The 121,896-nt window shown below is 49.4% G+C and overlaps 1 protein-coding gene and 2 long non-coding RNA genes across 13 annotated transcripts; 2 read left to right on the top strand and 1 right to left on the bottom strand.

The window, feature by feature from the left end:
* Positions 1-3,176: 3,176 nt before the first annotated feature.
* Positions 3,177-19,237, top strand: LOC110350198 (uncharacterized). 6 transcript variants are annotated; one of them, XR_015439865.1, is made up of 4 exons: positions 3,177-3,357; positions 3,544-11,386; positions 12,640-12,791; positions 13,662-19,236. It is a non-coding gene; the product is annotated as an uncharacterized LOC110350198 (long non-coding RNA). The 6 variants fall into 6 exon arrangements; XR_015439864.1 differs by having other exon boundaries at positions 3,544-12,791; positions 13,662-19,237; XR_015439863.1 differs by having other exon boundaries at positions 3,544-12,791; positions 12,974-19,237.
* Whrn (whirlin) lies at positions 7,093-95,115 on the bottom strand. 6 transcript variants are annotated; one of them, XM_021262187.2, is made up of 13 exons: positions 93,620-95,032; positions 71,519-71,737; positions 61,958-62,083; positions 27,130-27,332; positions 26,143-26,179; positions 24,752-24,964; positions 23,889-24,098; positions 21,230-21,262; positions 12,380-12,451; positions 10,540-11,077; positions 8,681-8,862; positions 8,261-8,383; positions 7,093-7,881 (listed from the first exon to the last, which is right to left on the bottom strand). In XM_021262187.2, exons 1-13 carry the CDS (start codon positions 94,235-94,237, stop codon positions 7,699-7,701), a joined length of 2,757 nt encoding a protein of 918 aa, XP_021117846.2. In that variant the 5' UTR covers positions 94,238-95,032; the 3' UTR covers positions 7,093-7,698. The 6 variants fall into 6 exon arrangements, with proteins under 6 accessions (XP_021117846.2, XP_021117847.2, XP_021117850.2 ...); XM_021262188.2 differs by having other exon boundaries at positions 8,681-8,859; positions 93,620-95,028; XM_021262191.2 differs by having other exon boundaries at positions 93,827-95,028.
* A 105-nt stretch (positions 95,116-95,220) lies between these two features.
* Positions 95,221-104,427, top strand: LOC110350122 (uncharacterized). Its single transcript, XR_002396457.2, has 4 exons — positions 95,221-95,679; positions 98,266-99,018; positions 99,488-99,670; positions 104,149-104,427. It is a non-coding gene; the product is annotated as an uncharacterized LOC110350122 (long non-coding RNA).
* The last annotated feature ends 17,469 nt before the right edge of the window (positions 104,428-121,896 follow it).

Here is a 121,896-nt window from a genome sequence, read left to right as displayed (position 1 = left end):
ACAGGGCCCACTCCCTGCAGAGTGGAGTATAGTTTTCCTGACTTTGACTCAGCCAAAGCTCCAGCTTTGGATCCCAGACTCAGAAAGGGAAGCCAGCCCTCCCCAGGGCAGAGGAATGCTGCCATCTCCCTGTGATCCCCCCCCCACCTGCCCCAAGCAGTCTGGAGCCACCAACCCAGCCAGAGACTGTGTCCCCACCCACCATGAGTCGTTAAGAAGGGGAGCAAACAGGCCTTCCTTAGCCAACTGAGCCATAGGTTATGAGGAGGGTGTGGCCATATGGAGAAACTCTCTTCTTTCTCTCTCTTCTCTCTCTCATTCATGTTCTTTTCCAAAAGCCAAATTAAAAAAAAAAAGTGCATGTGCTCATAATGAATTGCTTAAAGTGAAACTTTATTGAGCACCTATTATGTGGCAAATACCTCATAAATGTCTTTTCCTGGATTACTTCTCAGGATTCAATCCTCATACCAATCCAAGGAAGTAGAAACTTTACAGATGGGCATGACCAGGCTGTTCAAATCCAGAAAGCACAATCTTCATCATGTTGTGACTGAAGATTATAGTAAGGAAAAAAGTTGAGAATAACTTCAGCGCCCATGAACAGGGGAACACGGATATTAATTATATTTCTACTCAAAGGAATAGTGTACAGCTAATAACAATCCTGGTATAGAAGAATAAAAAAGTGTTAAAATCATGGTATGTTAAGTGAACAAGCCATTTATAAAATAATACATATCAAGTTAAAGTCTATTAAAGTAAAAAAAAAAAACAATAAAAAACATATAGGAAGAGGAGAGAAAAGGAAAAAGAAAAGAGAAAAAAAGAGAGAAGTGCCCAAAAATGTTTATAATAATTATCACTAGGTAGGAGAATTACGAGCCAGTTTACCCTTTTTCCTTGTGTATATTTTCTTTTTTTGGTATCAGGGATCAAACTCGGGACCTTGCGCTTGCAAAGCAGGTGGCAGAATTGTGCGTATTTTCTAAGAAGAACAGTTGCTTTAAGAATAAGCATGAGATGGATATTTTCTTCTATTTGAACACACAGACACGCACGCACACACACATACACACACACGCGCACACACACACACACACGCATGTGCGCACACACACACACATGCCACCTCCCATCTGTGTGGGGCCTCCTTCTCTAGCGGGACAGGCCAGGCCCTTCCTCAGCGTCCCCACCACAACCACAGGAGGAGCGCTGTGCTCTCAGGTCCTCTGCTGCTCTGACATCTCGACCTTCTGTGACTCCTTACTCACAGTAACTTCCGGCACTGAATGTTGTTTGCTGCACATACAGCTGTTGTGCAACATGTGAAATCACCAGAAGGAGGGAGAGCAGCATCCAGCCTGGGACACTCAGCATTGAGGAGTCTGGCTTGTGCTGTTGAACTAGACTCCTCATAAATCATCAGGCATTTAACAGAGGAGTAAAAGCTCAGAGAGGTCGGTCACACAACTTGCCTGAAGTCACACAGCGCTTTAGGAGAAGAGTTGGGTCTGCACCCACAAATAAAGCATCACCTTCCAAATGAATCCCCTCCTTGGGGAACTCAGCAGGGCCTCCTGGACCCTGAGGCTTCCACCCAGTCCTAGGCCCTTGGCTGTGGTCCCAGCAGCCCAGGAGGCTGACAGCTGGGCATCTCGTGTTGGCCTTGAACTTGGGCCTCCCCAAGAACAGGCTCAGCAGGGGGATGGGCAAGGAGCTGGGGGCCAGAGTGGGAGCAGCCAGGGGGAGGTGGGCAGGAGTCCTGCTTGGAAACTGAGCTGCAGCTTAGAAGACACCTACGGGTGAGCAGAGCCGAGATGGGACTGCAGGCTGGACAGAGGTGGGTGGGTTGAAAATTTGAGGCTTTGGGCTGGGGCCTGGGCTCTAGCTGGCAGATCAGACCTTTGCCTACAGCCTGAGGCTGAGCCTCCTGCAGGCCAGGAAGGAAGCTCTGCACCAGAGAGAGTGAGGGCTCCGCTGGGCTGCTTGGCTGGGAGCCAGGGCTGCCCCGTGCCTCCCTCTGGTGGCCTAGCCGGGCGCTCACCCTCTCAGGTCTTTCTCTCAAGTAAGAACCGTCCACAGCTCCCATCCTCGAAGTGAAAGACCGGACATTCTGGCCTGGAATTTGGGCGCAAACCAGTTTGTTGTCGAGTCAGAGCTGCTGCACTCAAGCCCATGGGAAGCTGAGAGCCTAGGGTAGGCTGGTGCCATCCCAAACCATGCTGCCATGGGGCTTGGGCCTTTCTGATCCACTCCCAGGAACCCGGCTCTGGGCTCCCTATAGAAGCAAGGCTGAACTCCCAGCCCCCAGTGTCCTTCCCACGCTGCTCTCTTGAAAGAAGAAAAAGACAAGACAAAGCCCCGATCTGGGGCCTATACTGACTCCTCTGGTGCATATACCCAACTACAGCCAATTTCAAGCCAGCGGAGTGGTATCACTGGAGAATACACTGGGAAGAGATGGGCACAATCAACTCTCACGCTCCTATGTGTCCCACAGTAAGGAGCAGGTAAGTCCGCCGAAGAGCTGTGTGGCTTCAGCAAGTGACATAATCTCTCTGAACCTCAGGCTTCTCATCTGTACAACGGAGCCAGCAATAAAGTCCATCTCATGGCAATGTCATGAGACCAAGTGGTCGAATAGAATAGGACTCTGTGCTGGCAACTAGGGAATGGCAGAGGTGACAGAACAGGTGAGAGTTCTTGCTCTCTTAGACTGCTCATCTTTCGGTAAAACCCCCGGGAGACAACACTCAATAAACCTCCTCTCTTACTGTCATGGCTTTATTAGCACTGTTGCGTTGTCATTCTTTCCTTTCTCTGGGCCTCTGCTTTCTCATCTCTAAACTTAGAATATGGCTGAGTGGCTTTCTGTGACGCCATCTAGCATTGCCACGCCCATCTGACAGACAGGAAAACCGAGGCACTCGGACCTGAAGCCAGGCCAAGGCTCCAGGCTGGGTCCCCCCTTGGGGGACTAAGGCAGCCTCAGGAGGACATGGCATGCAGTTGGCCGCATGGAGGCTTTGTCATGCTCCTTCTCCCCCTTGAGGGGGCACACAGGGACATGGTGCACCAGTTTCCAAAACGCCCTCGCATCAGGGCTCCCAGCCTCTGGAAACCCCAACCCCAGTACGCTGGCAGAGCCTGCTAGACAGGGGAGCTGATGAAATCCCTTCACAAGAGGCGCCCCAAAGATCACATGTTTCAAATGCAAACCAGCTGGCCTGGGGAGGCAAAGGGCCCATGTGGGCACCTTCCCCCTCCTGCAGAAGAACTGAGACGGCCCCTGGGAACGAACCCAAACAGGCTGCCCCAGAAGACCACAGGCTCCCGACCGATCACCCGCTGTCGGTAAGTAAACCAGGCTCATCCCCACTCAAAGCCACCGGCAGCTGTTCTGTTTCCTTAACAAAACAGCCAAGACATAAACCCACCAGCTCCAGTGGGGGCACCTGGGGAAATCTTGGGAAGTCCCTGTATGTGTCTAACCTTAGGCCCTCATGCGTCAGTGCCAGCCCTTTTCTTCTCCTGTTCTAGACGACAGAAACAATGTCCGTTTTCACTACAGCCGCTCTCAGCCTCTCTCTCAGCTCTAAAATAGCTGGGGATTGTTATCAGCAACTTTCCTCTCAACTGTCTCACTCAGAAGCAGAAGGTTTTTAAGCAGCGATAATGATCTGCTCCACGCTGTCATTTTCTTTCAACTAAAGCCTGGTAAAGGAGCCCTGCGAGAGTCTCATCCAAGGTCAAACAGCAAGCACGTACCGCCTCTACCGGTGCCACCCCCATCTCGCTGGGGAGATACCAGCTCTGCGCCTCCCTGCCGTGCGCGCTTGGGGTCTTCTGTGTACTAAGAGGGGGACTGGCCTCATTTTTGCAACTCGTTCCAGTTCCTACCACGGCCGAGGCTGCCCACCCCACCCTGGCCTTTGTCTGCCTCCCTCCCCACTGCTAAAAAAGAGGAAAAGAAACTTGCGTTAGGTGTCCGGGGAGAGCGCGTGGCTCAGGGACGCCAGGCTGTGCGGGTTGTTGCCGGGTGAACAAACCGCACACAAATCCCAGCCCCGAAAAAGTCCCACCTCCCCTGTCACCGCAGCAACGGGAGCCACGCCTCCAGCGCAAACACAGCCCGCGGCCCCGCCAAGGACCACTCCCGACTCCCCGGGGACCCCTGCCTTCCCAGCGACCCAGCCCAGCTGGAAGGAGGAATGGAGCCGATGTCCCCATTACTCGAAGGTGGAGAATGAGGCCGGGGGTGGGGCGGAGACCGCAGCCAGCGGGGTCTGAACTCGCGCCCAGATCGCAGGTTCCGGGCTCCCTCCCTTTCCCGGAGCCGCAATCTGTACCCTACTCGTGCGCATGGAGTCCCCACGTGGGAGAGACCCAAAGCAGCGCTGTCCCTGGAGAGGGGAGCCCAGCGGAAATGTCCGATCTCCCTCCCCATTCTCCAGACCGGGAAGCTGAGCCCCGCGGGGACCCCCAAGAGACCCTCCCCAGCTCACCTGCGGGCCGCGGCGCGAGGGTGGTTTCCTGGAGTTGAGCGGCAAACAAAGGCCACCAATAGGCGCGCGGGGCGGGGTGACGGCTGCTTTGCATAATACCGGAGGGCAGCCAGGGATGGCGGGGGCGGATACTTGGGGGGCGGGTCTTCGTGGTGCCCAACCAATAGTAGGGAGGCGGCCGCTTGCACCCAGCCTCTCGCGACTCGGAAGTCGGAGAGCGGGCTCCCTGGTTCCAGGACTGAAAATCTCACATCTGCCTCGCTGCGTCTTCCTACTGGAATCCGTCCTACCGCTGATGGGAGACTGAAGCCCAGAGGGTAAGAAATTTGTGCAAGGTCTCGCAGAGCCACCATGAGGAAGAAATCACAAACTTTTACCACTGAAATGGATGGCTTAGTGACAAATGCACTTGTCGTGGGCACTCGGTAGGTGTCTGGCTCTGTTGTAGGTGTGATGATTTCAATCCTCTCCTAGGCCGTAGCAGGGTATCACCCCCCACCCCCACCCCCATTGTGTTCCAGTCCAATCCCCTGGAGATGAGCCTGAAAACTTGTCCAAAGTCAAGCAGTGACCGAAAGGAACCATAATCCCTACCCAAATACATCAATGGAACTAATGTAATAAGCACTTCCACTAGCCCTGTTACACGGGAGAGTCAACAGGGGCTGAGGCAGGAAGCGACTTGTCAGAGGCACTCTTCTGCTGTGTTTCTCCCCTCCGGGCAGGAAGTTCCTGAAACTGTCTTGGGGCTGTCTGTCCCCAGGGCACTGGGCCAAGTGGAGACAAAATGCAGAGGTCATCACCTAGGTCAATGATAATCACAGCAGTGCCAGCTCGAAAGCTCCCTTTCAGAACAGATGGGCAAGAACTCTGGCCTGGGAGAGGTGTAGCATTCCCAAGGCCTGGGAGATCCTCCTGTTATCACATCTGGAAGCACTTCCGCAGGGTGACCCAAAGCCATTTGCTGGCCTTTTCACAGCTTCTGGTGAAGGCCTGCATTCCTTGGCTTGCCAGCCCTTCCTCCATCTTCAGAGTATAACCTTCCAGCCACTGCTTCCATCAGCACCATCCCTTTCCCTCTCCTGTGACAAATTTTTCTCTATCTCCTTGCCTTCTTTTTGTGGGGAGGGCAGGGGGTAGTGGGGATTGAACCTAGGCTTTTGCGCTGAGCCCAGCTTTAATTTTTTAGTTACTTGTTTATTTTGGAGACAGGGCCTTGCTACGCCACCTGGGCTCAGACTTCTTCAGTCCTCTAGCCTCAGCCTCCCTGAGTGCTAGGATTATAGGCAAATACCCCCGTGCCCAGCTCTGCCTCTGTGATCCCACTGGGCCCGTGCAGTGAATCCAGTATCATATCTCCGCCCCAGGACTTCAGCTTCTTCACATCCACAGCTCTCTTTTACCCTATAAGGTAACGGACAGAGTCTAGGTGTGGGAATCTGGTTATTTGGGGGTGCCTATTATCCAGCCCATCATATGCATTTTACAGGTGAGGAGCTTGACCTGGGGTGAAATCACCTGCCTGGGACCACAGAGGGCTTAGACTGGAGGTCAATGCCTGAGATCAGAGCCCTGAGGATGCCCCCTGAAGGAAGGAGGGGCTTAGTCCCCTCCCTCAGTGACCCTGAGGATCTGGGGAGGGAGGAGCAAACAACTCCTGGAGAGGGGCTGGGGGCTTCAAGGACACCAGCTGCCTCTGGGGAATTCACGGCTTTGGCCTTGGGCGGTCTGCCTGGGCTGGAAGGGAACAGGGACAGCTAATAGCACCTTGAATCAGACCATGTGGCCCACGTCCCCTTGTTCAGCTCAGGCAGAGCTCTGAGCACAGTCCTGCTGGGCAAAGCAGGACTTCTCAAACACTTTCCCCACCAGACAAATCCTGGGGACCAGAGGAAAGGGGCCCTGGGGCTGGCCCTGAGGCCATATGTCCACCGTCGTGCCCCCTTCTCCTCCCTGCCCTCTCCATGAGTTTGCTTTCAGCACCCACTGCCCTGGGTACAGAGACAGCTATAGAGACAGGCTACAGAGACAGCTGGACCTATGGAAGTGCAGGAATGCAGGAGACTGGGAATTCACAACAGGTACCAAGCCCAGCCTGGGTCTTCGGTGGAGACAGCACTGCCTCCCTTACACTCCAGGTCCCCAGGTAGAGGCTGACACTGCCCTCTGGGGACTGCCTGAAATCCTGCAGTCCTTTGGATTTTCCCCTTTCCTGGCCTGCTGCCCCCACACACACTACAGGCCCCCCTAGAAGCACTTCCTTAAGGAATCACTTTCCAGAGCCCACCTGAGACCTGCATTTTAAAACATGCATTCTACACCATAACAAACCTGTGTGGTTTTGTCTAAAAACATCATCTGTACATACATATGTGTTTTGCCCTCACACCTTCAAATAAGGGGCTCTGAGATGCAGGTGAGGGTCATGCGCCCTGCCACCCTGCTGTGTGGGTTGCAGAGTCCCAAGGTGGTCCTGTAATGCTCTGGGTGGCCCCATCTGTCCTGTCCACTCCTCCCCTCTCTCCACACAGAGCAGTCAAAACCCTGGCCACATAGGCAGGCCACACAGCATGCTGGCCCCTAACCTGGTTCAGATTTCTTTATTGAAAAATTAAAGTCATAAGCTCTGTATATAAATACACGGACATTGTTGGTCGCCCGCAAGGCCTCTGGGATAGGCTGGGGGTACAGTGGGAAGCTGGGCTTTGGGGTCCCTGCACCATGGGGTGGGCAATAAATAATAAATACCAGGGGGATAAGGAGCCAGGAGGAACAGGGGTGGGAGCGGGGCCATCTTGATGCTTATTTGTGGCACTGAAGGTCCTGCAGGAGGCCCCATGGCAGGAAGCTGCATCCTTGGATTCTCCTGTGACCTCACTCTGGGCAAAGGCTCAGGTATCTGGGGCCAGGGGGCAGCAGAGCCAAGAAACAGGATCTGCCTTTTCTCTTCCTCTCCTCTTCCTGTGGCCCACTTGTACTGAGCGCCTACTGTGGACCAGCACATAGATTCTGACTGACCTGTTTGCCTTGCCTGACTCTGGTCCAGTGGGTCAGGACAGAGTGAGAGGGGGGCACTTCCTGCCACCCTGGCCATCCAACCCCCACCCCTCAGGGAGCCTGAAAGTGCCAGGACAGGGGAGGGACGGGGACCAGGAGCTACACAGTAGTGGGAGGCGCTCAGCCCTGGCCTCTAGAGCATCACATTGAACTCAGTGACCAAGAAGTCGATGTAGTCACGGTCCTTGGACTTGAAGGCCTCCGCGATGATCCGGGCGGCCTCCCGGTGCTCCTTGCCGCGGAGCGTCAGCCCATTCACTTCCAGGATCACGTGGCCCACCTTGAGCTGCCCACAGTTGTGGGCCGAGCCCCCTCGCTGCAGAGCGAGACAGGGCAGGGGTCACCCGGGTGACTGAGTGGTGGGCAGGCCTGGCTCTGGCCACCTGACGGGCAGTCTGACATGGCCAGCTAGGCAGCCACATCCTGGTGTCAAAACTGCAGCTGCACAGAGCAAAGGGGTTGTGAGCCTCCCAGTTCCCTGGTCTGGGGGTCCAGGATGAAGAGGGGGTGTCCTGCCCATGCAACCAGACCCTTCAGGGACACTTGATAGTGCTGAGACAAGGCAGGGACACGCACCAGGGTGCCCTTGGGTGCTGTTACCTCCGGGGTGGCAAGAGCCTGGGCATGCTGAGCAAGAGGACTTCAGGAACTTTGGGGGAAGGGCAACAGGGTCCGGGGGACCCCTGGGGACCTACCTGAATTGTGACGATCCTTGGCAGTGGCTGGCGTGTGTTGGCCCCACCCTCAACGGCGATGCCCAGGGTGGCTGCACTCTTCTTCACTCGAACCAGGGTGGATGTCGGCTCTAGGAGCCCAGGCTATGGGGTGAGGCCTTCTCAGTGGACTGGCCTGGCTGAGGGCTTGGGCTGGGCCACAACCCATCCCTAGGCCAACAGGGCTTGGACTGCGGCCCATGCTGGGAGCCCGTAGGGTGGCAGGGATGAAGCCAAGCACTTGCAGACACTGAAATGCCCCAGCAATAGGCAATGGGGAGCTCACCACCGCCCCTGGTGGTCACTTGCTGAGCTGCACCCTGGGCCCCAGGACCAGCTGTTCTCCACCTTGGGCCCCATCTTCCTCCCAACCCGTACCCCTTCCCTTCTGGCCCTCCTCACCGGTTTGTTGCCCGCCTCTGCGGTCCTCTCATTCCGCGGCAGCTCCTTGCTGCTCCTGCTCTTGGTGGATGCCATCTGTCTGCCTCGGCCTGGGGCACTGGCCTCCGCCTCGCCAGCATCCACGCCACTGTCCTCACTCAGAGTCTGACCACTGTCAGAGAGCTGGGAGAGCGTGGAGGCTGCTGGGGGTTGGGAGACAGAAGGACAGGGACAGGGACAGTCAGGGACGGCTTCCTGGAGGTGGCCATGGAGCCAGAGGCTGGAAGGCTGGGGGACTTCCCAGGCAGAGATGGATGGAAGGAATGAAGGGAGCCAGGGGCTGAAGGGCAGGGAGACCCCTTGCCACCCTCTCCTGCCCTAGCTGCTGCTTCTAGGACATCTGCCTTGATATCCCTGTCTCAGCCACTGGCATAATGATTAAAATGGAGGCCAGCCCAGCCCCCTGATTGTGTTTGTTTTGTTTTAATTTTGAGACAGGGTCTCACTATGTAGCCCAGGCTGCCTTTGAACTTTCCATCCTCCTGCCTCAGCCTCCCAAGGGGTGGGTTACAGTTGTGCATCTTCATGCCTTTGTCTTTGTTTTTTTAAATTCATGCAATGCCGATCATTTTTAATGATGGATTAACATATACAAATTAGGAGATTTCACCTAAATAAGTAGCTTCTAGTTTCCTAAGAAAGAAAAGGAATGCCTGCTGTTCCTGGCCTGCACCCCTGTGTGTGACCCCCTGGCCTGAGCTGAGTGGTGGGCACAGGCCCTCTAGGTGTCTGGGTGACCATGCCGCCCTGAGCCAGAGACCCCAGGTTAAGAATGTGCATCTGGAATCTGGTGGGTCAAGTGCGAATGCCCTTGGACCAGCTGTGCAAGTGTGGGTGGTAGCAGAGCTTATCTGGGCCTTAGATGAGCGATGCCCATCTTAGAGGCTGGCATACAGACTAACAGACACAACCAGCTGGGTCAGGAGAGGCAACCTGGGCTACGCTGCCTGGGCCTGCCACTATTTAATGCAGCTTAGCTCCTTCACCTGCAAATGAGGACACTACCAGCTTCCTTCCATGGCTGCTGAGAGCAGACACATTAATAATGCAGGTAGGCTCTGGGACAGGGTCTGCCTCCTAGAGAGGGTTTCTCCAGCACAGCCTTGGGCTCTTCTCTGCACTTGTGTGCAGCCCAGTGTTGGGTCTGGAGGTGGCGGTGACCACTCCTTGGTCTCTCTGGTTTCTCTCTTGTGTCCCACGGGCTCTCCCATAGCGGCCTGCCCTCCCCAAGCTTCTAGTGTTGTGCATCCTAGCCTGCGGCTGCCTGCTATGTGACTGGTCCTGGGGTCCCCTTCCTTGGCCCAGGTACCACTCTAGCCACAAGATGGCAGCAGAACCCAGTGAAATGTGCCCAGATTGGCTGGGAGAGCCAGGGCTGTCTCCTGCACCCCTTCCGACAGGAGGGCCCACCTGGGACAGCCACCCTACCAACTGATGCTGCAGCCTCAGGCCAGGAGCCTCCTGGGATATGGAGTCCACAACTCCAGTGCCCACAGCCCCACTGCCTGCTCTGTGCAAGGTCCTAGCAGATGGGGATGAAAGAAGCCACCTCTCCCCTCCCTGTGAGGTGAACACAGCAGCCAGCACTGGGGGAGCTGGTGGCGGCCCCAGCCCTCCCAGCAGCCCATGGCTCAGACAGGTGCAGCAGCGGGCTCGGTGACAGTCAGTGGCAGAAGCAGGATCAAGCGCAGGTCTCAGACCAGACCCCAAGCCACTTGAAGACTGGACCCTGACCAGGGGACGTCTGGCTGGCAGGCCCCGGGGCACACACCAGCTCTCCTACTTCACTAGGGCAGCAGCAGGCTGGGCTGCATACTCACTGCGTGCCTGGGGCAGGGCCCGCACTTCGTTCACGTCGGGCTCGCTGTCGGGGCGGTGCACCTCCACCAAGACGAAGTGCTGGTTGGTGCCCACCTGGTCTGGGGGGTTGGAAGGTGAGGGTGGCGGGAGGCACCCCCCAGCCCCCGGGACCTCTACAGGGGGGCTCTTCAGGTGTGGCGGAGACTGGACCCGAGGGAAGGGCCCGATGGGCTGCTGGTTGACCAGGGCCAGGTGGGTGTCCAGCGGCCTCTTGGAGCCAGGGTTGGCAGGGGAGGCAGAGGCATAGATGGGGGAGGAGGGCGAGTCCTGGGCAGGAGAAGCCACCGGGGTGGGTGCGGTGCCCCGTGGTGGGCTGTGGTTCCGTGGTGTGGAGAACATGATGCCTGAGTGGGAAGACGTGGAGGAGGGAGCGGGAGGGTCCTCTCTCCCCAGCTTCCTCAGCTGGCCAAGCGGGCAGTCGTGGCCTTGAGCCAGAGGTGGCAGGGGAGGCGGAGGCCTGGCGCTGGGCAGCTCCTCGGAGGGGGGTCTGACGTCGTCCTGCCAAGAGACCCAACAGGAGTAGAAGGAGTCAGAACCCATGGTGGCAGCAGAGGGGAGGCCGGAGCAGCCGCTCGGTGCAGACCCGGCTGGAACTCGGTGCCTGCTCTATCAGCTCCTGGCCACGCTGCTCTGAATAATGTAACAGCCCAGTGGAAAACTTCTCCCCAGCAGGGCGGCAGCTGAGGAGCGCTGGGATCTTGGCAGGCGTCTCTGGGGACCTCACTGTTCCCTTTGGGAATCGAAGTTCCTAGCATCAGCCAGGCTTGTCACAGGCAACAGGACTTAATTAGAAGCAGGATGAAGAGGGTGAGTGCACAAAAGGCAAGTTTCTTGCCTTTTCTTTCTTTTTTTTTTTTTTGGTACCGGGTATCGAACTTGGGTCCTTGCACTTGTATAGCAGGCGGCAAAACCACTGAGCTAAATCCCCGGCCCTCTCGCCTTTTCTTCTTAGGGGATTATCTGTACTAGAGATGGGAGAGTTGGTGGGACTGGGCGGAGTCTGAATGGACAGGGGGAGGCACACTCGGGTTGTGGTGCTGTGTGGCCCCGGGCAAGGTGCTGCACCTCTCTGAGCACGTCTCTGGGCCATGGGAAGAGTATTCCTGGCAGCAGGGAGGTGGGGATGTGAGGACCTCGTGCACAGCGGGTCAGCGAGATGCCCAGGCCCAGGCGCAGCAGGTGCATGGTGGAGGGCAGCGGAGGAGCCTGTGATTACTCTTCCCCTCTGCTGGGCCCGGGTCCAGGTCTCACGGGCCCTCTGCTAAATGCTGTATTTCAATCATTAAATTATCCCTCACCACAAACTCATGGGGCAGGTATGCTATTATCATCCCCATATTACAGATGAGAAAACAGAGGTGCAGACAGGCTCAGGAATTTGCTCAAAGCCTCAGAGTCAGTGGAAGAAGTGGGATTTGAACCCAGGCAATCTGGCTCAAGTGCAGGCCATTCAAAAGCCATTAGGGTCAGAATCACCAAGTGTGGCATCATATTTAGTGTCCGAGTCCCACCCGGCCGTATGGCCTCTCAAGGGGGTGTTCACACAGCTCCAGGTGTCTGTGCTTGCTGTGGCAATGTTCAGGTAGCTTACCAAAAGTCAGGATGCACTTAGCCCCCCTAAGTCACCAGGAGTGAACCAGCCAGCCAGGCCCATGGGAGATGGCCGTGCGGCACAGTGTGCAGGCCTGCTGGTGGGCCCATCCTCTCCCCAGTCCTGTGTCTCCTTCCAGGGGGAGCTCAGGGGACACCCGAGCCACCCAGGGAGAGCAGAGCACCACTCAGGGGCCAGCAGGGCCTTACCACGGACACATCGGGGAGGGCATTGGCCCCGCCCTGCACATCCTGGCCAGTTTCCTCCAGGTCCAGCGTGTTCTGGAAACAGACAGGAGAACAAGCTGAGCAAACAGAAGAGGGGACAGCCAGTCTCTCTTCCAGGGCACCCAAATCAGCGAAGCCTTGTGACATTTGACATGTCCTGCTCTGTAGACTTTTACCCATTACAACTAACTTTTCTGCCCATAGAAGTCAGTTTTCCTTTGAGACTTTCTGATCATTTTCAGGGCTCCCCTAAAGTACCTGGAGATGCTGGGGGTGTCTTGGCCTTAACTGGGTGTCCTGGGCCCAGTCTTGAGTGTCCTAGTGCTGTGCTGAACAGACTTAATGTCTCCCCAACCCAAGGACTCACTCTCACTGTGGAACAGAACCTCAGAAGGTGAGAAAAGGGGGCCATGCAAATGGGAAATGACAGGAACACCTCTCTCCCTCTCTCTCTCTCTCTCTCCCTCCCTTCCTCCCTTCCTCCTAATGGCTTTAATCCTGAGGGGTTGGCTTAAAATATAATTAGGCCTTATTCTGAAAAAAAGCCACTCATTTCTTCCTTCCTTCCCTCCCAAGCGCTCCCTCAAGTGACATCTTCCTGCAAAAGCTCATCTCTGGGTGGCTGAGGAGAGCTCCTCTCTGAGCTGGGCTCTTGTGAGGACTCAGGCAGCCATTTTTCTCCACCTCACAGAGCCCAGGATGGCAGTTGGCCTCTGCCACTGATCCTGGCTTTACCAGCCCAGAGAGCTGGAAAAACATTTCTGGGTATGTCTGTGGGGTGCTTCTGAAAGAGATGAGCATTTGAGTGTGAAGGCTGAGTGAACATCACCCTCCTATCACCAATCCGTGAGGGCCCCCATGGAATAAAATGGTGGAAGAAGGGCAAGTTGAGCTCTCTGGTGCTGGGGCAGCCATTTTCTCCTGCTCTCAGGGGTCACTTTTTTGTTTCTGCAGTGCTGAGCACAGAACCCAGGGCCTCAAACATGCTCATCAAGCACTCTCCACTGAGCCACACCCCAGCCCCTTTGCTGTCTTTGTTATGGTTTATGTCTAGATGTCCCCTCAAAGCCTCATGTGCTCACAGGTGGGGCTTTTGGGAGGTGGTGGGATTATGGGGCACCATAGCTGACTTGCTGTTAGGAGGTGGGGTCTGGCCTGAAGAGGTGGTCACTGGGGGGCATGGCCTGGAGGGGTTTATCTCCTTTCCCCACACCTCCTTTCACTCTCTCTCTGCTTCCAATCTGCCATGCCTTCTGCCATGAAGCCAGCTAACTATGGACTGCAGCCTCTACAAATGGTGAGCCAAAATAAACCTCTCCTTCAAGCTGTGGGTGCTGGGCACTGAGTCCCAGTGATGAGAGAGTGACTAAGACAGCACTCCAACATCAGCTCTCCTGGGTCTCCCGCCTTCGGACTCAGCCTGGAACGATGTCTCCAGCTCTCCCAGGCCCCAGCCCACCAATGGCAGATCATGGGACTTCTCAGCCTGCACAGGAAGTCTTTTGTGTAGCTGTGCATATCCTGCTGGTCCTGTTTCTATGGGGAACCAAGACTAACACAGCCACCTGAGTCAGGGCTGGGGTGAGCCCTTAACACTGAGTCTCAGAAGCTCCAGACCGGACCGAAGGGGCTGGGGACACAGCAGAGGTGAGACATCCCTGCCCTGCTGTCAGGAGCCTGGAGGCAGAGGGGTCAGGAGAGACTGTGGAGGCACATCGTGCAGGCAAATGGCATCGGATGCCTAGGGAGGGCGGTCCAGGCAGGGTTCCTGAAAGAGGAGATGCAGCTCAAAGCTGTGTCTTGAAGGTGAGCAGGGCAAGAAGGGGAGGGTGGGTGTTCAGACAGAAAAAGTGCAGGTGAGGCAGTGAGACGGGAGAATCTGCCAGGCAGCTGTCGGCTCCACAGGAGAGAAGCCTGGGCTGAGCCTGAGGGCAGTGGGTTGCCATGGAGATGAGGTCAAGTTTGCCATCTATGCAGATTTCTTTTGCTCACTCCCCACTTCCCTCTGGCTGCTGCCTCTGCCTCCCAACCCAGGACCCACAAGGCACGCTCCACTTGCTCACCTTCTAGGTCCTCCTCTCGGGGCTCCTTCGGGATGAGGTCTACCTGACAACCCCATGGAAAATCACAACCCCCGCTCCACCCCTGCCCTGCTTTCCTGTCTCTTTCGAATGATCACCATGTTCCAGCCAGCAGCCTGATGCCTTCTGAAAACCTCATCAGGTCATACCTCTCCCCAGTCCGTGACCCTGGGACCTTTCCACCTTTCTTGGAGGAAATTCCACACTTCATACAACTGCACCCTTTCTCACTATTCCTCTGGCACAAGGGGCTTGTTCCCACCTCAGGACCTTTGCACTTGCTGCTCTCTCTGGTTGAACCACGATTATGGCTCCTTCCCTCACTTTTTTAGTTCTTCCTTCACAAGGCCCTTCCAGACTGGCCCCATCTATGACAGCACTGCCCCCACGGCTCCATCTGTCCCAAGTCTGCTATGCTTTTCTGTGTAATGCTGTTCATAGCCTGACTTTACTGTCTGTCTCTCTGACTAGGATAGAAATTCTGAGAAGGCAGGACTTGTGACCACTGGGTCTCCACTCAGAAGAGTGGGTGCTCAGTGAATGTTTTTTTTTTTGTTTTTGGTACCAGGGATCGAACTTGGGTCCTTGTGCTTGCACAGCAGGCGGCGAAACCACTGAGCTAAATCTCTGGCCCCTCCGTGAATGTTTACTAGGCACGTTCATGAGTCAGTGGGTGAGGGAATCCATCCATAGCTGGAGCTGTCAGGAAGTGGAAGGGGAGAGGGGCTTTGTGGGCCAGGAGTAGAGGGGGTGGGGCTGTAGTCATTGGGGAGCATTTGTTAGTCACTTAGCACGTACTTCCTGGGAGCTCTGGAAGGGTGTGACTGTCTCCTGGAAAGCGCATTAGAGAGCTAGGAACTCTGGAGGCCCATTCTGGGGGCTCCACCTACACCATCTCAGGGACCCCCAGTGACCTGAAAGCGGGGCCTGTGAATCTCCCCGTCACATCTGCTGCCACCAAAGCTCAGAGAGGGAAATGACTGGTCCAAGGTCACACAGCCATTGTACAGCAGATTGGGTTTCCAAGCCAGGCAAGGGTCACACCAAAGCTTATCCTGCTCTGCCCTGCCCCACCCAGGAACAAGATGGTGCCCCGAAATCCCAGGAGCCAGAGGCCCTCTGGCACGAGTGCGAAGGCAGCCATGTGGCACCCTGGAGCTGGGCCAGAAGGTGGGGCTGGAGGAGCGGGGGAGGAATGGACATGGAGCCTGAAGTGGAGCAAGCAGACAGCTGGAGTCCAGCCCTGCCAGACTCCATCTGCCCATCCAATCCTCGTGTATCCAAAATAGCTGCAGACAGCAGCAGGCTTTGAGCCGGGGACGCATCAGCGGAACAGCTCGAAGGCAGGCTTCGAGAGAGGCTCAAGGTTGAGAGCGCACGTCTGCATGTCCTGGCCACCTCCTGGCACCCCTGGGGACTCCAGCGATCCTCCCAGGGGACCCTTCCTCCACTCTAGAGCTGGGGTAACTGAGGCTCAGAGACAGAAGGTTACCAGCTCAAGGTCACACAGCGAGGACAGGGCAGGACACCAAGCCCTATTCAAGGCCTGACTCAGACAAAAAACCCACTTCCCACAGGGCCGGGATGCCTTCCAGGCCTGCTGCCATCATCCCCTTTTTCCGGCCTGCGGTGCTGTTCAGAACATTCCCTTCCTATGGAGGAAAGAACCCCTTATCGATACTCTGAGTCAGCCCAGTCGGGGCCCAGAGTCACAAAAATCTGGTTTGGGTCAACTGAGAGGGAAGAAAGTGAGAAGAACGGCAGGGGATCCTGGAAACATACAGGTTAGGATTGGAGGGTGTCCAGGCCCAGGTGCTGCTCCAGCACCCAGGGCCTCAGCAGAACGAGGCCCTCTGCTCCCCAGCACCGTCCCAGCTCCCGGACCTCTGCCCTCCTGGATGGATGGAGGATGCTTCCGTAAAGGGCTATTTTCAGTGCTTTGTTCTCTAGCTTCATTACTCTCCAGTCAGGCCCAACAGGCTCCCCACCCCTATCCCAAATGCACCTGGGACCTGAGGCGGGTGGCCCTTTCTCATCCGGAACGTGCAGAAATGGAGCCACTGAGTCACAAAAGCTTCCCAAAGGTCACCAGGGCCCAGACTTCTGCCCAAAGGGGCTGCTGACAAAGGGACAGAGAGGGGACAGACAGCAGGTCGAAAGCCTAAGAAGATGGCGGAAAGGGGAGGGCGGGATTCTGAAGAGAAGGCAGAGGCAAGGGAGCAATGGAGGAAACAGAGGAAGCAAAGAGGGGAGAAGCAAGGGGAGGCATGGGAAGCGGAGCTTGTGGCACGAGAAGTGATGGGAGGGCAGTGATTGGAATGGACCGGGAGAGCCAGGAAGTCCTGACATTCCTGGGGCATCGGACCCCCACTTCTCCCGCCACTGCTTGGGGTCGGCGCCTGGAGGCTGCAGGCAACGCCAGCGAGGGGGCTGGGGGACAAGGACCCCAACAGCAAGGAGCCGGGGTCCACCTGCATGGCTGAGCCCCCATGAGAACAGCCCAGTGCCAGCAGCACCGTGCTCTTATCAGCTGGTCACTCCTGCTGAGATCTTGGGCCACTAAGTCACACGGCACTCAGGAGGCTCTCTGGAAGTTTCTGCATGATGTCCCGGGGTGGGATGGGACAGGTGCCTGGCCAGGGCCTGGTGGTGAGGAGTCGCGTCTCTGGGAGCCTGTGACAGATACCCAGGCCTCACCCCTTCTGCTAAGTGGAAAGCTGCCCCCGCCTCTCCCTGCACGGGGAAGGAGAGCAAGACCTGAATCCTCAGGAGGTCAGGACAGGAAGAACCCTTAGGACAGGTGTGGGAAACAAGGCTCCAGGAGGTCACACAGGGACCTGAGAGCCCCTCTAGGGGACAGCAGTCCACTTGCATGTTCATTAACTGCCTCAGCTGTCGAACCACTGTCCTCAAGAGTAATCACCGACCTCTCCTATTGCATCCCAGTACTGCAGACGCCACGATTCGCAATGACAATGGCCACTGACATGGGGCTCAACATTGTCACTGGGCCTGGTAATAAAGAAAGCAGCATGTTTAACTGTGTGCTTCTGTAGTCTGAAAATGGGATTTCACCATGTAGTTGCTGCCTTGGTTGTCCCCTTCGTTTTATTTTTAAATAGGTAAAAGTGTCTTCTGGGAAGAGGCCCCAGGGCCTCCCAGCCTCCAGAAGCCCTGTCTGGTGGAAACATCTCCAGCACCCGAGTCCTTACAGTGGGAGGCAGGTGCTCTGTGACCCTTGGTAGCTCAAGCAAAGCACAAGCTGGGACAAACCACCCCCTTCAGACCCTGGCCGAGATAAAGCATGGCCACCCCAGGGGCCCTTAATGAACTGGGGAAATACAGTGGTGTAAGTGCTGAGGCCCCCTGGGGTGCAGTAGGCTGCTCTACTCCAGCCTTGCAATGGCCCTTAGGACACTTGCAGCTTCCTGGCACTTCAGGCATGGCCAGTCTACCTGAGGAGCAGCTTCGGGCCTGGACAGCAGCCCCTTGGGTTACCCTGTCCTCCTCCTGGCCCCAGAGCACATACAGGGAGGCACCTTAGAGGCAAACAGGATGGCATTTTGCACTTGACGCACGACTGCGTTAGAGTTAAGCTCCAGTGTCCCCCTTCCCCTCACGGATCTCCCATCCTCCTTCACTGCCTCACCTCTCTGCTGCCTGGCAGATACCACACTTCAGATCTGAGCTTGCATGTTTCTTCCCCGATGCCCCAGTCTCCTGCTGTCCCCACCCTTCGGTCGCAGGACTGAAGCGAATTCAGTAGACTACCTTATTAGAGATGGCCTCCTCCACTGGACATGCTAAACTCCAGGGGTCAGGCTCATGCCCAGCAGGGAAGATACACTCCACACATGCTCCAGTAAACGATGGATGGATGGATGGGTTCCACCCTGCCCTAAGCAGTCCGGACCACAGTGGGAAGGCAGGAGGGCAGAGGCCCTCTGAAAACCTGCTTGCTGCCTGGGGGAGAGCAGCCTGATGAGCAGGGTCTCTGTGGTCGGAAGGCCTAAGCCCCTGCACCCTCGCTGTGCCCAGGCCAGAGGAGAGGAAGCTGATGCAGTCTGGCTCAGTACACCCTTCTCCCCTCCTACAGGGCACGGGAGTAGAACAGGACTCTGAGGCCTTCCGGGGCAGGATGTGGCGTGCAGCAGCTCTCGAGTCAGGGTGGGAAAGGTCAGCACCAGGGCCAATCTTAGCTGCTCTTTGGACTCCTTTTCCTTTCCAGCCCTCTGAAGTGGCCCCCTGGCTTTAGACATGCAACACAATTGTGCATGGTTCACACCTGCACATCCACCTGCTCTTGCTGAACAACTCAGACACCTGGTCTCCCCGGCCTACACACAGATACAGAAACTGAGGTTCAGAAGGCTCACGTCACCTGCCCAAGGTGACCCAGCTACTGGTCTGGAGCCAAACCCAGTTGGTTAAACTCCAAAGCCCGTGTGGCGAAGCCCCTCTGTCACTGGTCCGCTTGTACTAGATGAAGAATTCCAGAAACTCCTCCAGCCTTTTCTCACTCTGCTCTCCCAGCCAACATCTTTATGGGGGAAAATGAAATTGCTCGAAGGCAGCCAAAAATGCTCAAGGCTGACTCTCAGTTAGACAATGGACAGCAAGCGTGGTCTGTCTGCGGGGGCATTAGATTTCCTCTGACTGACTACCTCTGCACTGAGGGGACATGGCTGCAGAGCGAGTCACGTTGAACCTGGGACTGATCACAGCACAGAGCCAAGAAACTGGGGCTAAATGGAAACTGGTTCCATCTGGAGCAACATATGGGCATCTGGGTCACTGGAGCTGGGTGCCTGATGCCACCTGTGCATCTGAATGGCAGAGCAAAGGGTCTATTCTCTGACATAAGAGGGGAATGTTGAAGATAACCCTGCAGGTGCCTGGGGGTGTGGCTTCAATTTAGTTTCTCTTCGACATTTCCTGGGCTCCTCTGGGTGCCAGGCACAGGGCCAGCACCGAGGATGCAGACAGGAAACCGATACTTCCTCTTGTAGCCCACAGGCTCTCCCTCATTAGCGCAGAGAGAAACTGAGGTTGAAGGTAAAACCAGGTGGTGAGTGCTTTAGTGGAGACAGGGAACCCGAGTGAGATAAGAGGAAAGGGACCTGGGTCATCAGAAAGCAAGGTGTTCGGCTGTGATCTGCTGAGACTTGGGGCTGTTTGTTACTTGGCATTATGGCAGCCCAAGCTCAGAAAGATTTGGTAGGGCTGCAGACCAGCACCTGGCACTCAGTGGGAAATGAGTGTCCTTTCTGCCTCTTTCTCTCCTTGGGGGAATGCTGCAGCCCTGGTTCACATGGACAGAGTTCACAGGGCACAGCTGCCATTCTTTGCTGTCCCACCCTAAATATTTTCCAGCACCTTTCGACACAGAGAAGACTCGGAATTGAAGGAATCCTGGGACTTGCCTTGGTCGTGCAGATGGGGAGACTGAGGCAAGGTGGGAGGCTTTATTGAGGGTATATACTGTGCTGTGGGACAGAGCAGACCAGGACAGGAGGCTCTGGACTCCCAAGGCCAGGTGAGCTGCAGGAGGGGCTCCTGGGGGGGGGCATCTGTGCTGTGGCCCCATGAGCAGGTGCCCTGGGAGTACAGGGTGTGGGGGTGGCAGTTGGAGGGGCCCTGGGAGACACCAGTGTCACTGCCCAGGTACAGGAGGACCCAGTGCCTGCAGAGGCTACCATGGGCTGCATTCCTGGAAGCTCTCTTGCCTGCCATTCCTGCTCCTTTCTGAGTTCCACTTTGCTTGTTGCCCTCTGTATCCCAGCACCTAGCACATGTCCAGGACTCACACACCATTTGTAACAGAAGGGAAAGAAGAGGAAGAGGAAGGGAGGCGACAGATGACAAGACAGACAGATGGACGGCTAGGTGATGCCCAACAAGGAAGAACCACAGCAGGCAGCAGGGCTCACAGCACCACTCAGAGGCCACCAGGCTGGGTTCCCAATCTTGGCTCCACCTCTCCCTTGCTGTGTGACCTTAGTCGAGTTACTTGTCCTCCCTGAGCTTTAGTTTCCTTCTCTGTAAAATGGAGGCTGCAGCAGAACTGGCTGCCTGTAGCTCCTGGGAGGGCCACAGAAGAGATGGCTGAAAAGCATTAGGACACCAGGCTCTGTACTGGTCACGAAGGACGGGAGATGCAGACATGGATGCTTCTTTGAGCAGCTGGTGGTCCGGGAGTGACTGCACCGCCCTATAGAGATGACGAGAACTCACTGAGACAAGAAGCCATGACAGAGGCAAGCCTGGCCCACGGAGGAGCCAGGGGTTGGAGGTCGCCTCTTGAGAAGGTCGGGGAAGCCTTCCTGGAGGAAGTGGCATCTGAGATATGGGGTGATGGGCACACAGGAGAAGGAAGCGGGAAGGACAGCAGGCCCAACAGACAGAACGTGTGGTCTGTGCAAAGCCTGAGGAGGCTCTCGGGAGCAGGGCATGGAAATGATCTCCTCACTTTTACAGATCCTAAAGCTGAGCTCAGAGAGGGGAAGCCACTTCTTGAGATCACACAGCAAGGAAGGAGCAGAGCTGGGATTTGAACAGTGGGGTTCCTCGCCCCAGAGCCTGAGAACACCTGAGGAACTGGCTGACAGTGAGCACCGGGAAGAAAACCCAGTTCCCACCAGGGACAGGTGTGGACGTGAGGGGTGGCAGGGAGGGCTACGGCCTCTGGCTCTGCCCTGCCTAAGGGGTCCCCGGGCACACACAGTCCCCCACCCTGCAGAAAGGACGGTACCTCCATCAGGTCTATAAGCCACAGCAGCCGCTCCTGGGGGTGGCATGTGGGGGTGGGAAAAGGCAAAAAGAAAAATACATCAAATAAACACGAGGGGATGAGGTGGCGACAGCAACAGCCCCTCTCTAAATGCACACACACACAGCCACACTGGTACAAAACAAACAGGAGGCTCCAACTCCTCTTCAAGCCATCCTGACTGCTCTGGACAGGCATGAAGGACGGAGAGGACCACGGAAGGCCCCAAACAGGCTGGGAACAGGCAAGCGCCACGTCCAAGGTCACACATGCTCATGACAGGCGGAGCCTCAAGCAGTGCCCTGCCTGCCCGGGAGGCTGGGGTAGGGGAGGCTGCAACTTCAGGGAGGCCAGGGGGGCCGAGCCCTGTGCTGCCAGAGGATCTACAGTCTGGCACTCAGGGTGGGCCGAAGGTCACAGGAAAGAGGCCTTCCCTCAGCCCATCCTTCCCAGAGCCTACAAGTGTGCTCGAGGCCCTGGGCATGATGCTCCAGGTGCTTTCCCAGCAAGGATGGGGTGGACAGAAAGAACCAAGGCTTCCCTACCCTAGGCCGGGAGGAGACGGCCCCAGAACGCTGCCACTGGTGGGCTCTGGTCCCAGGCCGATGGGCATTCTTGAACTTCCCAAGAGGCTGGGGACATGGTGTCACGACTCCTTTGCACGGGAGGAAACTGAGGCACTGAGAGGCGAGGTGACTTTGCGGCTGCCTCTCCACCTGCGTGGCTTTCTCTAGAAACCCCTGCCCCAGGCCTGGAGCTCACCCTGGCCCAGGTGTTCCTAATCCCGACACACGTGAGCTTCCTAGTGTGTCAGTCTCATACAAACGGTCCCTCAGAGTGGTCCCATCCCACAGAATGAGAGAGGGCTTTAGGACCACCCTTTCCATCTGCCCTCAAAACCTCCCTGCTTGAAACCATCGTGTGGCCTGAGCTCTGCCATCCTCAGGTGCTCTCATCTGCATCGAGACCCCTCTGGCAGCCTGGGGTCACACCTGCCACAGCAGGGGCCTGGAGGATCCAGAGGAAGTGTTCCTCGGGAGGGGGAGACACTCCTGGCTGGGACAAGGTCACTGTGGGCCAGTGGTGAACTGGGGCGGGGGGTTCTGACCCTACAGGGGTCTTTCTGAGCAGAGTGGTCACTATGCTCCCTCCTGTCCTCCAGTCTGACCTGTCCCAGGGCCCTGGGCTGCTGCAGCTGGAGCCAGCAGAACCTCAGGCCATTTATCCGGGGGAAACTGAGGCCCAGGGAGGCCAGGGCTTAATCCCAGATCGGCCTCTCAGAGGAGGAGACACCTCTACTCTGCCCCTTGGAGTTCTGGTTCCTGATTCCTGATTCCGAAGGGACCACCCCAGAACCACAGCCTGCAGTTGGCCAGGTTTTAGCACACTGGGTCATGGCTCCTGAAGCTGCCCGTGGACATTCTCCAGGCTAATCTCAGCCAAAGTTGAACCCAGAGGCAAAGGGCCCAGCAGGTGGAGGCTGGCAGTCAGAATCCAGCTTACCACTCAGCCCACAGTCAGGCGATGATCAGAGCCTGACTTGCATATGGAAGCGGGAAGAGTGGCCTCTCCCTGCCTGGAAGTGATCTGCTCTTCTGGAAATGTGAACCAGCCTCCATTGCAGCCTGCCCAGAGCTGTAGAGGGTCTGCTCATGGCAGCTTCTGGGTCATCCCAGAAGGGAGGAGGACTCTTGGAGATAAAGCTAACAAGGGATGGGAAAGAGGGGTACAGGAGGAGAAGATCCCCAGAAACCCAGAGCCCCAGAGCTAAGTTCAGGCCACACTGGAAGTTGCGTCTGAAAGATAGAAGGTGCATGCCCACCTACACCCAGTGTCCACCTGGTCCACAACCCTGGACACACTGCACCCCACTTAGCAGGTGCTGAGATCCCCCGGACCAAGCTCCCCATTCAGAGTGCCAGTCCAGCACAGGGGAGCCACAGTGGTTAAGAAGCACTGCTTCCCCCTCCCCTTCCACGGAAGAGTGGGGCTGGACATGCAAAGGCAAGAACGGTGTGTGGAGGAGACAGCGGAATCACGCTGGCTCCTGGCTTCCAGCCTCACTCCTCCCCTCGAGAAGACGCCAGTGACCAGATGAATAAGGAGAGCTCTGCTCCTGCCCCTTCCTGCAGAGCCTCCTGAGGGGAATCTGGCTCTGAGCATCCCGGAGGTAGAAGTACCCCTGGCTGGACCAGATGCTGTTTGGGGGCTGGTGAATCTGTGGGAAAGTCAAGCCGGGTCGAGGCTCCAGGGGCCAGAGGGTGGCTTCTTGGGGAAAGCCAGAGTCACAGTCCAAATGCCGTGCCCACTGCCAGCGATTAAGGGACTGCCCGAGTCAGACATCGTGGTGCCAGACTTCACTGTGTCTTTCATTTGATCCCCGAAGGGATCGTAATTACGTATTTGTCCACCCCACACACACACCAGCCAACTCCTAGACTGCTGCCTGCCTCGCATGCAGTAGGCACTCAGCAATTAGGCGACTACAGATGCAGAGACCTAGGTGCAGAGAGGCAAGGGAGGAGCTGGGAAGGATGGGGCTGGGATCCGGCCCCTGACCCGTCTCACTCCAAAGCTCCTGTGTTAACTCTGCCCCTGACCTTCAAGCCAGGGAGCCAGAGACAGAGCAGGAGCGGCTCACCCTGGCCGAGCTGACAGTGGTGGAGGTGCCGTGGCTTCCAGTAGATGAGCCCGTGTCGCTGTAGGAAACCATGGAGTAGGTGTCCCCTGCCCCAGCGCCTGGCGGCTGCCTTGCCTTCATGGACTCAATCTCTCGTCTCAGCACCAGGTGGTCGAAGCAGTCCAGGTCTTGGGGGGAGATGGTGCCTCTCACTTCAGAGAGGAGCGAGAACTGGAGATGGGGACAAGCAGGACACTCAGCGGGGGACTCTTCCAACAGGCGGGCCCAGTAACCCTAATACTCCCAAATCACCTGCATGCAAACTTGACTTTCACTCCTCAACCCACTATGGCTCCCCAGTGCCCTCAGGAGAAAGTCCAAACACCTGCACCTGGACACTAGGCCAGCATTATCTCCCTCCTGCCCCATCACCTCCTCCCTCTCCACATGCACACAGGACTGTCAGTCTCTGAAGACACCATGGTGTTTTACGCTTCGAAGCCCGTGGCTGTGACTTCCACCCCCAAGTCTTATTTCTCTCCCAATCATGCTTCCTCTCGTCTTTCCAAATGTGTACCCTCCTGGTGGACTGGACCACTCCTTCCTCAGACTTCCACTGGAGCTAGGTCTCAGAGCTAGTGGCCCAGCACAGTCACCCAGGGCTCATGACAATGACTGACTGCTGCGGGGTTCACTTGGGCACTGCTTTTCGAAAGCAATTCAGGTGATTCCAAATGTGCACTCAGCACTGGGGCCAATCACGGGCCTTTGTCTGTTTTCCCCAGGGCTGGTTGCCTTCAGGTTGGAGGTGGGGACACCACGGTTCCCAGCGTTCCCCAGGGCTCGGTTTGGCTGACCCCCAGGGGGTGCTCAGTACAGGTCACCTTGGCGTGGGTGTTGAGGAGCTCGAACAGGGCGATGGCGAGGGCCTCCACGGAGATGCTGCTGCCACGGTATTGGTCCAGGTAGTAGGCCATGGTAGCACGCTCCTGCCGGTTCAGCACGTGCCGGGCCTGCTCCTCCAGCAGCACACGCGTCTGGTTCCCCAGGCTGCTCAGGGTCACCTGGGAGCCAGCAGGGCCCTTGTAAAATCCCAGCTGAAAGACAGGAACACAGAGGCCTGGGGATGCTGAGCTGATCGGAGTCAGGGACCTGGCCAGGTGGAGGCAACCACAGAGGGAGGGGCCAGTTTCTGAAAGCCCTCAGGGGTCTCTGCACGACCCACTTCCCCATATTCAGCCTCATCTAGCTGCAAAACACTCACATAGTGCTCTTTTCTTTTCTTAGTTCTGAGGATTGAACTTAGGGCTTTCATACTGAGCTATGTCCCCAGCCCTTTTTAAATTTTTTTGTTTTGAGACAGAATCTTGCTAAGTTGCTCAGATTGGGCTCAAACTTTCAATCCTACTGTGCTGGGCTACACACACCACTTTCATGTCACCTCTGGTTCCCTCATCCATTCAGAGGCCAGCACTATCACCAGGGTCCCATTTATTCCCTAGGTTTCGCTATCTCCCGTGGTACACTGGGAATGACATCAGCTCCTGTACTTCCAAACCATGATTCAGATCTGCACGTACCCAACTCCTGCCCTCCATAGCTTCCCCTGTCACCAGCTGAGTCTAAAATGCCATTCAGTGTCCCCTCCAGGTCCCTGGCCTGCTACTAAAATGCTTTTGTAAAAAGCCCCTCATGTGGGCCCTGTTTAAAAGGCTTTTAATGGCATCCATTATCCGAGTTAGAAGCCAGACTTCTTCTGGTGGCCCACAAAGCCTGTGAGAGCTGAGCATCCTGCCTGTTGCCATGTTACACCCAGCTCCCCGTACACTCGCTTTTCTTCAGCTCCTCCAATAAGCCAAGCCCTCTCCCTGACTCGGGGCCCTAACATGTGCCACTCCATCTGGTCACACTCCACCTCTGCCCTCCTGAGCCTTCTGTGTTTGCTGTCTGCTCTCTCATTCTCTCTCCCACAGTCCCCAACACCTTGCCTTGATGGCACCAGGCATCTTGTCTACCTAGGTACAGTATCTGTTGGAAGGCGTGCTTGGGTTTTAGATGTCTCTTTCATGGGCTGTGACCTCCACGGGGCAGGGACCTGGTCGGTTCTGTTTGCTGCCCTCAGCCCTGGAGAGGGCACCATGGCAGGAACCTGGCAGGAATCTTGAGGGGCGCGGACCTGCCCGGCTGAAACACGCTCAGCATGATGCCCAGCCTGGGACCTAAGCTGGGAGCTATGAAGAAGCTGACGACACCCCACCGATGAGGAAGCCCTTACCTTGTTTGTCCCTTCTGTGGTGAGATCCCCCGAAAACCTGTGGAGAGAGACAAGCTCTTCAGGCACAGGTAGTGGCCCTGCAGTAGAGGGAGTGGCCGAGCCAGGAAAGGGTCAGTGGGGCCCCTGGGCAGACAGGTGGCTTCCAGCCTCCCCAAGGACAATGTGGGCAGCGATTCCAATACCATGAGCGGTGCTAGCTGTCTTGTTTCCAACCCTACAGGACCAGGAGCAACAGCACTTAGGAGAGCACTCGGAGCAGAGAGAGAAGGCGCCCTCTGCCATGCACCTCAGGGTTCCCCAGGCCTGGGGAGGGTGGGACAAGAATGCACTGAGGTCCTCAGGGACCACTTGAGGGGGACTCCATCACCTCGGCGGCCCATGTTGTCATGAAAAAATGTAGGCTCAGGCAGCCAGACTTCCTGCTTTAAAAAAAAATACCCGGAAATCCAGTTTGGTACAGGAAACCTGGTGTCTTTTTAAAGGATGGAAACTAATTTCAAAGAATTTATAACACTGTATAGTGACAGAAAAGAAGGGAGGAAGGAAAGAGAAAGAAGATGCTGGGGTGGGGGCTGTTATGTGGCAGGGAGCCGCCAGATACCAGGCGGAGACCGGAAGACCAGAGGTGACAAAGCACATGATCAGCAAGCAGGCAGTCACCTGGCAACAGGAGTACCATGTTTTAAGACGTCCAAGGCTCTTTCACTCAAATTAACCTCAGGGGTCGGCATCGACAGGGCTGGGGTGGGGACAGAGTTATGGTCCCACTTTTCAGATAAAGCACCCAAGAATGCATTGTGATTTGCCTGACAGCAAGGACTGGGGGTCCGGCTATACATCTCAGCTTTCTGCGGGCAATGAGGCCACAGAGCAGAGGGAGGACCAAGGTCATGCCCTCGGACTGGAGGGACCCAGGTTGGTGTTGGTGGGATCCCGCCGCCTGGCTCGCAGAACCTGCCCCGGGGTCCCCGAGCTGCATGCACAGACCCTGGAGAGCCCGCAGCGCCGTCCGCGATCCGGGAACTGGCGATCCATTTGGTCTCGTCCACGGTAGTGCGTGCGTGCGGCAGCCGCCCCACGTCTTTCACGGTCAGGATGAGGTGCCGAGACGACTTGAGCAGCTTTACGGCCTCGTCGTGCAGGATGTTGAGAAAGTGCCGCCCGTTCGCCTCCAGAATCTGGTCCCCGACCTGCGGAGACCCAGGCACAGCAGTTACCCGGGCTGTTCAAAGGACCCTAACTCACACCGCGGGGGCTTCACACCCCGGGCCTAAGCCTCCTTCCAACGGCCTGCCAAGGAGGTAATGGAGGCCCAGAGAGGTCATGCGGATGCCCGAGGGCCACACAGCAAGGCAGTGGCAGAGCTTGCTTCTAACTCCATCCCAAACCCATGCACGACATTCCCGTAAGTGCGCATATCTAGAAACAAGCTATCTCAGAGATCAGGGTGAGGGGTGAATTTAGGGGTAAGATGACGGGGAGGTATTAAGGGAGACTCCATTATCTTCCTTATATACCTCTACATTGCTGAGAGTTTTTACCTCAAGCATACTTTCTTTGTTAAAAAAATTATTAATGGATGTTTGGAATACAGAATAGTAACATTCATCTTGGGGGAATTATCCCTCCATATAACAGATCTTGCTCATTTTCAATCCCCTGACCCTCCTGCCCCTATCCTCCTCTTCCTAATCCCCTTTCCCTGCTCCGAGAGTTGACCTTCTAGTTTCCTGTCATCTCTCATTCATTTATTTATATTTCAGGTCTTTCATATGAGAGAACACATGTGATATTTAACCTTCTGAGCCTGGCTTAGTTTGCCTAGCATGACGGTCCTGAGTTCTATCCATTTTCCTGCAAGTGACACGATTTCTTACTTCTTAATGGCTGAGTTCTTATCACACCTTAAAATGCCAGGCAATGTTTTAATTTACTGAAGACAAAAAGCAATAAATGAGACTACTGGCCTCCCTCTGAAGCAATACATACTGCTTGGGTTCTTACAACCTCAGTTTTATTTTGTAATTAAAAAAAAATACAAACATACAAGCACATTTTTAATGAAAGGACTAAAAAAAACTAGTCTTCTGATAAAAATAAATCCGTGATAAATATAAGCAACAGAGACCAGAGGGACCTGCAGAATGATGACATCGTGCCTTATCCCAGTAGGGAAACTGAGGCCCGTGGGTCGGAAGGGGTTGCCCGGGGCCCCAGCTCCCAGCATGAAGGGCAGCCTGGTAATGCCATCCTGTTATTCTTGGCTGCTTTTCTCCTCCCCAGCCTGCTGACAGCACATGATTGATGTTCATGGGTTTTACCAGCATTTTCAAAGCCACCCTTGGAAAAAGCTGAGACAAACAGGACTGGGAGGGAAGAAGATGGGACCCTGGTTCCGGCTCTCTGTCTTCCTGAGCAATCATGTGCAGTGTGGAGTTTTCAGGACAGAAAGTGCTTACAAATTCAGACATGACCTTTCCCCCTCTACCCTGGCTCTGGTGGGCTCAGGGGTGGCACACTGCCTCTTTGCCTCCACCATCCAGGCAGTGTGGACCGTCTACACTGCATGCTGAGCAGCCACCAGCATCACCACACCTGCCTTGTGCCGAGTGCTGCGCCAGATGCTGTGCTGGACCTGTTCAGGCTCTGCGTTGGTCTCGAGGCACAAATGGGCTCACTCTGATGCCATAAATGGATTTTCCAATCAGCATCTCCACACTGTGTCCCCAGGGCCCCCACACTGTGGGAATTCAGTGGAAGATCACCCAGGGAGTGGAAAGGACACTCATTCCCACCCATTCCTACCTCAGACCTGTCTCTGCCCTACCCCAGCAGGACAATCAGGTGACACCAGGCTTGTCTGTCCCTTTACATGCTTCTCCTAACTACATGTCCCCAGCATCTGGGGAGGAGGTGCTACTGCTCTCCACTTCACTCCTGAGAACACAGAGCTTCCCTGAGGATAAGCAATACAGGCCGAGGATCCCTCATGCAAAATGCCTGGGATCAGAAGCGTTTCAGATGTCAGTGCTTTTCAGACTTTGCGCCATTTGCATACACTGTACCTATTGAGCATCCCTAATTAGAAAATCTGAAATTTGAAATGGTCTGAAATCTGAAATCTTTTGAGCATCACATCAGCATTCAAAAAGTTTTGGGTTTCAAGCCAGATGTGGTGGTGCACACTTGTAATCCCAGCACTCTAGGAAGCTGAGACAGGAGGATTGCAAGTTCAAGCCCAGCTCAGGCAACCTAGTGAGACCTTGTCTCAAAAATAAAGGGGGGGGCGCTGGGGATGTAGCTCAGTGTAAAGGCCATAGGTTCAGTCCTAAATACTGCAAAAAAAAAGAAAAGAAAAATATTGGATTTCAGAGCATTTTAGATTTTCAGATTAGAGATGTTCAACCTGTAGTTTGGGGTCACAGAGCTAGTGAATGAAGATGTGCTATGGGACACAAACCCAGGACAAATTGGCCCCAATATCTACCTGCTTTCTACTACTAGCCTGCTGCTAGGAGCTCTGTCAGGGGCCCGCACGGTGTCACTTCAAATCCAGCTTATGCCACCCACCCTGCCACCCTTCCCCAGCGCTTCTGCAGCAGCCAGACCTAAAAGTCCGCCCCACCACCAACTCTGTCTTTAGTTCTCAGAGTAGCTGCTTCATCAAGTCCCATCCAGTCTTCCCATCCTCCACCCTGTGGGCCCACTCCTGGGTCCCTACCCGCTGCTCCTAGGTGCCTGAGCTGCCCTCTCACTGTGCACCGACAACCAAACTGGCCACAGGCATGGCGCCCGATGAATTTCATCAAAAGTTTTCTTAAAAGCCTCCCGTGAGCTTCCCAGTCCAAGAAGCAGCAAAGCACTGTGGACAAGGGTTTCAAACACTAGCAGACCTGGGTTCAAATCCTGGCTCTGCTACTTCCATGCCATGTGACCCCAGAAGTCCCCCAATAGCTTTTGGGGATCACTCTTCTCAGATGTCAAAGGAGTTCCTAGCCCAAGATTGTCCTCCAGATTTCTAGTTATCAGCAAGTCTCAATGCCACACACTTTACCTTTGCCCCTTTCTGTGTTTCTGAGCAACCCGGTGGAGAGAGGCTTGGGTGCCTAAGAACTTCAGGCAGCTCCTTGTAAAGGCCTTGGGGGATGAGGGATGGGGATGTGGCTGAAGGGTCGAGCACTTGCTAGCATGTGAGGGCCCTGGGTTCCATCCCAGCACCCCCCCCACACACACAGAAAGAAAAGTGCTTGAGATATTTTGTCATTGTCTGTCTTGCCTGCTCCTTACATCTCTCTCCATGCAGCCCTCTCTGAAGCTCAGAAGCAGAGCTGCAGGGAAAGAGAGCTTTCCCAGGCCCTCCAGGCTTCTTGAGAGTGGAGGAGAAATTCACTTCCGGCCAGCCCCACCTGCACCCAGGCCACTGAGCTGCCTCCTGCTGTGGATGTAGCCGCTCCACCTGGTGCTCTGCCAGGCACAGGCCTCTGGCTACTGCCTGCTGCACTGCTGGGACCCAAGGCTGCTTCTCTTCTGCCCAAGTGCTTTGTTTCCTTAAGTAGCCCCCTTCATAGCTGAGGCTTTTGTTGAGCTAAGGGAATCAATTTTAATCTTCCCTTTAACACACTTTATTTCATCCCGGCAGTTTAATTAAAGAAGCTCATGTCAGAGCAGATGTGAAGGGGCATGCTTCTGCGTGCCTGCCTTTCTCCGTGGTCCAGGCCAGTCAGGAGGGGACAAAAGGGAACAACTCAATGCCCAAGCATCTCTGCGGCCAGGGGGAGGTTGCCAGATAAGATACAGGATGCCCAGTGACACCTATATTTCAGATAAACAGCAAACACTTCAAAAATATATGCATGTACCAAATACTGCACGGGGCATATGTATATGAAGAAAGCACTCATTGTTTATCGTTTCCATGGGCATCCTGCATGCATGTGACCTGAATCAGGCAGGTCTGTGGTTGGGGTGTCAGCCACCTCCAGGGACAGTGATGTTTGGGGGTCTGATGTAGTGCCATGGTTTCCAAACCTCAGTCATTTGTCCTTTTCCCTGTCCTGGCACCTGCCATGTGTGCCATGTGCACCTAGGTGTGACCAGAACAGCGTTACCACTTACCTAGGATGAGGCATCACTGTGTGTGAAATCTCAGGTTTGCCAGGTAGCTGTGTCTCCCCCACCCTGTTAAGTAAGCAGGATAGGACAGAGGCAGGAGTGATCCTGTCCTATCCAGTGGGGACATCTATGAAAAGGGAGCAACACATGGGAAACTCACTTTCCTGTGGCCATAAGCCCATCTTCCTGTCTTTTCCCCATCCCTTCCTGTCTCTTCCTCTTCTGGGGGCCTGGTTGAAAAGCAGAGTTCTAGGCCAGTAGCTTCCGGTTATCCCCAGCCTTCCTCAGCATTGGAGGTGGTCTGTGCTCCTCTGGGTTTTGTGTGCAGCTCTGTTTTGTGTCCTTTGCTCACTGGAAAGCCTCCTGTGGCCCAGGACCCTGGCAGGTGGCTGTCTACCTGTTATGGTTTGGATCTAAAATGTCCCCCCAAATCTTCATGGGTGTGGAAGGGGACTGGCTCATGCAGGCTCTATAACGCCTCAGTGGATTTGTCCATTGATGAGTTCGTGGCTGAATGTGCTGTTAGGAGGTGGGGCCTGGTTGGAGGCAGTCCCTGGGGACGTGACCTGGGAGGGCATATCCTTGTCCCCAGCTCTTCCCTTCTTGTTCTGCTTCCTGGCCGCCGTGGGATGAGCAGCTGTCCTCTGCCTTGCTTTACCACCTTGCCATTTCTGCCTTGGAGCCAGCAGACCACGGACTGAATGCATGAGCCAAAATAAACCTCTCCTATTTTAAGTTGTGAGTGTTGGTTATTTTATTCCAGCGATGGGAAAGTGACTAACACACCACCTGTCACCATGATTTCCAGGCCACACACTTTCCAAACAAAGCCACTGTGTCCCTGCTGCTCACGGCAATCTTCTATGGCTGGTAGGATATGGGGTTGCATCCCTAGTTTTGAAACCAGGCAACTGGGACGTGGGCGAGAGGCCCCTCCCAGCACTCAAGTACACCCCGAGTCTCAGTGTTCTCATCTGTAAGAGGCATATGACACGACCATGGATTCCCAGGTGACTGTGAGCATTGCCATGCACAGAGCCAGGGATGTGGGAGGCTCTCATGGTTCTACATTGGCTTCCCTCCCAAAGAGGGGAGAGGATCAGGGATGTCAAGCACTTGCTCATGGTCACACAGGAAGTGAACAAACAAGCTGGGACTGGAGCCCACTCTTCTCATACTCTTCCTACTCCTCCTCACTACCTTTTTCCCAGTACAGTGCAGGCACCCGGTGTCTAATGGATGGCAAAGGGACCTTTCCAATCCCCATTCTTACTTCTGTTTGGTCCCTCTTGCCTTCTGATTAAGCCCCATGAAGTTGCAAGAGGCACATGTATAGGTCTTGATCTTGCTCTTTCTGGAAGGAAAATCAAGAGCTCTGTTTAGTCACTGAAAAGTAACTTTTCTTATTCCCCAATGCCAGCTCAGAATGTGCATAAACAAGGTGAAAAATAAAGAAGCAAAGGTGCTGAGTCTGTTAGGGCCTTCCAGGGTCTCCCACAGATGGGGAGACTGAGGCCCTGAAAAGACAGTGTGAAGGTTAAGCCTATGGTAACTGTCAACTTGATTGGTTTGGGAGCTTCCTGGGGGCCTAGTAAAGCACACTTCTAGGTATGTGTGAGTGTGTCATGGAGACATGATGTTGGAGTCTATATGCAGTCCTGTAGGCCCTGGCACTTTCCTCTCTGGTGCTGTTCCCCTGCTCTGCCTCCTAGCTGCCAAAAACTAAGAATCTTTCCTGCACCATGCCTTTCTTCCCTTATGTTCGTGCCTGGTCACCATGGACTGAATCCCCTGAAACCATGAACCAAATTAAACCCATCCTCTAATTTGCAGGTGTTGGTTACTTCCTCACAGTGATGCAAAGCTGATCAGTAGCTGAAGACATGTACAAGCAATAACAAAGCCCAGATCCCAGGGCCAAGCCAGACAGCACTCAGCCCCCACACCAGGACCTTTGTGACAGAACTGGCACAAGGACAGACAGGTGTGATGTGTGATCGAATGTCTCATATCTCTCAGCTTGCTTGCGGGTGCTGACAGGGAGGACAAGGAAGGATAAATGAATGAAGGTAGCTCTATTTTATCTGTCACCATGGACATCCTATTTATCACCAGTGATGAAGGAGTGGAGGCTGGACTGCAGGAATGCCCTTCATTTATGGCACGGTAAAGCCTCCTCCATCATCCAGCTCCCACAGTGACAGGCTCATGCTGCAGATGCTCTGAGAGAGGGTAAAAAAGTCCTGGAAAGGACAGGACACTGATACCCCTGAACCTGGCCCACTACAAGGGCGAGGAGTTTGACTCCTTAGATGTGAGGTGGGCCTGGGGCACTGAAGAGGTGCCTCCCCTCCCCCCAGAGCAGGAGGAAGGCTCAGCCAGCCTCTAAGAGACCCAAGAGGGACTCTTTCATGGTTCTAAGGCCTCTTCTCTCCCCCAACCAGTAATGGAACTGCCAACTATGCACACTATATCCAGAGCCTGAGTCTAATTCCAGACTTGGCCACTTACTTACTGTGGGACCTTGGGTAACTTGCTTAACATCTCTGTGCCTCAGTTACCCCCTCTGGAAAATGGTGATAATATCTAGTAGCTACCTCATACTGAGTTAACACACTCACCACTCTGTCCCCAGCACCCGAAACAGTACACAGTAGGTGCTTGACAAATATTTATGGGATACATACAAAGCATGTAAAATAGTACCTAATGTACAGTATATGCTCAATGAATTTTACCTGCATTTTTGAAAGTTCATGTTTACCCTAGAAGGTCCCCCTGATCCCTCACCAACCCCATGGTGCCATACCACATTCTGGCAGGTGGCTGTGCACTTGCTATGGCTTAGATCTGAAATTTTCCCCCAGATCCTCATGGGCATGGAAGGGGACTGGATCAGGGAGATGCCATAACTCATCAGTGGATTCATCCATTGATGAGTTCATGGCTAAACGTTCTGTTAGGAGGTGGCATGGCAGGTGGGCAGCCTGTTCCAGTCTCGGTCCCTCCCACTGCCTGCAATACTACCTTCTTCAAGGGTTTCTATGCCACACCTCACTTTCTGTCTGCCTCTAGCTTCAGCTGCCCACACATATCAGCCATACCCAGCAGGACATACTGTCAAACCCATCTTAAGGGGAGGTTTGAGACAGGGAAAGGAGGTGATCAAGCTGGCCTGGGGCCTTCATTCTACAAGTCTGCAAAGTCCCTGCTCGAACTCCTATCTGCCTGCCTGTCTGCCATCTCTCACCCTGCTCAGCCCTGGCCTTCGAGCCATGCACATAATAGGTCATCTATTCATTCTGGCCATGGGAGCTGAACAGAGACCAGCAAAAAGCACCCATGGCAGGAGGACAGTGGCTCTGTGCTTCTGCACTGGAGTCCGTCAGGACGTAGATCTGCCAACCCCATCCCTGTGCTGAGACATGGGCTGGAATGTGTCCCTAGGGATGCGAAGCCAGTGCAAGCCATGCCGGAAAGGACTCAGAGGTTCCAGGGCTGTCTCCGACCCCTCCCCAGACTGCACCAAAACGGACTGCGGCTTCGGGTGAGGACCCTGCTGATAGCAGCACTGACCCAATGAGAATCCCAATTCTATTACAGAGTTTTATTGCAATTATGAATCTTTAATAGTTTTCCATGTCAGGTATAAAACTTTAATGGGCTTTTTTTCCCCTTCTTCAGTACAAGTGAACAATGCAGTTTTAATGAGACAACATTAGTTTTTCCCAACAGTTCAGAAGTCAGTAAACCTTGCTTATGTTTACAAAAATAAAAATGGAGAGATTAAGGTCAATCCAGAGAAAGTTCCTGGGGCAACTCAGGATAAGGGCTGAATCCAGGGAGCTGTCCACTTGACCTTTGTTGGCTCAGAGCTCACATGAGGCCGAAGCACTGGAAACACCAAAGACCCGATGGCAAAGCCCATGCACACTGAATCCCAGAACACGGCCCCGTCTGGTCCCCTCTGACCTAAGAAGGTCTCATGTCAGAACCTGCTTGCTCTGTTCACCAGGTGGTGGCCCACAGTAAGGACCATTCTAACCTCCTCGGGTCACCAATGGAAAAAGAGGCCAAGCAGGGGGAAGGACTTGGCCCAGGTCATACTCTGAGTGAAGCTCAGAACTAGGTCCTAGAGGCCAGTCCTGAGTTCTTCCCATAGGAAAATCTGGCTTTCAGAGCAAACACAGAGAAACATAGGGAGAATAATAACCGACCGAAGCTATCCTGTGGAATTAGCTCTAGATTTACTTTGTGGCACTCTAGAGCAGTGGCGTGCAGAGTGCAGTCACTTGCCCAGTGACATCCAGCATGCAAGGAGCAGAGCAGGCTAACCGCAGTCCACATGCAGGTCTGAACTCCGGACCCACATCTGCCCATCAAGAGTTCAGCTCTGGGGGCCAGGGATTTAGCTCAGTGGTTCTGCCACCCGCCTCGCAAGTGGAAGGACCGGAGTTCAATCCCTGGTACCAAAAAAAAAAAGAGTTCAGCTCTGATGGCTTGAAGGTGCTCTAACCCACACTGCCCTGAGAACTTCTGGAGATAAGGAAACTAGTCCTATCTGCATTGTCCAAGAGAGCAGCCCTTGCTATTTGCACTTAAATGAATTAAAATGAAATCAAATTAAAATCTTTCCCCCAGCCATACCAATTCCATTCCCATGGATGGCCCTGTGGGTGGCCGATGGCTACTGTGCCAAAGCAGACAGCTCTAAACACAGCCCAAGGTGGAACCCCTTTCTCCTGTCATGTCCTCCCCACCTCCGGGCTTCCCCTTCTCAGTGCCTAAGCCCCAGACTTCCAAATCCTCTGGCTCCATCATCAAGGCCACCATCCCTCTAACTCCACTGTGGCCCCAGGCACCATTGTCTCACTGCCAGGATCTCCGAGGTGGCCCTCTGTTTCCACATCAGCCCCTCCAGCCCCTTCCATATGTGGTGGAGGGACAGATTTAAACTGCACATTTGAGCTTTTCTTTTTTGGTTGGCATTGGAGTTTGAACCTTTAACCTTCACACTGAGCTTTATCACCAGCCCTTTTTATTTTTAAATTTTGAGACAGGATCTTGCTAATTTGCCCAGGCTGGGCTTGAGCTTGTGATCCTTCTGCCCCAGCCTCCCTGAATGCTGTAATGGGATTACAGGTGTGTGCCACCGTGCCTAGCTGTGAACTGCGCATCTGTCACACTCAGTGGCTTTCATTCGTCTCTTTTATCTGGCTTGCGAGGGGCCTGAGCTCACTGACCCACAATTTTTTCCCATCTAACCCCACCTGCCATCACTCTGTTCATTGGGGCCCTTTCCCATCTCAAGACCTTTGCAGATATTATTGCCAAACACTTTCCCCTCCATTTTTCACCTGGACAACATCTGTTCAACCTTCTGATCTGGCCTTGAATGCCACTTCCTCCAAGGCAGGTATCACCAACCCCCTCAGGTGCACTGCCACTCTGAGATCAAGTTGGGTGCTACACTCTGAACTCAAAACCAGTGTGCTGCATTCCCTAGAATGGCACATGGGAAATGCCCAACAAATGCCCATCATAACCCGAGAATGAATGAATGCATGATTCCAGGAGCAGATAAGCAAGTTACCTGGCCGTGGGTTCCTGCAGACAGGCAGGAGACATTTGCTGTTTATGTAAAGGTTGCATTTGACAAGGCTGGGGCACATAGAGAGGCTGGGTCCTTGCAGCCCAGCTCTGCAGCATGCAGCAGGGAAAGAACATCCAACCTTTTCAATTGAATGGAAGGCAAAGAGGTAAAAACACAAATCACAGTTTTGTTTTTGCTGGAGAAACACTCTGGGAAATCATGAGCACTTACCCAGCCCTCATTCTGGAAAACAACTAGAGTGAGGGGTGGGATGGGGTGTCCCACGTCCAAGCCCCCCAGTCAGTTGCAGCAAAGCCAGCCCAGAACCCAGTCTGCTCACTTCCTTCTGGATGCTCTGGATGCCTGCCTGCTAGAATCGGCAAGTTCTCAAGTTCAAGTCCACAGCCCTTATGGACACAATCCACCACCAGGCAGAAAATAGGACAGGACAGGAAAACCCAGTTGTAGCAGCAACAGAAGAGACAAAATACTTAGAGATAAACAAGAAACAGACAACATCTATGTGAAGAAAACTTTGAATGCTCCTGAAACCCTCAAGATGAACTCAGCAGATAGAAAAACCTTCTCTCCCATACTTAGAAAGGCTCAGCATTGTCCAATGACCAGTGTTCCTAAATCATTTATAAATTCAGCATTATTCTCCCACTCCAAAAACACCAGGAAGCTTCGGTCAGATAAGTCAGTAAGAAATTTCATGTGACAAAATAAAAACATACACGGAGGAACCTTAGATACACATTGCTAAGGATCAGTAAGTAGGTAACTGTTAGTTACAATAGTCTATGATATATTTCAAAATAACTAGAAGAGCACAGAAATGACTCCTGTTTGGGGAGACAGAAGTGTTTATTACCCTGATTTGATCATTCTACACTCTAGATATATAGTGAATATTGCACTGTACCCTATGAAGACGTACAAATACTATGTCTCAATAAAAAATGATATAAGGAAAAATGCACATTGGTAAGGAAAAAGGCTGAAAAGGCTGCACAGTGTATGGCTTCAATAATATGAAATTCTGGAGTTGGTAAAAGGATGGCAAGGGTATAAAGACCAGTGGTAGGGCCAGGGATTTAGCTAAGTGGTTCCACTGCCTGCCCCACAAACGCAAGGACCTGAGTTTGATCCCTGGTCCAAAAAAAAGAACAGTGGTTACTTGGGGTTTGGGGAGGGAGGGAAAGGGAATGATTTGTAGGGAAGTGATACTATTTTATATGATATTGTAATGCTGGATATGTGACGTTATGCATTTATCAAAATGCATAGTGCTGTGACCCTAATGTAAACTATAGACTTTGGTTAATAAATACTATTAATACTGGCTCATTAATTGTAACAAATGTACCTCTTACACAGAAATACAAGATGTTACTAATCGGGGAAAGAGGATGGAAAGGGTGGGCACATGGGAGCTCAGCTACTGCCTGCTCCACTTTTCTGTAAATCTCAAACTGCTCCAAAAATAAATCTGTTAATTTTTGTAAAAATGAAATGATTTTATTATTTAGAACTAATTTGAAAATAGTAAAATGAAAAATTATTTGAAGATAAAAATAATACATAAAAATATTTTTATTATTTGAAAATAAAAATAAATTTTTAACCTAAAAAATAAAACTGTAGGAATGGCTCTGAAAACTCTGATGCAGAAGAGCTATTAGAGGAGCACCCAAGCACTCAGGCCAACCCTACACCCCGTGGTCGCACCAGTGTAGCTCTGATTCAGAAACAGATTGGAATCTGACCCAAGGACACACAGAATCATAGTAATGACAAAGGTTGCACTACAAGTCACTGTGGAAAAGATGGGCTTTTTAATAGACACTTCTGGGTTAACCGGGCAGGCATTAGAAAAAAGTAGAATATCTCATATCCTCCATAAGAATAAATGTGATCCAAAGAAGAAAAAATATATTCATCTAAGCCTGAAGCATTACGGGAAAATTATTAGGGGAAAAATTGATGAATTCCCCTATACTGTGAGCACAGGGAAACATTTCTAACTAGAACTCAGATTCAGTAAAACAAAGGATTGATAATTAAGCTTTATAAAAATAAAATTTGCCTTGGAAAAAGGTTACATAGGCAAAGTCAAGAGAAAATGAGAATTGGTGTATTATGGGCTGAATATGCCCCTCAGTTCCCACCCCAATCCCCAATCTGACTGTTCTGGAGATGGGGCCTATGAGGAGGGGATAAGGGTTAATGAGGCCATAAGAGTGGGGCCCTAATCCAACAGGGCTGGTGCCCTTCTTTCTTTCTTTCTTTTTCTTGGGGTGGGGTACTGGGGATCAAACTCAGGACCTTGCACTTGCAAGGCAGGCACGGCACCACTGAGCTAAATCCCCAGCCCGTGGTGCCCTTCTAAGGAGACAAAGACACAGCAGAGTTCTCTCTTAGCCATGCAAAGACACAGTGAGAAGCCAAGCCATGAAGATAGTCCTTGCCACCAGGAACCATAGCCACCAGGAACCAAGTTGACCAGTACACTGACCCTGGATTTCCAGACTCCAGGACTGGAGAAAATCTCTACTGTGGAAATACATTCTCATAGGAATTCAGGCCAGAACAACACTTACGACATCCCTTTTCTGGAACTTTCCCACCACCACAAAGACATGCTTCCTAGAGCAAGAAAATACACAAACACACGGTGACCCATTGTGGCATTATTTGTAACTGCAAAATATTGAAAATAACCTAAAGGTCCACCCAGAGGAAAAAGGCTGGGTAAACTGTGATACAGCCACCCCAGCACACCAGGCAGCCATAAAAAGAATGACAGAGATCTCTGACAACACAATAGGATTTCCAGGACATGGTTAAGTTGAAAAAAATGAAGTCCCAAGAGGACATGATTATTTTTATACAGGAACAAAAGAAAAGCATACGTGAATCTGCTTATTTTTGCAAAAAAAAAAAAAAAATGTCAAGTGGAGTAAACCAGAAATGTGTTTATCTGGTTCCCCATGAGGGGTGGGTGAAAATGGGTGTGGTGAGAAGGGACACTCTGCGTATGACCTTTTTGTACGGTTTCAGTTACTCAGAAAATAAAATTAAACCAATAAAGATGGCCAATGGAGGGAGGGGGCTCTACTGACTACCAGCAGCAGCGAATGGACTTACTTTAGATGAATAATGTAACCATGCTGACTGGGAAAAGAAAGAACGAACTCAGGTATCAGTATTTTGATTATCAAACCATCAGGCTGAAGACCAAATGAACAGCTAACAAATCAGAAACTCCTCTTGGGAAGTTTGTTTCTCGCCATGGTAGGAATGTGGCAATTCTCACGTTACTTTTGAGTCTAGAAGAACTGGGAAAATGAGTGAACAGAATGACGGTGGCATCTTGACTTCTCACTTGGAGGAAATGTGTTAGACCAAAAGAAGAGGCACCAGGATGAATGAGATCATGGTTTTAGATAAACAGACACTAAATATATATACATATATTTCATGTATGTGTGTTTAGACATACAATAAATGGATAGGAATATGTGTGTGTGTGTTCGGATACATTCAAACACAGGCATGCATGCACACTTCCTAGTTTTGTCCACTTCTAGGTCTACAAGTAATGACACCCTGGTAGCAAGGAGCCTGTTTGCCCACAGATCTTGATTCCAACACTATTTCCCACAGTGGGGAACCAGGGACCCCTGGAGAAGGCCCGACAGTAGGCTGAGACAGGAAAAATACATAAGGGCAGCTTGAACCATCTTTTTTTCCTATTTTTGTTTTTATTATAGTTATTAAGACATATTAATTATACAAACTAATGGGCCTCACTGTGGCATTTATATACATGCATATATTGTGGTTTGAAGCATCTTCTGTAGCCAAAAAGTAAGGAAGAACCCCAAGAAGGATAGTTGCATGAAAGAGACCACCATGGGCAAATCTGGGATACTTTGGGTATCAAAATAAATAGTGGCAATGATGAATTATAAGCTAACAGAGTAAGAATACATAAATCTGTACCTACACTGAATAAATAAAAGGACAAAGTTTTTCTTTACAGTAGGATGCCAATTGGGTTTTTAAAAATTTTATGAAACAGCTGAATCAGTTTGATGAGGAACAGGGAGGACACTACTTGCCCAAGTGTCAAGGCCACTCCCCCTAATAAAAGGACAAAGAGATATCCTTGGAGCCAGCATCATGGCTGGGGAGGTCCTGCCAACACTCAGAACCAGCCTCCTTCATAGAAAACGTCACATGACCCAGACAGACAGAGGAACAGTCTATGAAATAAAGAGCCAGAATCCTTCAAAAATATCATTGCCATGGAAAGACAAATAAAGGCTGAGTAATGGGTCCAAATGACATGAAACATATAGTCACAAGAAGAGGATGCAATATGTGATCCCGGGTTAGTTCCTGCCCTGGGGAAAAAAAGGAATTGCTGTAAGATGACATTATTGGGATAACTGGGAATTTAAGAATTAGGTATGTAAATAACAGTATTGCAGTGACACTGAATTTCCTAATTTTAATCATTGTTCTCTGATTAAATTAAGTGAATGTCCTTGTTCTTGGGGGAAAATATACTGAAATATTTAGGATTAAAGGGCATGAGATGTACACCACCAGTGCATCAGAGGGAAGAGAAAGGATGATACGGTGGATGTGGCAAACCATAAAAACTGATACGTCGAGGTGAAGGGTACATAGGAGTTCTTTGCATATTGTTGTAACTTTTTCGTAAGATTGAAATTATTTTAGAGTAAAATGCTTTAAAAAAGGTTCCAGGTTCAGTCCTTTGTGGGGAGCATCAAAGACGAGACTGTGTTTCCATTTCTGTGATTCCACATCCAAAAGAAGTTCATGGACCTGCCCTTGCAAATACCCCCAGGATTCCCCAACTCCTCCCAGGAAGAGGGCGATGGAGGTGGGGCTGGTACCAGAGGATGGAGACTAGTTGAGAACTGAGTGCCCTTGAGGGCCAGAGCTACAACAGGGGTGTGTGTGAGGCGGGAAGCATGCATTGTAAGAGTATTCTGGAGATTTAGAGGTCAGAAGTCTCATATTGATCTCACTAGACTAAAATCAAGATGTCAGAAGGGCTGAGTTCCTTTCCAGAGAGTCTTGGAGGCTCCGTTTCCTTTCCTTTCCAAGCTTCTAGAGGCTGCCCACATCCCTTTGCTAGAGGCCCCTTCCTCCATCTTTAGGGATCCATCATCAGGCCAACTCCTTCCAATCATCTCTCTGGTTCTTTTTTTCTGATCCCCACCCTCACTTTGAAGAGTCTTTGTGATTACACTATGCTCGCCAGGTCATCTTCCCATCACAAGGTCCCCTGAGCAGCAGCCTTAATTCCACCTGTACCCTTTACTCCCTTTGTCATACAACCGAGTGTACTTGTAGGGGCTGGGGATTAGCATGCAGATATATGTGGAGTCCACTATTTCGGATACCACATCCAAAATGCCAAAAACATGGTTGGCCAAACAGAACTCTATCACCCCATCTGGGTGAGGAAGAGCTAATGGGGCATTTGGCGCTTTTTCAGTCAGAGTACTTCTTGGTTGTGATTTGCTAAGGAACATGTGACAAAACGGTGTTAAAAACTTTTGCACCTTTACTTCTAAGAATTAAGCTTAAGCAAACAATCATGATTACAAAAAGTTTAAATTTACTAAATAAATAAATCCCATCCACCCCCAAATGTCTAAATCCTAGTGATTAGTCAAATATTGTATCATGTATCCATGCGGTTATTGTAACACTATTAAAATAATGCCATAGAACATTTAATGTCATATAATTTTTTTCCAATTAAATTTTTAAAAATTTTAAAACCAATATAAGCACATACTACTTATAGGGTAAACATTTTTAGGCTAACTAAAAAAAATCTTACCCCCAAACCCACTTTCCTTAAAAACCCACCACAGGGCCCATAGTGTGAGGTCTCCGGGCTCTGGCCTAAGTCCCAAAGGAGCTGCACTAGGCGGGTCAGGAACACTCTTCCCAGATACAACTACAGACAGACAACGGATTTCCCTTTTTCAAAAAAGAAAAATGGAATTACCAAAACCCTGTACCTGACCCCCCCATTAACATTTTCCGACATCCTCTCTGCCATGGAAGGATGTAAATTCTGTATTATTTTGCAGAGGAGGAGAAAGAGAATACTTTGATTCCCATTTGGCTAGAATATTTTATCCTTATCCCCATGGGTACACTGCATTGGCAGGGCGACTAATGACATGAAAAATCATCACGGTAATTCAAATGACAAACACTCGGTCTACACTGGGCACACTTTACTTCTGAACTTGGATTTTCAATGCTGTCTTAACATTTCCCATCTACTGGGGTCTTCAACTCCGTTAAAAGTGCTGGAAAGGGCTGGGGATTTAGCTCAGTGGTTCCGGTGCCTGCCTTGTAAGCACAAAGTCCCAAGTTCGATCCCCGGTACCAAAAAAAAAAAAGTGCTGGGAAGAAACATGCCCAGCTCTTGACAGGAATTGCCCCTGAGTAGTAAATTCCAGGCAATTTTAATTTGAAATGCTTTATTTACTCTCTGCATTCTCCAAAATGTATAGGAAGACCATATTGCCAAGGGAAAAAAGAATCCTACAAAGAAAAATAAAAATGTGAGGAGGCAAGCGATGGAATGGGCCCTCATTTCTCCACCAGGTCTGGGGGTTGAGGGACCAGGGTGAGGCCTCGTGAGGCAGATCTGTCCCACCAGAGAGGAATCTGCAGGGCCCCAGTCCTGTAATTTGGGCCAGATCCCTCCTGCTCCTGGGCTCTGCAGCTGCAAGCACCAACAGGCTTGGAGGCTAATCAGGCTCTGGAAAGGGCCTCCGAGGCTTCTCTCATTTGAAAACCTTATTTCAATTAGGGACAGTTAAATGCTTGGCTTCAAGGGATCGGTTAGGTAAATTATAGTGCAGCCACAGAGTGGAATATTATTATGCAACTATCACAAGTTGTGCTTAGAAGTTTTTAATTACTATATGTAGCAAAATGCAAGTCAACTGTGTGGAATGCAAACTAGTCTGCACTGTATAATATCAATCATGTAAAAATATACGGAGAAAAGAATGAAAAATTACATCAAGATGCTAGCAGATGGAAACAACCCAAATGTCCATCAGCTAATGAATAAACAAAAATGTGGTACAGCCATACAAAAGAGTATTACTCAACCATAAAATGAATTTACTGATAGAGGCTACATTATGCTAAGTGAAAGAAGCCAGATACAAAGCCATGTATTCTGATTCACTGATATGCAATGTCCCAAGTGGGTACATCTATAAAGACAGAAAGGAGATTCAGATGGGTGTAGTGGCATAAACCTATAATCCCAGTGCTCAGGGAGGCTGAGGCAGGAGCACTGCAAATTTGAGCCCAGTCTGGGTATCTTAGTGACTTGGCAAAAACCAATCTCAAAAATAAAAAAATAAACAAAGGCCAGAGAGGTAGCGCAATACAAAGGCCCTGGGTTCAATCCCTGGAAAGGAAACCATAGAAAGGAAGGAAGGGAGGGAGGGAGGAAAAGGAAAGGAAATCCAGTTTTCAGGGAATGGAGGGAGGAGGAATAGGAAGGGACTGTTTAATGGATATGGGGTTTTTAGGGGTGATGAAAATGTTCTGGAATTTGATAGTGGTGATGGCTGCACAACCTCGTGGATATACTAAAAAGCACTTTAGAGGGTGGATTTTATGGTATCTGACTCATAACTCAAATAGAGGTTAATAAAGGCTGCCTGTCTAGATTCCTGGACTTTCTTCATGTGTTTGTGTATGCGCTATGGATGGAATTTACTACTTTAGAAGCTGGAAAAAATAAAACTACAAAGAAACAGGTGCCTCAAGGGGTGTGAGTCAACAGCTCCAGCACATGGATTGAACGCCCTGCAAAGTCCAGTTAGGGAGCCCGCTGCTCCCCTGTTCCCTGGGGCTGAAGGCTCCCTCCTGAGGTCCCAGCACTGGCCAGCAGTGCAGTGGTAACTCAAGGACTCTCAATCAGCCTACCTGGGCTGGAGTCCTGGCTGTGTGATGTGGGTAAGTCATTCAACCTCTCTGAGCCTCACGTGGGTGAACAAGGGATAAGAAGTTTTGCCATAGGTTTGCTGTGAGGATAAAAGGTGCTGATGCCTGCCAATTGCCAGAAGGATGGCAGTACATAGTAGACGCCATGTGTTTTCCAGGTCTCCATAGCTGCAGGAATACTGTGGCACCTCTAAGGGTCTCACTGCACAACAGTTTGCTGTTTACTCTGCCCTCTTTGAATGCAGACCCTGTATGTTATAATCGATGTCGTCCACAGACTAGCAGTGCTTGATATGGTTTGATCAAAAGTCCCTTCCAAAATTAATGCTGACATTTAATTGCCATTCACAGTGTAACACTAAGGCTGTGGCCCAGGCTGTAGTCTGAGACTCCATACAGGAGCTTGTCCATTAATGAGCTGTAGGACCTAAGGTAGGAGAGACACAAAAAGGCTCGGTGCAGCAGTTTCCCTATCTCTAGAGTGAGGGTGCTACTACTTCCTCTAACTACCTCACAGGACTGTTGTGAGGAAAACAGTAGCATAACTGCACAAGTGCTTTGAATGTAAAAGCTATACAAATAAAAGGTGTTACTTACATGAGAAAAACATCTTTGAAGGTAGAAGTTATTCCAGTTTTAACACCAATGGCCAACTCTCGTTCCCATTATTTTATTAAGTGAAATAGTAGGACAATAAATACTTTCTTGAAAGGTCAGGTTTATAACAAAAATATATCTGTATGGCCCTTGTTCATTGTTTATTTACACATGCTCACATTTTAACAGAACACTGGTATTGAAGGCTTTCTATACCAAACTCCCTGAAAGCTAAAATGTTCTACAGCATATACTTGAAACAATCTGCCCAGTGTATAACCATGTTTCATCTTGTAAAAAATATCTTGCCATTGTTAATCTTGGAGGTAGAGTGTCTGTAATTGGTGGGTATTCATGGATTAAACTGTGATACCCAAGCGTGCTCCTGAAACTGAGGCATTTGAAAGGGCTGGAGAAATAATGCAAAACTTCGGTTTCATAAGAATCTATTCATGCTTTAAAGTATTTAACTCTGTAGAACCACAATTATGGAAAGCTCTGTAATGCTGCTAACAATATTTATAAAATAATACCTTTAATGTAGCACAGTGTCTTTCTATCTGCTAGCTGAAGCAGTAGAGGCATCATGGTTGTGCAAGGAGCCTAGAGTATAGTGACGTGTAGGCTTCAATGGGAAAAGTTGTATTGCATTACATTATGGATGTAATCTCGCTGCCACGCTATGTTATCAATAGCTTAAAAATAATAAAGACAACTACTACACACACACAAAAAGAAAGAAATTTAATTGCCACTGTAACAGGATTAAAGAGTGGGACCTTTAAGAGGTAATTAGGCTAGGAGAGGCCTCCCTGCCTCTCTCCCTTCCTCCCATCTCCTTCCCTCTTCCAGCACTAAGAAGCAATCCATTTTTGTCATAACAAATCACAGCCACAGGTCCTTTGTTACAGCTGCACAAACCAGACTCAAACAAAGCAGTCCCAACAGAACCCAGGGGCTGGTGAGGAGAACGACTCCAGACCCCACCCCAAATCCACAGAGACAGACTGCACTTTCCAAAACCGGCCTCAGCAATACCCCAGCTCTCACAAGCTCTCCTGCTACCTTGCCACCCATCGTAAAAGTGTACTAGATTGAGCTGTGTTCTCTAAAGAGATATGTCACGTCAAGACCCCAGGACCTATGATGTGACCTTCTCTGGAAAGAGGGTCCTTGTACATGCAATTAGCTCAGGATCTCAAGAGGAGATCATCCTGGAGTGGGGGTGGAACTAACTTCAGAGAGTGGTGTCCTCCTAAGCTCAAAGAGAGGAAGATTTGAGGCATGCAGGGAAGGAGACAGGGTCTGAGGCAGGGCTGCCATGAGCTGGGTGGGCCAGCAGCCAGGGACACTGGCAGGGGTGAGGAGGGTCTCCCTGGAGCCTTTCGGGGATGGACGGTGATGCTGTTGCTGTCTTGACACGGGACTTTGGCCCCGTCACTATAAATGAGCACATTTCTATTGTTCTAAGCCACCCAGCCGTGGCCATTTGTTACAGTGGCTCTAGGACACTCATACCAGAAGGAAGGGTCTGGTCTTCTCCCCTTGAACTTGTGTGGAATCATACCACCTCTGAAAGACAGAGACCAAAGGGGTGACACTTTCCACCTTCTGAGGCAGGGAGGAACATAACAAGGACACAACCTCTACCTGCCTCCCTTCCAGGACCTGTCTCTTGGAGTTCCCTCTAAGCCACCATGCTTAGAAGCCCAAAGCAGCACCGGGGAAAGATAGCATGGACAGTTCCTGGTGGAGAAGAACCCCGCTCCTGGCTGACGCCAACATTAACCTCCAGACTCCAGAAGCAGCTGGTCTCTGGAGGACCCCAGTGTCTGGATGTTGAATCTTCTGGCTGTGACCCTGGAGACAGCTATCCCTGCTCTGCCCTGTCCATGTTCTGACCACAGCCTCCGGGTGCAGAATGCACTGCCCTGGATTCTAGATATCCATGCATCCAAATCACCCAACTCTTGCTATTGTGACTGTACTTGACAAGGCACCTGGCATCCGAGTGCCCATCAGGGGACTAAGGTGCAGACCAAACAATTACCCTCCTCCCCATGCCCTGACCCTGTGGCAGTAACCATTTCCCTTATGCAAGGGGCTGCAGACTGACCTCAGATTTGGCAAACCAGATTCACCCTCTGCATGTAGAACTTGAACTTGGCACAGCCACTTCTTAAGCCAGAAGGGCAAATGACAACTTCTTAGGCCCCCACCTTGCCCCAGGCCCTTTGCTTCCCTACTTGGGAACAATGGATTAGAAGGAAGACCCAAAGCCAGCCTTGGCCAGCAGCCTCCCCCGGTGGATGGAAGGCCTCACCAGGACACTGAGCATCCAGCCAAATGCTCTCAGCTTCTCCTGCGGCCCAGGTGACCTCAGCTGTGCTCTATCCCAAGGGGCCTCCCTGGACATGCTGGGTGTTTTGCTGGCAGCCTGCCTGCGGACTAAGCAAGGACTCCAGTAAGACCAGGAGGGAGGTCTGGGCATCTGGAACATCTGTCATTTAGTCAACACCTGTTCAGAGGCCGTTTCATAAACCTACCTAATAAAGTATCACAAAAATGGACTGAGAATGCACACGGCCTGGTGGGGGAAGAACCCACAACAGTCCCCCAGCACACCTGCCCAGTTTCTCAGGGAGAAATCACCTTCTGCCTTCTTGGGAGAGATGTCCACTTCAGTGCCAACTGGTCAGTGGCCAAACGTTTCAGAGGCCACTGCAGTTGTCCCACCACCAGCACGCACACGTACAGGTGTGGACAGTGGGTCTCTTACAGGATGACACTTGCTGGTTTTTGGTTGCCACCACGTGCCACTGGGCTAGGCACTCATGCATGGGCTAATTCTACCCGACAACATACGTAGCACCCAGCACACAGGTGGCACTGGTATTAATGTTAATGACTGTTAGAGCCTGGAAGGGAAGCAAGGTGCCAGATCCGAGGTGCAGGGCTGGGGACCCCTGCCTGGGATTGAGAGGTGGCTACTGCAGCTCAGAGGAAGGAGCCCCAAGAAAGTGGCTCGATGGAGGCCCCACTCCAGCTTGAGGCCCTGGAAGGGGCCCAGTGCCCAGGCCCTAGGTGTGACCTCAGCCGTGAAATGGAACTTGCCTTCCCCGTCTTGCTAGGAGACCGGGGCATTCTCAAGGCCCCACAGCAGTCAGGGGTTGGTGAGGAGGTGGCTCTGCCATGATTCTTTGCAAATGGGCTATAGATGGGGCCGGGGTGGTGTGCCGAGACAGTACAGTACATCCTGCTCGGGAGGGGCAATCTAGACGGTCCCTTGCAGGGAGGCATAGCTGAAGCTGCCCCCTCCTGGCATGTGGTCTTGTCCAAATCACTTCCATTTTCTGAGCCTCAAAAAGGATGATGCTACTTACCACATTGGGTGTTACAGTGTATGCCTAGATGTCCCCCAAAGCCTCGTGCACTCATAAGTGGGGCTTTGGGGAGGTGACTGGACCACATTGGATTAGACCACCGCAGAGTTTATAGCTAAATGCGATGTCAGGAGGCAGAGCTGGGTCTATCTCCCTCCCTCAGCCCTCCCTTCGCACTCTGCTTCCTGTCCACCGTGGAATGAGCCGCTCTGCTTCTGCCATGTGCCTCTGCCACGCTCTCCTGCCTTGCAGCCAGCTAGCTACAGACTGAAATGTAAGTCCAAGTAAATGAAGTTGTGGGTGTCAGGTATTGTGTCTCAGTGAGCAGGCAAGTGACTAAAATACTGGGTTATTCTGAAAATAAAAAATAATGTTTTCAAGCTGATAGTTTTGAATATTTTGATCTGCCTGAAAGGCTTGCTGGAGAGTCTGTGGCTACAACCGCACAACGTTCCTTATGATTCCCAACGTGCTGATGAGGAAGCTGAGGCTCTGAGAGATTAAAGTCCCACAGCCAGTAAGGTTGACTCCAAAGTGTCTGCCTTTAACCGCTGCGTGACACTGTCTGTCTGGCGATGGCGTGACAGTGCCTAGCACAAAGCAGGTGTGAGAAGAGGCTGCTACTGTTATCCGCTTCCCCCAGAGCAATACTTTCTGCTTCAGCCGGACATTCCTTTTCAATCATCTTAAAGGTCTAGCCAGGCTGGTGCCCTCCCATGGGGACAGCAGATAACCATGACCTGGGTGGCAGCTCCTGGTCCTGCCCAGGGCAGACAGCAGTGGGGGAGTCTCAGCACAGGCTGAGCACCTCTCTGGCCCAGCACAGCCACCACCACAACCACACAAGGATGCACACGTGTGTGGCCACACTGCTGAAGTGGCCTCTGCGAGTGGATCCCAGGGTACTTGCTGTCCTTGGGGTGGGCTGAGCACGGGACTTCAGGTCAGAGGAATGCTCCCCCTCCCCGCCCCAGGGTGGACTCCTCTCCTTACCCTCCAGAGGCCTGGGTGCCTGAGCGAAGCTGCTCTGCGGTGGGCGGCAGCTACAGAGGCCTACTGTGGCCTCCCCAAGCCCTGTACTGAAACCAAGCTTCTCTGTCCACTTGAAACCTGCACGGGGCCAGCTGCTTTAATGTCACGGAAGCTCAGGGACTTCACGGATAAAATGGGGACAATGACATTCAGTCCTCCTCCTGGGGTGGCCTTGAGGACAGAACACGATGACTCAGTGAAGCATCTGGGGGGCGTGGCTGGCAGGGAGTGGTCACTAAGTAGTCCCTTTGTGTCACTGTGCAGACAGCAGGGATGTCGCTGCGGGTGGGTGAGCGGGCTGCAGCAGACTCAGGGGACACTGACACAAAGGCGTCAGACAGCCACTCCTACCACCTGCAGCCTATGTTCCTCCCCAGTCTCCCCGAAAGCAGCCACAGCCTTGGTGAGGGCCACTGAAGCTGGCTGGAGCTGGCTGGAGCTGGCGAGAGAGGGAAGAAAGGAGAACAGGACTTCCGTGGCGAAGCACCAGGCTCACCCAGGTTCTAGGCGCCACTACTTCCTCTCTGCTCTGGGCTCAGCTGCCCATCTCTAAATTGGGTGTAAGCCTGGTGCCTGCCACAGGGTTAAAGGGCTCGCTGCAGGCCTGGCTCTCACTGAGCACCTGGCTGGCCCGGGGAGCACTCCTGAATGCTGATCACTGCAGTATTAATACTGCCGATTTAAAAAGCAGGAAGACCACCCTGCCTTCGTTTACTTACTTACTTACCGCTTGTTATTACGGCCCTCAAGCTGCCATACCTTCTGCCAGATCCCGAGCTTTTATTTAAATGCATCCGAATGGCCAGGTGACTCCTCCAGGGCCAAATCCAAAGGCCGAGTATGTGGATGCTTGTGGCAGGTGTTTGCCCATGTACTTATGGCAGAGGACAGGCCATGAGGGCTGAATGCCACTGCTGGGGCTATTTTTTCCATTACACAGTTTGGGGTTACAGGAATGTCAGGGAGGCTTGGTGGTCAGATCCTCACCCCAGCTCCACACCTCCTTGCTGTGTGACCTTGAGCAAGTGTTGGTATCTCTGGGCTTCGATTTGCTCATCTTGCAATGAAGGGTGGTACGGTGTCAATGTGGGAGATTGTTTAGGAACTCATTAAGCTGGGACATAAAAAGCACTTAGTGCCCAGCCCAGAATAGTCACACATTGGATGTCAACATCTCCGTCTCCCCACTTCTCAGCAGGGACTCACTGGGGCACCAGGAATCTCTGACACCTTCTATCTACGTTGCCTCCCTCTAGGCTCAACGTCCTTTCCATGTGGAGCACGCAGCAGTCACAAACCCAGGTAAGGAGTCACGCTTGCTTTGTCACCAGCACCTGGCACCCTCCCAAATGCCTGCTGGGCTCTGCCAATGGGAATGGGGCACAGGCATGTGGGGTGCCCAGAGAGGGACAAGGCACCCCACACCAGCAGCAAGCAGCTCCCTCTAAACTCCTGCAGTGCTGCACCAAGGACAAAAAGACAAGCAGGGCCCTGGGGTGCCCTGAGAGGGCCACGGTCCCCCAGGAAGCAGCTCTCTGCCCACAGCTGCAGGGAGGTCAGAGAGCAGCTCTCTTCCCCATCTTTTCCCCTCTCTGACAGCAAAGAGGGGACGTTACAGACATGGAACCACTAGAGGTAAAAATTAAATACCACATTTTCTTTATCCATCCATCCATTGATGGACACGTAGGCCACTTCCCAAATTTAGCTATTATGTCTTTTTTTTTTTTTTGGTACTGGGGATCGAACTCAGGTCCTAGCGCTTGCGAGGCAGGCGGTAGAACCACTGAGGTAAATCCCTGGCCAAAATTTAGCTATTATGAATTGTGCTGCTATAACCATAGGTATGCATGTATCTCTGTAATATGATGTCTTTCACTCTTTCAAGAAGGTACCTAGCAGGGGAACAGCTGGGTCGATTCCAAATTTGAGTTATATAAGTAATCTCCATACTGATTTCTGAAGTGGTTGTGCTACTTTACATTCCCACCAACAGTGTAGAAGGGATCATTTTTCCCCCATAGCTTCCCCAGCATGTGTTATTATTTGATTTCTTTTTCTTTTCTTTTTTTGAAACAAAGTCTTGCTATGTAGTTGAGGCTGGCCTTGAACTCACTGTGTAGCCTAGGATGGCCTTGAATTCACAGAGATCTTTCTGCCTCAGCCTCCCAAGTGCTGGAATTAGAGGTGTGCACTCCCATGTCCAGCCTTATTTGATTTCTTGATGATGCTCATTCTTTCTGGAATAAGATGAAATCTCAGTGTGGTTTTAATTTGTAATTCTCTAGTGACCAGAGAAGTTGAATGTTTTTTCATGTATTTATTGGCCATTTGCACTTCCTCAAGAAAGGGTCTGTTCATTTCAGTTGTCCACTTTTTGATTGGAACTTTTACTTTGGGTGGTCCAATTTTTTGATTTCTTTATATATTCTAGACATTAGTCCTGTATCCAAGGTATAGCTGGCAAAAACTTTTCCCATTCTGTAGGTTGTATCCTTATTCTACTGATTGTTTCCTTTGTTGTGAGAAGCTTTTTTAATTTGACATACTAATCCCGTTTGTTGATTTGTGATGTTTTTTGTTGTGCAACTGGGGTTCTATTCAAAATGTCCTTGCCTATGCCTTTGTTGCAATAGGTAACAAAATAAGACCATAAATACATGTGCACTTTATTTTTGCACTTCTACTTAATTTTGGTGAGGTTTTTTGGTTTGTTTTGTTTTTGTGGTGCTGAGGACACAACCTACGGCCTTCCACATGCCAGGCAAGTGCTCTACCCTGGAGCTACATCCCCAGCCCTGTGCCTCTGCTTTTGAGGAAGTGGCCACATCTGAGCCAGATTTTATAAATCAGAGGTATCAGGTCTGAACGGAGAAGGAAAGCTGTTATGGTTTAGATCAAAGGACCCCCCCCCCCACCCCCGCAGTCTCACAGGCTTTTGGAAGGTAACTGAAATCATGGGGATGCTATAGTCACAGGTGAATGTATGGTTAGGAGGTGGGGCCTGGCCATAGGAGGCAGGGCACTTCAGGTGAGACCTGGAAGGGTATGTTCTTGTACCAGGCTCCTCCCTTCCCTCCCTGTTCACTGGCTGCCATGGGCTGAGCAGCTTTCCTCTGTCCAGGCCTTTCAACAAGCTATTTCTACCTTGGAGCCAGTCTACCATGGACTGAACCCCCCAAACCTGTACTGAAATGAAACGTCTCCTCCTTTAAATTGTGGGTGTCAGGTACTTTGTCCCAGTGACTGGAAAGCTGGCCAATGGAGAAGCTATCTTTTAAGGAGCTGAGAGTCGGCTCTTGAGAGGACCAGATGGAACAAGAAGGGTCTGCAGTCACTGTGTAAAGCAGGCCAGATGAGGAAGGACTCGCTGATTGCTCACATGTCCAGCTGGCCAGGGGCATGAGAAGAAGGATTTCCTTGCAAACATGGACCAATGAATTGCTTCTCCTCCCTACAACTGGCAAGGATTATTTCTGCAATTGGAAAGCACCATAGATTTTTAAAATATGTATTGTGCTCAGCTAAGGTGGATGACTGCCAGGATTCTCCACTGTAAACTTATTAGTCTTTTATCATTTCAAAATATATCAGCAGAGATGTTTTAAAGCTACACAAAAATTCTGTTTCTGATTATTCTTGTGTTCACTTGCCCATCTCTCTTGGTAGATCTTGTCTATTGCAGTGGTCAGTGCCATTCGATGTTCCAAGGGTGATGTCCAGTCCTGTGTTCTGTCCCCACTCATTAATGGGTACTATTCCCTAAGGGAGCATTGTCCCTTCTTTCTCACTTATCTATTTAGTAGTGACATTAGTACAGGCTCAAGAACCTTATTTTATTCTCTTTGGCCACCGGGAGGTCCTAATTTAGGCTGGCTCTGGGCACACTGGATATGGTTACCTATTGTTTTGTTTGTGTGTGTTATAGCAGGTCTTTACTTCTGCTGCAAGAAATTACAGGCTCACTTTGTACTTTTCTTGCCCTAGACCTGGAATCAACCCCTCCTACGAAGAGCCTTGTTTCACTGAATTTGGAGAGAGTACTAAGGAACCTAGATCTGGATGCTGGTGTCCCTGGCTCCAGACCCTCTCAAAGAGCAGACCAAGGAACCCTACATATAGATAAGTCATGCATATGCACACATCTGCATTTATCTCTCTCTGTGTGTACATATTTTTATAAATGAGCCCATACTGATACAGCTGACTGTAACAGCCCTCAGGTCTTGTTCCATCTTCTTCCTTTCCTTAAAATCTGGGTTGCATGATCTAAAGCATATTTACTTATTTTTTGGAAATGAAGTCAATTCAGAATTCCTAATCCACACTCTTTTGAGAAAGAAAATTGCCAAGTTGGGTACAGCATTTATATATAGTTTTTATCTGTTCCTTCTGATAGCAGGGGCATTGATGTTTCTCAGGTACTTACACCAGTGCTTTTCTTCTCCACCTTCTTTCCGTATGGTCATGGCAATCGCATGTGCCACAGGGAGACTCCTTATCTTCATTCATCTGCACTCTATCTTCCTTCTCCCAGCTGCCCCCTTCACATCTTGGTTGAGTTTTAAAATCTTACGCACAGTATAATTCACTCTGAGGTACAGAACTATGGGTTTTGACAAATGCAAAGGGTCAATGTCTAGCACTTCAGCTCCAACATAAAAGCTCCCCAGCTCCTTTGCTCACTTGGTGAATGCTCTGAATGTTTCAATATAAGTCCTTGGTTAGAAATAGGATTAGAAAGTATTTTCATTCTGTGGCTCACCTTCTCATTCTATTGAAAGTGTCTTAGGTGGAGCAAAAGTCTAATAAATTCCACTTTGACAATTTTTTCTTTTCTAGACCACACTTTGCCTAACCTAAGGTTATACAGACTTCATCCTATGTATTCCTCTACAAGCATTATAGTTTTATGCTTTACACCGAGTCTAGGATTCATTTTGGGTTAATTTGCATACAAAGTGTGAAGTTCAGGTTGCGGTTCATTTGCCCCATTTGTCAAAAGACCCAGCCTTTCTCCATTGAATGATCTGTGAACTTTTGCCAACAATCAGCTATTTCATGTGGTTCACTCTTGGACTCTAATTCTGTTCCACTCATCAGTGTGTTTCTCTTTTCATGATACTGCACTATCTGGTTTCCTGTACCTTTAAACTAAGTCTTGAACTTAAGTCAGAGTCCTCCATCTGTGTTCATCTGTTTCAGAATTATTTCAGCTCCTCTAAGTTTCTTAACCTTTCCACAAAAAACTTAGAATCAGCTTATAAAGATCTTTTTTGAAAAGCCTCTTGGGGTTAAAACTGGTGATATAATTAGCCTAAATAAAATTAGGGAGACTTGACATTTTCATATTATTGACTCTTCCTATCCACAAACACAGTATATCTTGCAATTTATCTAGATCCTTTCTGTTTTGAAGTTTTCAGCATGTAAACACTGCAAATTTTTGTTAGATACTTACACCTAAGTACTTTTCAGTGCTATTGTAAATGGTATGTTTTTTAATTAACCTTGAATTCCTCTTGTTCATTCCTAGCATATAGAGAAATACAACTGATTTTTGGAGACTGATTTTGTACCCTTTTCCCTTGCTGAACTCACTTATTAGTTCCAGGTGTTTTTTGTTTTGTTTTTTGCAAAGTCATTGGAATTTTCTATGTAAATTAGTCTCTTTTTGTAAACAGAGTATTTTATTTCTTTTTCTTGACTTATTACATTGACTACAGCTTCTAGTGTGACACTGAGTAGGACTGCTGATGACATTTTTGCCTTATTTCAATCTTGAAGGAAAGCACTTGGCTTTTCACCATGAAATACAGTTACTGCAGATTTTGCTGTAGTTGTCTTTAATCAAAAGGAAGATCCTTTAATCCCTAGTTTATTAAGATATATTATCATCAATGGACATTGCACTTTGTTAAGTGCTTTTTTTAACCCCCCCTTTTAAAAAATCTTTTAACCTATCTGTTGCACTGGTTTTTAAATAGTGAGTCAGCCTTGCACTCCTGGGATAAACCCACTTGGTGGTGGTATTTGTTCCCTTCTAAGAATGTTGGATCTGCTTTGCTAATATTTTGTTAAGGATGTTTGCATTTGTGCTCATGAAGGACAGTGGCCTGTCATTTTTGACTCTTGTACTGAGTTTGCTTGGTCTTGGTCTCACATAATCCTGGCCTCATAAAATGATGTGGGAAATGTTTCCTCATCTTCTATTTTCAGGAAAAGCCTGCACAAGATTTCTTCCTTAACTTCTTGGTAGAATTCATTCACGAAAGAATCTGGGCTCAAGTTTTCTATTATTTGAATAATTTTTAACTGCAAACTCAATTTCTTTGACATGTAGATAGGATATATAGATTATCTATTTTTCTTTCTTGAGTGTTAGTAGTTTGTGTCTTTCAAGAAATTGATCCATTCATCTAGGTCACAGAATTTATAGGCAGAAAGTTGTTTTTAAGGTGGCTTATTGAGATTTTTTTTACTATCAAGAATTATATAAATATTAGGCCATTATTTTTGTCATCTTTGTCAGAACTGCCATAAAATCAGCCATAATCACAGTTACAATTTATTAGCTGCCATAAAACCAGCCATATTTTCTCTATCCAAGACTTTTTAACATTCAAGAATTATATAAATATTAAGACATTATTTTTGTCATCTTTATTAGGACTGCCATTGATACGGAAAAGTTTTAGATAACTTAATAGATTGAATATTAAGGTAGTTGTAGAAGCAAAATAAGGAATGTGTTCTTTTAAGATTTGCTTTTCCCATAACTCTTTGTTTAAGGTAAGGATTATTGGACTTTAAACAGTAACTTCATTAACCTAACAAATTTACCATGCCAGGGTGAATTTACAATGTATATGGCCTATCTTGTGTCTGTGACTTGTAAATAGGAACTGGAATTGTATTTACATATCAAAGACCACTAGGGATGAGATAATGGCTAAAAAAACGATATAAAAAGGGAAATCTTGAACAAAGGGGGCGGATACTGCCCAGACTGGTTTCTGGTGTTCCCGCCCGCACGCGAGAAGAAATTTTATTATTTTATCCAAATTCTGTGTCTCTCTGTATTTCTTTCCTAGATTTCTGCAACACCATCAAATCAGCCACAATCACCATCATGGTGATTTCGAAGAAGGTGTTCAATGTCCTCTGATGCTTCTTCCTGCATTCTTTTGATACTTAGTCAAGTCAGGGGTCTGGGGATGTGACAGAGCAAGGCACATTTAAAAAGATCTTTATTGAACAATTATTATGGCTGGGCACAGTGCTGCATGCCTGTCATCCTAGTGGTCAGGAGGCTGAGGCAGAAGGGTCACTGCATGTTCAAGGCCAGCCCAGGCTACATAGTGAGTTCAACATCAGCTTGAACTACATAGTGAGACTCTTTCTCAAAAAACTAAAAACAGGGCCGGGGATTTAGCTCAGTGGTTCCATCGCCTGCCTCCCAAGGGCAAGGACTGGAGTTTGATCCCTGGTACCAAAAAAAAAACCACAAAAAAACCAAACAAAAAGCAAGTATTATGTAGTAACCACACCCTTCCTTCACCAGGAACCAAAGGAAAGCACCCGTGGGGTCCATCAGGATTGTTCCCTCCGCAGGACTCCTTGGGGAAGCATGGGGATCAGCGAGTGTAGATTGGTTCCTGCCATCTACCCTCCAGCCAGAAGAACGGAGGTGACTTCTAATGCCCACAAGTGCCTGTGAAGGATGAGCAGACCTCACTGGGGGGCGCAGTTGCTCCACTGCCTCCCTTAGCCCGAAGTCAAGCAGGATGCAAAGGGTCCAGAGTCCAAGATGAGGGCCTTGGAGGAAAGAGCTCTGACTCAGCTTCTGCCTGGCCACAGTCCTTCCTTCAAGCCAAGAACTCTTTCCTGAGCACCTCGTATGTGCAGACGCTGTCTCAGGCAGGGGGACCAGTGAGTGAAGGACACCCAGCCTCGAACTGGTGCAGTGAGCTGGGAGAGCATCATTATGGAAACACACCCACTCCGGTGAGGGGGGCTTAGAGGTTGCCGCCTCCCAGAGCTGTGCTAAGGGTCTCAGGAGATGACACACACGAAGACTGACTGACCACCTCTGCTCACTGGGTGCTCGGCCCACAGGCGCAGGGTGGGCAGAAGAGACCCCCTGCAAAATCCAGGGTGCACCGGAGTAAGTTCCAGCCCCGCCGGCCCCGTCAATGAGTGACACACAGGCCAGGGTCCCATGCACAGGCCAGGCCTGCAAACGGAGCATCCCCGTCACTGAGACTCTGCACCAGACACCTGAAAATGGGGACCGCTCCCCTAGGGACAGAGATCCCCGGTCAAGTTAGGGTCCTCAGGAGGTGGCAGAACAAAGCACATGACCTTCAATGGATCCCTGTGTGATCCTGGGTAAGTTACTGCAGCTCTCTGAATCTTAGTGGCTCATTTATTAAATCGTACAATTAATGCACCCCACAGGGCTATTGAGAGAATTAAATAAAAGCGCACCCAAAGTGTTTAGCACAGTGTTTGACTCATAATAACTGGTTAATAAATGCCAACTGCTATCCTTATGATTATTTTTAAATGCCGGTCTCCGCCGTCCTTAAAGGAACAAAATGGTCTGTTCTTTGGTGGAATTTGAAGCTGGGGGGCAGGTGCAGAGGTATAAAAATCCAAAGACTGTGAAGGGGGCCATCAGCCATCCCAGGAAGTAAGTGCCAGGGGCCTGCCTGACCCCCTAAGTGCTCTTCCCCTGGGGCAGGGTCGTCCTGCCCCCTCCCCTGATCTCAAACTGGGCCTGGGGCAGCTAAGTGGGCTGAGCAGCTGGTTGCCGGTACAAGGCAGCATTTTCACCCCAGGAAAGCTCTGCATAGCCACGAGGAGCCCTATTTACAAATAAAGCCTGTTCCTGGCTCCGACACCCACACAGCTAAGCCCTTTATTCCATTTCAATATGCCTAATTCCACTGAAAGTGCACTGCAATAAACAGAATTAATCAGCCCTGGATGCCCAAGCGAGTGTGGGCAGGTGTTGGCACAGCCGAGGGCCTCCGAGGGGAGAGGAAAAGAGCGGCGCGGACAATAAAATGCTTTACTGTGGAGGGAACTGAAGACAGAAAGGACTCTACCAAAGGTGGGCATTTTAGGAGCAAATAAAGCCTGCCACTGAGAGGTGCACCCAAGTGGCCGGAAAACTTCTGTGGAATGTTTTTCTTCTGCCTCATTTCAAAATGGAAATTGCTTTTTTTGTTGCTGTTGCCATGATTTTAAAGTCATACTCGCTCCATTCAGATACTGCATATGGCTGTAAAGAACAGTGAAAATCACCTATAATCTTACCCACTTGAGATAACACTGTGGACGTATTGGTGTGGGTCCCTTGGAGACGTATCTCCACGCATATTTTTGCATATGTGTTCAATACAAATGAGATCCTGCTGGTAGGCGGGCTTGCAGCCATGTTGGCCACTTAATAATAGGCCTTCTGCATTCATAACCGCCATCATCATCATCATCATGATCTTTTTATTTTTTTAGAGTGAGGACTGAACCCAGGGACTTGGCATTGAGCTACATCCTCAGTGCATTTTTAATTTTTTTATTTTGAGGTAGGGTCTCCTTTGGTTGCAAAGATGCCCAGGCTAGGCTCGAACTTGTGATCCTTCTGGCTCAGCCTCCCAGTGTGCTGCGATTACAGGGTGATCATCATCTTTTCACAGCTGCACAGCCTCAAGAGAATTACACACCCTGTGAGATCCCATCCTGTGTGTCTTGATCACCACCGTTGTCAACTGGCACCTTCTCCCCAGCTGGATTTCCTCAGCCAGCCACTCTGGAACACTTCTGCCCACTGCAAGGACTTAGCGTTTGCTGTTCTTTCTCTCTGGAATTCTCCTTCTGTCTTTCACATAATTAATTTTGTTCTCTTCTTTTAACTTTCAAATGCTACACTTCTGCCTCTGGGAAACCGTCCCAGAATCCAAGGCCAGGGCTGACCTTCCTGTCACCCACTCTCCTGTGCCATGGGATTTGCCATCTTGGTATTTTTCACAATTGTAATGAAATAAACATTTGTGTAATTAGCTTATGAGCTTCAGGAGGCCAGAGATGGTGTTGCCCAGTTCAAAAGCCATGGAGCATCCTGCCTGGCCCACAGGAGTCATGGGTGTGGACTTACTTGCTGACCCAAGGGAAGGGAGGAGGGTGGCAGGTGTGGATGGACGCCTGCATGGGATGGCCACTCCCTTTCTTCCACAGGGAGAGGTCTGCCAGCTTGTTACCAGTCAGGCATCTCTCAGTGAATATGGGAACCTACAGGGGAAGGACTGGAGTATGTTCCTGGCATCTGACCCCTCTGGCCCTCTCAGGCTGGGGAAATGGGCAAGCCTAAGAGAAAACTTCCACAATCATCCACCCCAACTGTTCACTTCCTGTCCATGCAGGGACACTGGTGCTGGGACAGGGAGGGACATAGCCACAGCCACACATGGTCAGCAGCAGGTCCCGGTATCTGTCTTTGTACAAAGCAACCCCTGGCTCCACCAGGCCTGGGTTTAAATCCTAGCTTTCACCTCGGCAAGTCACTTTAGTTCTATAAAATTCCATTTCTTCTGCTGTCAACTGCGGATAACAATGACCTGTGTTATCACTGGGAGGTGGTGTGTTATCTCTGTGATGGCTAAGAACAGGGATTTAAGTGTGCTGGTGTGAGTTAAAATCCTGCCCCTAGCACTTCTTAGCTGGGTGACCTTGGGCAAGCTGCTTAATGTTGCATCTAAATCTGTTACCTGTAATATGGAGAAAGCACATTCTTTTTCACATATTACTGTGAAAATTAGGTAAGAGATTGAGTGTGAAGCATTTAGCAAGGTATCTTACATAGTAGCTCTAGAAAAAAGGACTCTGTGACAATAAAGGGGTACTGCCCATCAAAATCAGAGAGAGAGAGAGGGAGGAAGGGGGAGATGAAGTCTCAGTGTCCTCAGGCCGACACCTAACATGTAGCCTTTCTTGTACACTTCTCTTCCTTTCTCTTAACATGGATTCAGTCAGTTTATTCGCCACTAACAAAATCTGAGAACTGTCCATGCATTACTGTCACCAAGGACACTGCATGTGGCATCACATAATGTCCTCCAGAAGAGGGAGCAGAGGAAAACTGCTGAGGCCCCAGAGACCTGCCTCCCCAGCCCCTGTACCCATCCACCCACCTCCCATCCCCACCCAGGCCTGGCTCAAAAGCCAGCTGGGGCCATGATCACTGCTCCACATCCTGGGATTCAGATATAGCCCAAACATATACTGTCACTTATTTCAGAAACCTGGGTCCAGGGTAATCTCTGCCTCGATAGCAGGTCGCTGGCCTTCCCCAGCAGGGTGCTAAGGGTAGCAGGTAGGATTTCAAGCTTTCAAATTAACTCCTCCCTGGGTTCAGTTCCTGCTCTGCAACCAGCCAGCTGTGGGATCTCAAACAAATTGATTTAACCTTGGGCCGGGCAGGGATTTAGCTCAGTGGTTCCATCACCTGCCTGGAAAGTGCTAGGGCCTGAGTTGGATCCCGGGAACCAAAAACAAACAAATTGATTTAACCTCTTTGGGCTTCAGTTTCCCCAATAAGAAATAAGAGTAATAACAACTGACCCCACAGGGTAGCATACATGTGAGTCAAACAAATGCTGGGCACATAATCAGCCCTCCTGAAAATACAATAATGCCATCCCCATCACTACTGGTAGCCCTGGACTGAGCACCAGCCCTGAAGCTGCTCCAACCCCACTCCCTGCTCTCTCCCCTCTCCCTTCTCCTTGCACCATCTGAAGCCCCAAGCCCCCGAGGTCAAGGCCATCATAAGCCACCAGCAGTGTATGCAGAACCACAGCCCAGCACCGCACCGCACCGGAGGCCACTGTGCTGCAGCTCGGGGCTGAGAATTAGAGGGGCAGCAGCCAGCCGGGCGACCTGGCCAGGGCTGGTCCTCAGGTGGGCACCCACTGCTCCGTTGAAGGCTGATCCAAATCAGCCACAAGTGCTCTGTGCGGACCTTTCCCTCCCGAATTGCCCCCTCCCTGTCCCTCACCTTGAGCCCACCGCTCTCTGCTTCTGAGCCAGGGTCCACGCCGGTGACGTAAATGCCAAGGCCATACTCAGCTCCTCCTCGGATCGTGAGGCCCAGGGACCGGCCATCCCCCAGCACCAAGTTTACCTGCAGGAGGTTAGAGGAGGAGGCATTAGCCTGGGGAGCCACAGCCCCAGAGAGGACAGTGATTCAGGCTCAGGGCTCCTGCCTCCTGGAGCTCCTGCTCTGCCATCCATCTCGATGGTCCACTTGGCCCTTCATTCTGCAGATGCAGGGGGCACCCGCTAAACTGGGGCAGGGGATGCAGAGAGGCTTCAGACACTGTGCTGTGCATGAGGGGCTCAGTTTGTGGGGGCAGACAGACCTCAGCTGCGGTGGAATCAGAGCAGAGTGGGCCAGCTCTGGGCCAAGGGGACACAGAGAAGGGGTAACAGTCCTGATGCAGGGCTTCCTGGAGGAGGTGGCGTCCTGGTGGGCTGGGTGGGGAACAAGGGTCAGGCAGGCAGGGTGAGCAAACAGGAGGGGAGCATCCTGGGGACGCAGCCTGTAGGAAAGTCATCCACTCAGGACCTTGGAGAGGGGCACAGGGCCCTCGGGATTGAAGTGAAGGAGGTGTCCAGGAGGGGGGTGGATCTGGAAGCCTTCATTGCCCATGAGGAATCTGCCTTGGGCATGGGAAAAAGAGGAGGGGCCAGAATAGCTCAAACCCAGCCCAAAGGGACAAAACGTCCCCCAACAGGTTAACACCCAAGGAGAACCCACGGGGGGGGGGGCATCAGGCATTGAGAGGGCCAAAGTCATGAGAGGAGCCCATCCATTTCTCTATTTCTGAAAGGTTATCCCACTGAGAGAGTTCTGTGCCCACCACCAGGAGAAGTCTTTTGCGTCTATCATCTCCTTGGGCAGAGGTGGTGAAGAGGAGAGATTCTGGCCCAAACTGTCCAGTGGGAGGCTCAGCTGTGTGACCTCGGGGAACCTGTGTAACTTCTCTGGGCCTCAGCCCCCTCACCTGAACATGAGGGTGAGGATGGTATTGGCCCGGTTTGTAAGGTACTGAGAAGAGGGTAAATTAAGAGGCAAATGAGCGTGTGGCTTAGACTCCAGACCATAGGAAATGCTTAATTAACATTAGTGACCGTTGGTTTCTCCAAGGTTATGGGACATCCAAGCAGGCTGTCCAGTGGGACGGTGCTTGGAGTCTGCCTGGTGCAGGCCCAGTCCCCGTTTGTCCAGGCGTGGCCCCTCAGACAGGCTGTGCGTCAGAGAAGAGGGACCCGTGCGGCCCAGGGCAGGGAAGACAGGAGCAGGAGGCCTGCGAATACCAGGCAGGAAGGCACCCTCCTCCCCGCACCATGGCGCTCCGCCTCCTGGGCTGGGCGTACTGGCTGCAGCTGCTCACCTGGTCCCTCCCTGGAAACCAGCCTGGACCAGGGGTTCCCCCCAGTGTCTCAGGCTTTCCCCACCAGCCCCGTCCGGTGACAAGTGAGGGGCGAACGTGTCTGACCCCCATGTCGGCTCAGGACGACTCTGCAGGGCTCTCCCAGCTCCAGACCTCTGTCACGGCCACACACACCACTGCATCCTGGGCATCCGTGTCCACGACGCCCTCACAGCGCTGGCCCAGGGCCTTGCACGGTTGTCAGACAACTGCCACCAAGCAGAGCCTTGGCGACGCAGAGTGTAACCCGCAGCTCCAGAGGTCAGCCGCGCGGAGTGGGCCAGGAGACCCCTTCTTCCTGCAGCCCGTCCTGTCCACCGCTCCGTGGGGGACGCCATACACCCCGATGGGGCCACCGCTCTTCATCGTCACAGCCACCAGCCGGCGTCCTGCTCAGTCCCTCTCTGCTCCCAGCGTCACACCTCCTTTCCGGCGACCTGGCCTCTTCTCTCTCTCGGGGACCTCGTGGCGACACCGCCCTATCCGGATAATCCCCTTTCTCAGAATCTCTCTTGGCTGAAACTCGGCTGTGCACCCGCAGCCATGTGCGGTCCTACTCACAGCTTCCAGCAGGGGGCGGCATCCCCGGAGAGGGGGTGACTGAGCCCCGCCGCAAACCCTGGCCTCAGCATCCACCCTGGGGCCGGGAGCCTGGGGGTGCAGGGGAGAAGGCAGGAAGTTGAGTCCACCAGGGGCGAGGGCCTCACGTGCTGAAGCAGGGACGCGGGAAGGAGCCAGGGGTAAAGACTGCAACGGCTGAGTGTGCTGTGGAGGGCGGCAGGCGAGACCCACCTGTGGGGCCAAGAAGCTCAGGCTGGGCTCGGATGGGGCTCAGGAGGCCTCCTGGGAGGGACACAGAGAGAGGGTGTCTTTCTGCAGCCCTCCCGAGGCCGTGCGCTGTAGGACAGGGCGGGCGGGAGGCAGGCTTCAGACGGGGCAGGCGGTGGCCAGGTTGGGGACAGAGCAGGCAGCTTGTGTCTTATTAACCCCCGCGCTCTGGCAGGTCAGACCCGCTTGACGCTGCACCTCCAGGGTACGGAACAGTGGCCAGGCCTGGCTGGGTGGGCACACTGGCTGTCCCCGGAGCCACACCCCACCTTTACCTCTCCCCTGGGACACGAGTCCAGCAGGCAGGGAGTGAGAGGAATGGGGTGTCCCTGCAGCGGAGCCCAGGCAACACCCAGGGCGGCGCGACTCGGCCCCGGGCCCTCTAAGCAATTAGGACGGCAGACATCTCCCCACGGCCCACCATGCTGCACAAATGCTTTACGTCAGAAGAAAACCGAGTCTTTATCCCAGAACCGTCACGGCAGTGCCATCAGCCACAGGGTGATCTGCCTCAGTCACTCGGCAGAAACCCAAGCAGCACTTGCATGGACAGAATCCACCTACAGGAAAGAACACGAAGTGGAGAGGCGGCCTGGCCCAGTGAGGAACCCGGCTGCTGAGGGTAACAGTACTAGAAAAGAACTACTCACCGAACTACCTCCTGTGTCCCGTGCACTGTGCTCAGCACTTTACCCGGTTCCCCTCATTTAGTATTCCTCCTCTGTGTTTCTCTTGCTACTCCCATTTTCCAGATGAGGAAACTAAGGCACAGCCCTCACTGAGGAGTCAAGTAATAGGCCGAGATTTACAGCGCAGAGCCTGGCCTGCCTGCGGAGCCTGTGTTTCACCAGATCCTTGAAAGCCACATCTTGCCATTCACTGCTGGCACCTCAGGGTAGGCCCATTAATAAAATGAGAATTGTGCGACCTGCCCAGAGCAGGCACTGCCAGTGACCTGGCCACCAGCTGTCCCCGGACCTGCCTTGCCATGGAGCCCTGACTGTCTAGAAAGTAACAGGAGCAGCCCCAGGAAATGATGCCAGTCTGAGCCATCCATTCCTTCAGGTAGTTCTGAGCCAGTTTGGGCCAAGAAACATGGGGAGGGTATCTGCTAGGGGATTCTTAGAAGATTTTCCACTCTAAAAAGAGAGAAGTGAACTTCTTCCATCACTGTGCTTTGGACACAGCCATGAGAGGCTGTGATGGCAGGAGAAGCAGGTGTGATCTTGCAGCCATGAAGCAACAAAAGGAAGGAAAGACTCCCTAGCTGGCCAGCCATACCTGGGGCTCTCTAGCTCTACACTTCTAAGGAGAACCAGAAGCACCCTTCATAGATAAGCTCCCGTCACTTAGGTTTTCTGTTATCTGGCACCAAAAGCATGCCTCACTGATACCTTCTTTCAGGGTTGTGAGGATGAGGCCACCGCCACTTCCACCCTATCTCCTGCTGTCTGTCCTCCACTCAGCAGCTGAAGCTGTCCCGTGGAAACCTATCTGGCTCTGGTCCCTCCTCTGCTATGGCTCCCTTTCCCTCAAGGTGGACCTCCAGATGTCCGGGCTGCCAGTGCTGTCCACCTTGCTGTTCCGTCACCATGGAGGCCTCTCTGCTTTACCCCCTGCCTTGTACTGTATCCTGCACATCTTTTATCTTAACCCCCTTCGAGTCCCGCCACCCAATAATAGCACAGGAGCCTGGGCAGGGGCCATACCTGCTCACAGTTGCCTGCCCAGTGGCAGTGAACAGTGGGCAGTTCTGGGCCCATGGAGGGACTCTGATTATTCTGAGGGAAGAGACCTGGGAGGCACCTAGTACCTGGTCAGCATTCGAGAACTGAGTTGTCACTAGAATTCACTGCTACGCCTCACACCTGTGTTGCTGGGTCCATGTGCACCATTATTAATCCTTGGAGCAGACTCGCAGGGCTGGTGGGACCATCCCGAATCACCCAAGGTTAACTGACTCGCTCAAGGTCACTGGGCTGGGAAGTTCAGAAAGAGGCTTCAAAGCCCATCCTGTCAGCCCAAAGCTCCCGCTCCTTCTGTACCAGGCTCCTTCCATCTTGTTTCTGTGGCTGCTGAAGACACATGAGCTCCATGCCGCTTTGCACCCACTGGCGGGTCTCACACTCATCCAAGAATGGGGACCATGGGCGATCAGAGACCACCAAGAAAACACGTGACCGGATGTGGCAGAGGAACCTGAGTCCTGCAATGGCTGCTCCTCCCAGTCACCCTCGGAGCAGCCCACATGCTGACCAGCATGCAGAGCCAAGGCTGTTGTCTGCGCCCCCACAGGGAGTGGTGATGGTGCAGAAGCCGCCCGAGAGGACCACAGCCAGGGATACTGAGGGACCGGGGACACGCCTGCCCTGTCCTGCTGCTGGCCCGAGGCCGAGGATGCTTCACCCAAACCCTCTCAGCCTTCACACCCACACGTGGAAAGGGGGAATAATGACCCTATGTCTCCAAGTCACATGGTTCTATGAAAGCATGTTGCAGTCCGGAAATGAACACAGGAATGAACCAGGAGGCCATGGTCCGGTGGCTCTGGATCCTATGTCCCCCAATAAAAAGGGGGGATGGGAATACAAGGGTGATGCATGGATCAACCCCAGTGGGAGGAAGAGGCCTGGTCCCCAAAGCACCTCTCAGTGTCCCTGGGCTGTCCGACTGTGCCCAGGCTGAGTGCTGTACCCCCACTCATGAGAATCCAGAAGAGGTGATGTGCCCCGGAGCTCAGCCTGGCTCCCCAAATCAGCGGGGAGGCGCCTGCCCCAGAAAAGGCTCTGGAGACGGCACGCTCATTCCCTGTACCCCAAGACCTCACAGAGCACCCCTGCCTCCACCCATGCAATGCAGTCACCTCCCCTGCGCTCCTTTTCTGCACTCACATCCCCACCGCCCCATCCCACAGGCTGGCCCGACCCTTCCTCCGCATCAGCTATCCCTAGATGAGCTCAGCCCAACTCCACTCAAGAACAACGTCACCCTGACTTCGCCCACCCGCAGGTTCAGCTCTGCCCTTGGAGTTCACCTTGGCTGGCACTAGGGGAAGCAGGGCTGGCTCTGGTTGCTCTTTCCGTTTCTCCTGAACCTCTCTCACACCCCTCAAAATGGGTGTGGCGTCTCTGGTTCCTCCGGATCTTGCTAAAGGTCCCTGCACACAGGGATCCATTTTGTCCTTCTTGACCCTGAGCCAAGAGAACACCCTGAGTCTGTGGCCTGCAGGAAAAGGGCTCCCCATGTCCTAATGCCTGAGTGGCATCTCCACCCTGTGGGGCTGTCTCCCTTCTCCTTCTCCAGCATGGCCCACAGTGACACAACTTCCCTCAGGACCTGTCTTGCTCTCTCACCACCGTTCCACTGGCATTCTGTTCCCTCTGTCTGCTTTCCCTTCCATGCCTCATGGCCAAAACCCCAATGCTGCTCCCTTCCGGGGCCATCTCTGGTTCTTCTGGGGGCCTTTTCCCTTCTTTGCACATCACAATACCCCCCTATGCCCCTTCCACAGTACATGTATTACATCCACCTCGTGGAATGTTCCAGAACAAATCCCTCCCTGGACCCGGTGCTAGGTTCAGATGCCCCAAATGTGCCCCCTCACCTTGGCAAGGTAAAACAGGGTGAAGGCTGGGATGAAGGGAAAGTGACAGAACTGGCCCTGCCTCTGGTCCCTGCTGTGTCCCAGCTGTGGTCTCCAGCACTGTCACCATTCTGCTATGGCACCTCCCAAATAGGTCCACTGTGAAGATGGACTGGGGAAGGGAAGAGATGCTACACTCATCAGTGGATTCATCCATTGATAAGTTCGTGTCTGAATGTGCTGTTAAGAGGTGGGCCTAGCAGGAAGTAGATCACTGCGGGTGTGGCCTGGAAGGGTGTGTTCTTCTCCCTGGCTCCTCTCATCTCTCTCTGCTTCCTGGCTGCCAAGGGTTGAGCAGCTTTCCTGCACCACACCCTTCCACCAGACGACCGTGGACTGAATCTCCCAGAACCGTGAGCCAAGTGAAACCTCTCCTCTTTTAACTTGTGGGTACCTGGTATTTTGTCCCAGTGATGGGAAACTGATTAATATACATGCTAATATGGATTTTGCCACAATTAAAAAACAACAACCTCAGAAATGTTTAAATCCACCACCCTCCCCCCATGTAATTTCTCAAGCTCTTCAAGACAGGAAGGCCACGATGGGCCACAGAGCAACACAAAATTTTTCTTCCATCCATCAGCCCCAGCTGACCGAGTGAGAATCCCAAAATCTGAGGCCTGGAGACCTGCCAGCCTGAGATGAGTGTCACCCTTCCCGGGCGTGAGTTGGGGGTGGCAGAGATGAGGAAGAACCTTTCCCTCCCTCCATGAAGGGCAGCAGCACAAAGGGAGAGGCCACAACACAAAATACCACTGAGGGGAGTAGATGGCCTCGCTATGCTCCACAGCTCTGCAGAGAGCAGTGCGTATGTGAGTTGGATCAAACAAGACTTAGACTAAAATGCTGGGAACGTTTATTGAGTCTCTACTATGTTCCAGGCCTAGGCAAGGTGACTGCACTTTAATTTAGTCATTCATGCAATACATATTTACTGAGCACCTACTATTCCAGGCACTAAGGATGTACCAGGGCTCAAAACTAAGATCCTTACTTCCACAGAACTTACACAAGGGTAGGCATACAGGGCCTACTGTTTTGTCTACTTCACAGAGAAGGCTCAGAGAGGACTGCAAGTTGTCCAAGGTCACATAGCTGGCAGGTGGCAGAACCGAGGTTTGAACCATCCCTGCAACACTGACACTATTCCATTCAACCCTACAAAAAAATCTCAGCTGGCAAGTTAGTGGTGTATGGGCTATTTCCCGCCTCCTTTGGTGTCTGAGTTCTCCTTGGGGCATGATTATCTCAGACCCTGCCTTCTGTATTCTTATATAAGTTACTACAAGATGCCCAGGTGGCGCCTTTATCTACCCTCCATCCACCCACCCACTTAGTTCTAGCCACAACATTCTTGAATACTTTGCTCACCCTGTCCTTGCTGCCTGGATATCTAGTCCCCAAGATGGTACCTGATGGCTCCTTCTCTGTAGGTCTCAGCTCACAAGTCATCTTCTCTGGGAAGCCCTCCCTGACCACCTCACAGTGGCAGCACTTCCCGCTCTGTCACTCTCTGCCCCTCCTGATGTGATTTCCTTCCATCAGTTTTTACCATGGCTATGATTTGAACGTGTCCTCATATTGCATGTGTTCCCAAAGTCCTACATTAATGGCATTTGGAGGGGAGGCCATTGGAGGTAATAAGGCTTCGATGTGGTCACAATGGTGGCATTGGTGACTTTATAAGAAGACGAAGAGAGATCGAAGCTGGCACTCTTGCTCCGTCTCTCCACATGATGCCCTCTGACATGCTATGGAGTGGCAGGAAAAGTCCCCACTGGATGTCAATACCATGCTCTTGGACTTTCCAGCCTCCAGATCTGAGAGCCATATAAACTTCTGTTCTTTATAAATTACCCAGTCACTGGTATTGTGTTGCAGCAACAGAGTGCGGACTAAGACACAGGTCTTACTTATCTTGCTCCTTCCTGGATTATTGCCTCCCTCTACCAACTTCCACCTCCCTGAAAATTTCTCCAGACCAGGGCCCCACCATCCTGTCTGCTGCTTTGTCCTTTCCTCCTGTGACATCATCAGATACACCACAGGTGCTTGATAAATACCGGGTGACTCTCTGAGTGGGTCCCAGTTGCCATGGCGCTGAGCTCAGATTCCTCATCCTTAAGATGGTGGTAGTGAAACACAAGACTTAGGAAGGTCCCCCGAGCCTGGAGGTTGGCCCCCTGGGAGCTTTCTGTCAAGGATAATTACTACTCTAAGCTCTGGCCCTGCACAGGAAAGGGGCTGGGGGGAAAAATGCAGTCAGCTCTCTGCTCACCATGGTGAGGCTGGCCTTGAACATGACCTGGCCCCACCACACCCTCTCAAGAGGGCCGGGTGGGAGTGAGCCTGCTGGAGGGGAGGGCATCAGGGGCCCCAGCCTGGCAACTTTGCCAATGACGCCCAGGCTGCAGCCACCCGCATACCAACTAGCTACCTCAGCCGCCGCCTCCCTCCCGGTGGTGATCTCCGCATGTCTTGCATATTGACGTTTGAGCAGAGAACACAAACCGCATTAAATAAATGTTATAGTCTTATTGACAGGAAAAGGAGAGCTGAGAAAGAGTCTCCAGGGGAAAGATGCTTGGCCTGGAACCCCAGGCTGCGTGCCTGGATCCTGGCTGCTGTCAGGAACAAGGTCTTGAAGCAGCAGAGAGCAGCTGGCAGGAAGCACATTCTTGGTCTTTGGGACTCCCCACCTGCTCCCCAATGCAGTGCAGACAGGGTCCAGAGAGAAGGTGAAGACTTGAGGGGGCCCATGTCAGTACTTTTGTTTTTGTAAGAAACAGTCCACTTCTAGGGGGAGGAGAGCTCTGTAGAGGACACTGATGCTCCTGTCTCCTTCAGGTTGTAGCACCCCATGGTGCATTGGGCAACTACCCCTCCCTCACCAGCTGGACTCTTGGTTGTTCTGTCAATCAAAATGCCCAGGCATCTGCCAACCAATCAGCTGCTCTCTCCCTGGAGCAGACATCTGGAGGGGAAGGATGGGAGGTCAGATCGCTAGCACTCTTAAGTTTTCTGGACTTCCATTCTGGAACCCTTTCAACATGCTCTTTTTTGGTAGAAGTTGACCAAGGCCTATTTCTGTTCTTACAACCCCAGACTCACACAGTCAAAAGTTCTCCAGGGAGCACAGAGTCCTAGCACTGGCCAAGCCAAGAACCTGGCAGGACCCATGGCCTGGACCCATGAGTAGTGCTGTCATTTCTAATTTAAAGCCATATTCCAAGCTTTGTCTCTTCTCCTTTCCTGGGAGGCTAGATCAGGGACCTGGTGTGGCCCAGCTTCCACCATTGGAAGGGGACCACCCCTAGGGCTGGAGGATGGAGGTATCCTGGGTCCCACAGTAAGTCCTGGGGCAGTGCTGTCCCACCGGAGGAGGTGGCCCCTCTATCCTGGTATGGGAGGAGGACTCTCGTTGAATCAAAGCCTCATGGAGACACTGGGCTGTTCATTGTGGTGGCTTAGCCTGTGCTGTAACACACACACAGTGTAAGAAAACAAGATCCTTGGGAAGGGACTCAGGCAGAGCCAGGTCCCCTCCTCCATTGTCCATGGAGCTTCCCCGTCTGGCTGGGAAGGAGTGTGGCACCTAAGGTGCCTCCCCCACCCTGCCAGCCCTTGGCCTGTGCGGCCTGAAGCTCACCTTTTTCTCATCCCCGCCTTGCAGGAGGTGCAGGCCACTCCTCTGGTCACCCTCGTGCTGTCTCAGGGTGCTGCCCTGGGGCTGGGGCAGGCCCGAGGGGGGAGAGATGCTGCGGCCCTGTGGGTCCACCCAGGTGTAGATGTGGTTGGTGATGTAGCCCCCGGGGATGCACCCCGCTGAGTATACAGACAGCATCAGCTTCTTGGAGCCCTTCAGAGCCTAGAGAGAAGGTGACACAGAATTAGAGGGAAGGAGGGCTCTTATCCTGCCTTAGGAAAGCCTCAATTCCCCTCAGGACCCCGTCCCTGGGAGAAGGAGCCCAGCCCCCAAGACCCCTTTTTCTTCCCTAGTCCTTAGTCTTGGCCTACAGAAAGGGGAACCTCTGTCCCACCCTTATCTTAAAGTAGTCAGAACACAAGAAATATGACATCTAAGAATATATGTGCAGATAAGAATTCACCTAGCAGGCCCGCAGCTGCTTTGCATAGACAGGTCTCCTTGCAAGGCTGGCCTCTGGGAAGCCTGGTGTCTGGGAACGAGTACTTGGCATGTCCCCACCTGAAGCCATGGCTCACTGTGTAGACAGCGTGGGTCACACTGAAGACTCAAGTTACTCCTGGGGGCCTGGAAGGTGGGTACATCCACTCCTTGGTAAAACTTTGAGTGCTTTCTAACAAGCTTCCCGGGTAGACAAATCTCACAGATGTTGTCACAGTTTCATGCTGTGTGACTCACCCACAGAGGACCCTTGGAAGCTCAGACTGCCTCTGGACTTTGCCAATGTGTCTATTCCCAGGGCTCATTTTGCTGTGTTTCCTTTCAGTGTAATAAATATTACCCATAGCTACTACTTCTGAGTGCAGACACCATCTTTGTAATACATTTTCCAGTCTGGGGATGGAATAGCCACATGGAATGGTGGTAAGTCCAAACACTATACCCTGGAGTAGAAGCTGAGACCGGCCATGTTGCTTTCCCATAATGCACCTGTAGCTGTTGTTCAAAGAGACAGTCACTTAGCACTAGATTAACAGCAAATATACCCCATGTTAAGGACTGAATGTATGCGTGTTCAAATTCACACACTGAAGCCTTAATTACCCCCAACAAAGTAGTATTGCCGTGATAGGGGTTTTGGGAGGTGAGGAGAGTTGGATGAGGCCAGGAGTGTGGAGCCTTTGTGATGAGATTACTGCCTTTGGAGAGAGGGGGAGTGAGGGGAGAGGAGAAGAGGAGACTAGAGATAAAATGGAGGCAGCAGAGAGGAAGTGGGGGGAGAGAAGACAGGGAAGAGAGAACACGCACACAGACAGTTCCCTCTCTCTCCTCTAGGTGAGGCCGCAGGAAGAAGGTGGACATTTACAACCCTCAAAGTGGACCCGGCCACTCTGGCAACCTGATTTCAGACCACCAGCCTCCAGAAATGTGAGAAAATACACATCTATTGTTTAAGGCAGCCCATCTATGGTATTTTGTTATGGCAGCCCTGGCTGACTAATATACCTTACAACTGGGGGCTGTCTGAATCAATAATGGTGTCACATAATGTAATTTCATGCTGCTGTAAAAATCATATTTACAACCTGGACACTGTGGTGTGAGCCTGCACACACAGCTACTTAGGAGGCTAAGATGGGAGGACCACTGAGCCTCAGAATTTGAGACCAGCTTGGACAATACAGTGGGATCCCAATTCAAAAACTCTGCTACTACTACTACTACTACTACTACTACTAATTACTACTATCACTAATGATGATGATGATGATCATTTTAAAAATTACATTGGCAAAGAGTTTGTAATGACATGGGCATGTAGTATGATTTAATGTTAAAGAGGGTCAAAAAGCTACACACATGTCTTATAGTGTGATCTCAGTCATGTTAAGAGGAAAACCCAACAGGAAAAACAAAACAAATAACATGCCAACGTTTGGAGTGTTTCTCTCTGATGTGAGAATGTGGGCAATTGATGTTTTGCACTTCCTACTTCTCAGTATTTTCCAAATGTTCCACTAGGAGGGTACAATGCTCTCAATATCAGAAGAAAATAATATGCCTAAAAAGAGGGAGAGGGACATTTTGCTCTCCCCCAAGCTCACCCCAATATGCTGTGCTTGGCTTCCCAGCTCCAGCTGGGACCAAGGGTGTGCTTTCAGAGCCTGTGGGAGCAGGGGCTGGGAAGGGGTCTCTGACAAGGGAACCTCTTCCAGAGGACAGAGAGCCAGGAGGCGCCGGGCCTCCATCTCCAGATGAGAGCCAGCCCCTGGTACAGGGACAGTGAGAGATAGCGGCTCTCCAAGCTCCTGATTTTAAAAGACGTGCTTGAGAAGATGGGTAAAGGGAGATTTACAGTGATCTTTGAGCATCCCCCAGGACTCCATGAGGGAATTGTTGGGAAAATCAACTCTCTGTTAAGTTGGAGCTGTGGGACGGAGGAGCAGAAGACTGGGTTTGCTTCTGCCACAACAAAGCAGAAGCCTGAGGCCGCGCATCCTCTGTGGGCCTCAAATCTTCCGGCCCCTTCCTCCTGGCCTACTGTTCACTCCTCCAGGAGGGTGTGGCTCCCAGCTCTGCCACCATTCGCAGTGGCCCAGCTCCTTTGTACATCATGAGACTAAGCCCTGCTGATAAGGGCTGACTGTGTGCCAGGCCTGGAGGGAACCAAGTAGGAAGCCTGGTGAGGGACAAAGCATCATCATCACAGCAGGTCCCCATAATGCTTGTGTACAGTGGCACAAGGCATTGCCAGGTACACAGTAGGTCCTCATAACATGTGCAGCCTGTAAGAGAAAAGCCATCAGCTGGCACTCAGTAGGACCAGGCAGCACCAGGTGCACAGTAAGTCCTGGTGACAGAGACAAGGTACTGGCCAGGACACAGTAGGTCTCCATGATATTTGTGCCTGGCGAGAGATAAAGCTTTGAGCATCACACAGTAGGTCCTGAGAAAAGTCTAGCCTCATTAGGTAACAAAGTAAACAATATCATCCAAAGAAATCACAGCCCTGTGTGCATCATCCTGCAGCATGTCTACTCTGGAAGGCTGGCTGGAGCTGGGGACAGGGACAAACGCAGGCAGACAGCACCTGTGTGGACTGGCAGGAGGGCAGAGGGGAGTTAAGCCACACTTGTGCCACGTGAGGTGGGAGCCTTTGGCCGGCTGCTCGCCCCTTAGAGAAGCACGTGGGAAATGGGGAGAAGGACAACTCCTGCCTGGCAGATGTCATGGATGAAATAAGGCAAAGCGTGTGCCTATACACAGTGGGCGCTCAGCAGACGGCAGAACCCACTGCCCCTCTCCCTGGCATGTTTCCATGGGGAAGAGAAAGCATGCTGTAGCACGGCCCAAGGAATTAAGAAAGGAAGTGGTGGAAGAATAAAACAGGATGCTTAGCGCATCATTTGTATTCTTTATCGCTGGCAATAGTAGAATCCTCTTGGTCAGTTCTATAAATAGGCCAACAGCAACCTTGAGAACTGAGAGGAGGATAATGCCTTTGATGAGAACACCACAGAGAGCTCGAGCCACAGAGGGGCTCTGGAGGTCACTGAGCTCCTGCACGAGGTCTGCCCCCAATATTTTACAGAAGGGGACCCTGAAAATCTGAGAGGGAGGGGATAGAGGCACAGCCCCCGACGCGTGGCCAGTCCTGGGCAAGCCAATGGCCTTCTGGGCCTCGGTTTCCCCATCACAAGAAAATAGGGTCAGAAAATCCAAAGCTTAGACCATTTTGGACCACTCTGAACCTCGGACACAAACTCTTTTGAGGGGATAAATGTGGGCAGGAATTTCATCATCCTCTGCCGCTTGCTTTATGTTTCTGGTGAAACTGAAGAAAACAAGAACCCTGAGGCAGCACTTCTGATATCTAAGTAGCTCTCAGAATATGGTCTTGGTCCATCAGGATCCCGAAGGAGCAGCTCCCTCCGCTGCTGTTTCCTTTAAGCCTATGTGCATCATGGGGACAGGGAGGGGCAGGCTTCTCCCTCCTCCTTACCACCTCGTCTCCTGCATTGTTCCAAATAGCGTCTGTGTATTGGCAAGGGCATCAGTAAACAGAGGAGCTCATTCCTAAAGAAAGCGGACAGGTACTTCTCTGATACCAGCCACTCTACTAGCCCTGCACACGTGCTCACCTCTGCTACCTCGATCCCTGGGCTGGGCCATCTGGGGACAGCGAGGTCGCTGTTCACGGTTCAGTGCACAGGCCACTCACTGTACTTCCCTCCCCAGAGCAGCCTACATGGCAAGCAGGAGTCAGGTAAGGTACAGCAGCAAGCTCTGGCTGCTGAGGCAGACACCTAGCCACGTCCCCACTACTGCAGGTTTGCTCAGTGGCCTGCCACTGCTTCCTCACCTCGGCAGGACTTGGTTTTGCCACTTGCCAAAAGAGCAGGTTGGACTGAGTGATTGGTAAGGTCCTGGCCCAGGAAAAACTTTTCTTTCTTTCTGATGGTGGTGATGGTCATGAGAGTAGAGAGACTGAGGCCTCAGGGACATGCAAGGATAGACAGGTCAGTGGGCTGGGCCTGGGAAACTGTCCTCAGTTTCCCCGGTTCCCGGATTATAGTACAGTCCTTTCCTTGTTTCTTGCAGCCAGACACCTGGGGAAAGGTAGGTCACATGCAGCATACATTAAAGCCACCTGCACACTCTGCCTGGGCATGCTTCTGACACCCACCACCCTCAGCCCCTCCTGCTAGGGCACCTCTAGAGGATCAGCCCGCCCCCTGAATCAAGGGCTGTCAGCTGTGCCATGTCGCACAAGTCACCCTACTTCTCTGTCCATCTGTTTTCTCTCCTGCAAGATGAAGATCACAATTCTGCTTTCTCTGCAAAGAGAGGAGCACTCAAAAATGTTAGACCCACGCAAGCAGGGGCAGTTTTCCAGGTGCTGTGTTCTCACGTCTGTCATCAGGTGTCTATGGTAAAACTTTGTGTTCTACCAGTTCTGCTCAGAGAAGTCTCCACCTGACCTGGCAGATGGCTCGGCTAAGATGTGATCCATCACTGAAGCCTATTCAGGCAACATGTTATGATTATGGAAATGTAAATTATATGTGTACATCTTCAAACTTAATAACTTGCTGCTTGGATTAATGCTCTCAGGAGGCAAATTGCCTCACTCAGCTCATTGGAGTCAACCCTGAAACCCCTAAATCATAGACCAACGTGACATGATTCTCTGCCCCACAGAGGACTGACGGACAGACCAGACAGGCCACGCACTGGAGGACGAAAGGATGTGTTAATGTAGCAGATGTATGTGTGCCCATGTTCAAAAGCACACACCAAACACCAGCATAACGTGAGCCACAAAGACACAAAACTAGCAGATTCCCAATCACATACAAGAAAAGCATCCAGAGAAGTCCCAGGTGAGGACACATAAGAGCAAATCATCTGCTTATCTCAAGGCTCAGGCTTCAAGGCTTTTTTTTTGGTACCAGGGATGGAACTCAGGACCCTGCGGTTGCAAGGCAGGTGGCAGAACCACTGAGCTAAATCCCCAGCCCCAAGGCTTTCTTTTTTAGGAACAGACTCTCAACTTCAGGAAGGAGACTCCTGTGCCTTGCTTAGTTGGTGATGTGGGTTCAGACACACGAGGCAATGAGCTTGGCTTTGCTGAAGACTTGCTGTGTGATACTGAGCCAATTACCTAACCTAACTCTGTGCGTGTTTCTGCTTTTAAAAAGCAATGATTGTAATCCTAACTACTTGAGAGGCTGAGGCAGGAGGATGACAAGTTTGAGGCCAGCCTGAGCAACTTATCAGGACTCTATCTCAAAATAAAAAATAAAAAGGGCTGTGGATACAGCTCAGTGATAAGAGTGCTGCTGGATTCAATGCCCTGTATCCCCCTACACAGACACATACAGACACAAGCAACTGTTGTCAGGATTATTAAAATGATATACACTGTCTATATAGCACTTGGCACACAGTAGGTCTTAATTCACTACTGCTAACCCCATTCCCCTTTCCTGAGCTTGACAGCTCCTTCTCACAAACATAAACTGTAAAAATTCTCTAAACCTCTAATCTGCATGAATGCAAATACATGGCAACTCTAGCCATTCCTCTTGCCTCCTGACTTTCCTCCTCATAGGAAATACCCTCCCCTACTTTAATCTACACTTCCTCATAGCTGCCCTGCCTTCACCATTCAGCTCCTCCCCGGCCACCTCTAGGAAGCCTCCCAGACTATGGCTGACTCTCCAAGGGCACCCGGCACACTTCTATGTTTCTGTTGCCAGCTACCATGTGGGCCCTGAGTCACATTTGTTATCTTGCCTTTAAGACTACCAGGCAAGTTCCTCGAGCCACATAGTCCATTCTACTTTCTCTAAAACCTCTCTTTGCTCCTTGGGATTCATTCATTTACCCATTCATCCATCCATTCAGTCAACAAGATGTTTAATGAGTTGTCTGTGGGCCTGGTAGCCCCGGGGAACTTGTTCAAATAAAGGCACAGGGATAACAGCGTATTTTACTGGGATTCACACAGGTCCAGGTCACCAAGCCACACTCTTGCACATCAGTGTGAGCATAAAACACTCAGACTCACGTGGGATTTGGACAGAGCAACAAAGGAGTGTAGAGCCCAGCTCAGGGCTAGGCTAAGGACTCCCACTCTGGCTCTGTGGCCTCTAGCCTTGGGCAAGGTGTTAACCGACCTGTGCCCCAGTTTCCCTGGAGTAAGATGGAGTAACAGTGGTCTTGTCTCATATGGTGGCTGTGAGGATTAAATTAGTCAGTATGCGTATATAAAGTATTCAGGACCTGAGACATAGGTTAGAGCTCTAAAAGCACCGGGGATTATTCTCATAAAGAACCCAGAACACAGCAGAACCCTGTGCAGTACCCACAGTTATATTGTGGTATCTGTCCTTCCTGAGGTGTTCCTGCACTTTGTAAGCACATCTATATACGTATGTGAGACTATCTTCTGATTTGTACACAAATGAACTCATACTGGACACTTTTGCTTCTTCTTTTCCGTTTTTTTTTCTTTAGCTAAAATTTATTTGGAGAAGTTTTCCTCACAAGCTCAATGAGATGAAACTCATCTCTTCCCTCACTATAATCCCTGGCAGCTGATTCACCACTGTGGAATTCTCACTCTCCTATCCATGAGCATTTAGGTTGTTTTGCAGTTTTTGCCAACACAAACACCTGCTGTGAATATCCTTTGAGATTCTGTCTTGAATGCAGTGTCTGCTCCTCCAGACTGAAGTGGAAATCCTGAGGCAGCGGACAGTGCATCTTCATTCACACACAACCACATCCACATCTGGGAAGGAGGACATCTCCAGGCATGCCTTGCGATCAGCTGCAGTTCCTATCAACACCTGTAGGGGGCAGCACTGTGCACTCTGGGCCTACAGACTTCTTCTAACACTGGACTGGGCTGGGTGGGAGCCTCACAATGGTCTCCCAAGGCAGTGCAGGGGTCTGTCTTCCTTTATACTTCTTTCCATGGGCTGCAGAAACCTCCCAATTTAGGCAAATCTTTGCTCTGTATTCCAGCTTTACCTGGGGGTAAATCTTGGACCCTAAAGTATTCCAAAACACCCTCAAAAAGGTAACTTGGTAGTGGCTTATGGTGGGGACAATGTTTTCCAACAGAAGGTACATTTGCTAGAAAGCCATTTCCAAACGATATACCACCCCTTCCTCTCTGAGACTTTTCATGAGTTAGTTTGCCTCTCTAAGCATCAGCTTTCTGAGCTGTTAAATGGGGCTACTGACTGTCCTCTTGGAGTTGTGTGGAGCACATGAAGACTGAGGAAATCATCTCACAGCAGGCCCGAGGCACAGGAGGCTCTGGGAAAATGGTGATCACACTGTTACGAATACCAAAACTGGAACAGCCACACCCACACATTCTAGTCTTCCCATTGTACCGATGAGGAAAGCAACGCTTCGTGGTGAAACAATGGCTGCAAAGTCACAAAGATGATAAGAGGTCGGACCTGACAGGAATCTAGGATTCCCCGAACCAGTTCCTGTTGCCCTCTCCTGCTGCCTTCTCACCAGTGGCTGGGGTGGGGGTCATATAACACAAGGCCAACCCTACGCCTTGTCCCAAGACAGACAAGCCCGGGTCTTACCTGGGGGCGTGGACTCACAGGCTGTCAACCAGCAGGAGCCGAGTCCTGAGCAGGGCTGGGAACAGCCACACAGCCTGGACAGACCCTGCCCATCTAGCCTCGTTTTGAAGGAGGACAGGAATTGTTGGCATGGCCTCTCTGCTCGAGTGGCATAGTTTAATGTCACGAGACAGCAAAGCCCTAATTAGCGCTGTCTCCAGAACACCTTCCGTCTGCACCACTGCTCTCTGTGTTAATTACCTCTTCCGGGGACCACTCAGAACAGCAGCTTCTCAGCTTCCTTCCTCAGCCTCAAACCAGACTCCATGGACCAGCCAGGTCCTTTTCAAACAGAAGGCCACCTTGCCCCTTGCCTGCCCCAAGCTCTCCCTGCTGCCTCTGACATAAGCTGCAAGCTGCCTGCAGTGTCTCTTAGGCCCGTGTGTGAGCCCTGATGCCCGGCCAGCCTCGGCTCCTGCACGGCCACCTGAGCCTTCCGACAGTATCAGGTGCTCCCGGCTCCTTTCCACTGCAGCCTCTGCATGTGCTGCTCCCTGTCCCTGAAAGTACACGTCTCACACACTTCCTTATATAAGCGATTACTTTATCTACCTTCCTCTCGATAGACTGGGAAGGCAGGAAGTTCTGACTCGATCACAGTGCATCCACAAGTAGGAATATAAGTGAGTCCGTGTAAAGGGACAGACAGTGAAGATAGTGAGGAAGTCTTCCCCTTGGAACTGACCATGCACACGAGATGTGACTCTCCTGAAGTACCGATGACTTTTCTGGTAGAATCAAGAGTCTGTTCATTTCTCTTTTGGCTTTGTAGCTTGGAAGCTCAGAATTCAATTTAGAGATGAAATACTCTATCATACTTTATCAAGGGTGCTGAAAACACATACACAGATGCACACACACACACATACATCCTCACGCAATTTCTAATGTCATTTTGGATCCCTCTGCCTTCTTAATGATGGATTTTTAAAAATTAATTCACTCGATTATTTTGACGTAAGCAGGTATATTAACTCTAAACATACGAGCAAGCAAGAAAATGATATAGGTGGAGACTAAGGAGGGAGTTAGACCATACCAGTTGCATGGTAGGTGCTTGGTCAAACAATTGCTGAGTGGATGAAGAAACTGCAAAGTCTAAATACATCTCTAGAATTACACACTTCCATGCCGTTGGAGAAGAAATACATTGTGGGTTTGTTTTTTGCTTTTTGTTTTGGTACTAGGGATCAAACTCAGGACCTTGGGCTTGTGAGGCAGGCGCGGTGCCGCTGAGCACTGAGCTAAATCCCCAGCCCAAGAAAGAAATACATTTTACAGAGGCTTGGGCAATAGATTTGCTTTCCCCTCCTACCTCTGTTTCCCTTCTCCCCAGAAATACTGTGCAGCTTCTGAGTTGGGTCTAATATGTGCCATTTGTAAACATTCCTTAAACAAAAGTCCAAAAATTGTTATTCCCATATTCTTTTGCAATGATGACACAGGAGGGAGTGGTGTGGTAAGAATTCACTATTTGTCAAACAACCATGGATTCACAATAGCATCACCAACATCTGTGTGCATGTCACGGGGCCAGGACGTGGGGTACAGCTGTGCTGAGATGAGGCCCATCTGCTCCAGCTCTGCGCAGCCACCTCGCTTGCTTGAGATGCTGCACCCCTGGGCAGGGCAACTGGACCATGGGGCCAGTGTGGGAGCCCTCTGGGACTCCTCTAGGAAACACAGCTCAACATAAAGATCCAGAAACAGCGGGACAATATATATATGAAAGAAAACAGCCAGGAGGGAGGTGATTCCACAGTGGAGAAAAGGGCTGTGTGGGAACACAGGCCAAGAGCCATGGCAGGGAAGGGTTGAGAGCCAGTTAGGAGGACAGTGATGCAGGGATCTTCTCTCTGAGCAGATTTTCTTTAATGCTATTTAAATTTGCCTTTCATTGGAGCCTCACAAAGCAGGATTTAAAATTTCAACTGTTCATTCCCTGTCACCTCTTTTCTTTAAGATTTTGACCTCCAAATGGTCTGTGTGGAAACCTCCACCTGTCCTGGGAACGCTGGGGTCCCAGAGGCTGGGATGGAGAGCTGACATTTGAAAACCCATGCTCTCTGCTGTCATTACTCCTCAATGTCTTAGTCAAAGGCTGTGTGAAGGAGCCAACAATCAAAGAAAGGAGAAAATATTTTGACCTTGGGGATCATGCCCTAAGAGACCTGCAAGAACGTGACAGAGTGACCACCCCTTTGCAAAACAACACACAAGACGAGGACAGATCAGATTCCAGAAAGATAATGATTCCTTTTTAATGCCATTCTTCAATTATCCACTAAGCCTGGCTTTTAGTCCCTTGTAATTTCAATAAATTGCTTTATACATGCTCTTTTATATTTTGTCTTTATATCCCCCTCTTTCTCTTTGAAGAACAAGACTCAAGGAGTTATAAATATAATCCCTCAAGATAAGCTTCAGTGTGTCTTCAATGGAGTGTTTACTGTCTAGGATCAGTGTCCAAAGCACATAGATGCACCAGAATATCTGTTTCTATCAATGTCATTTTCTCAGCCCATGAATAGGCACATTGATGAGGCTTATTTTCCTCCCAGCCTCATTATTTCTCCGTCCCTCATCTCTTTCTGACTGTCCTCAGTTGAGAAGGCGAGGGTAGGCTCCCCTTTCAACCTCAGCTTGAGGAATCTGAGTCCAAGGTGGATGCACCAACCATCTTTGAAAAACAGACTCAGCAGACGTCAGAAAGAAAAAGACTGTTAGTTGATTGAAATGTAAAATTCTTGTGATTGTATAAGCCCAGGATGTGAATAAGAGCATGAATACATATAATAAAATTCTTGTGATTGTATGAGCCCAGGATATGAATAAGAGTATAAATACATATATGATGATATACAATCATCAAACATGCATAGGCATGGAACCTTACTATTTGAATTATACAAATTAAAATGGATACTTTTTTGTCTATGAGATTGGAAAATGGAATTAAATATAATATCCAATGTTGGTATTGCTGGGGAGAAATGAAGAATCTCATGCACTGCTAATGTTGGTAGGAGGGACTATAAAAAAACAATTTCCTTCCCAAGAACAGTTTGGCAACAGTTATCAAAAGCCTTAAAATTATGCCTTTCCCCTGAGCCAACACCACCTCTAGAAAGGCAGCCCAAGGAATTATTAGAGACACGCTTTAAGATGAATGTTCAAAGATGTATAAAGTAGCAATATGGATAACACTGAAAAAACAAACTTTCCAATGAGAGGAAATGAGTGAAATAAATCATGTATCTCTTTGCTATAATATATTATGCAGTCATTAAAAGTCATGTTCTAGAAATATTTATCAAAGTAGGAAAACAGTCGTGACACATGGCTTGTGGAAGAGGCAGGCTAGTAACTATGTTGAGATGGGAGGGTGTGGAGAGAATTCCAGACAGAAACCTATACACGGGGTCCTAGAAAGGCAGAAATCAAGTTTCCAAAGTGATTACTTCTGGTTAGGAGAGATTATCTATAACCTGTATTTTTATGTGCTTTTCAAAGTGTCTTCCATGTTTTTTAAATTTAATCTTTATTTTCTATGTGTTTTTCAAAGTGTTTTTCAAGTTTTTAAAATTGAGCCCATGTATCTTAGGTCATTAAGACAAATACAGAAATAAACACACAGGCATACACAAACACACATGTTATTTAAAGGACCTAGGCAGATTCCTTTTCCTCCCCTACATTTCCTATAAACCAAACAAGACGGCCCTTTAACTTGTCCAATCTGAGACAGGGCTGATGATCACCCGCGCTCTATGTGAAGCCCAGAAGCACTCCTTTCTCAGCCTCTCAGAGTTCTGATCCTGCCCTGATGGCTGGCTGTGTAGACGAATCCAGAGACTCTACCACAAAGCAAGATAATTACACCAGGTACCAGTTTATTCGAATCGGGTGGAGTTGAGGTCACAGTTGTCTAGCAGGGAATTTCCATGGATAAGGCACAGAATCAAAACCTGACACAACAGAGTAGGAAAAGAAAAAAGAGGAAAGTGCCCCATGCCCCTTCTGTCCCTGAAGTCTAGTTAACAAAATGTACAGAGCATACCAGGGAAAGGGCAGGGCAGCTAGGCCCAGGTCTTCTGGCTCCCTGTGTCATCAAACAGCTACAAAGCCACTTTCACCAGGTAAGAAGTTGGGGAGGAAACGGTCATTTATGGGACCTTGCTTGACGGCACTGTGCTGGGCTTCTCATCCTGCCTTCCCTGTCAGAAGCAGCTGAAATGAACGAGCTGTCTGGAGGCAGACAGACCTAGGCTCAAACCCTGGTCCTGCTTCTCTCCTACCCTGGCCACCTCCTCTTCCTATTTCATCTCCTGGCCCTTGGGGCCGGGGGAAGCTGTCAGCAAAGCTTCTCATGGCGCACATAGGATGCTCAATGGTGGCAACACTAACTAGTGTGCTAATGAAAACCTCTTGTATGTGTTATTTTGTACCTTCTCCAGTGCTAGGAGAACCACTTCCGGTCAGGAAAACACAACTAAACTCAGCACTTTGAACATAGCAGGTGATCAGCAACTGTTTAGCTTAATAGACGCACCTACTGCTTTAAATCATTATTTGCATGGCCATTCGGTATTCCCACTTTAGAGACAAGGAAACCTGCAAGACAAGCTGTGACTCTCCTGCCACTTCCCTGTCATCCACATCAGTTTCATTGAGAATCAGAGGCAAACAAGCCTGTGCAAGTCCCCTCAGTCTCCAAGTGACAGAGGTAGGCTTTGAATTCAGAAGCGGTTCCAGAGCCCAGGCTCAAGCACTGTAGACATCACGTCTCGGCAGTCCCTCAGGTCAACAAATCCTGGGTTTGCAACTTGGCACTGCCTCTAGCTATACCTAGTGTCCCCAGAATTCTCGTATGTTGAGGTTGGGCTTTGGGATTGGATCTTGGGGATGGATTAGTCCACCGATGAGTTCGTGGCTCAATGTGCTGTTAGGAGGAGGGGCCTGGGTGGAGGTGGGTCATCGGGGGTGTGGCCCAGAAGGGCGTATCCTTGTTCTTCCTCCTCCTTTCTTTCTGTCTCTCTCTGCTTTCTGGGTGCCATGGGTTGAACAGCTTTTCCTCCACTATGTTATTTCTGCTTTGGAGCCAGTCAACCATGGGCCGAACCTCCTGAAACCATAAATCAAAATGAGTCTCTCCTCCTTTAAGTTATGGGTGTTGTCCATTTTGTCCTGGTGATGCGAAAGTGACCAATACGCCTATGCTAGTGCACTGTAAGCCCTTGCTCAACACAAAGGTTAGGATCACATGAGCCACAAAGAACACGGTTGGAGACATGGTGTCTATGTCATGAGATAAGTGGAGCAGGCTGTTACCCTGAGGGAGCTGAGGACAGGACAGAAGGTCTCCTGTAGACAGAGCAATGGCAGGGTGGGCAGGCAGGGCTCCTGGGACCCCCATTAAGGCCTGGCCTAAGGAGGACTGTGGGGGAGAGGAGAGGTGGGGAGGACCAGAGTCTTGCTTCAGAGAAGGCAGTTTTATTTGTTTATCAAGTGTGGATTGCATTTGAGAACACTGGGAGAAGAAAGTTGCCTGCAAGTAAAAGGGAATGAGATCAGGGGCAGCCTGGAGGCCAAGGTGAAGAACTGGGGGCTCCCAGCTCCAGTACTCTGGAGTACTCCAGAGCTCTGGGTAGTCACCGCTGGATCAAATATGAATTTAGAGAGTTCACCCTACCTCCAGGATGGAAAACAGATGAGCAAGTGGAGCCAGAGAGACAGACTGTCGAGGAGGCTGCTGCGGGCAGTAGCGAAGGCAGGGAGGGGCAGTGTGGCCTGAGAGGCACTGGGGAAAGGTCAGGCCTGCAAAGTCAGCCATGTGGAAGGTGGCGCTGTCCCCAAAAGGGAGCCTGGACAAGAGGAGCAAGACAGATTACTAACTTGAGACATGTCCATGGTTTGAGGGCAGGAGGAGAAGGGGTGGTCAGAGGGCTGGAGAAGAGCCAGGACTTCCAGAGCAAATAAAGATTATTCCTAATGCTGGAGAAGTGCTGAAAATATAAACAAAACGATCGAAACATTAACAAGAGGCACAGATCCTGTTCAGGGCTAGAAAATGAGTAGGGATAGACATTGGCGGAGAGACAAAAGGAATTTGAAGGAGATCTATACTTAGCGACCTCTGAAGTGACTAAAATCTTAGGACTGCAAGGACTCTTTTTTTTTTGCAAGGACTCTTATAAGAGGAAGAGGGATCAAGAGAGTTGGGGGAAATCTAGAAAGTTTGGGGCTCCCCAAAGAGAAAGAGGAGGCAGGCAGGAGAGGGATGAAGGAAAGGAAAAGGGCCTGCTGGGTCCAGACATGCTAGAGCAGTGGTGGTGAACCTACGGCACATGTGCCGCAGCAGGCTGTCTGTATCACGGAAAGCCCTGCAGGTTTGCTGGAGGATGCCACCCTCGCACAGGTGGGCGGATGGAGTGGGCAGAGAGGCAGCCCCTCACCCAACTTTGTCATGGAAGCTCCAAGATGGGAGGTGAATTTCTGAAGCTGGACCACATTTCTTTTCTTATCAGAAATCTCTTAAAGAGGCCTAGCATACTATTTCAGTTGTGGTTCAAATAAATGACTAGTTTGTTTGTTTGTCTGCTTGTTTTTTAAGTGCAGAAGCCCACAGTATCCAATCACCAGTCTCACCTGCATTAATCGCTTTAATAGGCTCTGGAAATAGCCACCTCCTCTCCCTCCTCATGGGGCCCCTAGGAAGCCCGTCAGGGAAGGTGCTGGGGAACAAAACTGGACGTGCAGCTGATCCAGGGTGTAACACAGTCACACTCCAGGCCACTCGGCCATGCATTTGTCTTATCTGCCACCCCTATTTTTTCAAAGCCTCACAGAAAAGCAGAAGGGAGGTAGCGATGCACAATCCTACTCATCGCTAGGCTTTATTAACTTCTATAAAGCAAAAACGCAGATGCCAAAAGCCAGACAGGAGCAATTACATTTTTAAACCAACTCCATCTATGTGGAAATATTGACTACATTTAGTAAATGATGCTGCAATTCAAACAGCTACGGCTGATCACACAGGCCCCAACTCCTGATATTTTCTTCCAATGTCACTTAAAAAAAAATAACTAAGCAGACACACAGAGTTTCAAAGCCAAGCTAAGCACAACAGAGTTTCAAAGGCAAGCAAATGCAGTCAATAACATTTTTCATTACAATGCTTGCAGTGGGACCTACGTGGCCATATTTTTAAAACTGTTGATGTGCAACAGTGACAATGACTTGTTCAGGAGGACAAAGAGCCAGGTTCAGCAGTGGCGATGTGTGAGCCACAGGGAGGCAAAGGGACCTACTCAAGGTCACATTCAGTAACTCTGCCAAGAGATCCCAGGGCCACCTCCAAACTTCATCTCCAGCCTCCAGGCACAATCCTCCCTTCTCCGTGACTTTCCAATGGATCAGCTGGAATCTTGCTCCATAATGGCTGAGAATAGTGGCAAGGTGGGTCCGGCCCTGCGGTCCTTTAGGAGGATAAATGCTGCTGGAGGTTGGGGTCATAAAGGAAGGCAAGACCTCCCACATTTCAGTGTGGCTCAGGGCTGCCTGGGAAGAGCTTACCAGCTCTCAAGCAAGCAGATATTTGTGAATTATCATGTCTAAGGCCCCAGCACCTGGGTCTTTGGGAATACTTTCCAATGTGGCTTCACGATGTTCCAACCTGGAGTCTGCAGCTTTAAAACCAGGAGAGAAGGCATCTTGAGACTGTGTATGGAAGGCTGATGTGTTTACTCTGTAGTCAGAGCTAAGAGGATGCTGGTATTAGGGAACTCAGGTAGGAAGGAAAAACAACCACGAAACTGGCTGCCAGCTGAAGCAAAGCCACAGCCAATTTAGCAGAAGGAACACAGATTCTCAAAGGAAGTGGGAGCTCAAGGTGTCGGGACTGGAGAAAAAGGAAAAAATAAATCCACTTATACATTCTCCATGGACAATAAGCAGTTTCTAAACATATATGTCACTATTAAGACTTGGTCTTCACCTGAAATATTGGGCTTCTTGAAACCTGAAGAGTTCTTTGTTGTTGTTGTTGTTTTTAAAAAGGCCATGAGATGTATCTCACCTCAAATTGGCTCATTGATTGCTTCGGAATGCATAAATGATTCTATTTTGGAATCACAAACTTAATCAGGCTGCTGAAATAACCCACTTCTGGGAATGTGGTTTTCAAATTAAGCAAAAGGTGACAAACGCATTAGCCAAAGGGGTCTCATGGGGTGGATCTGGGCTCCAGGAGAGGGGAAATGCTGTTCTCACTCAGGTACAGACCTCATTTTTTAAAAAAAGGCCTTTCACCAAAGTAGGAGTTGGTGTTTTTCATACCTAGTAACTAATCTGACACTCACAGCCCTTGGAGAAGGAGGCATGTGGGAGGTGGCTATGCCCATTTCTCAGGTCCACAGACTGAGTAGTAAAGTGAAGTCTCAATGTCATGCATAATATATGACACTTCCCTGCCTTCCTTCCCTGGAGGGGATGATGGCACTGTCTTCCAGCAGGCTGGCTCTAGAACCCTGGGGCTGAACTTCAGGCAGGCCACTTGTTCCTAATCCCAGTGATGACCTTGGGCTTGCCCATTTCACATCCTCAACCACTTCCTCCTCACTTTCCTGCCTCCCCCGGGAAGATGAGCTGGCAGGGAAGGAACAAAACACACAGTGCAGCACAGCAGGCACTCGCAAAGGTGGACTCTTCCGTTCCCAACAGTGTTCCTATAAAGCAAAGTTAAACCACAAGTGCAAAGTAAATACAGACCAAGTGATAAGAACGTGTCAATGCAGCTTCATCGATTGTAACAAATGTATGGCCCTGGTAGGAGATGTGGGAGGCTAATCACTGGTGTGTGGGGGGGTATGTGGGAAATCTCTGTCTGGATCAGTTTGGCTGCAAACCTAAAACTGCTCCCCAAAATAAAGTCTATTAAAAAAACATCACCTGGAACCACCACCTCTGCCCATAAGCCCTCTGGCCCCATGGTGCTGCTTCCTGCAGCTGTACCAGGAATACACAAGGGAAGAACGGGAGAGAGAGTTTGCTTCCTATGGTGCACTCTTTCTACCTGCTAGGCTGTTGGAGCAAAAGGCAAATGTCACAGCCCAGAAACGCAAGCACCCCTACCCTTCGGCACAATTAGATGTCCGCGTGAGCTTAGAGTTAATATTAGATTATTGCTTGAGGGTTTAAAAAAAAAAGGAAAGAAAAAGAATCCATTTGGAAAGATTTATATTTCAGCCTCCAGCCACCTCTAGCCACTTAATGTCATTCCTTCTAATCAGATTCTCTGGTCTTGGCTGGGAAGTAGTCTGGGGTCCCTGAGCTGTGAGACCAAAAGCTGCTCTTCTAGGCTATGAAAGAAGCCTGGTAGCCAGCTAGTTGGAGCCTAATCCCCTGTGCATGCCTGCTTTGGTTCAAAGCCCTTTGCAGGGTGGAGAGAAGATTAAGACCCGAGGAGCTGTTCATGTGCTGCGAGCGTGAGCAGACAGACACACTCACCAGGGGCTGTGTGCACTTGACAGGTGTGTGCAGACTGTGTGGCTGGAGGCAGGCAGAAGTGGGAAGCAACAACACACTCACAATCCCATTGGCTGGAGGTTAAAGGATCACACTTCTCTCTGCAGCTCCAACCAAATGATGAATCTATGGCAAGTAATAAATAACACCGGGTTTGACAGCAGAGAGGAATGATGAAGAAACCAGAAGCAAGCACTGGGGTGAGGATATGTCCCTTTCGTGTCCAGCTTCAACTCTGGAGGCAAGAATCTTCTCTAAAAATATCAATTCTTAAAAAAATAAAATAAAGGCACTGTCTTCCACCCTGCTAAATGCTTCTTTGATTTGAGCAGTAAACAACCAGTTGGAAGAGGATTTGGTCCTACATAGGTGTCATAATTTTCTAAAGCTCTGAGTGTCAGCTTGAGCTAAATAAATATGTAAGACTAAACTGAAGGAGTATATCAGTGTACATCATGAACTCTGCATGTGCAGCAGCCAAAAATCTAGTCAATCAAGGGTTTATAAACAGGGGTCTTTCTATGTGTCATTGCTGACATGACTCATGGGATGGACCCGAAAGTGAATGCAGAGGAGAGCCTGTATGTGTCGAAGGTTCCCTGTTGGGAGTACCGGAATGGGACCAAGGTGAGACACCACACACCACACACGAAGCTGGAAATGGGAATCATTTGTAATGGCTTCAGCTAACCATGTATGGTGCTAAAATGACAAATGTGTCGTTTAGAACCTGCTGAACCAAATATAATGACTCATATTAATCCAGACAGATTTGTCCCGGGTTATTATGCAAAGGAAGGGAAGGTATGATAACTCTAATTAAATGAAAGGGCCGGCAATAGTTTTTAACTTCTGGAACATTTTAAATTTTAATATGCTCCCTGGATTTACCTGTGGGACTTCTGAGACTGTAATGAAGCTGTTTGATATTTGAAACACACGCAGACATACACACATCTCAGGGGCACCTGGTTAGCCTGAGGTGCTATCCACATAACCTGGGGACTGAGAAAGCAGGCGGGTAAGTGAATTTCAATTTGTATATTCCTGAGGTGGTGCTGTTTGTGCCTGAATCCTACTGTCATTTCTCACCCGCTCCTGAAGAGCACCAGGGTTGGAGGTCTCGGGTTGAGATCCAGCAGTCCAGCCCTCATCAGTACAGCACGTAACCTATTAATTTCCTGATTTAGTACGATGCTATGCAAGGTTGCCAAGAGTCTCATCTCCCAGTCCTTAGCCAACTATCTTGGCCTTAAAGGAAGGCAAATTTCAAAAGAACAAGAAAACAGCACATTAGACATTCTGTATGCCTTCTGCGTAGCACCCGCCAAACACATCAGACTCTGGGCTGGAAAGGACCTTGGACAGCCCCTGACCCATCCACCCTGGAACACAGAGGATCATCAGAAACTGGCCCAAGGTCACACAGCAAATGTGCAGCAAATCCTAATGCAGTATCCTCAGTCTGTGGTTCCACTAGCCAATTTATCAAGCATATCTGGCTGGAAAATCTTTGAGTGATCTACTTTTTTATTATTATTACTAGTTTGGCTCCTGTTCCTTCAAGATTTTTGCAAAAATCAAACATCTCAACATAATTGCAAGTAGCACACGGACACATGGACAGTCTTGTCTGGACCTGTCACTGCTGATGTGGCAAATGGGCTTCAGAAGAGGTGGCTGGGGGCGGGGGGCTCACTGGAGGTTGGACACAATCCTCCGTAAACTGCTTTGGGTAACAATGGATGCTCTATGTGTCAGAAAAAGAAGTGGCAAAGAACTGCGTCTGCTTACTCCCTTCTTTAAAAAGCTGCAACCCTCTCTGAATCATAAACTCTTCAATGATTTGACTCTTAAAACTTATTTTAATTTGGGCTAGGCGGGTGTAGCTCAGTGGTACAGTACTTGCCTAGCATGCACTATAAAAAAAGAAGTGAAAATTTTATTTTAATGTTCTTTGTATTACACACATATATACACACTTAGTCTCTTTTCCCTTCCCCTTCCTATCACAGAAAAAACAATAAAGATTTTTAAGCTTGAAAAGATATCTTCTACTAATGTAATGGGTATCCTGGGTGCAGAAAAAGGACATAAATAGAAAAGGCAATGAAATTCAAATAAAATCTGAATTTCCCTCTTCTAGGTCATATCTCTCTACCATTAAACCCCTCAGGGGCCCTGTGGCACTGGGGCATACACAGGGTGTCTGAGTGGGTAGTGCCCAGGCTGGGACAGGTAGAGCCCAGTGGAGAGGTGGGGTGTCCCTGGCAGTGAAGGGATCTATTCTTAATTTTGTGAAAATGTGTCAACAGCTCCCAGGTATGCTTTTCACTGCCCCTGAAGCCATCTGTACATCTTGTAATGCTGTAGTGTCCTCTTTCTCCATTTTACCCTAAAGCCTGCCCCCTCTTCTCCCTAGAATTCATGTAACACAAAGCAACATTTACTTCCCCTGTTGCTTCTGAAGGCCCCAAGAGGGTCTATCTCAGGCAGACTATGTGCCTGGTGCTGGCCAGAAGAGGGGCAACCATGGGCCAGGGGCTCATTCTACCTTAGCAGCCACATTCAGAGAGAAAAAGCAGAAGCAAAGAGGCAGGATCCGCTCATCCAGCTTCCTGTGATACAGGTGCTATGCTTCAAGGGCAGCCCTGCTCCTATCCAGTGCTCCCCCAATGGCAGGTGCTCTTTCTTGGACTTCAAAACCTATTCGAGGAAAGCTGAGGGTTCACTCTGAAAGCAAGAATAATAAGTGAAGGAACCAAGGCCTAGGGCTGCTCTGAGGCCCAGCGTACCAGCACCATGGGGGAATTCAGAGAGGCTCAAACAGAAGATCTCAAGTGAGATCAAGGAAATGCTGGGAAACCAAAACTCACAGCCAAGCAGCTTGACCCTCGTGGCACAGCTGGGTCTGAGAAGCGAAGTGCAGGGATAGTCAGTGTTTCTAAGGTTTAGGTTAATTGACAGCTTTTCCAAAGCCTATCACCCCGTGATGATTAAGTTACCCTAGTCTCTTTAAACTGCCACTAAAATTGAATCCATTTATATATATAAATGACCATTTGGATCAAGTATCTTTAGAGCATATATTTATCATCCAGGACTTCTAGACCTTTTAGGGTCAAGGCTAATGGACTACCTCTTTAAAGAAAGGAATGCTAATAAGGGGGAAAGATTGATGTTGGGAAGTAGAAAACCGCTGTGTGTGACCCACAAAGAGCTTTGCCCACTGTGCCTTGGAACAATCTACACGATCAGCCTTTTCCCAGAAACTGCAAAGAAGTTTGCAAAAGCATCAGAGTCTCCCCAAAGGTAATGGGCTAGGAAGCAAATGAGGGAGGCCGAGGTCAAAGGCAGATGTGCCAGGTACACTGCTAGAGAGGCAGCCCGACTCACCTGGGCTCAGGTCACTGAACAGCACACAGGAAGTTTCCCTGACCTCTGCTGCCTAGGAGTTTCCCAGCGGCCAGTGGGCCCTCGGCTGGCGTTCAGAACACCTGGGCTGAGGTGGCAGGAGTATGGGGGGACAGTGTTGGGGTCACAGGCCAGCCCAAAGCCCTGGGAAGCACTGCACTACAGAAGCACAGCTGGTGCTGGCATTCCTTCCCCTTAAAAACCCTTCCTTTCTTGCAAACGGGTGGAAATGGGAGCTGAATGCTTGCAAGAGGCCCTTGAATCCATCCAGGCACCGAGCACTATGCATCTCACACTCCAACTAGTTTTCAACAGCCCTGGGCTAGGAGATTAGCAAACCCATGTACTTCTTCAAACAGCATGATTAAATCCCCAGAGGCTGGCTTTCATGAGGTTATTTTTCTCAATTAACAGACACAAAAAGCACAGATATGCTCATGGGGGCCAAGGGATTTATTTTCACCAATCAGGCAGGAGCCTCACTTTCCCCAAGGTTAGGTAGGGGCCACTTACCTGGTCCAGTTGCCTCAGTTTCCAAGTGGAGGACTAGAGGCTCTGAGAGGGCCAGTGCCTTTCCAGGGTACACAGACTGGCCTGGCCAGAGCTCTAGGGTCACCAGACCTCCTCAAGCCACCTGAGGGCTAGCAGAACTGTTCCAAAGTTGAGAATTACGGGGTGGGGGGCTGGGGGGGGAGGTGGCAGGCCACCCTGTGTCAAGCAGAGACTATCTCTTTCAATGCTCCTAGAATCCACAGCCCCTTTCACACTTTGTAATCAGACTTGAGTATGATATTATCTCCTGCACTAGCCTGGAGGGCCCACAAAGCCAAGGCATCACTATATTCTCAGTACCTGACTCCTATCCTACAAACTAGATGTTCCTACATTCAAGTTAGGAAAAACGGGAGACCAAGCGATTTGCCTAAGGACACACAGCAAGGAGTTAATGAAGGAGAGCGCCACTCTGCCTCCTGCTCTGCTCTTGTCCCAAGCACTGCCCTACCTTGACAGCCTCCGCGTGTGTCACCCGGGCCAGGGATTTATCGTTGACACGCAGAATCTGGTCCCCGACCCGCAGCCCTTCCTTCTCGGCCAGGGAACCTGGCTCCACCAGGGAAATGTAGATGCCCACGCCGTGCTCCGATCCCCCGCGGATGCTGAAGCCCAGGCCCTCGTGGGCCTTGGCGCGCCGCAAGCTCACCAGACGCACCTCGCCCGGACCCACGCCGTCGGGGCCGCCCCAGGAGAGCTGCCTGTAGGGGGCGTTGGCAGGCAGGTAGAGGCCCTCGGCCGTGTACTGGTCGAAGAGCAGCTGATCCGAGCGCGGGATGACCAGACGCAGCATGGGCAGCAGGCGCCGCTTGACCGGGCTGTCCAGCAGGACGCGCAGGGTTCGCACCAGGTCGAAGACGTTGCGGCGCGCGTGGTATGCATTCAGGCAGTGAGTGAACTGCTCCCGCTCGGCTTCGCTCAGCAGCGCGGTCAGCGCCTGGTGCAGCTGGCGCACGTTGGCAGACAGCAGCCGCAGCCCTGCGCCCCCGCCGCCGCCGGCCGCGGCCCCCGAGCCCAGAGAGCCGGTGGAGGACGAGCTCACCGACAGGCCGTCCAGCTGCGCGTTCATCTCCCCGCAGAGGTCCGGCCAGACTCAGGGCGCGCCGCGGGATACTGCTGCCCTCGCGGGCACGGGCGCGACAGCTGGATCCCGGGAGCGCGGCGGTCACCGCTGGAGCCTGGGCGGCGGGGTACGAGGCGACGGCGCTGAGTCCCTGGAGACGCGGGCAGGCGCAGCGGCTGGAGGAGTCTGGTTTAGGGGCGCTCGGGGACGACGGCTGGAGTATGGGTTGGGGGGGGGCGGAAACAGTGGCTGGATCCTGGTGGGTCGCGGAAACCGGTGCCAGAGTCCAGGGAAGGCAGAGTCGCGAAACTGGAACCCGGGGGACGAAGAGACGGCGACTGGAATCCTGAGGTCGCGGAGATCACAACGGAATCCCGGGGGACAGTGTTGGTGGCTGGATCCCGGAGGGCGCGGAGACTGCGGCTGGAGGCCGGGGGCGCGGAGGCAGCAGTTACATTCTGGAGGCGCAGAGACGACGGGCGGCCGGAGTGCGGGGCGCAGCCAAGCGGACCGCCCCGTCACACCACGCCCGGGGCTCCCCCAGCCGGGCCGCCCGTTTCTCTAGGGCTGGGGGACCCCAAAGTCAGAAGTTAGAGCGGGGATCGATATAGTAACAGAACCCCCGAGTCGCAGCCAGTGGAGCTAAGCGATCGCCCGGCAGGGGTGCGAAGCATGTCCCCGGCAGCCCCGGGATGTAGCAGCCCGGGGTACCCGCGCCCCTGCGCCACCTGGGCGCAGACGGAGCCGCGCCGCCGCGAGATCGGACTTTGCGAACTGTTGAGCAACCTGGAGCCGAGTCTTCCAGCGAGTTCCGACGCCGGCGCCGGCGCCAGCCCAGCCTTGGCCCCGCCCCCTCGCCCCTCCCCCGCTCCTGCCCCCTCCCCCTGCGGGCTCTTCAGGAAATGACGTCCCACCTGGCGCGCCTGGCCGTTGCCTGGAGACGGGGTGAAACAGTCCAGCCCTGGGGAAGAAAGGGGTGTGTGGGGGGGGGTAGGGGGGTAGGGGCAAGAGGACCTCTGGGGGCCCTTCGAGCCCCCTTACTTCTCCCGCCCCTGGTGTTGGGGGGAAAGAGGGTTCAAGAACTGCGCTGTTCGGAGATCTGAGTCTGAAGACCAGAATTGCTTTGAAGCAATTAGCCAGCCAGCGAATTCACAAATGTGGGGAAAATAGCCAACTTTTTGCTTTTTGCCTCTAAAATATCAGACGCTTCATGCTTGATTTTTCTACCTTAAAACGTTGTGCGCCCCCCACCCCGCGCACACGCGCCGACATACACGTTCAAGTGTTTCTGTGGATGATTGTTGGGCACCTGCTGTGTGCAAGAAGTGAATACAAGCACGTGCAGGTGCCTCCAGGAGCTAACTCCTGCACACCGTAGATCAGACTGGACTGGATCCAGGCATGGGCCATCTCCGCTGGCCAGGAAAGCCGTTTTCAGAAATGCAAAGGTACACCACACATAAGCATACATCACACACACACACACACACACACACACGCACAAAAATGGGCGCATATAAAATAGATGAGGTCTCAGTAAAGTGGGTGGGTCGTACCAATCGTACCAATGTCAGTTTTCTAGTTGTGATGTTGTCCACATTGGGGGAAACTGGGTGAAAGGTCAACAGGATGTCTACTTACCATTTCTTATAACTGCCTGCAGGACTACAATTATCTCAAAAATTATATATAATATTTATACACACACATAGGAAGTGGGTTGTGAAAATAGTATCCTTTGCCTTCGTATCTCAAAACACAATGGGAAGCGGCTCCAAGGCATCCACTCCCCAAACACAATGTAAGGAGAGCCCTGTGCTGTTATGCAAAGATGGCCTTCCAAGGAGGCCCAAAGCGCCATATTCACACACCTTGCAGGCGCCCCTTCCAACCTGCATTGCCTCTCCTAGGCTGTTCTATAGAAAGCTGGATTTTTCCTGAAACTGTTCTGGGATTGCCAAACCGGAGGAGCCAGCTGACTCCTGCCTGGAGGTGGGGTGGGGGGTGGAGGAGTGTTACTTTGAGTAGGTTTGAGCTCCACCCAGAAGGATGGAGCATTCACTATTCATTCATTTTCTTATTTGATGACTCTTCAGTCAATATTTTCCAAGCACCTATTCTGTATTGGGTCACTACCGGGTGCACGTTAAAAAGACAAAATCTCTGAGTTCAAGGGGATCACAGTGTAGCAAGGGAGAAAAATTATGTAAATAAATAAAGTATAAAACCAGGATAAAAATTCCAATGACTGAGCGAACCCAAGATAATGGGAAGAGAATATGGTAAGGATTTTATTGAAGAGGGCACCCCTGAATGAAGAACCCCTAAGAATGGACTTCCTTCTCCGAACAAGATAGGAAAGATTATTATTTAGCACTGTAGATGTAGTGTATTACCAAACAAGGCTAAGATTTGCAGCTATACTTTCCCTAAAGATCTTCAATTCTCTGCTTCACTTCCCTAATACAGATTTAGGTTAGCCATATCCAGTGAACATATTTGACAGGGTGTCTAATGAAAACAAATTTCAGTAACCAGCTAGACCACCCTTCTACTACGTATCCTGACTCCACCTTCTTAACTCTAATTAAAGTCTTTAGTGTAACTAGACCAAGATATTTAAGAAAAAAATTAATCTTCTTCATCCCCAAAATGTATTAATGGCATTCATCAAAATCCCACCAAACAGGGCTTACGTGTATGCAGTTCAGAGTTTCCGGAAATGTATTTCATGCCTAGCTTTCACTTAGTTACTGCTCTAATTATAATTACTATGATTGGCTTGATAAATGCATCCCTGGAGCTGAGATCCCCATTCCCAACATTTTATTTCCTTGCAAAGGATGTTTTCTCAAAGGTATTTTGCTTTAGCCAGCAGCAGTCGGGTTGCCCACAGACTTGGTAGAAAAGGAAACACTTTCTTTTGCAAACAGCAGAGACCATCTGGGATGCTGTGCTATTGTTTAATTTTATAGAGGCCGGCTTGAGAGGGCAGACTAGTACGAAAGCACAGAAAAAGAGAGCACTAGGACTCTGCCTTCCACCTTGCATAACCACCTCAGGATCAGTTTGCACTGGGTACCCTCAGATGAGAGGCAGTGTGTAACTGTGCTCAAACCTCAAGAATCCTATTTCATGTCTGAAGATGTGTTTGTCGTTCAGAAATAAGCTCTTGGAAACCCAAGCGGCCTGGGCTTCTGTGGGCTACAAGACTGTAGGACCCAGGAGGGAACTATGGGTATGCGGATGGCCTGGCCTTGGTTGCATACTGCCCTCTTCAGAGGGAACACGGTATTCTCCTGGGGCTGCACTGCATGGCCTGGGCTTTCTTCACCAAAGCCATTTTAATTGTTTGGTATTGTTTCTCAACTCAAGGCAGTCAATGCCCTTCCCCATGGATGTTTCTGGAAACTTGAGCACACCGTAGCAGGTAAAGAAACAGAGAGGAAAGAAGAGTAAATTGTGCTTTGTGCTTAGCGCAACTTGCAAGTGTTAGAAGTGCTTTGTGCCTAGATGGCTTTTTGTTTGTTGTCTTTGAGGTGTTTGTTTTCACCAAGAGGTAACATATTGAGTTGCGCACTGGCTATCAGGCGGGCCATTATTCCAGTCTTTGAGCTTCCCTTTAGCCAGCTGTGTAGCCCACACCAAGTGCCCTCACCTCTCCTCTGTGAAATAGGTTTCTACACCTTCCCTGTCTCCTGTTTTCCTGGAGAGCAGCTGCAGCCTGCATGTTTCAGGTTCTGTGCAGTAAGTGAAATCGTGTTGCCATCATGGGGTATCATAAAGTTGCTGGCTATTTCCTCCACTTTTTTTTATGGCAATCTTAAAAAGCCCTTTTCTATTTCACACTCATTTGGAGCTTCACTCCTTTCCTCTTATCCACTGGAATGTATCCTTAGAAAGTGATAGAGATTAATTTAATTTGAGATACATTTCCCATGGGACATATAGAAAAATATAGGTAAGGTTTATTGATTACCACTGTTTGAAAGACCTGCATTTTATCTCACTCAATCTTTCCACTGCCCAATAAGGAAGATATCATCACCATCATCATCATCATCATCACCACCACCACCACTGTCATCATCTTCCTGATAATGCAGAGAAGAGGCAGAGATGAAGAGAAGCAACTATACCCAAGGTTACAGAGGTAGTTAAAGGAAAACTTGGGGTTTGAACCCGGAGAGTCTGGCCCCCCAGACCTCTGATTCTCAACTATTGTGCTGTGTAGTCTCACAAATGTTTGATTCAGAGACACTGAACTATACCGACAAGCCAACTGGGACGGATTGAGGACCATATTTTCTCTAGAAAGTTGGGCTGGGAACTCAGAGGTTAAAAACAAGCCACATACTAATGATTCCTGGCTGGTGAGCTGACATTTTGCAGTGGAAGAAATGAGCAGGGGTTTAGTAAAGAAAACATCATCGAGAGAAGAGGTGATGGGGAGGATTTGGAGACCCCTGAGGTTCTCAGCCTGGCCACAGGAGGAAGAGGAGGAGGCTCAAAGCTATCTGGTGCCAGGCATTGTGAGGAGCCTTTTCCAGCTTGGGAAACCCTGCAGAATGGACATTAGCAACTGGAGTTATCACTTTTGCTCCACAACCACAGCCTGTCTCTTCCTGTAATGTCAGTGGGAATGGATGATATCAGCAAAGAAAAGAGAAAGAGACGTTTTATGGCTGGTAGATAATGCAGACAATATTGATGGAAATGCAGAGAGATAAGAGAGAGGCAAGAAAAAGAGAGAGGACAAAAACATCAGGAGAAGAAGAGAGATACAGGTATTTATCTTGGCCTGGCTGTAATCTGCAGAGTCTGTTTTGTGGTCATAGAGAATCATGTGATGTGTGCTTAAGAAGAGTGTTAGAGCACAGTAGATCTCTAAGTTCAAATCCTTCTGCTGTTATCTTTGTGACCCTGGGAAAATCACAGGGACATTTTTCACCTGAATTCCCTTACCTACAAAATCGGATCAGTTGTGCTGCCATGTGCATTATTGTGAATGTTGCTTCTGCTCACATATACATAATGTTTACCACTATGCCTGGCACATTCTATGATCTCCTGTAATGTTTGGCATCCATCTAAGTTAAAGCTTTTAGTACATCAGAGTCCATGGTTGGAAAGGGGCCATGACTTCTTTATCTCTGTGTCTGGTGCTCAGCCCAAGGACAGGCACATGGGAGATGCTCAGTAATTATTTGTCGAGTGATTCCTTATCCCCCTCCTTTTCTGGCCTTTGTGTTACAGACAGAACAATCAGGAGCCAGAGAAGACTGCTATCTTGCCCAGTGCCCCTGTAGCCAGCAGCGTCTGTCTCAGGCTCTTTCATAGCAGCTAGAAGGAAAATGTATTGAAAACTGCCAGAAGACTATGCACTTTGCAGGCATCATTTCATTTGAAACAGATACTATTACTACTCCCACTTTACAGGTGAGGAAACTGAGTGTCTGGGCTATGAGTGATTTCCCCAAAGTCTGTATTCTCATTGCACTTTGTAATAAGACAGATGGAATTGATGCTGATTTCTCTTACATGGCTTTGGGGCAAATAGCACACTATCATGATAGCAAAAATAAATCACAGGGAGCCAATTTGTGGGCTGTAAAGAGGCAAAGCAGTGGAAGTGAACTTATCAGGCCTGCTGTGCTATAATCCCCATGTTACGAAGTCTGGAAGAGCTGGTTTAATCAGGGGATTATGTATAGGTTGCACTAGGGCACTCACTCCAACACCAGCTGGGTTCAAATTAGAGAAGTCCTTAGTGAAAACATCCTTGCCAGGCACACATCAGCATGGTTAACTGGGGCACCCACTCATGTACTCCCTCTGGTCACTCATTCATTATTCAGAGGCTACTTAGCTCCTCTCCTCTGTCGGACAATATTCGGGGATTCAGTAGGAGCAAGACCCCCATGGTCCCTCCCATCCTGGAGCTGAAAGCCAGGACTGGTCACATTGCGTGGGTCAGATGTGGCCACGAGTGGCAGGGTGCAGCACTAGGAGCTGCCAAGTGAGAGTCCCAGGCAATCCTCTCTGGGTGACATCCCTTTCTCATCCCTCAGCCCCTGACTCACTTTGGCATCACAGGGCCGTGGTCAGTACTGCAGACAGACTAGGTGAAAAAATTCCTGGTTATGTAACCTTGGAGAAATTGCATCATCCTTCCGAGCCTCGATTTCTACACCTATATAGAGGAGAGCTAAGAAAGGAATATAAAAAGAGGTGGTTGGAAAGCTCACAGATAGCACATGGAAAACGTCACAGTGCCTGGGACCATAGAAACTGTACACGGGGGCAGCAATGCACTGGCTATAAAAAATAATCATTCCTTAGCTTTGCTTACTGATATAGCTCTCATCAAACTCCTGTTTTTTTCAATAGTGAGGTATCTAATCTTCTGTACTAAGTAATTGCTTCATAACTGTACTGATCCTCAAGGAAGCTTTTTGTTTTGTCTTATTTTTAACTTCAGTCTTCAGGGAATTCTGAGCATGAATGCTGTTCTGGAGACCCTCTGTGTCCTGTTGGACAAGTCCTTTCTCTCTGTGCCTCAGTCTCTCCATTTGTACAATCAGTGAAGGGCTTGGAGATGGTGAGCTTCAGCCCTTCCAGCTCCCAGAATCAGGGTTCTGTCTCTATGGCAGAGGAGTAGAGGGAAGGGGAAGAAGAGGAGGACAAGTTGAGGGGGCATGGAGAGTTTTCTAGGGGTTCTTGGCTGATGCAGATTTGGAATTCTGTCCCAGGATCCATGGCTGACTGATGACTCTTCTTCTGACTGGTTCCAGGCTCTTAATGTCTCTTTGCCTCAGGTTTCAAATAACAGCTAATGATCCTAGCTGCCTTTCAACCGGTTTTGTGATTTTTGCCTTTGACTTTGACCATCTTCAAAGTCACTCGGCAGACATTGTTATTACATTTACAGGGCCCAGTGTGGCCAACACTTGGCAAACTGTGTCAAAGAACCTGTAACCGTTACAGAAGAATGCTTGCTCTCTGCATTCTTTTTTATTCCTCGGGAATTTGATATTCTCATTGACCTTCATTGAAGGTAACAGCAAGTGCAGTTTCAACATCCTAGGGTCATAGTTTTGTTTTTAAAAAGCCAGGTGGAATCTTAAAATCACATTCTTTTTTTTTTTTTTTCATTTATCGAGTGCCTACTATGTGCTGAGCACTGAGTGAGGCTGAAAGAGCTGAACTCCAGTCCTTACTCTAACAGATCTCATCTAGTCAAGAATAACATAAATAATTCTGGCTATGTGCTGTAATGGGGTATATTAGTTATCTATTGCTGTCTAACAAATTGTTATTCACTTAATGGCTTAAACAATACACATTTGTTTTATTAAAGCTTCCCCAAGTCAGGAATCTGGCTTGGCTTAGCTGGTTGCTCTGCCGAGGATCTCACAAAACTGCAACCCAGGCATTAGCTGGTCTGTGTTCTCATCTGAACTCTTCACTGGCAGAGGGTGCACTTCTAAACTCATGCAGGCGATACTAGTATTCATCTCAGGTGATGATATGACTGAGGGCCTCAGCTTTTTGCTGGCTGTTGGTTGCAGCTGTTCCCTGTTCCAGGAAGCCACTCACAGACCCTTGAAGTGTAGCCTGCACAGGTTGGTGGACTTCTTCAAAACCAGCGAGAGAGTCTTTCTCTCTCCAGTCTAAGACGGTGCCTTCTAACACTGAATGCAATCATAGGAATTGCTCCCCATCATCTTCACCATGTAAAGTAACCTCATCAAAGCAGTGACCTCCTATCTCCTTTACTATAGTCTATTGGTTAGGAGCAATTCACAGATTCTGCCCAAAGTGAAGGAAAGGAAAATGTACAAGGTCGTCATCTGCAGGCCTGCTGTCACACAGAAGATTGCAAAGTGTAGCAAGAGCCCAGAGAAAGAAGACTTTGACTCTTCCAGGAGAGGCCAAGACTTCCTGAAAGAGGGTGCACATGAAGGTTGACCCTTGAATGAGTGAGGGTCACCAGGTGTGGAAGATAGAGAGGTCACTAGGCAGAAGGGACAGCATGAACGAAGACAGGGTCAGAGAGGAGGTGGGTGGGAGTGGAATCATGGCAGATGGAATGCTGGGCCAAGCCATTTGATAGTGTTCTGAAAGCAACCGTCAGTTTGCAGATGCAGGTTCTGCTTTCTCCTGGAGAAGCATCAGGCACTTTCTCCAACAGCTCTCCAAGATTTATAGACACACTTGTACTCGCAAAAGATCTTCAGTGAGTGTGGCAGCCTTTGAAGAATGTGATAGACACCAAAGCTTGCTGAAAATATACCTGAGCCTCCAGGACACAGTGAGCCATAGACTGCTCTTGTTGGATGAGATTTCTAAAATCCGTTCCAGCCAGTTGCTACCTTTTCTCTCCCCATGGCCTGACTTGGCTGGGCAAGGTGTGGCTGGTATTACAGTCAGATGTATCTGGGATCAAATCTTGGTTCTGCCTCTTGTCTCATAAGATCTTCAGCAAACAACTAATCCCTCTAGCTCTGTGTCCTCATCCATACAATGGTGATGTGGAGATTAAGTGCAAGCACATGTGCCCAGCACTCATCTGACAGATAGTGCCTCTTAGTGGCTAGGGCTACTGTAACACAGGACCAAAGACTGCGTGGCTTAAACAAGGGGGTGCTTGTCTTCTCACAGCTCAGGAAACTGCAGGTCTGAGATTGTGGTGTGGGCAGGGTTGGGTTCTCCTGGGTCCTCTCTCCTTGGCTTGCAGATGGCCACCTTCTCCCTATGTCTTCATTCAGCCTTCACCTGATTGTATGCACATCTGTGTCCACTTTTCCTCTTCATATGAGTCATATTGGGATTAAGGCTCCCCTTAAAACTTATTTGAGCTTAATTGCTTCTTTAAAGACCTTATCTCCAAATATGGTTGCATTTTGAAACTCCGGAGGTTAAGACTTCAACATACAAATTCAGTCCAATTCAGCTGAATATATTCTCAACCAGCATCAAAGCCTCTCCCATCCTAACTTCTCTGTGAGAACGGGTCTGTCTTGTGAGCAACTTTCCAGAAGGACATGTGTTCCTCTCTCATTCTGTAAATAACAACAATGGCCACAAATAACAACAGCCCCAGAGTTGTTGAAACGAGCCTAATGAATCAGCTGAATAACCTCCCCTTAATGCAACTCGATGACAGTAATTTTCTGGAACACACTATTACAAGGGAGCAGTGTGATCTCCAGGGCTTTGTGGTGCCTAATTAAAAAGCGCTGTAGCAGGAAGGAGATTGGAGTTGCACATCAGAATGGCATTGTTCTGATTTCAGAGTTGGAGAAAATGCGGGTTTTTTTTTTTTTTTTTTAACCAAACTGTGAGAAGGTTGGAAAGGATGGTCCAGGGAGACTGTGGCAATCTTTGCTGGCCACATGGAGAAGGCCTTGGGCCATTGTTTCTGCTTGTCCGAAGAAACCAAGGTCATTCCATTGTCCTTTTTCCTGATAGGCAAGGGGCCCGGAAGGACTGACCAGGGGCTGAGATGGCCATTGGCTAAGGAATTTCAGGAGAAACAGATCCATTTGCAAAATTAACTCATTCGGCAGAAGCTTCTTATTAAACATTTATTAGGTGCTGCTGATAGAGGGCACATTGATAAAATAATTAACATTTATAAATATCTTTAAATTTTGGGTTCTTAATTTGGGACTATGGCTTCAGAGCTTCTGTGAAGTCCTTGAAATTGTGTACAATATTCTGTGCATGTGGGTGTCAATGTTCCATTTTTCTAAATCCTGTGGTCCATCACCCAAAAAGATTGATATCTCCCTATTCTAAATACTACTTGTTTCAATTTATTGACCACTTACTCTTTGTCAGGTATCTCATACTCTTTTCTTCATTTAAAGCTCATATCCACTCTCAAGATCTGTGTCATTCTCATTTAACAGGTGAGGAAACTGAGGCTGGGAAGCTAAGCTTTAAGAGGTAGAGCTTGAGTTTCATCCATCCATGCAACAAACATTTACCGAATAACCCTGCTCTAGAAGGAGTATTGGATGATCACCACACAATGAGGTGGGAACTCCAGTAGAATGAAGTGACTTGGGGCACTGGGGGGCACCTGACCCAGTGTGGGGGCCCCAAGTCAGGAAAAGCTTCCTGGTTGAGGGGATTTCTGCACTGAGTCTTAGAGGAAAAGGTGGGTCAAAGAGCTGGCAAGGACTCTCCCGAAGTGAAGCTTTATGTGCATCTCAAAGAGTATATGGGAGCATGTCAGATTGAGAAGGTGAAGAAGTATAAATTTGACTAAGGTTGCTTCTTTTGCAAAAGCCTCGTTCAATCAATAAACTTCAGAAAAGATTCTCAGCTTCACTTGTCGTCAGGGAATTGCAAGTTAAAACAACAATGAGATACTCTCTTGCACATACCAGATTGGCAAAAATCAAACTATCTGACAATGTAAAGTGTTGCCAAGAGTTTGATGTAAGAGGAACATGCCTACAGCACTGGTGGGCCTATAAATTGGCTCAGCCACAGCTACTTGGCAACTTCTAGTAGACTTGAAAACATTCCTACTCCATAGCCAGCAGCACCATATCCTGGGATATTTCCTGGAGGAACTCTCACTCACTTGTACCAGAAGTGTGTCAGTTAGTCTCTGCTGTGTAACAAGCATTCATTGCAGTGTCTTACCCATTGCTGGTTTAGCTCTGCCTCTCTGGCTCAGCTGGGTAGTTCTGCCTGGTCCTGCCTGACTGATCTCCGCTAGGGTTTTGCACATGACTGTGGTCAGTTAAAAGGCCAGAGGACAGCCTAATGGCTTAAGAAGGACTCATCTATTGGTTTTCTGGCTGTTGCCTGGGGTTAGGGGAATAACTGGGCCTCTTGTCTTTTGTCCTCCAACTCCATGTCATGATTAACGCCTTTGCCTGGTGTATAGGAGAGGCCATCTTCTTACAGGACACTGTCATACTTGACCAGGGGTTTATTCTGCTTCACTTTGACCTCTTCTCAACTAATTCCATCTATACTGACCCTCATTTCCAAGTAAGGTCACATTCTGGGGAAGCTGGGGGTTAATATTTCAACACATCATTTTTTCTTTTTTTTGGTGCTGGTGGGGGCACAATTCTGTCCATAACAATAATATCACATTACATTGTTTTTTGATTACCAGTAAATTGAACATTTTCTGTATGCTCCTTAGTCCAGTTTTTGTGAGGTTGTTTGTCTTTTCTTTATTTACAAGAATTCTTTTTATAATAAAAAAATTCATTCTTAAACCCCAGAGGGTTTTTTTTTCCACTTTCACTCAAATTCAAACAGCAACATCAGTCCAGACTTTAGAGTATTAGTAAAGTTGTCAGTGTGTGGTTTGCTCTGGGTGTAGCTTTTTGTCTACTGAAGGTGACTTTTATGGTTTCCTATCAGTTAGGACAGGCTAGATTATGCCCCATGAAAGAGTGACCCCAGAAATCTCTGTAGGCCACAAGGTGTATTTCTCACAAAGACCTCATGTCCCCTGCAGTTTGGCTCAGGCTCTGCCCCACATCATTGTTCCCAGTAGAGTTCCCATCCAGGACACTGCATTGGGACCACAGAAATAATGCTGTTGCTTTAGAGGAGAGAATTTAGTGCAAGAATTGTTTTAGTGACCCAAAAGTCCAGAGAGAACATTGAAGAAACACTGAGAAAGCTAGCTGCAGGAGGCAAAGACCACCCTGAATTCCATGAGAAAAAAAGTCAAGTTAACGGAGCCTCATCTCCCGGAGCTGGGGACAGCCACCCAGAGATGGGGTGCTGCTCAGATTCCTGGCCACCCTGCTGGAGCCTGGTGAGGCTGCACTGAAAGGGCTGGAAGACTCAAGACGCAGCTGTGAGAGTCAGGAGCACAGCTGTTGCTGGGCCACACTGACAGTTGCCAGGCACATAGGTGTGAGCAAGACCCCTCCTCTCTCTCAGCCATGCAGCCTCCACCAGTGTTCACCATGGCAATGCCAAGGGAAGTCCCAGCCTTACAGATGGAATGTGGAAGGGTGCATCTTCAGCTAAACACTGGCAGAGCCAGCCTGGGCAGAGAAAATGGAGAGCAGGAAGGCCCATGCGGTGGTGTCTTCCTGAAGTGACACCACCCTCATTCCCCTGACCAGAACAGGTCACTGGGCCACAGCCTGATGTTGGTGAGGCAGGAGAGTATTATTCTACTCCACAAAGGGTCATCTCATACTGTAGACGCTGAATACAAAACAATCTAACATAGTGGTGGCGAACTTACGGCTTGTGAGCCGCAGCAGGCTGTTTGTATCATTGAAAGCTCTAAAAGGTTTGCCATCACTGGCCTAATACAGCTTCAGTTTGGCTCCAGATTCTAGCAAGCTTTCACCTGGAAAATATCCATGTCATCAGCAGGAACTGGAACTTCCACCTGTGCCTACACCTGCTACCAAAGCCATCTAAGGCCTTCTTCTTCAAGCACCTGATTCTAAGGATTCTAAAACATTGTTATTCAGGGCATGGTCTTGCAGCACCAGCAGCAACTGGGATCTCCTGGGAAATGTAGGTTCTTAGCTCTACTTCCAAACCCACTGAATCAGAATCTGCCTTCTGCCAAGGTCCCCAGGTGAGCTGTGAGCATTCGAGTTTGAAAAGCACTTCTCTGGGGCTGGCGTGTAGCTTGGTGGCAGAGTGCTTGCCTAGCATGTGCCAAACCCTAGGGTTCATTCCCAGTGCAGCATAAGGGGGTGGGGCTCTTCTCTGGCAGTCTCTCTTGAGCCTGAACTGAAAAGAGAGTACAGACTGCCTTATACTTAAGCCCGGTTCTATGGTCTGTCCCTCCGACGCACATGCTGAAATTTAAACTCCATTATGAGATGTTAAGAGGTGGAACATTTGAGTGATGATTAGTGCCCTACCCTCATGGACCAACCAATCCATTCATATAGTTAATGGATTAATGGGCTATCTTGACAGGGAAACTTGCTGTAGAAGCCAGTTTGGCTAGCTCTCTTACGTGCTCTGTTTTCAACATATTATGCATTGCAGCCCCTTGACCTTGAACCAGAACCATGAACTAAAATAAAACTCTTTTTCTTCTTTTTCTGTAGTGGCAGTGCTGGAGATTGAACCCAAGGCCTTGTGCATGCCAGGCAAGTGCTCTGTCACTGAGCTACATCTCCAGCTCAAACCTTTCTTCTTTATAACTTACCTAGCCTGTGATATTGTGTTATTAGCAACAGAAAAGAGACTTGCGACACCTAGGTAGCTTTTTCCCACTCTGCTTGTATCATCAGTCTTGAATTGGTTCCTCCTAGATTCTGGTCTCCAGTGGAGAGCTTATCTTAGTTTCCCACACTTATACAGATTCGTTCTCTCTCTCTCTCTCTCCCTCTCTCCCTCCCTCCCTCCCTCCCTTCCGCCCCATCACAAGGATTTGGTGAGAGGTTGGGAGGGACCACATTGAGGATTGCTAGATAGTTACCACTGTTTTTGCAATTTCTTGACTTTAATTCACGGCTCTAACTTCCATGCTCCCTGGTTTGTAACCTCAATTGAGGGCCTTTCTGTAACCCTCTTAAGAAACATGAGGTTTGCTGGTGCTGCTGTAACCAATTACCACAAACTCGGTGACTGGCAACAGACATTTATTCTCTCATGGTTCTGAAGGTAGAAGTCCAAAATTCTGATGTCAGTAGGGGCTGCTCCCTCTGTTTCCCCTAGAGGAAAGCTCTTCCTTGCCTCTCCCTAGTTTCTGGTGGCTCCTGGCCATCCTTAGCTTTTCTTGGCATGCAGGCACATCCTTCCCATCTCTGCCTCAGCGGTCATATAGCCTTCTTTCCTGTCTCTCTGTGTGTATCCTCTCCTCTTCTTACAAGAACACTAATGATTAGATTCAGAATGCACCCTAAACCCAGGATGATTTCATCTCTAAATCTTTAGCTCATCACATTTGCAAAGACCCTATTTCCAAAAATGATCCCTTTTGAGGTTGCAGATAGACGTGGCTTTTGGACAGGACACTACTCAACTAACTACAGGGTATATGGTGCTGAGGGGGTTGCGCTGGGACTCGCTCCAAGTCCAAAATCCCTTTGTTGGCTCCATGGTTTTTCCATATTGCTGCCCCTGAGTACCCCAGCCTCTTGTCTTAAATCTATGCCAAAGCGCTGCAATGACAAGAGGCAAGTGTCCCCCCTGAAGCTAGGATCGCACTAAACCTCAAATCCAAGTACAATAAGATAAGTTAATTAAGAGCAAATCTCTTTGCCTTTACAGCTTGCAAATCCATGGATGTCTGCAGCAATTGACTGTACAAAGCTAATTATTTTTTAAAGTGCATTTAATTTTCCATATGCTGTGGATTCCCTTCCAAGCAGCAGTCTTGGGCAGCTCTGAGGAGCAAAGCAGTCAAGGCCATCATGAGAGCGCTAGGGGGCACCTCTACCTTCCTGAGATGATGCCCAGAGGTGGCACAGTTCTTTGCATATAGAGGACCCAAAACCATGTTTTCCCATCACACTGTGAGCCTGGGGGTGCCGGTGGGCCAGGAGAGTGGCAGAAGCCCTGTTTTGTTCTTTTAGGGACATAAAGAACAGTTTCCAGAACAAGCCAGTGTTTTTCAGTCAGATTTCCCTAAGCAGACGCTGAGATGGCGATTCATGAACACATGGTTTATTATAGAAATGCTCCTGGGGAACCCACAGAAATGCAGAGAAAGTAGATAGGGAAGAGAAGGAGAAGCAGCAGGGCCAGGGCTAGGGAACAAGTGAAGTACCCAGGTGCCAAATGGCAGCAGGCTGGGTGGGAACCTGAGAGTCAGTGTCTCCTTAAACCTGTGGGTCTCACCCACTTAGGCCTCATTCCAGCCTCCTGGGAAAGGACATGATTTCAGACAAAATCACTCAGAGGCTCCCAGTCTGGTCTTGTGGAGACCCTGGATTATAAGCTACACCTCTGAATTTTCCTGATTAGAGGCCAGGGATCTGGGGTTTTAAGATTTCTATGTTCCTCAGTCCCTGATTTGAAAGTCATCCTGGGGAGGATGTAAATTCCCCAAATAGTCCCCTTGAAAAGAGCTCCAGGTGCTGGCTGTCAGAAGGGAAGGTGGCTCTAAGGAGGGAACTGGGTAGAATGGTCCTGATAGGCCTCCCAAGGAAGGCAGAAAGGTGTAAGTGAATTAGCAATTGAACAAATGAAGAAATGCCCCAAAATTGAGAATGCTTATCAAAATCCTGTCCTTTCCCGGCTGGGGATGTAGCTCAGTGGTGGCACCACCTGCCTCGCAAGCACAAGGGCCTGAGTTTGATCCCTGGTACCAAAAAAAATCCTGTCCTTTCACGAACTGGAGCTCCCACCCAACCCAGCCAGTGGCTTGCATGGACCTAACGTGTATTTCATGGTGGGTGGCAATTGAGGTGGTGGGTACCCTTAGTGCAAAGTCCATCTCTCCTTACCAGGAGATTTCCCATCATTAGTGCACACACACAATGTCTGCTGATGCAATCCAGAAGCTGGTGGGCATAGCCAAAAAAGACAGCAGGGCAGAGTGGCTTTGTGGTTCCTGGGAGAATCCCATCAGGTTGGGGAACGAAATCGCTGGCCGATTAGTGCCTTGGCTGATGTGCTCTTGTCCTCCTGATCCCTCCACTCTGCCCATTAGCTAGGGCTTCCAAAAGCAGCCTGGAATATGGTGTCATCATTTAAATCCTGCTACCCCTCGTTGCTGACCCTCATCACATTCCAAAGTATGTTTTCATTCAATGGCTTAGAATAATTTTCTCTGCCGCCAGCCTCTTGAGGCTGGCATCACAGAGCAGAGAATTCCTATCCTTGACTGCCTCACTGCTGCAGTGGTGGTGCCACCAGTTGTGGGGAGACATATATGTAAACAGCTGCCCAGCAGGGTCCTCCTCACCCTAGAGCCACATTCTCTATCCGAGCTCACTTCCTGTTGAGGACACCATCAGTGTCCTGGTGTCCCAAGCTTAAGGCTCAGAGTCATCTATTAATTCATACAACACTTACTGAGAATCTACTTGGAGCTAAGCCTTATGCCAACCCCTTATTCTGCCCTTTAGCTGTTTTATAGATGACCTATACACAAGGCCCCTACAGTTCCTGGCATAGAAAAATCTCCAAAGAAATGCTTGTTAGATACACAAATGGATAAATAGATCCATGGGTGGATGTATGTATGGATGGATGAATGGATGGATGGGTGGATAGATGGATAGATGAATGGATAGGCAGATAGTAGATGAATAGATGGGTGGGTGGGAAGATGGATGGATGGAATAGGTTGGAGGAATTTGTTGGTTATGTTTCATCAGTAGGATTTTTCTCATCTTCTGAAAACAGAATCTCTCTTTCATAAAGTATATACATTTCCTGTGAAGAAATAGGGCTGAACTTGACCCTGCACACTCTCCACCAAGGGCATGTGTCTCAGATCCAGCCGATCAGACTATTCCAAACTTCTAGCCACAGAAGTTGGTGTCAGTCAAGGAAATGTGACACAAGCCAGACCAGAGTCCTCCCTGGGACCTTCTGACCCATGCCAACAGTAGACTGCCTTTCTGCCCTGAGTTGCTAAGCTGTTAGGAGGTTTTTCCAAGTATACTGCATCCTCTTTTACTTGCCATAAAGGGAAAGCCTGACTAAAGATGGAAAAATGAGAGGTGAGAGAAGGAAAGAAGGAAAAGTGAGAAAGAGGAAATGGAAGAAAGGAAGGAGAAGAAAAAGAGGAATAGGAGGGAAAGAAGAGATGCACTCAGGGACATAATTTAAGTCCCCAGTGTGGAAAGCCAGTTGAATTATTGGGCTTTCCTGCTATATGAGTCAATAAATTTCCTTTCTCTGACTTATTCCTTTTCTCTTTTTCAATTTTCATTTCTATATGTTTTACATGTTTGTAATACTACATAATGATCACATTCCTTGTGGGGAGTTGGCACATGTACATAACACATTTTAATTCTTTTCAGCCCCTTCCCCTCTCCTCTCTCCTCACCTTTCTCTTGAGTTTTTTCACTTGTAACCAAGAAAAACTTGTCAGTACAGAGGGAGTGAATAAATGAGTGAATGCATGATTAAATAAATGAGTGAGTCCCACTAATATTTAACTAGTTGATGTTATTTCCTCCTTGACAGATAGACCTGCAAATAGAAGGACTTAATGAGATATCCATGGTTTCCACTGGGGCCTATCCGATGGCTTCTCTAATGTCCAGTGTTGACTCTTAACTCTTGAAATAGAAATGAGAAGCAAAAAGCAAATCACAGCCCACTAAAAATAACATTTCTGAGACAGACATTTACTCTGGCTTACAGACTCTGAGAGTTACTATAAAAGGATGGGCTGGGGGTCTAGTTCAGTGCCTAGAGTATGTGAGGCTCTGGGTTCAATTGCCAGCACTGCAAAGATAAAAAGAGGATTGAAATGAAGCCAATAAAACTTTCCTAAAGGCTTCTTCCCCAATCTCTCACCTCCATTCAAGTTGAAGCAATGGAAGTGGGTGGGCATGCAAATCTGAACCCATATACATGTCTCCTTCTCTCCTTAGAACTTTCTCTCCCTCAGAGCTTCTCAAGCACTCCCTGCTGGGCATGATCCTTGCCTGTAATCCTAGCACTCTGGGAGTCTGAGGCAGGAGGATAGCAAGTTCAAGCCCAGTCCCAGCAGTTTAGCAACATAGTGAAACTCTGCCTCAAAATAAAATATGAGAGAGAGAAGGAGAGAGAGAGAGAGAGAGAGAGAGAGAGAGAGAGAGAGAGAGAGAGAGAGAGAGAGAGAGAGAGAGAGAGCACATGAGTGAGCTGGGAATGTAGCTCAGTGTACACACTCTGAATTCAATCCCCCCAAACACACACACACACACACACACACGGCTCCTCAAGGATTGACAACAGCAAGCCAAGCCTCGGAGTTCACAGACTTCTTCCCAGATGCCTGAGCTGCATCTTATAGCCTGAAAAGGATCCAGGTACTGAGTGTAGGAAGGACCATTTCGATATGGAAAATTCTGGGGAAAGTGTAGGCAATGGGAGAAGTCAAGAGATAAGGCTGAAGGAGTGCAGAGGCCACATTTAAATTCCCTGTAAATTCAGGATTTGTGTGTTTCTCTAATGGTCTAAGTGTGATTTTCAGAATTTTGTGTTTCTCTCATTGTCCTTTGTTGAACATCTGAGCTCTCCTGGGCAACTTTTAAACAATCCAAGTCTCAAGACCTATTGCACGTCCACATAGGAGAGAACCTGTTGGGATCCCAATTCTGAATTTGTGTAAAATGCCCCAGTGACTCGGATGCTCACTGAAGTTTGTGAACTATTCCTATTGCTGATGTGTGTGTGTTAGTTTAGACTGAGTCTGACCCCAGTGACAGAAGCCAAGATGTAAACCTTAAACCAAGGTTCAAGAGAGAAGATGAACTTTCCCAAGGACACACAGCTAGTCAAGGTCAAAACCAGTAAGTGAACCCAGATCTGACTCTGAAGTTTTATATTTTAACCACTGTATGATAACACTTCCTAGCCTGATGCATTTTCTACCACGGGTTCCAATTAGGTACATCTTTGTCTTATATCACTGATTGAACTGCAGCTCTTAGAGAAGAGGAGATTATTCTAGACCTTTTCCTAATAATATTGAATGAAAGAATTAATGCAGGTCCAAATTAGACCCCAGGTCTACAGGCAGAACTGCTCCTTGATCACCATGGATTCTTTCACAGTCCATCAACCCTAGTACCTCCTTTAGGACCAGACCCGGTCCTTTTTAGTGTACAGATGTTTGTGAAAATTCAGCTTGCAATTATCTTTTTTTCAGAAATGAAAAAAGAGCAAATGCCAGTTTGTTAATGAATTGCAAATACCCTTAAGAGAAACCAGTGTTCCAAGAGTTTCCTACTGACTTGAGAATAAAGATTTTTGGTTCTTCATGGCAACAAAACATCTCTTCTTAAACAAGAAAGAGCAGTTAAATAGATATGAGTGGGCTGGTGCTTCTAATGAGAGTTTTTGGGGGAATTATTAAGTCTCTGAGATATAAGCCTTTACACCTTCTGGGGAGACATGGACCAGGGGGAAACAGACCCTGTGTTGACTGAAGGAGAGGGAAGGAGAGGTTTTTCAAGAAAACTGAAGTGTGACTTTGTCTGAGGCTGCCATGCAGCAATCCTACTTGCCCAGGTGACACATGGTGGCCCTCGTTGAACTTCTGGCTTTCCCCAGGCTTCTAGAGGACCTAGTCAAATGTCTGGACCACATAGAGTTATGAAAATTCCCTTTGAGACCAACCCCATCAACCCTGAGGGAAGATGTCCAAAGGCAGGAGTAGAAAATTAAAGGGACTGGTGATGGGGGCCACTGTTTGCATCTTTTCAACTGCACCTCTCAAATAGATTTCTCTCCCCCTTTTTTTAAAGCATGTTGTTTTTGTTTTAATTTTTATCCTATTTGCCCGTGTGGTTAGCCTGGGAAGGATTGGAATAAGTGCTTTCTTTCCTGCCTCGAATCCCTCCAGCCAACCCAGAGACCAGCCACCAGACTCATGTGAATCGAACTCTGGTCTGCCCTTCAGCATATCCTTCTTATATTAATTTAGGGAGCATAATAAATCTAGAGTGAAATATGTTTGCTCCGAATGCTAATTTGCTCGATGAGAATATCAATTAGATCTCCAAGGCACAGAAATTATGACTGTTAAAGATCTCAAAGGTCACTCTTAGACTCTTCTAAAGTGAAAGTGATTAACTGCCAGAGGATTGGGGATAGAGTAGATAAGGTACAAATATTTAACACCAATGAAATGTCAGGCACTGTGTGGGGGACCAAAAATGTAGGAGGCCCCAGTGACAATGACAATGACAACAATAACAACAACAATAACAACAGCAAGAGCAACACCCACACTTATCACACCCATACAATTCTACTTATCAAATAATTGTTGAGTACTATAAATACTGTCCTAAGTGCTCTATTAAGTATTAGCTTATTTAATCCCTGTAACAGCTCTGTGTAGTACTAGATACTGTTATTATCCTCATTTTGTAGGTGAGGAAACTGAATCATAGAGGATTCAAATAACTTTCTTGATTTTTACTTCTGGCTAAACTGGAGGAGCAGCAAATATAATTACTTTCCCTCCTGAACAAATTGAAAAGCCAACCAAAGCTCTCAAAACACTGGCCTCCAGTCAACTGAGACAGTGACTCTGGAGAGATGGGAAACAAAAAAGTGAGCCTGATCATTGCCTTGCTTACTGCCTGGAGAGTTTTGTTCATGCTGCAGATGGGGGAACAGGAACAGCCCATCATACTCCTTGTGTTGGTGAGTTCTTAGGCTGAAGTTTAATTGAATTGGCTTTGGGATCTGCTCCACAGATTGGTGGAGCTAACTTCTAGGTGTGTCTGGGCTGAACAATTATCCAGTACTACATGCTATACTAGTCATGGAGATGTGACCTGGTCCCTGGCCCCTTCTTCTCTGGTGCTGTTCCCCTTCTGCACTCCCTGGCCACCATGAGCTAAGCAGTTTTGCTCCTCTATGCCCTTCTGTCACGATGTCTCTGCCTTGGAACCGGCTGGTCATGGATTGAAACTGTGAGCAAGTAACACCCCTCATCTTCAAGTTAGTGTTGGGTTTTGTGACTCAGAGACAAAAAAGCTGACTAATACAGTTGAAGATTTAGAACTGGGAAGTTGAGGCAGCAAGAGTTTGTAAAGAATTCCAGAAGAAGAGAATTTAACAGAGGGAAGATTCTTTTTTTTTTTAGATTAAATTCTTTTATTGGTACATGGTAGGTATGCAGCACATTTACATTTCTCATTAGGAACTTATACCTTTACATGATGCATCTTGGTTTTTATTTTTCCTCCTTCCCTGGCCCTCCCTTCAACCACTCCATCCCTCCCTATTTACAAAGATTTTGTTTCAATTTTTCAGTTTTCTCATATTAATTCCGTTCCCTTCTCTCCCTTACCCCTCCCACTTCCCCTTCTCCTTTACCCCTTTTCTTCCTATTTCACATGACCTATTATACATTTTAGTCCTTATTTACACTTTCAGTTTCTCACACTACAGAAACTATTCGGTATTTACACATGTGTGTCCTATTTATTTCACTTAAGAGTATCACCTCAATGTGCATCCATTTAGCTATAAATGTCTCTAATTTCTCATTTTTTATGGCTGAGTAGTACTCCAATTTATTAAAAAATCCCACATTTTCTTTATCCAGTCTCCAGTTGATGGACATTTGAGCTGTTTCCAAGTTTTAGCTATTATATACTGTGCTGCTATGAACATAGGTGCACATATATCACTGTGGTATGATTCTTTTAATTCTTTGGGGAAGATACCCAGCAGGGGAATAGCTGGGTCAAATGGGACCTCCAGTCCTAGTTCTTTGAGGTACCTCCATACTGATTTCCACAGTGGTTGCACCAGTCTACACTCCCACCAGCAGTGGAGAAGGGTTCCTCTTTCCCCACAGCCCCGCCAGCATTTGTTATTGGTTGATTTCGTGATAGGAACTATTCTTTCTGGGGTGAGGTGGAATCTCCACATTGTTTTCATTTGCATCTCTCAAATGACCAATGATGTTGAACATTTTTTCATGTATTTATTTGCTATTTCTACTTCTTTGAGAAATGTCTGTTCATTTCAGATGCCCATTTTTGGATTGGGTCTTTAAATTTGGGAGGTCTGATCTTTTTCAGTTCTTTATAGATTCAAGATAGTAGACCTTTGTCTGAGGAACAGCAGGTGAAGACTTTTTCCCACATTGTGGGTTGGCTCTTCACACTGCTGGTGGTCTCTTTTGTTGTGCAGAAGCTTTTTAATAAGAAGAGATCCCACTTGTGGATTGTTTGTGCTAGTTCATGGGCAACTGAGATTTTGTTCATAAAATCTTTTCCTACACCAATATCTTCAAGAGTTTTACCTAACCTCTGTTCCAGCCGGTTCAGCATTTCTATTTTAATATTTAGATCTTTAATCCATTTCGATTTTAGTTTAGTGTATGGTGAGAGATATAGATCTAGTTTTAATTTTTGGCAAGTTGAAATCCAATTTTTTCAGCACCATTTATTAAAGAGGCTATCTTTCCACCAGTGAGGGTGTTTGGCTCCTTTATCGAAGATGAGATGGCTGAGTGTGTCTGGCGTTGTTTCTGCATCTTCTAATCTGTTCCAGTGGTCCTCAGGTCTGTTTCTTTGCCAGTACCATGCTGTTTTTATCACAGTAGCTTTGTAGTATAGTTTCAACTTGGGGGTTGTGATACCCCCTGCCATATCTCTGTTACCTAGAATTGCTTTTGCTATTCTGGGTCTCTTCTTGTTCCAAATGAATTTTTGGATTGTTTTCTCAAGGTCTGTGAAGTATGCTGCTGGGATCTCAATTGGAATTGCATTAAATCTATATAGCAGTTTTGGAAGTATGGGCAATTTCACTATATTGATCCTTCCTACCCAGGAACAGGGGATGTCTGTCCATTTTCTGATATCATCTTCAATCTCTCTTTTCAGACTGCTATAGTTTTCAGAGAAGAGGTCTTTGATTTCTTTTGTTAGGTTGATTCCTAGGTATTTCAGGTTTTTGGATGCTATTGTGAAAGGAATTATTTGCCCTATTTCTCTCTCAGTGAGTCTGTCATTGGTGTAGAGGAAAGCTATTGATTTTTGTGTGTTGACCTCATAACCAGCTACTTGACTGAATTTGGTTAGTAAGTCTAGAAGACTTTTGGTGGAGTTCTTGGGGTTTTCTATGTAGAGTATCATGTCATCTGCAAATAATGACAATTTGACTTCTTCATTACCTATCTTTATTCCTTTTATTTCTTTCTCTTGTCTAATTTCTGTGGCTAATGTTTCCAAAACTATATTGAACATGAGTGGTGATAGTGGACATCCTTGTCTTGTTCCTGATTGTAGTGTGAAGGATTTCAGTCTTTGACCATTTAGTATGATACTGGCTGTTGGTTTTTCATAGATGGCTTTTATCTGTTTGAGGTAGAGACCATCTATTCCATTTTTTGTAGGGTTTTTTATCATAAATGCATGTTGGATTTTGTCAAATGCTTTTTCTGCATCCATGGAGATAATCATATGGTTTTTGTCCTTGGCTCTATTGATATAGTGTATTACATTGATTGATTTGCATATGTTGAACCATCCCTGCATCCCTGGGATGAATCCCACTTGATCAGGGGGTATGATCTTCTGCATTCTGTTTGCCAGTATCTTATTAAGGATTTTTGCATCTATGTTCATTAGTGAGATTGGTCTATAATTCTCCTTTTCCATTTGGTCTTTCTCTGCTTTGGGGATCAAGGTGATGGTTTCTTCCAGGAATGAATTTGGGAGTATTGCTTCCTTTTCAATTTCATTGAAGAGTTTAAACAGTAGTGGCAGTAGTTCCTCTCTAAATGTCTTGTAGAATTCAGCAGTGAAGCCATTAGGGCCTGGGCTTTTCTTAGTCGATAAGTTTTTAATTACCTTTTCAATTTCATTGGTTGATATTGGGTTGTTTAGAATTTTTAGGTCTTCTTCATTCAGCTTTGGTAATTCATATGTATCTGGGAATCTGTCCATTTCTTCTGTGTTTTCCATCTTTGACTAGTGGTCTACTTAGATTTTTGATTTTATGTGTTACTGTGCTTTTTTATTTATTTATTTATTTTTTAGTACTGGGGATCGAACTTGGGTCCTTGCGCTTGCAAGGCAGGAGGCGAAACCGCTGAGCTAAATCCCCGGCTGTGTTTTCCATCTTATTGGCGTATAGGTTCTAGAAGTAGGTATTGATGATCCTCTGGATTTCTGCTGGGTCTGTTGTAATTTCACCCTTTTCATTCCTAATTGCATGGATTTGGGCCTTTTCTTTCCTTTTTCTGATAAGGTTGGCTAAGGGTTTGTCACTTTTGTTGATTCTTTTGAAGAACCAGCTCTTGGCTACATTGATTTTTTTGTATCGTTCTCTTTCTCCATTGCATTGATTTCTCCTCTGATCTTTATAATTTCCTCCCTTGTATGAGCTTTGGGGTTGTCCTGCTGTTCTTTTTGTAGAAGCTTGAGGTTCAGCATCAGGTTGTTTAATTCGCTTGTTCTGTTTTCCTAATATGTGTATTCACTGCTATGAATTTCCCTCATAAGACTGCTTTCATTGTGTCCCATAGATTCCAATATGTTGTACTGTCATTGTCATCTAATTGAAGGAACTGTCTGATTTCTTCTTTAATTTCCTCTGTGACCTATTGGTTATTCCAAAGTGTGTTGTTCAATTTCCACGTGTTTATGATGTTTTTCCAGTTTCTTTTCCTATGGATCTCCAATTTCATCGCACTATAGTCTGATAATATACAGGGGATAACTTCAGTTCCTTTGCACTTACTTAAACAAGTTCTATGTGTGAGTATGTGGTCTATTTTGGAGAATGACCCATGTGCAGCTGAGAAGAATGTGTATTCTGATTTTGTGGGGTGGAAGACTCTGTAAACATCTGTTACGTTCATTTGTTCAAGAGTTCGATTGAGTTCTAGTATTTCATTACTTATTTTTTGTCTAGTTGATCTATCTATTTGTGACAGTGGGGTGTTGAGGTCCCCCACTACAATTGTATTAGTGCATATATGACTTTTCATGTCCGTTAGTATTTGTTTTATATAGTTGGGTGCACTAGTGTTTGGTGCATAGATATTTATGATTGTCATCTCTTCCTCTTGGATTCTTCCCTTTACAAGGATATAGTGTCCTTCTTTGTCTTTCTTAATCAGTGTTAGTTTGAAATGTACTTAATCTGCAGAGAACATAGCTACTCCTGCTTTGTTTCGGGTTCCTGTTGCATGCAGTATTATTTTCCACCCTTTAACTTTCAGTCTATGAGTTTCATTTTGAATTGTGTTTCTTGTATGCAGCATATTGTTGAATGTTGCTTCTTGATCCATTCTGCCCGTCTATTTCTTTTGATTGGTGAATTGAGACCATTAACATTGATGGTTATAATTGAAACATATTGACTTATCATTGTCATGACTTTTTCTTTTTTTTGGGTTCTCATCCTTCACATTTAATTTCTTGTCATGCCAGATGGGTTCATTCTGCTTTGCTTCCTGGGGTTGTGATCCTCATTGTCTATTCCTAGGATATTGTCTAAAATTTTTTGGAGTGCTGGTTTGGTATTCATGAAGTTCCTAAGGTGCTCTTTGTCATGAAAGTGTCTTATTTCTCCATCAATTTTGAAAGATAGTTTTGCAGGGTACATCAATCTGGGTTGGAGGCTGTTTTCCTTTAGGGCTTGAAATATATCACTCCAAGCTCTTCTTGCCTTGATGGTTTGTGTTGAGAAGTCTGCTGTGATTCAGATCGGCTTTCCTTTGTTTGTGATTTGTTTCTTTTCTCTAACTGTGTGTAAAACTTTGTTCTTCTGTTGAGGTTCTGGAATGTTAACAATTATATGCCTATGTGTAGATTTTTTTTGATCATGGCTATTTGGTGTCCTATATGCCTCACTTATCTGTATGTCAAGTTCTTTTCCCCTGCTTGGGAAGTTTTCTGCAATTACTTCTGTAAAGAGTTTTTTTATGTCATCTGCACTTGCTCCTGTTTCTTCATTGAGCCCAATCAGTCTTGTGTTATTCTTCTTTGCATCATCTAGCAGCTGCTGGTTTGATTTATTGTGTTCCCTTACTATTTTGAAGCAGTTTTTCTTTTCCTGGTCACTAATTGCAATCTTATCTTCTATATCTGAAATTCTGTCCTCACATTCACTCATTCTACTGTGTAGACTTTCAATGGAGTTTTTCATGTCCTGGAAATCTATTTGCATCTGTTTTATGGATTCCATTTGTGTCCTATGTTGGGATTCCATCATGTTCCTGAGCTCCTCTCTAGATTTATTAGTCATGTCTTGCACTCTGGGCACAATCTCTGCTGTTATCTGAGAAATTATTTCTGATTTCATTTTTTCCAGATCCCCTTTTGTTGCCAGTTCAGTGGGTCCAGGGGTTGAGTGTTCCATCTCATTTCCCTTTGTAGTTACTGTAGGTGATCCGGAATTCTGGTTTTGAGACTTATTTTCATGTCTTCTCATTTTGACTCAGGGGTGAGGGGTGCTGTTGGCCCCCTTGTGGCTCACCTCCTCTGAGGTGGGAGAGCTGGGACAGTGGCTCAGAAGCCCCTTCATCTGGGATGGGAACAGCAGGACAGATCGCAGCCCTGAAACTCCTTCCTCTGGTCTGGGAGTGGCGGGACGTTGGCCCAGAAATCCCTACCTCTGGGCCAGGAGTGGCATGACAGACAGCGGCCTGGAAGCTCCTTCCTCTGGGCTGTGATTGGCGGGAGGGACAGCCACCCAGAAGTCCCTTTCTCTAAGTCAGGAGCAATGGGACGGTGGGTCAAAAGCCCTTTCCTCTGGGCTGGGATCAGCAGGACAGGACAGTGGCCTGGAAGCCTCTTCCTCTAAGCCAGGAGTGGTGGGATGGCAGCTCAGAAGCCCCTTCCTCTGGGCTGGGAGCAGCAGGCCAGATGGTGGCCCAGAGTCCCCTTCCTCTGGGCTGGGAGTGGTGGGACAGGTGGTGGCCAGAAAGCCCCTTCCTCTGGGCCAGGAGTGGTGGCATCAACAGAGGGAAAATTCTGCACTGTGCAGATTACCTACAAGTGCTCAGGTTACTGAGCAGCAGATGTGTGTGTCAATAGCACCGGAGGCCAGGGATAAATCCCTCTGAAATACTTAGAGGAAATGTGGCTCAAGGTTCACACAGCACTGGGAATAGTGCTTGTTCCCAGAAGCCAGAGGGATAAACTGCCATGATGTATGGCACATGCATGAGAGGACTAGGCAACCATTGCCTCATTAGTGGGGAAGAGAAACACTAGATGAAGTGCTGCTCTGATCCTTCTTACATTAAGCAGCAGCCCTGGAAGGATCAAACTGCTTCTAAGGACTTAACCCGAAAACCAGCTCAATATATTGGAAGTAAAAACTTGACCTGATAAAATGTTCCAGTGAAGAAAGGAACCCTTCTAGAGAATGTACCCTAGTACAACTACTATAGAAATCAATGTGGAGATTCCTCAGAAAACTAACACTAAAAACTCTGTTTGATTCAGCTGTTTCCCTTTAAGGTATTTTTCTTGAAAGAGTTAAATGCACCATGTTACAGAGATACCTGTATACCCATGTTTATAGTAGCACATTTTATAATAGCTAAATCTTAGAAGCAGCCTATATTCCATCAACAGATGGATGAATAAAGAATGGAGTACTGCTCTGCCATAAGGAAGGGTAAATTTGAGTCATTTGCGAAAAAAGTGGGTGTACCTTGAGACCATAAGCCTAAATATTGCATAATTTCTCTTACATAAAAGCCCAAAATATAAATAAAGAACAAAATAAAAGATAAAAAATAGGAAGTGGGGAAACTGATCTTTTTCAGATGGGAAGATGATCAAGAGATGGGAGTGGAGGGAGGGAAGGGGATGAAAACAATTGACATGTGCTATGTACATGCATCAACCCCCACAAGGAAGGCAATCATTGTCATTATGCCCTGCAAATGTGCTAATAAAAAATAAAAACTGGGAAACACTTTTAAACAACAAAAAGTAAAAACAAAACAAAACAAAAAAGTTCAGATGGATGAGATAAATGTGCAAAAAGTTAAAAAGCTATGTTCATTTTATCACCTCTGGTGATGAGTATAC

This window comes from Heterocephalus glaber, unplaced genomic scaffold, assembly GCF_053883595.1.
Source record: "Heterocephalus glaber isolate CG9 unplaced genomic scaffold, H.glaber_assembly_v1.0 deba00001479, whole genome shotgun sequence".
NCBI lineage: Eukaryota > Metazoa > Chordata > Mammalia > Rodentia > Bathyergidae > Heterocephalus > Heterocephalus glaber.
Note: the sequence above shows the minus strand (reverse complement) of the source record. Positions and strands in the feature narration are given on the sequence as shown.

Excerpts from the sequence above, each read along its gene's own strand:
- Whrn (XM_021262187.2), bottom strand. The coding sequence starts at position 94,237 with ATGAACGCGCAGCTGGACGGCCTGTCGGTGAGCTCGTCCTCCACCGGC. Across the intron at positions 12,452-21,229 it reads GGCTTATAGACCTGATGGAG|AACACGCTGGACCTGGAGGA; the intron begins GTACCGTCCTTT and ends GTCTGTTTCCAG. Across the intron at positions 11,078-12,379 it reads CCCTCCCCGATGTGTCCGTG|GACGACGTCAGACCCCCCTC; the intron begins GTAAGGCCCTGC and ends GTCTCTTGGCAG.